General features: G+C 47.4%; 5 protein-coding genes and 2 long non-coding RNA genes across 17 annotated transcripts; 5 read left to right on the top strand and 2 right to left on the bottom strand.

The window, feature by feature from the left end:
• Nucleotides 1-2,273: 2,273 nt before the first annotated feature.
• LOC310684068 (leucine-rich glioma-inactivated protein 1-like) lies at nt 2,274-17,843 on the bottom strand. 4 transcript variants are annotated; one of them, XM_083454519.1, is made up of 9 exons: nt 17,054-17,843; nt 15,341-15,412; nt 12,972-13,043; nt 11,773-11,844; nt 11,028-11,099; nt 9,450-9,619; nt 7,456-7,620; nt 5,479-6,053; nt 2,274-4,031 (listed from the first exon to the last, which is right to left on the bottom strand). In XM_083454519.1, the coding sequence occupies exons 1-9, from the start codon at nt 17,245-17,247 to the stop codon at nt 3,726-3,728; spliced, it is 1,698 nt and encodes a 565-aa protein (XP_083310645.1). In that variant the 5' UTR covers nt 17,248-17,843; the 3' UTR covers nt 2,274-3,725. The 4 variants fall into 4 exon arrangements, with proteins under 4 accessions (XP_083310645.1, XP_083310646.1, XP_083310648.1 ...); XM_083454520.1 differs by having other exon boundaries at nt 5,479-5,987; nt 17,054-17,832; XM_083454522.1 differs by lacking the exon at nt 12,972-13,043 and having other exon boundaries at nt 5,479-5,987; nt 17,054-17,824.
• Nucleotides 17,844-32,223: 14,380 nt separating this feature from the next.
• Nucleotides 32,224-57,816, top strand: FXYD1 (FXYD domain containing ion transport regulator 1). Of its 4 annotated transcripts, XM_083456399.1 has the most exons (9): nt 35,863-37,287; nt 39,767-39,854; nt 46,454-46,518; nt 47,497-47,541; nt 48,631-48,705; nt 50,391-50,427; nt 52,528-52,577; nt 54,234-54,272; nt 55,375-57,816. In XM_083456399.1, the coding sequence occupies exons 3-8, from the start codon at nt 46,461-46,463 to the stop codon at nt 54,254-54,256; spliced, it is 288 nt and encodes a 95-aa protein (XP_083312525.1). In that variant the 5' UTR covers nt 35,863-37,287; nt 39,767-39,854; nt 46,454-46,460; the 3' UTR covers nt 54,257-54,272; nt 55,375-57,816. The 4 variants fall into 4 exon arrangements, with proteins under 4 accessions (XP_083312523.1, XP_083312525.1, XP_083312526.1 ...); XM_083456397.1 differs by lacking the exons at nt 35,863-37,287; nt 39,767-39,854 and adding an exon at nt 32,224-32,776; XM_083456400.1 differs by lacking the exon at nt 35,863-37,287 and having other exon boundaries at nt 39,679-39,957.
• Nucleotides 57,817-62,104: 4,288 nt separating this feature from the next.
• LOC310684949 lies at nt 62,105-65,348 on the bottom strand. Its single transcript, XR_014514998.1, has 2 exons — nt 62,925-65,348; nt 62,105-62,292 (listed from the first exon to the last, which is right to left on the bottom strand). It is a non-coding gene; the product is annotated as an uncharacterized lncRNA (long non-coding RNA).
• A 3,993-nt stretch (nt 65,349-69,341) lies between these two features.
• Nucleotides 69,342-71,078, top strand: LOC310683424. Its single transcript, XR_014514413.1, has 3 exons — nt 69,342-70,203; nt 70,294-70,381; nt 70,654-71,078. It is a non-coding gene; the product is annotated as an uncharacterized lncRNA (long non-coding RNA).
• Nucleotides 71,079-72,602: 1,524 nt separating this feature from the next.
• LOC310684060 (FXYD domain-containing ion transport regulator 7-like) lies at nt 72,603-93,990 on the top strand. 2 transcript variants are annotated; one of them, XM_083454510.1, is made up of 6 exons: nt 72,603-72,788; nt 88,946-88,978; nt 89,369-89,443; nt 91,547-91,580; nt 91,726-91,760; nt 93,185-93,990. In XM_083454510.1, exons 1-6 carry the CDS (start codon nt 72,761-72,763, stop codon nt 93,202-93,204), a joined length of 225 nt encoding a protein of 74 aa, XP_083310636.1. In that variant the 5' UTR covers nt 72,603-72,760; the 3' UTR covers nt 93,205-93,990. The 2 variants fall into 2 exon arrangements, with proteins under 2 accessions (XP_083310636.1, XP_083310635.1); XM_083454509.1 differs by lacking the exon at nt 72,603-72,788 and adding an exon at nt 80,492-81,356.
• Nucleotides 93,991-107,422: 13,432 nt separating this feature from the next.
• On the top strand, nt 107,423-122,239 carry LOC310684041 (uncharacterized protein). Of its 4 annotated transcripts, none has more exons than XM_083454456.1 (10): nt 107,423-107,656; nt 110,630-110,687; nt 113,627-113,701; nt 115,914-115,988; nt 117,567-117,644; nt 117,778-117,825; nt 118,602-118,643; nt 120,223-120,297; nt 120,966-121,011; nt 121,898-122,239. In XM_083454456.1, exons 1-10 carry the CDS (start codon nt 107,609-107,611, stop codon nt 121,920-121,922), a joined length of 570 nt encoding a protein of 189 aa, XP_083310582.1. In that variant the 5' UTR covers nt 107,423-107,608; the 3' UTR covers nt 121,923-122,239. The 4 variants fall into 4 exon arrangements, with proteins under 4 accessions (XP_083310582.1, XP_083310581.1, XP_083310580.1 ...); XM_083454455.1 differs by having other exon boundaries at nt 107,427-107,656; nt 115,917-115,988; nt 117,570-117,644; XM_083454454.1 differs by having other exon boundaries at nt 107,427-107,656; nt 115,917-115,988.
• A 3,698-nt stretch (nt 122,240-125,937) lies between these two features.
• Nucleotides 125,938-135,545, top strand: LOC310684633 (membrane-spanning 4-domains subfamily A member 4A-like). The gene is made up of 7 exons (XM_083456049.1): nt 125,938-126,379; nt 127,226-127,465; nt 129,690-129,806; nt 131,062-131,118; nt 132,268-132,441; nt 132,886-133,005; nt 134,660-135,545. The coding sequence occupies exons 2-7, from the start codon at nt 127,256-127,258 to the stop codon at nt 134,744-134,746; spliced, it is 765 nt and encodes a 254-aa protein (XP_083312175.1). The 5' UTR covers nt 125,938-126,379; nt 127,226-127,255; the 3' UTR covers nt 134,747-135,545.
• Nucleotides 135,546-135,746: the final 201 nt, after the last annotated feature.

The raw sequence follows: 135,746 nt of genomic DNA, 5'->3' as shown, positions 1-135,746 counted from the left end.
ATTAGAGAGGGGAAGCCCAGTCTTCAAAGGTTGGTGCCTTTGCCTGTAGAAATTCCCACCGATTTAGTCAGTGTGTGAAGATGTTGCATATAGGACATGAGACTGGAGGGAGGGAGGCTTGTGTTTTGCAGGAAGCATGGGCCATTTCCAAGAGAGTGCTATCCCGTGTTCTAAGACAGGAGTGGGGAACCTATGGGCCTTCAGCTGTTGTTGGGACTCACAACTCCTGTACAGATTCAGACAATTGGTCCAGCTAGGCTGGCAGTGTCTATGATCCATTAGCAGCTGTCCAGGGTTTCAGACACAGTCTTTCTCCCAGTCCTACCTAGAGATGACAGCAATTGAACCTATGACCTTCAACATGCAAAGCAGATGCTCAACCGCAGCCCTTCCCTAAGTTGGAAGGATCACATTTGAAGGGCCTCACCCTGTTTTGGTGTCTTCCAAGCTGCACGGAGCCTGGAAGCTGAAATCATTTCTGGGTTACGCAATTCACAGTTTTGCAGATTTGTAGTTCATCACCCAAGGCACCGTGTCTCTTAGTGGCAGCCCAAAGGCACCTCTGGAATCTACTTCCTTGCGATCTCCACTAGCCCCCACTCACTTGCTGTCTATGGACACTCTTGTTCCAAACACTTTTGTTTCTTAATTGCAAGGCATTTCTTGAAGGATTTTCTGCTGGCTGAATGTTTACAGCTGATGCGCTTCCAAATGTTGCTTACTGCAATGTACTCTGGCTTAATTGCTTTGAGCTGTAAGCCACTTTGGGAGGGTTTTGTCCTAAAAGGCAAGATATAGCTATCCAAAAATGAAGTGAATAATAAAAAAGCATGTTGTACAGAGCAAACTCTCCTTTATATTGCTGCCTGTATGCATGCAAGGCTACTAGAAAGATCCCAGTAGAAGGAAAAACAACGCTAACATCACAGGATCCAGACTTCATATTTTTGTATAGTAGATCTCTGCTGCTTTCTCTTCATTTGACAATTTATAGATTCGTCTCTGTGGTTCTTAAATCCTTGAATACAAAGGCTTGGGAAGCAGGTGTATTCCTACAAAACATTAAATCCAGAGGCACTAGGAAGATGGCCTCGAATGGATCTTGCACAAGTAAAAGAAGTGGTGCTGTCAGCAACTTTGGCATGCCTTGTGGATGGATTCTCTGTCCAGTTTGGTCAAGGCATGTGTAGTCTTGGCTTGATGAAACTGCAGATTTGTGAAGCTGGGAATTACGTAACCGAGATTACGATTTTCATCTTGGTCCACCTTGAGGTATCAACTGCTCCTTGAACTTTAATCATGATAATAAACGCAAGCGTCTGCTGGAAATGTCTTCCCCTTTCAGAATTGGTTCTAGCTTTGTACATCCTCCAGCCAACATGGCGACTTCCGGATGTTGCTGAACTGCAACTCCCATCAGCCCCAGGGAGCCTATCCATAGCCAGGAATTATGTGAGTCGTAGTCCGCAGCATGGGGAGGGCCAAAGGTTTCTCATGCCTGCTGTATCCATTTAGCCACTGCCAGTAGCTAGGGATCATGATTGGACAGTGTTTTTGTGCTCACGTCCTGCTGGAAACCAATGCATTTTGCTGGCCACTTTGGGAACACAATATTGGGATTAGGTGGGCCTTTGGCCTGGTCCTGCAGGGCTCTCATGTTCTTGAACTTGCAGGAAGTTTCCTGGAAAATGCAACAGTGGCAACACAGCAGTGCACTCTCTTCAGAGTAACTTCTCCCTTGCTCCCCCCATGGAGTCTAGGTAAAGGGTAAAGGTAAAGGGACACCTGACCATTAGGTCCAGTCATGACCGACTCTGGGGTTGTGGTGCTCATCTCGCTTTATTGGCCGAGGGAGCCGACGTACAGCTTCCGGGTCATGTGGCCAGCATGACTAAGTCGTTTCTGGCAAACCAGAGCAGCACACAGAAAAGCCGTTTACCTTCCCGCCAGAGCGGTACCTATTTATCTGCTTGCACTTTGACGTGCTTTCGATCTGCTAGGTTGGCAGGAGCAGGGACCGAGCAACGGGAGCTCACCCCATCGTGGGGATTCGAACCGCCGACCTTCTGATCAGCAAGTCCTAGGCTCTGTGGTTTAACCCACAGCGCCATCCACGTCCCTGACCCCATGGTGTCTAGCATGCAACAAACCTGGCAGCACAGTACGGTTGTGCCTGGGCACCCCCCCCCCTTGATATGATTATTGGCACAACCCACCTGTTGTTGCAGTTGGGAAGAAGGCACACAGCAATCAATACTACTCATGAGCCCACGAACAATATACTATTTTTATTATTATTTACATTGGTCGCATGTTGTGGGACCCCCACGTCATGAATGGGAGACAGAAGAAGAAGGCGGTCTGCCTCTGTCGGAGAAACAGCCTCTGCCCAGGTGATGCCAGCTCAATATCCTCGTGATTCCAGTAAGAGCATGTACTCCTTGCAGCCCAGTGCTGCCCACTACTGGAAGAAGGTTGATGGATTTGAACAACATGCTGGTTATTTACAGGTAAAAGGATAAATGCTGTACTTAAGATGCATGGCAGATCTCCCTGGAGCCTTTCTCAGTTCTGTAGTCTCCTTTGCTCACCCATCCTATCAGTGAGTCCAGCCTACCCTGTGCCCCCTTGGTTTTCTCCCCCTGACCCACATCAAAAGGAGCAGGGGTACCTCATGTGCTTGAAAGCTAAGCTTGTGCTTTAGTTGTGCTTTAAGAAACACTGTGTCGTGCCTAAAAATATTCAAAAAACCATAAGACTGAAAATGGTCATTAGAAACACATTTGTTGCAACCCAGCGGTCAATAATTGCAGGTGTCTCATTGAATGCCATTGACACTCGCTTCCATAGAACCATACATGGAATTCTGCAGTTTTGTCTCAATGGAAACCTAGAATGGGACTTTGCAGTGGCCGATTAAATGTCACGGATTTCAATGACATAGCGCAATCCTAGACCCAGGTGTAGGTCCCATTGAGTTCCACGGGTCATGCTCCCAGATAAGTGGGTATAGGGTTGCAGCTTACCTTTTGCTGGATTGCACAAATTTTATTTAGAAAACAACAACCATGCATTTGAAAAGGAGGGGAAATAATTTGTAGTAAAAACAACAAGCGAGCAGAGAAAATAAGCAAGGGGTAACGGTTTGCACTGAACCCTTTTTAAAAAAGACAATAAAAGTTGACTTGGGGAGGGAAAACACAAGCCTTCATCCACGTTAGTGAGGAGGAACGGTATTTAAATGGAGAGCATCCATGCTTTAAGCGGGGGGGAAACGACCCGGAACAACATTCGGATTGATTTTAAGCAAGGTTGGCCTCTCCAAATCTGCACGCCCCCATCTGTGAAGATGCTCAGTTTAGCCCCACTGCAAAGCATTGTGGGCTTTTGGTCCTGCAATCTCCAACATCCTTTGTTCTAGGGGTTGTTTTTTGTTTAAAGCATTCTGTGGACCGTTCCTGTTGCCATTACTTTCACGTGCTAGTGAATTGTGGCTGTTCAGTTTGCCTGCCTTCCACCCACTGGCTAGCTGTTACCCAGTCCTCTCCACCCTTCTCTGCCGCTGGAGAATTGCACCCTCAGCAGCGTCTTGCTTCCCATCCTGCCTTCCTAGTAGTTGCCTCTGGCACTCCACTTCCTCCAGGGGCTGGCTCCTCTCCTGCCCTTCCTCTCCCCATGGTGGCTGCCTCTTCTCCTTGACACCCCCAACCCCACCACCGCCAGGCTCAGGCACTCTGATCGTTGATGACATGCCGGTAGATATGCGTTTGGCCCTTGAAGCTGGAGGCGATGAGGAAGTCCTGGTTGTCGATGCTGAGGTGGGCGAAGGAGCGCGGGGCCTGGGTGCTCAGCTCCTGGAAGTGCTGGAAGAGCCCTGTGACAGGATCATAGAGGTACACTTTGCTGAAGGAGTAGTCGTTGCCTAGGAAGGCGTAGCGGTAACCGGCGATGCTCAGCGGCTGGAAGACCATGGAGCCGCGGGAAGGCATCTGCTGGACATCTCGGAACATGGAGCCGTCCCAGTGCATCACCTGCGGGTGGCAGAGAGCAACGTGAGCTCAGGTGCCCTTGGAAAGATGGAGACTCCAGTAAAGTGCAACACAGGGTTGGATATGCTCGAACTCGGCCCAGAATACCTTAAGGAGCATCTCCACCCCCATTGTTCAACTGAACTGAGGTCCAGTTCCAAGGGCCTTCTGGCGGTTCACTCCCTGCAAGAAGTGAGGTTACAGGGAACCAGGCAGAGAGCCTTCTCAGTAGTGGCCCCCACCCTGTGGAACGCCCTCCCATCAGATGTCAAGGAAATAAACAACTATCTGACTTTTAGAAGACATCTGAAGGCAGCCCTGTTTAGGGAAGCTTTTAATGTTTGATGTTTTATTCTATTTTTAATATTTTGTTGGGAGCTGCGCAGAGTGGCTGGGGAAACCCAGCCAGATTAGTGGAGTATAAATAAAACAACAACATTAATGATATAATATTATCATATCCTACTTCTAATTGAGCCAAGAACTGGGTGATTGATGTACTTAAAAAGACCTGTGACCAGGACAGGATAACAAATTCATTCATTTCTTACCAGTCACTAGAATTTGAGCAGTCCCACGTAGGGAACTGATGGGTTTGGGGCTGATAAGCTATGGTTTATTGGGTCAAGGGTAGGCCTTGTGCCAGGGTAGCTCCTTATTCCCTCACATAAACAGCCACTCTTTGTCCTTTTCTGTATAAAGCACAACAGGTGCTTGAAGATGCTGCCATATCATAGTCTCCATTCTAAACACACTCAGTTTCTTCAACACAGGACCATCTTCACTGCCCTCCTCTGAACCGCAACCAATTTGTCTGCTACTTTCTTAATGTGCAGCACCCAGAAATGGGCACTTTACACCAGATGAGGTCTGGTTAATGTGGAATAAGTGGCATTTCTTTGCCGTGGCTTGGAAACTGTGGTTCTACTAATGTAGCCTAATGTGTCTGAAAGCAGACTTCAGGAGCACTCCATATCTACTTCTCTGCTCAGGGCTTCCTTTACCTCTAGGCTGCCAGGTTCAACACCCACCACACCTCAACATTCAGAAACAGGCGGTGCTGTAAATGAGAGTGTACCAAGGGCAGTTTCAACACCTTTTCACGGAGCATAAGCACATTCCCCCACTGCAGGGTTGAAGAAACCCTGGCCCTCTAGACCAGTGTTACCCAAACTTGGGTCTCCAGCTGTTTTAGGACCACAATTCCCATCCTCCCTGACCATGGGCCCCGTTAGCTAGGGATGATGGGAGTTGTAGTCCAACAACAGCTTGGGAGATCCAAGGTTGGGAAACCCTACTCTAGGCATTGTTCAACTACAACCGCCATTGCCCACGCTTGCTGGGGCTGATGGGAACTGTAGCTGTAGCAACATCTGGAAGGCCAAAGATTCCCCACACCTGTCCTACTGAGAAGCAAATTGGGACTTGGTGACGATTCCGCCAGCCTCACCTTGGAGTCACCAAGGAATCGCGTCAGGCAAACGTAGACATCCTCCTTGACTTTGAAGTGCTTGACGGCATAGACATCGTCCATGTCGGGGATGTCCGTGCGGCGGACAAACTGCTGCTTATTCCACTGGTAGACGACGGGGCGCTGAGAGCTGCTGGCCAAGATGAGGTGGGGTTTGCCAGCAATCTCCAGGAACTCGGCATCTGTGTCGCGATACCAGGGGTGCAGAGACTGATGCGAGTAGAAGCCATGCCCGTTCCAGCGATAGAGGGTAGTGGAGCCGGCCTTGGAGCTGTCGGCCATGATGAAATACCAGTCTCCCTCCACGCGGAAGACCTCGATGTCATTGGGCTTGCGGATGCGGGAGCCGTCGATGGCCTGCATGTGTACAAAGCCCCCCGCCGCCGCTTCGTGCCGCTTGTAGATGTGCGAGCCTCCAAACAGCTGAGCCACTACCACAAAGAGGTGGCCGTCGATCACCAGGGGTTTGCAGACCACCGTGGACGAGCCTAGGAAGTGGAGACGGTGTGGAGAGAACGAATGGTGACCTGCTCCTTTGCGTGATGTTAGAGAGGCTACAGTTGAAAGAAACAGCAGCTATGGAGAAGGCCCAGTGGAACACAGACAAAATGGCGGATGGGTGGGCAACTGTTCAGTGTCATACTACAGAGACATGGCTTCCATAAGAAGGAAAACATGAATGATCTTTAGGGCTGGACGATATCTGGTTTTCAACATCGCAATATATTGCCAGCTAAACATCATGATATATCTATCATCTATCTATATCTATCTATCATCTATCTATCTATCACCTATCTATCTATCTATCTATCTATCTATCTATCATCTATCTATCTATCATCTATCTAGCTCTATCTATCTATCACCTATCTATCTATCTATCTATCTATCTATCTATCTATCTATCTATCATCTATCTATCATCTATCTATCTATCTATCTATCTATCTATCTATCTATCTATCATCTCTATCTATCTATCATCTATCATCTATCTATCTATCTATCATCTATCTATCTATATCTATCTATCTATCTATCTATCTATCTATCTATCTATCTATCGTCTATCATCTATCTATCTATCTATCTATCTATCTATCTATCTATCATCTATCTATATCTATCTATCTATCATCTATCTATCTGTCTATCACGATGTCTGCAATAAGGATGGAGCTATGTAAAGGCATTGGGCTGGCTTCACGGTTTCCCCCCGCATTGCGATTTTTGCATGGTGCGCAAACACAAACATCACAATTCGCGATATATTGCCAGGTCAAAAATTATGATGCATATATCACAATACGGACCTCAAACTGGTTGATATATTGATATAACGCCCAGCCCTAATGATCTTATCGGTTTCTTAGAGGATAAAAACACAAGTGAACCATAGAACACAAGTAGGGAACGTACATTCCCCCAGAGGTTGCTGGGCTGCAACTCCCACAATGTCTGGCCATTGGCCATGCAGGCAGGGGCTTATGGGAATTGGAGTCCAACAGTGTCTGGGTGTGTGTGTAGGGGTTCGCCATCCCTGGCCTCACACCTCAAACCCCAGCCAGCCTATTTAACACTAGCAGCTACATTAGAGGAGGTCCTTCCCTCGCTGCACCTGGGACACAATGAGCCTTCCTACAAACATTAACTCTCAAGCTTTCTCCCACACTCATGTATTGTTGCTGACCTTGTCCATTAATAAGGATCATAGAAAACCGCTTTTACTTTCTGACCATCTAGCCCAGTATTGTCTGCAATGATTGACAGCAGCTCTCCAGGGATTCAGGCAAGGGAACCTTCCCAGTCCTACCTGGAGGTGCTGGGGATTGAACCAGGGACCTCTGGCATGTCAAGCCAACACCCTACCACTGGGCTAAAGCTCTTCTGCCTCCCAGGATGTAAGACAGGGTCTCTAATAGAGTCAGGAGAGGAAGTGGGTGCATAGCTCACCGTTAATGCTGGCATAGGTGCGGAATTTCCCGGCCACATGGTCCCACTCCAAGAAACTGCAGCGGCCAGTGAAGGGCTGGGCAATGACCAAGTTCTGTTCCTTGTTGTTCATGAAGGTTTCCACCGAGAGCGACTGCTCAGGTAGCGTGTCGAAGAGAACAAGGTCTGCAGGAAAGAGGGTGGAGGTTAGAACTTGAGCAGGAAAGGACCTCCTCCGCTTCTATTTGCTTCAACTGTCCTAAGTGGGGAAAACTCAGTTGGCTGAAACACTATTAATCAATAAGGGCATGATCCCCAGGCTTGCCTTAAACACCCACCCACCCACATCACAGACTCTTTTTATTTATTTACAGTACTGCTTTTAAACCCTCAGGCACACATTTCTTTATCTGCCTCTCAGAACTCTCCCAAATCAACTTCTAAAGACATCTAGAGTCATGGCCACCACATCTCATGGTGGCAAATCCCACCAGGTGACAAAAGTCTTTCCTTTGGTCTGCCCTGCACTGATGCCCCATAAATTCAATTGGACAATCCCAACTTCTTATGCGGGGTTTCTCAAACATGGGTCTCCAGCTGTTTTTGGACTACAACTCCCATCATCCCAAGCTAACAGGACCAGTGGCCAGGAATGATGGGAACTGTAATCCAAAAACAGCTGTTCTAGTGATCTGAAAGGAGAAAAGCTTCTCTTCTCTCCTCTTTCCCCCTACACCATGCATAATCCTGATCATGTTTGTCACCCATGACAGCCATGAAGAACCTAAGAACCATAAAAGTACTCATCCTAGATCAGACCAAAAGGCTTATCTCAGGGGTGAGAAACCTGTGACTCTCCAGATGATCCTGGACTACAAATCCCATCATCCCTAACCACTGGCCATCCTGGCTGGGCTGACAGGAGTTGGAGTCCACTAGCATCATGAGGTTCAAACCCCTCAAGTGTTCAAGTCCAGTATCCCAAACCAGATGCCATTACGAATCCCACAAGCAGGGAAGCTGAAGGCAAGGCTGAAACCAAACAACAACAACAACAACAACAATAACATTAATACCCCACCTATTTGACTGGGTGGCTTCCAGCAAAATATAAAATATAAAGTAAAAATAAAATAATAAATAATATAATGTCAAACATTAAAAACTTCCTGATACAGGGCTGCCTTCAGGTGTCTTCTAAAAGATGTGTAGTCCTTCATCTCCTTGACGTCTGATGGGCGGGCAACCTGACTCCTCAATCAGCACACACCTGCTATATGTGAAAACCATTGGTGCCAACTCCCTGGGGCCCTGGGTGCCCGAGCACCCATAAAATTCCCCATGAAGGTGCCAGGCACCCACAAATTTCAGTGCCAGGGCCATGCACGATCAATGGCCCCGGGTACCCACGGTCGTGGAGCCAAGCTGGCACTCCTGGTGAAAACAATGACAGGAGAGTGGCAGAAGAAAACAGACTGGAGGGGCTGGAATAAGAGGACAGGGAATCCCAAAAGAACTGTAGCAGTTGGGGGTTCTTGTTTATTTTGCATGTTTATATACTGCTTTGCATCAGACAAGACCCAAAAGTGGTTTACAAAATCAGTGGCAGAGCAAGCTGATTGGGCACCTGGGGTGGTGCACGTGCCCTGTGCCCAGGGGCGGGGCCAGCCGGGGCAGGACACTCCGGAGTCTGCCTGCCTCCTCCCACTCAGCTGCCCTATAGCTGAGGAGAAGGCGGCGAGCGAACCGTTTGGGGCAGTGTGGAGCCTGTGGGCGCCCGAACCACCGCGTCACTCCCAGGAGAGGTGCATGGCTCCGGTACGCTGCAGGCCCTGTGGTGAGTGCCGTCCAGCATTTTGTCACCCCCCTCAGTGGTGACACCTTGGCTGGCCCGCCCCCACCGCGCCCCCTTCCTCCACCTCTGTACAAAATGTATTGGGCCGTCCTTGAGTGAAGGTGGTGGTGGGGACCCTCTTCCGGGTGGGGGAAGCGCAGGCGAGAAAGTGACGACATACCTGTGGTGATGCAGTTGAAGCCTGCAGGGCGGAGGTCGCTGATTTTGGTGCGGTTCAGCTCCGGCGGCGACCGGCACTCCATGGGCTCCACCTGGGCGTTGGTCTCGCCCAGCCACTCCACCAGCCATTTGAGTTTGCAGTCGCAGTGGAAAGCATTTCCCCGCAAGTCCCTGCCGGGAGAGAAGCCAGTTTGGGACCAGCACTAGGCTGCGGACAGCCAAAATGTGGACCTAGGCCCAGCCAGTGTTATCATTGTTAGATTAGATTCCTGCATTGCTGGGGGTTGGACTAGATGACCCTCAGGGTCCCTTCCAATTCTACAATTCTATGGAGTTTCAGTTCAAAAGCTTCTGAAGGGCACCATGTTGGCTATCCCTGCCCTCTTCCCTTGTCCCACCCCAGCCTTGTTCCCTCCCCTCTTACACAAAAAAAGTCAACTTTTGCATCCTTTTGTAATTAGGTTAGGATGGTGAACATAGCTTGGGGTGGCACTGTTTTGAAAACTGTCGCTGCTTCAGCAACTGTGCCCACAATTAGTCGAGCAAATTAATCTCCACCCACGCAGAGCTTGTGACATTCGTTCCTCCCCTTTGGCTTTCCTTTGCAAGAGACTCCAGTGTGCTTTTGACTGCACTCCTTGCCAGCAGCGGAGAGATAACTGAATCCCTATGGGCACTTAGAATCCAAGAATTGTAGAGTTAGAAGGGATTTCACCCCCTGCAATGCAGGAATCTCCACTGAAACATCCATGGCAGATGGCCATTCAACTTCTGCTTAAAAACCTCCAAGGAAGGAGACTCCACAACCTCCTGGGGAAGACCGTCCCACTGTCAAACAGCTTGTACTATCAGAAAGTTCTTCCTAATGTTTAGCCATAATTTCCTTTCTTGTAATTGGAAGCCACTGTTCCGAGTGCCACCTCCAGAGCAGGAGAAAACAAGCTTGTTCCATCTTCCATATGACAGCCCTTGATGTATTCGAAGAAGCCTATCGTATTTCCTCTTATCCAGACTAAACATACCCAGCTCCTTCAACCATTCCTCATAAGGCTTGGTTTCCAGACTCTTGATCTTCTTGGTCACCCTCCTCTGCCTACATTCCAGCTTGTCAATATCCTTTTTAAATTGTGGTGCCCAGAACTGGACACAGTACTCCAGGTATGGCAGAATATGACTTCCCTATAGTTCTGATGATGAAGCCTAAAATAGCATTAGGGGTTTTGTTTTTTGCTGCTGCATCACACTGTCGACTCATGTTAAGCTGTTAGACAACGTTAGCTATTTCAAGAGCATTCCTTCTGACTTGTTTGTGAGGAGGTTAGATGAACTTGTGCCAAAGCAAATATCGTCCTGTGCTTTCTCATGCATTCCCCCCTCACTTTTATTATGGCAAGACGTCTGATCTTTTGAGGGAAGGGGGTTAATAGCGCAAGACCACGCAACGAACTCTAATGGTGGCCACCTGAATTTGCCAGGAAGCGACTGAATCCCACCCAAAATTAGTGACTGCCAGGAAGTGCCCCACATCCTCCATGTACTCCACACCCACAACCCTTGCCCCCCTTAGCCCCACACTCACACTGAAGTCAAAGCATCCAAGCCCTGGAACAGGTTCCTTGGTAAGGTCTGCAAGTTATTGTTAGCCAAATTCCTGTGGGCAAGAAGAAGAAGAGGAGTTTGGATTTGATATCCCGCTTTATCACTACCCTAAAGAGTTTCAAAGCGGCTAACAATCTCCTTTCCCTTCCTCCCCCACAACAAACATTCTGTGAGGTGAGTGAGGCTGAGAGACTTCAGAGAAGTGTGACTAGCCCAAGGTCACCCAGCAGCTGCATGTGGAGGAGCAGAGATGTGAACCCGGTTCACCAGATTACAAGGCCACCCCTCTTAACCACTACACCACACTGGCAGGGAAAGCACTTAGAAGGAAGGCAACGTACACATCCTCAGTTTGCGGGGCTGGGAAGGCGAACATTGCAGTGGAAGTGAAGGAAACACAGTTTAAATAAAGGGGATATGTATTAGGAACCAACAGGGTCTGCAAAAGACGTTTTGCTACTGGTCAGGAATGATGGGAGTTGGATTTGGGAGTGTTGGGAGCAGTGAGGGATGATGAGAACGGTCCGGGAATGCTGGAAGCTGGAATCCAACATCATATGGAACTCTGGTGTTTGGGGAAAATGCAAGGAAGTGTAAGGTGGAGAGAAGGAGAGGACAAGTATGGAGATGTGGGGCGGCTGGATGCCATGTTGGGAAGTGAGATTGTTTGGGTCTGTGTTAAGGGCTAGACTGGAATTAGGGAGTGGGTCAAAAAAATCACTCACAGGTAGAGGAGGTTCTTGAGACCTCGGAAGGCGTTCTTAGAGATTGCTTCAAGCCTGTTTTGCTCAATGAACCTACAAGTGGAAAGAACAATTAAGTCACAAATCGGGAAGACAGTGATGGAGGGACAACTAAAGGGGAAACAAGGTAGCCAGCCTCAGAGTTTAATGGTGATATTCATGGCTTCAAGGGATGGAGCAGGGATGCGGGGCAAAAGGGGTTAGAAGCTTGAAATGGCGAGACTTATCTATTAAAGCTATATGTGTTGGATCCAGGCACAGTGGCTCATACCTTCCTATCTCACCTCTCTCACACTCTGAATTCCTCTCTTGCTTTTGGATTAGTGGCAAACCATAGTTTAGTGGCCTGAACCAGACCAATCCATGGTTAGTGTAAGCCACAGTTTTCCTACAAACCACAGTTTTGGACCAGGTTTGCATTCCTGTTTTGTTGAATTCGTGGTTTGCCCAGACCACAGGTTGCCCAGTTCAGATGTAACAGCAAACTGTGGGTTGCTGCTACACCAGAAGGAAACCAGAGAGTGTGAGGAGGAGTGTGGAAGGTGTAGCGAATGTATGAGCACAGAGGCTCATTTACATGATTCTTGGTACCGCATCTGGTTTGGTGCCACATCTGAACTAGCCGAAAGAGGTTGCAAACCTATCTTTCACCATTCTTCTTCTTCTTCTTATTTATTATTATATTAAGTTTCTATACCACCCTTAATCCAAAGATCACAGGGCATTTTACAATATAAAAACACATAAATACATACCATAACAACAAACAAAACCAATATCCCACACCCCAGTTTAAAAGGCCATATAGATTGTTTAATTAGCCTATTATTATTTATGTAAATGTGCATAATTTCTATTAATTTATTAAATCAGACCATTATGCACATTTAAAACAGCATGTTTTCCTTTCAAAAAATTCACCGATGGGGTCTATGTAAGTGTACTTAAACTTAAGCGAAGATTAAGTAAAAAAATGAAAGCCTAGGAGATTAGTCAACTAGGGAGATCTTTAATAGGTTGCCTGTCCTCTTTCAATATGGATTCACCTCAAAAAGTGACTCAACCTTGCCCCAAATATCCATCCCAACCCCTTACCCTCCTGGGTCATTTATGCCTCACCCCACCCCCAACGCGCATGGCTGCCCCCAACCCTCCCCTGACGCCCCCCCTTGCACACTCACAAGTACTCCAGGTGTATGAGTCCCACAAAGGCGTCGTCCCCGATCAGTTCCAGGGAGTTGTAAGTGATCAAGCTAGGGGTTGGGGGATTGGGGGAAGAAGCAGGCAGGTCAGACACTGGGACATACGACAGGGACGGTAACCAAGTGTGGGATGGATGACAGGGAGCAGGGCTTGCATTCCAAATCGCTGCATCTTGCATCAAGGTGCCCTCTAGGTTTGGGAGGGCATGGTAACAAGGCTTACCGTCCAAAAGAGTTAAAGCACACTCACAATCTGGTGTTCCTATGGTGGGCGAAAGAGGACTCAGTGGGGAGCTATCTCACTAGTACCGAGACCTTGGTCTACCCGCAGCTGGAAGGTCAACAGGAAGGAAAGGGCCCTGCCAATCACCCCTTAGCTGTAATGGAGAGATCTAGTGGGGTGCCCAGAGTATTATGCCAGAGCATCCTGCACCAGCCCCCCCTTGCTCTTGTCATTAGCTAGAGCTCAGCACATGGGCATAGCCAGGATTTTTGTTGGGGGGGGGGCAGAACCAACGTGATTGGACAGTTAAGTATTTCTATTGTTTTACTTGATTGAGGGGGGGAGCTGCCCCTCCTGCGCCCCCTGGCTATGCCCATGGCTAGGCAGGGTTTGGCCCCCAAATCTGTTCTTCAACCCAAGGGATCAAGGTTGGACTATGTGACAGAATGACAGAGAAAACAGTGACTTGGAGCATGCACAGAATATGCATTTCTTTGTAGAACATGTGTGGGCCATTTCTATCCACACACCTGCAGTTAGGGGACTTCCAGATCAAAGGTTATGGATTCATACGGGTACCTCTCTCTCTCTCTCTCTCTCTCTCTCTCTCTCTCTCTCTCTCTCTCTCTCATTTAGCACTGCCATCATGCCAATGAGAAGCTTCCTCCATGCTGCACCAGCGCAGATTGGAATGAAGGCCTCTACTCACGATTTCCATCCCACTTGGCTCTGCTTGCGGTGCGTGAGATTCTCTCACCCACCCCTTAAGCAGCAGTAGGGCACAAGCAAGTATCCGTGAAAATGTACAAATACAATTGCACAGATGTGAGAAATACATGCTCACGGGGGGGCACACACAGACACACCGGCCGACACCATCACATGTGCCGCAAAATCAAGTGTCGGCACTAACCCAGATCCCATGAAATGTTACAAGTTCCCTCCTGAAATCCACACTCACAGGAGCATCTGCAAACAGTCACTGATAAGGCAGATCAATTTCAGGGCTGCTATTGTTGATTAATGGTTCACGTTTAAGCCAATTAACTGATGGATGAGTTGATGAAATCTGCATTAATTTGCAGAAAGATAACCTTTGTTCCGAAGAGAAGCATTTTTTAAGTCAATGCACAAATTTGTTGCAACAGACATTGTTTTTGGAGAGGCATTCTGCCTGATGTCTCTTACACTGGAGGAAATGCCTCTTTTGCGATGCTACTTGTATAAAAATAAAAATGTGTATAACAAATTCCCTGAGCACCTTTTACTCCCTTCCAATGACCTTTCTAACTGATAAATTGACTAAACCAGCCTTCCAAACCTGTTGTCCTCCAGATGTTGTTGGACTCTAACTCCCATCAGCCCCCAAGCACCATGGCCAATGGTCACGGATGATGGGAGTTGGAGTCCAATACATTTGCAGGCCACCAGGTTGGGCTAGAGAAGACAGCTAGGTGGATATATTCACATACTGCCGGGGAACTTTTGTCCCACCAGATGTGGTTCAACTATGGGCGACTATGGGGTTGCAGTGCTCATCTTGCTTTCAGGCCGAGGGAGCTGGCGTATGTCCACAGACAGCTTTCTGGGTCATGTGGCCAGCATAACTAAGCCACTTCTGGTTCAACTGAACACTGTGGTGGTAACCAGAGAGCATTTGCCTTCCCGCTGCAGCAGTACCTATTTATCTACTTGCACTGGTATGCTTTTGAACTGCTAGGTTGGCAGGAGCTGGGACAGAGCAATGGGAGCTCACTCCATCGTGGGGATTCAAACCACCGACCTTCCGATCGGCAAGTCCAAGAGGCTCAATGGTTTAGACCACAGTGCCAACTCCCATCAGACACAGCAAGCATGGTCAGGGATGGTGGCAGCTGTAGCTCAGTCACATCTGGAGGGCCAAAGGTTCCCCACACCTGCTCTGTGCATATCCAAAAGCAAGAGGCAGCGAAAGAGTACAAATTGACCTAAGAAGATTCACCATCACTGGGCGACACACAGGCTGAAAGGGAGATTTATGGGAACAGCTTCTCATGTGGCTCACACGCATGGAGAAAACAAAAGGCATGCCAGGCATTGTCTATCCACACACACCACTCACAACCGAGGTGTCAGGAATCCTTACAGCAGCTGGAGAGATGGCACCTGTTGAAAGCTGCCAGCTAAGATCTCGGTGAATCCTGAGCGAATTAGAGACCTGCAGAGAGAGGAAGGAGCGAGAGGGGGAGGAAAGAGAAAGGAAGGGGGGGTGGAAAGTGGATGATGTGAGGAAAGATGTCAGCTGCAGGCAGCCTGGCAGCACCAGCAAGCCCCATGAAGGATGGCACAGTCAGCCCCAAACTGAGCCTGCCCAGACTTGAAGGAGCTCAAACCCCGAAGCATCCTGACCACAGAACTCCAAAAACCCCCCCAACCTTTCAAAGCCCAAACGTTGTTGTCTTCGCACCACCACCCATAAAAAACCCCTTCATTGCTGCACAGAGAGAGCTGAGCTGAAATACGCCTCTATTTTTTTCATGCAGCAGCTAGAGTGGTTGTGTGTTTCTGTGGAATGTCTCTAAGCTTTCCTGGAGTACACATTGCTTTTCAACCTATGGTTCCTCTACTCACTTCCAAGGGTCTCCAGGGAGCTGCATGCCTGCATCTCTGCAACAGCAGAGCAATCCCTGAGAGATCTGCAGATGTTTTCACCTGCAAGTTATCTCTCCAGTCTATGGGGGGGGGGAGCACTTGAGGCACACCTAGGATAGACACTTGTCCTGACCCTTGGGTGCCACTGCTGGAGGTAACAGCTGGGCAGTGTAGCAGCCACTAGAGGTGTTGCTCTAGGCAACAGGCAAGGGATCTAAGGCCCCGAGGGCACATTCTTGGGTTCGTGGATCCAGTACAATTTGGGAAGGAGATGATTCTTCTCCCCCGCACGGTTCAAAGCGCTGGGTCCCCGAAACCTTCCAGATTCCCCACAGCTAACCACCAAGGATCCACCATCACTGCACCACACAGCCATGTGGGGAGGGGAGAAGCAGGGCATCCACCTTTACGTGCTGCCAAAAATCATTTCGCAATTAGAAATGAATAAATATGCTAAACGATGCCAAGCAGGAAAACCGACATCCAGCCAGAACTATTGGCGGGGAGGGAAATGGAGGGGGGTGGGAGAGCACACCCCAAGGGCTGGTTGCTGATTCTCACAGGCAATATCCCTCCCCACGGTGGCGGCCCCATGTCCAGGGTTCTGATGTGGGGAGGGGAGGGCAGTTAAAAAACAGCCATTCACCTTTCTTTTTGGGAGGGTCCCTCACCCATCCTTAAGGGGCTGTTTTTCGAAGGCTGGTGGGGCAGGAGAGCAGGGTGAAATTGAGAGGGTGGGGAGTCAAGGGGGTCTGTAGATAGCACCCCCTCTTCTAAATTATTGAAGTCCTGACCCCAAACTTTTAGGAGATGAACCCCCTAGCCCAGCCCCTCCTCAATGAACCGGAGCCACCCCGAATCAAGTGTAAACCTAAGCAAATTATCTATCATCTATCTATCTATCTATCTATCTATCTATCTATATCATCTATCATCTATCATCTATCATCTATCTATCTATCTATCATCTATCATCTATCATCTATCATCTATATCTAGCTAGCTAGCTATCCATCTATCTATCTCCTTTATAACCCCCTGCTGCCCACCTTCTCCAAGCAAGGGGTCCTGGAGAATATGCATGTATTCGGCCTGCGTGTAAGGGAAAGGGAAGCGGGGTTCCTGCGTGGAGTGGGGGGCGACATTCCCCGAGCCCCTCCACCGCCTCCAATCCCCGCACCCGCACCCCGGAGAGAAGCTTGCTTACAGGGAGAAGAGGTTCTGGGGCAGGTCTCGTGGGATCTCCTTGACCCTCTCGCAGATGGCCGTGTCCTTGAAGCAGGTGCAGCCCCCCGGGCACTTGCGCTTGGGGTACTTTCGGCCGCCGCTGCCCGGCCCAGCCAGGAGCAGCAGCAGCAGCAGCGGGGCGCCGGCGCCGCCGAGCCCCAGGCGCCAGCCCATCCTCCAGCCTCGCAGGGGCCCCAGGCGAGCAGCCCGGCCGGCGGGGCGCCTTCCCGGCGGCGGAGGCTCTGCTTTCCCCGCTCGCGCAAAGCGACCGGTCGCGTCCGCGTGGGCCCTAATCCCGAGGCGGCAGCGCCTTGCTCCGCGCTCCCGCAGTCATGGTCTCGCCGGCCTCCGCGGTGGCGTGCGAGGCGCCCTCTCCGCAGCCTGCGCCTGGATCCGGCAATGGGTCCCTTTTTGACTCCCTTTCGGCGGCGCAGAGGCTCCCGGGTTACCGCCGCCTGCGGACCTTGCAATCCGCTTTGCCTGCTTCTGCTGCTCTGATTGCTGTGATCGCTAAAGATCTAAGTGTATGTATATTCAGATAGATCAATCGACTTCTCCACCTAGGAGGGAAGCGAAATAGAATCAGCTAATCGATATGGGGCTGATAGGAAAGATCTAACCCCAAACAGCCATTCCTCTAAAGTGCATGCAGCCGTTGCACCCGTTTCCCTCTCCGCTCCTTCCTCCCTTTCTCTCTGCTCCGCTCTTGTCTCCGCAGATACATCACCGCCGCGTGTACACACGCGCGCGCACACACACAAACCAGAGAGAGAGCGAGAGAAAGCTGCCAACCAATAGGAATGCAAGCTCCCGGCTGGCACAGCTACCAACCTACAGTGGGGAGGCAAATGAGATTGGAGGGAAAGGAGGAGATGGGGAATCATTATTGTCACCCAGCACATCAAAACTCTGGAATTTGCTTCCGCAAGAGGTAGTGATGGCCGCTAGCTCAAAAGGGGATTGGACTAATTCATGGCGGATAATGGCTAGCACAAGCCATCGCGACTGCGTGTCATCTCCACTTCCCGCAGGCATATGACTGGCAACTGTCAGAATAGGATGATGGAGAAGCTGGGCCTTGGGCCTGATCCAAGCAGGGCCCTTCTAACGCTCTTCTGCAATGAGCAAGAGGGCCCCCAATTCAGGGTTGGCCCAAGTTGTTTTGCCCTCTGAAGCAAAGGACAACATAGGGGCCTCTCTTGTGTTGAGAAGTTGACTAGCCTGGCTGCTGAATCTTCAGCACTGGTGTCAGGATAGCGTCCTCCACACAGCACCTGAAGACAGCAGCTCAGTGCAGGGCAAGCCATGTAGCATATACAGTGGAGGATGGTCCTAGAGCTTAAGATGAACAAGCAGGGAACTGCTGTTGCTCCCCAATATTTGCCACCTGAGGGCATTCTCCTCACTTTGCCTAATGGTAGGGCTGGCCCTCTGAATACATATTACCACCTAAAACAGGAGAGAGAGAGCATTAAGTCCCCAGAGTGTAATATTATCTAACTGCACAGCTGGTGTTGCCTTCACAAAAATCATATGGGTGACACTGATCTTCCTGTGTGTGAGATTAGATCTCAGAACAAGAGTTCCATGGTCATTCTATTAATCACATGTCTGTATCTCACAGTCCCTACCGGAAGGGCAGATTAACACACACACACACACACACACGGCTAGCAGCTGACCTTATCCCACCAAACTAATGGAGATTTGAACCCAGGTCTCCCCACGCAGCCATGGCATTAGCATGCTCTCCAGGCAGCTGCCTGGGACCCATAAAAACTCACCTCTTCCCACTCTACAAAAGGTGGCTGAGTCTACCATGTACCTTGGAGTGATGCTACAACAAGGGCATTATGGGAAATTAAATGAAGGTTCCACGACCCAGATCCCTGATGCTCCTGCTTCCACCTGGATAATCTATAGGGGACCAGCTGGCATATGAATAGCCCCAGCTAATGGTACTTTATCGAGGGTCTCCTCCAATCTGCCCTGTTCTCAGGTCAAGTCCAACACTCCATGGTTTAAAAAAGAAGAAGAAGCTAGATATAGTCTTTAACAATTCTGAAAGCAATCAAAGTATTTGGAAGGATAGCTGACCATCTAGATCAGGCATAGGCAAACTCGGCCCTCCAGATGTTTTGGGACTACAATTCCCATCATCCCTGACCACTGGTCCTGTTAGCTAGGGATCATGGGAGTTGTAGTCCGAAAACATCTGGAGGGCTGAGTTTGCCTATGCCTGATCTAGAGTCTGCTTAACTTTTTTGAATGAGCAGAGAGTCCACCACCTTTCAAGTCAAAGACCTGGTACCACCAGGAAGTTATTTATAATGTTTGGCAGAAATGTTCTAGTGTGTTCTAGGTAGGGATGGGTGTGAATATATCAATTTTGGATTCTCTCTCCCCCCCCCCCCAGTCTTCAGGTCACCACATTTCTGCGTCAGTTTGCATTTTGAAAATCCTCATGATAATTTCTCAGTATTTTAGTGCAGTATTTCATTTTTGAAAGCAGTTTGTGTGTGTTCTATTTTCTTAGGAGCCAACTCCTAGGGGCCAAGGTCCCTTTGCCCCCCCCAATAAAATATTTGAGCCCCCGCTCCAAGTTGATGGGCACTGCCATTCAAATGATGGGTATTCACAGCATCTTGTGATTCATTATTTGGGATGGGGTAACCTGGGCTCCCCAATATTTTATTCAAGTTGGCACCCCTGTCTATTTTCACGATTATATACAGTTTTATGCACCTTTCTCCTATTGTATGCATTTTTCTATACAAAGAAGTGCAAATATTAAACAATGGCTGTGTTTGGGTTTGCATTTTGTTTTGGAAAGTGCAAATTAGGTAGGTTTGCACTAAAATTCAAACTGAACCAAATTCCATCCTTCGTTCTTAGTGATTCAAATAGGGGTAGCAGTAGGACAGATTTCACAGTTAATGTATACAGAAATGGTGCATATATGGAAAAACAGTTAAAACAACACAAAACAATATGTATGCATGTATGTACTGTATGTATGTATGTAAGTAATTAAGTAAGTATGTATGTATATTTAAAACAACAACACATACATATATAAATTAAATTCAAATATTTGTATCCAATGCTACTCAAGATACATACATTGAAATTATTGGATATGACTAACTTAGGACCATTCATTTCACTGAGTAGAACTCAAGTTGGATACAACCCTAAACTGAATTTGGGACTTCCACTGAACTATGCTCACTTCATGAACTAATGCCAACTAATGGAAGAAGCATCTTGGGAGTTATTGGAACCCTGGTGGAATAGAGAAAATTAGCAGGGTATTGTTATAGCTGAATATAGACTCTACTGAAATATCCAAGTGCATTGAGGGTGGTTTAGCTCTATATGTCAAAGAGGGCATAGGGTTCGATGATCTAGAAAATATATGAGGAATAAACACCTTTGCTTTGGCAGTTAGCTCAGCTGGTTAGTGGTGTTGATAATGCAAAGGTCATAGGATTCTTCTTCTTCGTAGCCAAGCAAGATTGTCTTCCATAAACACGGTTTTAACGATGAGTCCGTAAGTGACTGTGGAGGTCAATTCTGGATCCACATGTCCTTCCACAGTGGGGACATAGGTTTCCAGGCAGGAGTTGATTATGATGTGGATTTGCCAAGCATGCCTTCCTCTTAGCACGTTTCTCCCTTGCGTCCTGAGTTCGAGTGTCTTCAAAGCCCATGGCACCTTTGGTAAAGGCTGTTCTCCAACTGGAGCGCTCACAGGCAAGTGTTTCTCAATCGTTGGTGTTTAGACTACATTGATCGTACTGTTCTATAATCACAGTGGGAACTACAGAATCACAGGAAAGGGAAAGAAACTATGCAAAACACAGAATCGTCACTTCTTCTTTTTTTTAACCCCTGTCTGATCAGCCCAACCTCTTCAGGCTTCTGAAATTTTGCCAGGCATGAGGACTAGAAACCTGCACTCTTCTCAAGATTGAGCCAAAGCTAGTGTCACCCCTTCACTTCCCAGTGCATTTTCCCATCACATTCATTACAGCAAAAAGGCCAATATTTGGAGAAGAAGCAGCTTTGTTGTGCAAGACTTCCCAAGCAACTGTTATTGCATAACGTGAATTAGCTGGTATCTGATTGAATCCAACCCGAAAACAGTGACAGTCTGGAAGCCCCCTGGTGATTTTTCCTGGTGCAGGGAGGCCCTCTGCTGGTGCTGCTTTCTCATTGAGGAAGATCTTTGTGTCAGTTCCGCAGAACAGAACTCACGGCAAGATCTGTGAATAGCCATCATCCTGGAAGCAGCACACAAGTCTAGGTTCTCTTGTAGCTTCCAGCCATTGGAAAGGACCACAGCTCAGGGTGAAGCACATGTTTTGGGGGTTTGATCCTTAGCATCTCCAGGCAGATGACCCTCAGAGTCCATTCCAACTCTACAGTTCTATGATTCTCTCTGTTGTTCGCCAGCGTGAAACAATACTGGGATTGACAAATAGACTGACCTGATCTAAGACAACTTCCTATTTTAATATGGCTAGCTCAATTTTAAAAAAAATCAAGTGTGTGCTCCAGAATCCTTTGTTATGATTAGGGATGGAGGGGAAGTTTGATTTAGTTTGTATTTAGAAATGCACTTACTAAATTCACATTTTCTGAAACAATGTGCGAACAAAAACCTAGCCATCCTTCAAAATTCTCTGAATTTTGCAACACAGTTATTCAACAAATTAATGTGTGCTAAAATGCATATGCTGGGGTGAAGTCTGCATAAAATTGTACTGAAAAACTGTGCATGTTAGGCAGATATGCATGCAAACGTGCATACATTAGGGGGAAATGCACTAAAACACAGATTTGTTTTTGTTTTACATTGCAAACTGATGTGGAAATGTGGAGAACTGAACGGAAGGTTTGGAAGATGAGAAACTGAAGGGCCTGAATTTGAGATTCACCCATACCCTATGCAGAAGACCCTTGTGAGGTCAGTTAGTCTGAGCGATTGTGATTGGTCAGAAGTGGCTCATTGGGTGGGGTGAAGTTACTATGCTGTGAAGTTACTATGCTAGCTTCCCAACAGGTGGGCCACTGTTGCTCCCAGGGAGGGGATGGGTGGCAGGGAAGCCAGCATGGTGCAAACACATCAATCTGCCAGCAACAGCAATCCATCTGTGGATAAACTAGTTTAGCAGCTCCAGCCCACCCTGCCCCATCCGACAAGCCACTTCTGATCCGATTTATCCTCAGGGCTATTTGGGGAGTTCAACCCCACTCTCTCCAGTTGGAGTCTGGCAGCCTAGCCACTACAGTATGGCTTTCATTGAGAAAGTTTTGGACATGGACATGTTTCTCTCCCTGTGTTTGAAACTGTTTATTTACAAACTTAGGAAAGAAATGTGGTTAGCAAGGAGTCCTGAAGCAAAATCACTGCAGACCTCGGCATACAAGAAACATCCTGGATGCTCAACTCGATTTGTGTGGTTTCCCCCATCCTTTTAGTGTGTTTTCTGTGCTCTTGCAAGTCCTCGGGCCCCTTCTAAAATGCAGGGAGCTTGTAGGCAATGGTGACATCAGGGTAAAATTATGGGTCCACTCAGCAGAATGAGCGAGGGGATTCTTAAACTCAGCCATGCTGGCTTGTCACAGTTTGAGAAGTAAGCAGAGCCATCTGCATTGCCAACTCAAGAGGTGGCTCTGTATAGAGACATGAAGTCCAACATTTAAGGAAACTCCTTTTTAAGTCTTGAGGGCCACGTTCTCTTCTGGGCAACTTTCTGGAGGCCACATGTCAGCAGTGGGTGGGCAAACACAGGCAGAGGAATGAATGTAAATATTACTTTTGTACAGCAGGCTAGTTCCTATGCACACTCCCTCCTTGTCCTCCAGCAAGCAAGCAAGCAAGCAAGAAGCATTACTGAGAGCTCAGGGACACATTCCAGCCAGGCAAAAGCACTCAGGGACAGGGTGAAGGAAGGCCAGTGAGGGTTGTGGCCCCAGGAGAGGGGGTATGACTGGGGCAAGGATGTACCCTGGAGAAAGGCCTGAGGTCCAGATAGAGAGGCATGGAGGGCCACATCTGGGCCCCTGCACCTGGAGCTCTCCATCCCTCCTTATTTTATTTTTAAATAACTTTTTTATTCAAAATTAAAACAAAACATATTATCCAGAAACATATCATCCTTATTTTCCCCCCATTTTTCCTCCCCTCCGGCTTCCCTCAGTTCCAGTCTTTGATTTCTCTAAAAATGCTGTTTTCTGCATGTTACACAGTTGTATAGATCCTCAAAGTATTTAGCTGCTTATTGTCAATAAAAAGTTTGCGAATGTTTATTCAAAACCAGCCAAGGAGTCCAGTTCACTTTGTTGTGTCTTCAAATACTTTGTAAAGGGTTACCATTCATCTTTAAAGTCAGTTATCCTTGTCCCGTAGCTTGTATGCCAGTTTTGCCAGTTCTGCATAGTCCATCAATTTTTCTTGCCATGATCCTTTGGTTGGAGGTTCTTCAGTCTTCCATCCTTGTGCTTTTAAAACTCTCGCGGCCATTGTCGCATACATGAAGATGTTTTTCAGCTTTTTCGGGAGATCTTTCCCTACAATCCCTAATAAAAATGCTTCAGGTTTTTAAACAAATGTTAAATGGAACATTTTCTTCAATTCGTTGTATATCATTTCCCAAAATTTTTTAATGACCTCACCATCCCACCACATAGGATAAAATGTCCCCTCCTTTTCCTTACACTTCCAACATATATTTGAACTAGTTATGTACATTTTCCCTAACTGCATTGGTGTTCTGCACCAGTCCATCCCTTCCTTAGAACTGTCTCACTCCACCTCTGTTTTAGCTAAAATGTTTAGTTAGTGTCTCTTTGTTGAACTCCCATCCAAAACGGCTGTCTGTGCCTGATTCCCAGCTTGCCTGCTGCTCTGAAGTTTTGGCATCTTAGGACAGGTCCAGGACAGGCTAGTTTACCCTTCAATAGCCTCCTCTTTTTTCCCCCCAAAATACATGAGAGCTGCTCTTTGAGAAACCTGGCGAGTCCTGCAGGGTCGATGCCCTCTCTCCATCTCCCAGGAGTCTCCGGCAAGCTCCAACAAGCTCTAATAGTTTCCACTCCCCCTGATGATCCGGCCTTTTGGCTCTCTCTCCCCACCACCCCTCCATCCCAAATGCCAAGCTGTAAAGCACAGCGCGGATTGCGGGCCCTCCCCCCCACCCCGACTTGCACAATGGGTCCAGCTGTTTGGACAAGTGCCCTAAGAGCTGGGATTCCCGCCCAGGCCTCGGCATTTCCCTTCACACAGCGCTGCTTTGTTCTTCCAAAGTCTTCTCGGGAGGGGATGGAGAAGACCTGGACTTAAAGAGCAGCTGTTTAGAATGAGGCAAAAGCAAAGCGAGGGCAAAGGAGGTTGCCGCTGGAGGGGGGAAGCAATTGCTCAGGATGAATGCAGGTTATAACCAAAGGCACCTGCCTTCTTACAGTGCTTTACTGGCTCCCGGTGGAATACAGGGTCAGGTTTAAGGTGCTGGTTTTGACCTTTAATGCCCTGTATGGCCTAGGACCCACATACCTACGGGACCGCCTCTCCTGGTGTGCCCCGCGGAGGACCTTAAGGTCCACAAATGACAACATTTTGGAGGTCCCAGGTCGCAAGGTGGTGAGATTGGTCTCAACTAGGGCCAGGGCCTTTTCAGTACTGGTCCCGACTTGGTGGAACGCTCTGTCACAAGAAACTTGGGCCCTTTGGGACTTGACATCTTTCCGCAGGGCCGGCAAGACAGAGCTGCTCCGCCTGGCCTTTGGTTTGGACTCAGTCTGACCCTTATGTTTCCCTCCCCTTATGGTCTTGATTTATCGGCTACTTTAAAAATGCGGCTGCATTTTAAATTGCATTTTAACCTGTGTTTTAAAGTGCCCCCCCATTATGTTTTTACTGTGATTTTGTTGGTGTTAGCTGCCCTGAGCCCAGCTCTGGCCGAGGAGGGCAGGGTATAAATAAAATTTATTATTATTATTATTATTGTCAGGGGTTCAGGAGCAGAGGCACAGGAAAGGGAGGAAATAGAGAGCGAGGGGGAGGAGTCCGAAGGAAATGTTAGCGATGACAGCGGTCTGAGGTCTCCGAGTCTTTCCAGCGAATCGGAAGATTCACAGAAAGGGGCCCCCATGGTCAGGGCAAAGGGGGTGCCGAGGGGGACACCCCAGGAAGAAGGGGCCAGAGGGGACTCAGAGAGCAGCAGTTGGAAATCAGGACCAGCGTCCACACCAGAGTGCAGTAGGGGGGAGGAGTCCCAGGCATCGGGATCAGGAGGCGCACTGCCAGCGGGAGGACATGAGGCAGGATTGGCCACGCCTCCATCGGGGAGCGAGGAAACGGTCAAGAGGAAGGTTGAAGGCTGCGCGCGCCAAGTTCAAATGTGCAGGAGGGCGGCACAGTTGGCAGCCCGGATAGGGAGCCAGGTCCCAAAGCCCGCCGGAAAGAGCGGGAGGAGTCAGGGGGGTCAGCGTCAGCGTCAGAAGAATCCAGGAAGGAAGGGACCCCGGGGGGTAACAGGACCCAGAGGAGAAAGGAGAGACGGAAGAGGTGGAGTAAGGCTAGAGTCTTAAACTGGTGTACAGGGGGCGGAGATTCAGATGGAGCTTCGCCGATCTAACCCTAGACGTAGAGCTGGGGCGCTGCGGCTGGAAAATGGAAACTGTACTTCAATAAAGACTTTTGTACATTACTGCCGGCTAGCGTTGGTCCTCTGTGAGCTGGGACCTGGAGCCAGCTCTGACAATTATTATTATTATTATTATTATTATTATTATTATTATTATTATTATTTGCAAGTCCAGGGGGTGGCTCTGGCTGCCAGCTTCCTCCTCCTTAGACTCAGTGTTGCCCTTGCAGAACTGAACAGGCAGTGGAAGGATGGGGGCATAAATAGAATGATTTGACATTGGCCTTTGCTCTGCCTGTTATTGGCTCTGACGCCACCTACTGCTGGCCTCCCTGTTTTGCACCCAGTAGTGTAGCAGCCAAGTTTCTCCTGAGTAATGCAGAATGGAAGAGGGAAGTGTTTTCAAAGATTCTGATGATTGATGCCACTGTGAGCCCCTTATGAGTGTCTGTGCGGAGGGGCGAAGACTGATCCATTAGAGTGAATAGGATACTGCCCCCCCATCAGCCTCAGCCAGCCCCTACCTGGTTCAGGAGGTGACATTGCCTGTCCTCTTACTCCTTCTTAGTCTGAGTGCTGTCCTTGGGGAAATAACTTGGGAGAAACCAAGTTAGACCTGAAGTCCCCCCATGTGTGGGAAACTGCAAAAGAAAAGTGGCTGGCTGCCTGAGTTAAAAAATAGCACAGGGGGTTTGACTCAGTCTTCAGCCAAAACAGCCCCCAGCAGAGTTCAAAGCAAAGATCTGTGCAGCATTTGCAAAGCGTGGGAAATACAGATTGCCAAACCATGAGATGTGTCCCACTTACCATTTTCTCCCCCATCCTCTACCCCTCTCGGAGTGAATAGACCACAAACTTTGGTAAGTTTAAATGCTTTACTTACAGTTATTGCAGGTCTCACTCATGCACGGTTCAATGCTACAGCAGAAACAACACAGGCAAGGAGGAAGATGTAGTTATAATTAGTTGGCACTGCCTGTTATTGGCTCTGGCTTTGCCTACTGTTGGGCCTCCTTTTCTTCTGCCCTGCCATCTCCAATGGGTATCATGCCACCACTGTCTCAGTGAGTTAGCAGAGAAGAATTTGAGGAGTTAATGATTTGTGGGATACATTTGCCAGGAGTATCTTCTGCATTGCCTCAGGCATGTAATGGACTTGGAGTCAGCAATTGGCATCCCTTGGGTCAAATCTGCCCTCTTCCCAAGTGCCAATCCACCCAAAACTATTTGCTGCCTGATGCAAGGGACAGGGTGGCCCTTCCTCATTTCCATTGATATAAAATGGACCGTGCTCTGGTTAGAAGAGTGCTGTTCAACCTTGCGTCCCCAGGTGATGTAGGACTGTCCCTCTCATCGTCCCCAGCCAACTTAACTAACAACATCTAGGGACCCAAGGCTGAATAATGCTGGCTTGTTCTGCATGCCTGTCTTTGTGGGTAGGTACAACCATCCAGTCAGCACTCAGAAGAACTCGTAGTGCCTGGAACAAGAATTGCATTCTGAAATTGCTGTCCAAAGGAGTGGAAGGAAGAAGACAACAAATTTTTGGTGACCTTGCAACACTGCTGAAACAATGGCTCTCGCTCTCTCTCTCTCTCTCTCTCACACACACACATGCACACACATGCACAGAAAGACAGCATGGGGAAAAGCAAAGTTTAGAAAATGAAATGTCTAGCTCTTCCAAACAGACAGACACAGTCTAAGCTGGGCTATCTTTGAGTCGCAAGCAGAAAATCAAAACCCACCTCCTAGTGGTTAAAATAAAAGCAATATACTAAACTGACCTTCGCCCACCAGATGTTTTTGACTACAACTCCCATCAACACCACCCAAGCCAATGGTTGTAGTGCTGTGTCTCTCCATCACCTTTAGCCCTTTCTGCAAAAGCTCACTGCGAACATCTACCACATCTTCCCCTGCCAATTGTGTGTTGCAACTGGGAGCATCTGAATCAGCAAAGGCAGCTTGAGTAGAAACATCATCTTTATCACAAACATTCTACCCAGCCTGGACAATTTTACTGCTTGCAAGGGTTGCAAGTTGCGACAGACCCCAAAACAGGCACCAAAAAATGGCTCTGTATGTGTTCCATACAGGAGAAGTCTGTGCTGCAAGCGATGTCGGTTTGTGTGGTATCTTCCCAAGAACCATCGAAAACTTGGAACCAAGTATGAGAGAGCTATTCCGGGTTACCAACTGTCAGATCAGCCTTTGCAGTTATGCCTTTGTATGCTTTGTCATTTATGTTTTCTGGTGGCCTCATAACATAGTCCTGTTGCAAAGATTTAGCAGTACTTAAGCACAAATTGTTCCAGAGAATCTAGTTGCAGGAGTGGAGAAATACAGTGTACATTAAATAATGTAATCATGCTACTATCCTGTACTGGTGCTTTGAGCGAGTCTGCTTGAATGATGGATGAAAGGGAGGCAGGTTCTCCCACGCATTTGTGTCACAGCACAGAAATAGCGAGCGTTCCCAGGTTTTCGACTGGCCCTGCTTCAGTGCCTTTGCCCACATCCGGACACTCAGAAATTCAGAAGGTGACTCTTTTCTTATGAGTTCTTTTTCATGTCAGGAAAAGTTCCACATGCTAAGTTTCTACGGACTTTGTTGTTGTTGTTTAGTCATTTAGTCATGTCCGACTTTTCGTGACCCCATGGACCAGAGCACGCCAGGCACTTCTGTCTTCCACTGCCTCCCGCAGTTTGGTCAAACTCATGCTGGTAGCTTCAAAGACACTATCCAACCATCTTGGCGTCTGTCGTCCCCTTCTCCTAGTGTCTTCAATCTTTCCCAACATCAGGGTCTTTTCCAGGGAGTCTTCTCTTCTCATGAGGTGGCCAGAGTATTGGAGCCTCAGCTTCATGATCTGTCCTTCCAGTGAGCACTCAGGGCTGATTTCCTTCAGAATGGATAGGTTTGATCTTCTTGCTGTCTGTTGGACTTTCAAGAGTCTCCTCCAGCACCATAATTCAAAAGCATCAATTCTTTGGCTATCAGCCTTCTTTATGGTCCAGCTCTCACTTCCATTCATCACTACTGGGGAAACCATAGCTTTTACTATATGGACCTTTGTTGGCAAGGTGATGTCTCTACTTCTATGGACTAGGCTGCCCTTAAAGAGACAGCAGAACTACTGGTGGCAGGCGGGGGAAGTTGGAAACTCTAGAAGTAACTCCAGCAAATTCTCTACAACTGTTACTGAAGACAATGCATCTCTAGAGACTCATCCTCCATCTCCTGGAAAGACCTTTTAGGGTCCCATTGCTGGAAATCGGTTGCCCCCTACTGGTAATTTGTCAAATCACCCAGTGGACGTGAGTGTAAGTTGAGTGGTTGAGGTGCATAACTGGTCTTTGTGCACATTCACCAGGCCTTGTGGAGAATGTGCACACAATCCTTCATTGAACAGGGAATTCTGCACATTTCCCAGTCAATATGAATTCACCTCCCCTCTTCCTGCTGCTCTGTGGGAGCTGGGAGGGTATGTTGTAGACAAGAGGCAGCAGAGGGGACACAGAGTCCGAGGACTCAGTTAGTTGGTTGGTTAGATTGCACACTTTTATTATTATTTATTGAATTTATATACCGCCCTATACATGGAGGTCTCAGGGTGGCTCACAGAGCAAAACCAGAACAGAAAACCACAATATATATTTATTATAATATTTATTATTATTAATCAAAAGATATAATCAAAATAAAAACAACAACACAATAACCCCCCTTCTGAATAAGAGAAATAAAAAAGGCATGGAGACCATACATACTGACTGGAGAATGTGCATATTGCCCACAGAATGTGCAGAAATGTACATCCCCCAAAGCCTGTTGGCTGTTGGAGAGTATGCATATTGGCCAGGGAATGTATAAAAGTTAATTGATTTATGCATAATTCCAAAGGCCTGCTGGAGATTATGTGTATTGACCGCGAAATATGCACAATAGCTGGTTGTTATGCACATTACTGCTCAACTTACATTTCTCTCTTTACAGAAACAAAATATATGATATGTACAGGATATCTACTGAATGTTGTGCAGTCCTTATGAGAGAAAGGCTGCCCTTTTCTGAAGCTGTGCTCATTTTCCTTTCCAGAGCTAATTTACTTTCCCAGTCCGCCACTATAATAGCAGCTAAGACTGTGTCTGCATGCTTGACACAGAAGTTAAAAGACTCACATCCTGATAAGCTTGGTACATTTCTTCACCCATCCCCCACTGCTTTCCCTGCAGATAAATTTGAACATGTGTCAAAAGAAATGAATGCTCACATTTGATGTGGGAATCTGATAAGCTGCAGAGCACTCTTCGATATGTGCTTGTTAATTGGTAGGCTATTTAGCCTGATGCCCAGCTCATGATCAAGGTCACTTGATGCATATTACAAATTAGCCCTTGAACACTGTTTATCCCTGCTGTCATGCTGACCATCAGGGGGGCTAAAGGGTGTTTTTAAAAGGCCAATCCCCACCTGCATCTTTCAGCATCTTAATGACTGTGAGTAGGGACTTGGTGTACAACACCAGCTTAAAATGCAGCTTTGTTGTTGTTTAGTCGTTTAGTCATGTCCGACTCTTTGTGACCCCATGGACCAGAGCACACCAGGCCCTCCTGTCTTCCACTGCCTCCCGCAGTTTGGTCAAACTCATGCTGGTAGCTTCGAGAACACTGTCCAACTATCTTGTCCTCTGTCGTCCCCTTCTTCTTGAGCCCTCAATTTTTCCCAACATCAGGGTCTTTTCCAGGGAGTCTTCTCTTCTCATGAGGTGGGCCAAAGTATTGGAGCCTCAGCTTCAGGATCTGTCCTTCCAGTGAGCACTCAGGGCTGATTTCCTTCAGAATGGATAGGTTTGATCTTCTTGCAGTCCATGGGACTCTCAAGAGTCTTATCCAGCACCATCATTCAAAAGCATCAATTCTTCAGCAATCAGCCTTCTTTATGGTCCAGCTCTCACTTTCATACATCACTACTGGAAAAACCATAGCTTTAACTATACGGACCTTTGTTGGCAAGGTGATGTATCTGTTTTTTAAGATACTGTCTACGTTTGTCATTGCTTTCCTCCCAAGAAAAATGCAGCTTAGGTTGCTAAATTGACTCAGAGAGGGCCTGTTTTTTTAAGACTCTATGCCCCATAAAAATCTTGCTCTGGGACAGGGGTTTCCCAGTCTTGGGTCTCCAGCTGTTTTTGGACTGCAATTCCCATCATCCCTGAACACTGGTTCTGCTAGCTAGGGATGATGGGAGTTGTAGTCTAACAACCGGAAGAGAACGATGTTTGGGAAACCCTGCTCTGGGACTTTTCCTGCCATGGAAACAGGTGATACCTATAGCAGAGATGGGGAGCAGCTAGATGATGTTAGGAGTCTAGCTTCCATCATACCCAACCAGCAGAGCTATTGGTCAGGGGTCATGGGAGTTGTAGTCCACCCACATCTGGAGGGCTCTGCGTTCCTCACCCCTCACAGATATGCAACTCTTATGTGACCTTTTTCCCTCAAGCTGTTTTGCATCCATGCCAATTCAGGCGGGGGCGATTTTTGGCACTTAAACACTCACACAGGTAGGTCAATTGACCTCAGGTTTCGTTAGCCCAATAAAAAAGTTCGCCATCACAGCCGTTTCGCGACTTCCAGCGAGGCTGCAATGCAATTGCATCGATGACCCTGCCTCCCGAGTAAACATGGCAAGGATCCGGAGCACAGAACAATGCGGTGGGTTATCAAACTGCGGTTTATCAGTGTTCAGATTTTTACTTTGATCGCGTGGGTGGAGGGAAGGGAACGTGCAGACGCGGCGCTCCAAGTAAAGTCTGAATAGCGCCGAGTAGCGCGTTGGCCTTGCGTGTAGCGGTCGCAATGTCGCATTTAAATAGCCCGGAACACCTGTCTGTATAGTGGCCGTGTGAATAGGCGCTCGCTTCTGTGCGCTCTAAACTCTGGAATGAAAGAGCTGCCAAGTGGCGTTCAGAGTCCAAGAATGCGTGTTAGTGAGATCATATAAAAGCTTGCCCAGAAAGTAAGGCGTGGCCCGATACGTATGTTGCTTTTCTTCAATGCATTTATTTATTATGACATTTATATCCCCACTATTCCTCTAAGAAATTCACTTTGACATATGTCGTTCTGTCCCGATCCATCGTTCCTCACAACAACCCTGAGATGTAAGTTAGGCTGAGAGGCGGTGATAGGCCTAAGATCATCCAAGTGATCTTCGTGGAAATTTCATAGAATAATAGAATTGTAAAGTTGGAAGGGACCTTAAGGGTAATCCAGTTCAACCCCCTGCAATTTGATCCCGGACTTCCCAGCGTTGCTATGCGCGCAGGCGCACACCAACCCACGAGGAAATACCCACCAACCCACCAAACACCACCGTGTAGTTACCGAGGGTGGGCAAAGTCTGCAGGAATGCGAGAAAGCAAAGAAAAAGGACGGTCGTGGGATGAGTGGGTGGGGGGCGGCCATAAAAAAAACGTGATTAAGGGGGCGGGGCGTGTGTGCCCGACAGAGAGGAGCGTCCACGCATTCCTCACAGTCACTTTTCAGAAACACGCGTAAAAAAACGAGAGGAAGAGAAATCGACGCCTGCCATGAACGGTCTTTGGCACGGATCTCATTCACTACACGCGTGTCCGCGCGCGTCAAGCAGCCACACGCCCGGATCTGCCGCGTGCGCCATCCACACGCAACTGCAAGGCGCGCTAGCTGTGCGCGCACGCCAACACGACGGCAGCCTGCCAGCCTCCCTTTCCCTCCTCCGGCCTTTTCCTCCGGCTGCTGACCCCCGGCCGGCCCCGCCGAGCTCCGCGCCCCGCCCAGGCCCCGCCGGCCCCCGCGGCGCCTCCCACACCCACCCGGGTTCGCGCCGGCGACGAGGCTGCTTTCCGACGCTCGGCAAGGGAAGCGCGCCAAGGTCGGGACCACCGATCGGGCCCGGAACCGCGTGGCAAGCAGCGAGGACGGGTAGGAAGAGGTGGGGGCGACCGAAAGCAACCGGTGTTTGTGTGCGTCTCTGAACTTCTGGGAAAGCGCTTTGCCAAGTAAGTTCAAGGCAACGGTCTGCTGTTGTGGGTTGATTTCGAGGTGGGTGCGATCCGGAGTGAACAGAGACGCCAGAATCTGGATACGGGGCACGAAATCGCCTCCTTTTGGAGGTCGGGTTTCTTTTTGTGCGTGACTTTGCCTCCTGGAAAGTGCTAATACTGGTGGTCACCCGTCATTAGTTCACTATTAAATCTAAGTTGGGAGCTACTAGCAAAGTCAGCTCCAGGTTTTTGGAGGGCAGGATACTCTCCATGGCCCCACTCCTCTCGGTGAGTCTTTCCCCTCACTATGGCAGGTCTAGGGGGCTCTTGTTAGTGTGCTAGGGTCTGGGGTGGGGCTCTGACCTTTTCCAACTTAAGAAGAGTGGAAGCAGACCAGCTGGCCCTCTAGTTCTGTATTGCCCACACTGATTGACAGCTGTTTCTCCAGGGTTTCAATCCGGAGAATTCCCCAACCCCTAACTTGCAGAAGCCAAGGATTGGACCTGGAACCTTCTGCACTCAAAGCAGATGTTCTACAGCTGAGCCAGGACTCTTCTCCTTGACGTTGCTGCCCCTGGTTATTGGGGTCCTTTACCTCCTGGTATGCGTGCCTCTCGGTGCTCAGTTGACGGGGCAAATAAACAGTTTTCCTTCCCCAAGCCCCATGAAACAGCTGGATAATGTGGAAGAGCATGTGCCTGGGTTTCTCTGCATTAGTTGTGGTCTCTGAAAATTTAACAGCGTACGAAGGAGGCCGTCCTCCTGCAAAGGTCATTGGGGTGATCTTGAAATCTGTGGGAAAGACCCGCTATTTAGGAATAATCCCAGGGGTTTGGGAGGATAACTCCGAAAAGCCGCATGACTCTTATTAGAAAAGCTTCTGTGTCTTCCCCAGTGGTGCAAACAGGCACAAGTTCAACAGGGGAAACCTCTCCCTCCCCCCCACATCACGTTATTGGCAGGGAAGGCTTCTCCTGTTGAGGTTTTGCATGCCGCTCAGTTTGAAAAAGAGACAGGAGCCTAGGTGCTGGTGGTGGAGGTGGCTGGCAGGCAACCCTAAGTGGGAAAGGCTTGGAAATATTTCTAGAGGAAGGTGGTTGAATGGGAGGCTTGTGTTAGGTGAGCATGGCAAGTGACCCAATCGACTCATGTTGACTAGAAATATTTGCTTGGCTTTAAGGGGCAAAGAATGGCTCGTTTCTTTGACTGCCTTTAGCAACATTCCTAAGGGAAACGCTCTGGGCTTGCGAGAATGCTGTGTTAGTGTTTTGCAAATTACAGAATTTCTTCATGGAACTTGGTGTGCTGAGATGGCCCGGAAGGGGGCGTTAGGCAAATGGATGGAGGGTGTGTCTTATGAAGGGCTACATGCAAACTGCCAGGTCAAAGGCAGCCTGCCTCTTGAGGACCAGTTGCTGGGGAAGGGGCTAATGCTGTCGTGTCTGGCTGGCCACTGGGGGAAATGCAGGAAGTTGCCTTCTTATACCATCTAGCTGACACCCAGCAGGAGTTTTTTTTTTCCAGCCTTACCTGGAGATGCCAGAGATTGACCCTGAGACCTTTTGCAGGCAAAGGAACTGCTCAACTGCTGAAGTACAGCCTCAACTGCTGAAGTACAGCAAACTAATCCCCCAAGGGCTCTTCTTATGTGCTCTGTGGTTCTCATTTCTACCAGCCTGTTTGTTACACTCGGGAATGATTGCTGTCCAAATAACCTGGAGAGCACCATAATAGCATAAGTCGTCTTCTTTGGCGATCGCTTGTAGCCAAGTAAGACTGTCTTCCATAAACACGGTTTTAACAATGAGTCCGTAAGTGACTGTGGAGGCCAATTCTGGACCCACACGTCCTTCCACAGCGGGGACATTGGTTCCCAGGCGGGAGTTGATCACGGTGTGGATTTGCCAAGCGTGCCTTCCTCTTAGCACATTTCTCCCTTGTGTTCTGAGTTCGAGTGTCTTCAAAGCCCATGACCCCTTTTGCTAAAGGCTGTTCTCCAGCAGGATCGTTCGCATGCCAGTGTTTCCCAGTTGTCGGTGTTTATACTACATTTGTTTAGATTTGCCTTGAGATTTGCCTTTAAACCCCTTTTGTTGACCAGCAGCATTACGATTTCCATTTTTAAGTTCGGAATAGAGTAGTTGCTTTGGAAGACGATAATCAGGCATCCGCATAATGTAAGTAGAACCTGCAGGATCAGGCCAATGGTTCTGAAAACCCCAGCTTCTTGTTCTTGGCCAACCAGATGCCTCTGAGAAGCCTGCACCAGGCAGCGGAAGTTGGTGGAGGTGATTCTGAGCCAGATGGATCAAGGCACTGGCTCCACGTAGCACACGTTCCCCTTGTTCGGTTTTTCCATCTGTAGAAGGGGAACAATAGCAACTTACTTTTCAGGGTTTTTTTTATTGTGAGTGAAAACCACAGTACAATTTTTAAAGTGCTTGTGTATGTTCTAAAAGGTTGCATGCTAGTGGACCTATCTTCTACCTTTAGCCTGGTATCTTTAGCCAAATCCGGGAAATTTACTAGTTTCCTAATCTCTGCAGGCAGGAACAAGAAAAATCTTAGTCTCTTTAGTTACTTTAACATATGAGACCAACTTGGAGGAGTCGGTGTAATTAATTTCCCCTTTCCTACTAGATCTTCCTTGTACGTTAAGCATATCCTCCTTCACCAGAGGTGAGGGGGCATGAACTAACTGAGTCTAGGAATACAATTCTGTGGTTTTAACTCCTTCATGCATAAATTAGCCCTAGGCTTGCTAGTTATATTTGACTGCAATTTCCCACAGTTGTTGTTAGCTATTTATTTATTTATATACCGCTGAGTTGCCAAAAGGGCTTCTACTTTATTTACAAGTATAAACGGTAACAAATATATCCAGACGTGTTTAAAATGCACAATAATGCAATTTCATCCAAAAGTTGAAGACATTCGTTATTAAAAATGTAAGACAAGTTCATCAAAACATTATAACTATTAAAACAGTTTTTTAAAAAAAGCAATTAAAGCAATATAACACTCTACTGACGTGGGTTTTAAAGTTTTATAATTTGCCCGAGTTTTTAATGTTTTGCTTCTTTTTTTAAAATGCAGCCACTTGTCATTTTAAATGGATAGTTTTAATTGTGAGCCACTCTGACAACCCTTCTCAGGATCAAGGCCAGGGTGCAAATGCATGGAGATATTAATTGCTGCTCCCCACCCACAAACCCAAGACAGTCTTCTCCAGGCCTGTGAGTTTTGTGCAAATGGAGAACAGGCTTGCGGCAAAGGTGGAATGCTGTTGCTACTTATCATCTTTGAAAGGGCTTGGTACTGAAATGAACCCAAGCAGATCTGTGAAGCTGGATGCCATGGGGGTCGAGTATGGGGGATATTTATAACTCCAGCATCCTGCTAGCCTGGGTATATTTAGACAAAGCTGCCAAACAACAAGTCAAGGGAGAGGGCTTGGCCAAAGGGCTTAACTGAACTCCCGTGTGCTACACCCAAGAGGAATTTTCCTTGCTGGGTCGCTTCTTTCCCTGCCTCTCGCAGTTTTGTTGTCGTCGTCATTTAGTCGTGTCTGATTCTTCGTGACCCCATGGACCAGAGCACGCCAGGCCCTCCTGTCTTCCACTGCCTCCCACAGTTTGGTCAAACTCACGTTAGTAGCTTCGAGAACACTGTCCAACCATCTCGCCCTCTGTCTTCCCCTTCTCCTTGTGCCCTCCATCTTTCCCAACATCAGGGTCTTTTCCAGGGAGTCTTCTCTTCTCATGAGGTGGCCAAAGTATTGGAGCCTCAGCTTCAGGATCTGTCCTTCCAGTGAGTACTCAGGGCTGATTTCCTTCAGAATGGATAGGTTTGATCTTCTTGCAGTCCATGGGACTCTCAAGAATCTCCTCCAGCACCATAATTCAAAAGCATCAATTCTTTGGAGATCAGCCTTCTTTATGGTCCAGCTCTCACAATACTAACCTGCAAAAGCGATGAGCCAATGAATGGCCGAGTCCTAGGCCGAAACCAAACCTCCCTTTCTGTCTGTATCTCCTAAGCATCCCCAACCTGCTTCACACGAGACAACAGTGTGATGTAGCAGCAAAAAAGTGCTAATGCCATTCTAGGCAGCATCAGCAAAAGTATAGTGTCCAAGTCAAGGGAAGTCATAGCACCACTCTGTTCTGCCTTGGTCAGACCACACCTGGAATACTTACTGTGTCCAGTTCTGGGTGCTGCAATTAAGAAGGATATTGACAAGCTGGAACATGTGCAGAGGAGGGCAATTGAGATGACCAAGGGTCTGGAAACCAAGCCTTATGAGGAACAGTTGAAGGAGCTGAGTATTTAGCCTAGAAAAGAGGAGACTGAAAGGAGATAGGATAGCCATTTTCAAATATATACAAGGCTGTCACGTGGAAGATGGAGAAAGCAGCTTGTTTTCTCTTGCTCCAGAGGGTAGTACCTGAACCAGTGGCTTCAAGTTACAAGAAAGGAGATTCCCTCATTGCAGGGGGCATAGACAGCTTGGCCTTATAGAGTCAGTGTCTCCCTTACTGCTGGAATTTAGATTTCCAGCTTCTTGGAGCAGAGATTTGTCTTCCTTTTGCTCCTTTGTTTTGAGTATATTAAAATGAAGTAAGGTTGGAGAACCTTTGGTTTTCATCTCTGACCATTGGCCATGCTGCTGCTGGGAGTTAATCCATATCAGGAAAGCCGTATGCTCCCCATTCCAAGTGCAAAGAGACGTGCATTGATGTTTCCACCAAAAATAACAATAAAAGGATGCCTCTCAGCTGGTTCTGGGGCCATTTTTTTTGGTTTCTGATACCCAATGTACCAACCTGGATCAAACCACTGACCCAATAGCCCCTTACAGCAAAAAGTCTGGTTAACTATGCTAGGGAATGGACAAACTGCAGTCTGCATTAAATGTGTAGTCTGCTGTTGTGTATTTTCTTCTTCTTAAGATAGCAGGCATGTGTGTTTGCGTGTGATAAGGGCAAGAAGCAACGGAGTGGGTGGGCGGGGTACGTTAACTAGCATGCAGAGAAAGGGTTAAACCGTTGCACTCCCCATTCCCAGTCCTACCCCTCCCATCCCACTCCTGCCTTAGAAATCAAAGGCAGGCTAGGCACTTAGCTTAGGGGGGAGACAGTGTGGTGTAGTGGTTAGAGGGCCAGACTAGGACCTGGGAGACCGGGTTTCAAATTGCCATTTGGTCAGTATTATTTATTAAATTTATATACCACTCTTAATCCGAGGATCACAGGATGGTTTACAGTATATAAACACAAAAATATTTAACATAATAAAGAAAACAGTCACATACACATCCTATACTAAGCCATAGATTAATTAGCCAAAGGCATGGGTGAAGAAGACTGTTTTAATCTGGCGCCTAAAGATATGTAGTGAAGGTGCCAGTTGAGCCTCCCTAGGGAGAGCATTCCACAAACAGGGAGCCACTGCAGAAAAGGCCCTGTTCTCATGTTGCCGCTCTCCAGATGAAGCTCACTTGGGCCAGTCACTGCCTCTCAGCCTAACCTACCGTGCAGGGTTGTTGTGGCAATTAAATGGGGAGGGGGGGAAACCATGTGCACTACCTTGATCTCCTTGGAGGAAAAGGTGGGATATAAATGCAATCAATTAAATGGATAAATTAAATGCAGGGGTTTAGCCTCAAGTGCATCCCCTCCAGGTAAGTCTGGAAAAGGGAAGGGAGGTGCTTCATTCTCTCTCCAAAGAGCGTGGCATCAGTTTGTGTGGGCAATCTAGCTAGTTAAAAGGAATGAATCATGAGTCACGGCAAAGCTTGCAGGCATCCCCGCAGAGGAGAAAACAAAAGGGCTGGTTTCATTTCAAGGTTTCCAAACCTGATGTACCCTTGGTTAACAGATTGTCCTCGGCAGAATGTCAGATTCAGTCAGTTGCAACTTTAAAGAACAATAATACTGCATTGGCGCATGTATTTTGATGTCCTTGTAGCTTGCTTTCCTGTGGTATATATTCTCAAGACATGAAAATAAACACACACACACACACACACACACACACACACACAGTATACAAATGTATGAATTGTAGGGCCACTTTCTTCTGTAGACCTGCAAGGTAAAGGTAAAGGGACCCCTGACCATTAGGTCCAGTCGTGACCGACTCAGGGGTTGTGGCGCTCATCTCGCTTTATTGGCCAAGGGAGCCAGCGTACAGCTTCCGGGTCATGTGTCCAGCATGACTAAGTCGCTTCTGGCAAACCAGAGCAGAGCACGGAAACACCGTTTACCTTCCCGCCGGAGCGGTACCTATTTATCTACTTGCACTTGACATGCTTTCGAACTGCTAGGTTGGCAGGAGCAGGGACCGAGCAACAGGAGCTCACCCCGTCGCGGGGATTCGAACCGCCGACCTTCTGATTGGCAAGTCCTAGGCTCTGTGGTTTAACCCACAGTGCCACCCGCATCCCAACCTGCTTGGTAGTCCATCCCATAGTTTGGGGGCGGCAGTCTAGCCTGATCCAACTCTTCCCTTTCTGGCTGTGTGCATCCCATACATTTAAAGCACATTGCTTCCCCCAAAGCAGGGTTTCCCAAACTTGGGTCTCCGGCTGTTTTGGGACTACAACTCCCATCATCCTTAGTTAACAGGACCAGTGGTCAGGGATGATGGGAACTGTAGTCCAAAAACAGCCAGAGACTAGTGTTTCGGAAACCCTGGCCCAAAGCATCCTGGGAACCACGGTTTGTTAAGGGTTCTGGGAACTGTATTTCTGCGAAGGGCAAACTACAGTTCCCAGGCTTTTTAAAAGCCATGTGCTTTTAAGTGAATGGTGCATGCACAGCCGGGCTGTCTCCTCTGCTGTGCTGCCTGAGGGTTTTTTTCTTTCCTTTCGCACCTTCTGGTCAGCAGCACACGCTGCTGTTCCCCTGCAGCCTTTGTCCAGGAGCCAAGGCAGACTTAATTTAGCTCCCCTAATCTTTCCCTCTCTGCCACTAGCCAGTACCTTCCTTTTTTAAAAAAAAGGAAGAAGTTTGTTCCTTTCCCTCAGCTCCAACCAGTCCTTATCTCCTCCTGAAAGACCAGGGAGGCCCAGCAGTACGGATCCTGAGGGGTAGGTGCAAGGGGCTGCACGGGACAGGTAGCAAAGCAATTTCCCCACTCTTTATCTGGGGAAAGGAGACAAGACGACTCCAAGGGCACTGCTGTTGAGCAGGGTGAGTTTCCTGCGAGGGTGAGCCTATGGGTGGGATAATATAACACCCTTGCGTGCCAGAACCCAGCAGAATGGGCACCTCTCTGGGGAGGAACAGGGACAGCTGTGTCAGGGGCTGTAATGGAGCTGTCAACGGAGTGGTTTTGTAGGCTTTTTGGAATGGGGCAAGGCAGAATCAGGGGGCAAGCGTTTTTCTTTGGTGTGTAGCAATGCTTGGAAAGCCAGGTTTTTTTTAACAAACTGCAGTTCCCAGGTTTCTGTGGTGGTGGTCGTGGTGGGGCAAGCCATGTGTTTTTAATGTGCTTTAAACATACGTTGTGATTTTTCACATTGAAGGAATATGCAGAAATGGCAAGTTTATCTAGCGAAATCAGAAATCGAGATGAGGCAGAATTCAAGGAGGATTGGAGAAAGTTTGTAGATTTAAAAAACAACTATTGTAAACATGCTAAAACGCAAGCAGCTTTAGAGTAAAAACAGCAGTAAAATACAGATTTGAAAATACTGTGGAAAAGGTAAGATATGGAATAACTAGCATGCAGCATAAATTAGAAAAATATGATTGTACATTGGCAAATGTTGCTTCAACTTTCTCTTTGAAATATATAAATAAAAGCTTATGGAAACAAATAAATGAAATAAACCTTTGGTGTGGATGTGACATGCTCCCATGATGTCTAGCCTCACCCTGTGAAGGTGCAGCCATCCTTGCTGCATTTAAAGCAGCCTTGCAAAGAACCCTGGGAACTACAGTTCCCAGCACCCTTGCTAAATTAAAGTTGCCAGGATTCTTTGTGGGGAGAGAAAGGGGCTTTAAGGGTACAGGCTTGTGTTCAACATAGTGCTAAGATTCTGCCAGCAAAAAGGTTGTGCGACGGAATCTCCTCCCCCTCACGCACCCCCTTGGCACTGGTGGGCATGCAGCCCCCAAGGAAAGGTCTGATCCAGTTGAGGTACAGTCAGTGTTAACTGGATCCACCAGTGGGTGTGAGGGGGCTCTTTTCTCTCTCTGCCCCCTTTTCTCTGAAACTCAGCACTGCAATGCTGAGATTGTCCAAGGCGTTTGGGTGCTTGAACCTGAAATTCTCTGCATCATGCTCCCATCAGGGCAAATTAACAATAATGCAATTGGCTTCATTAATGGCAACAGACTGGCACATGCACCGGACCTCCTGTTTTTGCAGTCCCTCTGGCCCGTCGGATATTAGGGGGTGGCAAAGCTTGAGAAGGTGCAAGATGGTGACAGCAGTCACGAAATTAAAAGATGCCTGCCTCTTGGGAGAAAAGCAATGTCAAATCTAGACAGCATCCTAAAAAGCAGAGACATCACCTTGTCAACAAATGTCCGTGTAGCTATGGTTTTCCCAGAAGTGATGTATGGAAGTGAGAGCTGGACCATAAAGAAGGCTGATCGCCAAAGAATTGATGCTTTTGAATTATGGTGCTGGAGGAGACTCTTGAGAGTCCCATGGACTACAAGAAGATCAAACCTATCCATTCTGAAGGAAATCAGCCCTGAGTGCTCACTGGAAGGACAGATCCTGAAGCTGAGGCTCCAATACTTTGGCCACCTCATGAGAAGAGAAGACTCCCTGGAAAAGACCCTGATGTTGGGAAAGATGGAGGGCACAAGGAGAAGGGAACGACAGAGGACGAGATGTTTGGACAGTGTTCTCGAAGCTACCAGCGTGAGTTTGACCAAACTGCAGGAGGCAGTGGAAGACAGGAGTGCCTGGCGTGCTCTGGTCCATGGGGTCACGAAGAATCGGACACGACTAAACAACACCAAAAAGCTTGAGAGCCTGGCAGAATAACCTACATAAATATTGGGCTCCTGCAGATCTGTTTCTTGAGCATTTATGTGGATTCGCTTGCGCACAGCTTTCACAGAGGTTAGGCAATATCTAGCTTTAATTTTTATATATATCTTATTGCTTTTATACTCCCCCTTTCCTCCGAGGAGCTCAGGGTGGTGCGCATGGTTTTCTCCTGTCTCCATTTTTAACTTCACAACAACCTTGTGAGGTTGTTTAGGTTGGGAGACTGTGGCTGGCCCCAGGTCACCTAGCGAGCTTCAGGTCTGCCTGGGGATTTGAACCCTGGTCTCCCTGTCGCTTTCCTAACCACAAAAAAGGTTTGTTGTCTGCCCTGCTCAACCTAGGATTTGTAGTTGCAGAACAACAGCTAGGCACTTTTACCCACTGGCATTCTGCAAGCCTAAATTTCTTTCTGTGCCCGAATCCCTCCTGCAAAACACAGGCAGCCTGAAGGCGACAGATGTATTGCCCCCATAAAAAAGTTAAAGGGACCCCTGACCATTAGGTCCAGTCGCAAACGACTCTGGGGTTGCAGCGCTCATCTTGCTTTACTGACCGAGGAAGCTGACGTTTGTCCGCAGATCGTTTTTTCCGGGTCATGTGGCCAGCATGACTAAGCCGCTTCTGGCGAAACCAGAGCAGCGCACGGAAACGCCGTTTACCTTCCCGCTGGAGCGATACCTATTTATCTACTTGCACTTTGACGTGCTTTCGAACTGCTAGGTTGGCAGGAGCTGGGACCGAACAATGGGAGCTCACCCCGTGGCGGGGATTCGAACCGTCCACCTTCCGATCTGCAAGCCCTAGGCTCAGTGGTTTAGACCACAGCTCCACCCGCGTCCCTATTGCCCCCATAGTGGGGTTCAAAATTGGCTGCCACAGGCATGCTGTTTCTCCTGTTGCCCGGTAGCATTGCTAGCCCGGCTGGAGGCAACCCCAGCCGCCAACTTGCTTTCTTCCAGGAATGTGCTCCCTGCTGGGGTGCAGTTACTGAGCAGCAGGGAAAGGCAGGCGGGTGTTGCTTTGCAGCTACAGCAACAAACAATAGGGTGTGTATGTTTGGGAAATTAAGGCTACAAGGAACCGACAAAAGAACATTCAGGCAGCTCTAAACCTGGCCGTCCCTGGATTGTCCAGCCAGCCTAACCGTCTGCGTCCCCCCGTTTTAATCTCCACAGCATGGAGAGAAGCTTTTGTACCCTTGTCCAATGGCTCTCAAAATTACGAGTTGCCTGGGCAGGCCCAAACGTCTCCTGCACATTCCACAAGGCTTTGGCGACACTCTGCTCCCTGCCAGAGCCTGGCTTCCACATTTTTGGTCTTGTGCCGTGGTTGTGAGGTCCCCAGCGTTGTCCTAGCAGAGGAGGAGGTCCCCCGCTTCTTTGCAGCGCCTCCCATGCTCATTGATTGACAGGTGGTTGACAGGTCCCTGCTCCTACCCACAACACCTCTCTCAGTCGATGCTGGCATCATTGCCTAGCTGCAAATCCGGCTAATTCCAGAAGGAAGTGTTGTAGCTCAGTGGCAGAGCAAGTGCAAACACATGGCACTGTACCTTGAAAACCCATTTTTTTGAGAGCAAAGTGGTACCTAACGTTTAGAGCAGCTCCAAATGTGTGCGCTGGGGCGTTCTTTGTTGCACCGAGAAATCTCTTGGCTGACGTTTGCAGTTGAAAGCGTGGCCTTCCTGGCAGAGAGTGAGCCAAGGCATGGGAGTGTTCCTATTCCCCTTTCCTGCTCGGTTAGTGATAGCAGCAGCCAAACATGCAAGCCAGAAGGATGTTTGTGGAAAGGATCTGTTTGTCTGAGCACTATGGGGCTGGGGTAGGAAGTGAGGAAGCAGGGGCCGGCCTCCCTCCCGGGCAATTGTGTGTGTGTCTTCCAGCATTAGTCTGATGGTGGTGGTTGTTTTTGAACCGGTGCCTAGCAGCGAAGTCACGTGATGAGTGCCGACGCAAATTGAGGCAAATGGGACCTCTGAGGAACGGGTGGGGAAGAGGGGTACAAAATGGAGTACAGTGGTACCTCGGGTTACATATGCTTCAGGTTACATATGTTTCAGGTTACAGACTCCGCTAACCCAGAAATATTACCTCAGGTTAAGAACTTTGCTTCAGGATGAGAACAGAAATCGCACTGCGGCGGCGCAGCGGCAGCAGGAGGCCCCATTAGCTGAAGTGGTGCTTCAGGTTAAGAACAGTTTCAGGTTAAGAACAGACCTCCAGAATGAATTGCCGTATTTTTCACCCTATAGGACGCACTTTCCCCCCTCCAAAAATGAAGGGGAAATGTGTGTGCGTCCTATGGGGCGAATGCAGGCTTTCACTGAAGCCTGAAGAGCGAGAGGGGTCAGTGCGCACCGACCCCTCTCGCTCTCCAGGCTTCAGGAAGCTTTCCGCAAGCCTTGGGAGCTGATCTCCCAAGGCTTGCGAAGAGCTGCCTGCATCCCGAAGCCTGGGGCGCGCTGTGCAGTCTGCCCTGGGCTTCGGGCAGCACTCCGCAAGCCGGGGGAGACCGGCGCGACTTCCCGCCGGGCTTCCTAGGCTTGCGGATAGCAGCCTGTTCTGGGGGCTGGGGTCGGGGGAAGCTCGGGCTTCCCCCCGCCCTAGCCCCGCGCTTGGGGGGGGGGAATAATTTTTTTTCTTTATTCCCCCCCCAATAAAACTAGGTGCGCCCTATGGGCTGGTGCGCCCTATGGGGTGAAAAATACGGTAAATACTTAACCTGAGGTACCACTGTATCCTGGAGCAGGGCTGAGCAGGTCGGAAGCCTGATATATACTGCAACATTTTGTTGTAAGCCTCAGTTGTTTTCCGTAAGTGCCTCCTCAGCCATGGGCACTTGCAAACAGAGACTCTGAATTTTAGCTGAATTCTCCCTCTTTCTTGTTAAATGCACTTTGATCCGCATGTTCTGGTTAAGAGCACGACAGGACCTTTCTCTGCCGGAAGATTGCGAGCTTAATTGCCTGCCAGGGCAGGCAGAAGGGAAACCCTGAAACGTCCCTGAGCACCCGAGGGACAGGTTATCATTTGCAAACATTGCAAAGCAGTTTTCGGTGGCTGCAAAAAAGCCTGTTGCCATAGTTACAGGCCTTTGCCCTCCCTTCCACAGGGCCACTGAGGCCATTTCAGGATGTGAAATAATGGGTCCAGCCCCAGCTGTTTGAGGAACCATTTCCTCACCTCTCCCAGTCCATTTCCCTTTCCACCTGGCTGATCTGAACCCCCCTCCCAAACCACCCCTCTCCCCACAGCCGTCTTGCTGACACTTCTCAGCCATCTTTGTTTCCTGCTTGCGTTTTGAGGGACGTTCTCTAATTCTGGAACGTTTCTCAGCAAAGCTCTGTTTTTAACCGTACCCCCCTGTCTCCCGGTGTACTTGCTATTTACTTTTCCGTCCTTAAGAGAAGCCGACTTTGCGTTCTCTCAGGGTTCCTGCTTGTTCAGTGGGAACTCCCCAACAGTCTGCGTTCTTTCTTCAGGGCAATGCCGAGCGATGTGGGAAACATTACCTGTTGAATTTCTGCTGGCTGCCTCAGATTGGTGCGTCCGTTGACAGCGCAGGAGCCCTCTCAAGAGGGAAAGGCAGCAACCTTGCTGGGAGAAAAAGGTGGAGGAGGTAGAAGAAAGGGGGTATGAAGAGGGGAAATGTTATGTACTGAAGTTCTCACCCTGGGCCAGCAGGGGGATATTGTAGATAGTTTTCACTCAGGTCCACATATGCAAATAAGGGATTGAAAGTGACATTCAGTGATTGGATAGTTACAGAAAATGGTTACTGTTGCGTTCTAGTGGAGCTCTATATAAGCAGGCTGGCTGAACTCTTCAGTTCAGTTGTGGCCTGTGAATAAACAAGAGCTGTTTGAAGAATCGCTGTGTCGTCTGATATGTTCACCCACAACTTAACAGGAAATGCCCTGAAGAAGAAGAACATGTCTGAAAAGGTGGAATTTGTAGCTCATGGCAGCTGTTTTTGGTGGAAAGGATAGGGGAGAAAGGTTTAGCCCTAATAGGGTTCTCTTTGCATGCTGGGGCTAAGTACAGTGGTACCTTGGGTTAAGAACTTAATTTGTTCCGGAGGTCCATTCTTAACTTGAAACTGTTCTTAACCTGAGGTACCACTTTAGCTAATGGGGCCTCCCACTGCCGCCATGCCGCAGCCACTCAATTTCTGTTCTCATCCTGAAGCAAAGTTCTTAACCCGAGGTACTATTTCTGGATTAGCAGAGTCTGTAACCTGAAGTGTCTGTAACCTGAGGTACCACAGTACACTTTTTAGAAAGTGTGCTTAACACAATGTGTAGTTGGACCCCGTAGTAGGGAACCTGAGGGCTGAATGCAACCTTCCAGAACTCTCTGTGTGGTCCTCAGCTCTCTCTCCAGGCCACGCCCCCTTTACCAGGCCACACCCCTTTCCCTCCAGGCTGCACACCTCACCAGCCTTGCTTTGTGCTCTTCCTGGGAGTTTTTGCCTTGCTGGAATGCGTCCTTGAATTCTAACGATTCTTGCTTGCCTGGATGGTGGGCAGATTGAACCACAGAATCATAGAATTGGAAGGGACCCCGAGAGTCATCTAGTCCAACCCTTGCAATGCAGGAATCTCAGCTAAAGCATATTACATCCTGCACATTGCTCAAGCCAGGAATCTGACTATCTGTTGCTTTTATATCTCCTCAGAACAGTCATGGAGTTGTGGTTCCTTCTGCCTCTGTGTGGGATCTTGATAGGATCTGCAGTAGCAGGTAAGCTTGTGGAGGGGCAGGGAGGAGGAGGAGGAGGAGGAACGGCTGAGAACGTCTGCTGACATTTGGGCATTTTGTACTCTGCGCAAAAAGAAAATCCAGTTCAAATATATACTGCACCTTATAGTCAAAAAGGATCTTGTTGAGCCAAGGTGGTGTAGTGGTTAGAATCTCGGACTAAGACCAGGGAGACCAGGGTTCAAACCCACACTCACTGGGTGACCTTGGTCTAGTCCATGGGTGAGCAAACTAAGGCCCGGGGGCCGGATCCGGCCCAATCACCTTCTAAATCCAGCCCGTGGACGGTCTGGGAATGAGCGTGTTTTTACATGAGAAGAATGTGTCCTTTTATTTAAAATGCATCTCTGGGTTATTTGTGGGGCATAGGAATTTGTTCATTTCCCCCCCAAAATATAGTCCGGTCCCCCACAAGGTATGAGGGACAGTGGGAAAAATTTTCTGACCCCTCGTCTAGTCACTGCCTCTCAGCCTACTTTACAGGATTGTTGTGGGGATTAAATGGGGAAGGGGAAAACCATATACACTATCTCAAACCTCTTGTGGGGGGCAGGGGCGGCAGACGGTAGGCTAAAAATATAATAAATCAAATAAATAAACCTGAACTTGCCAGTATTTGCTTGAATGTCACCCAAAAATAGCAGGTGTCTGAAAGTGCCACTTATATATCCAGGCCTTTTCGGTGTTGTTTTTGTTGTTATTTCTTAATTTATATGCCGCTTAGTTGCCAGGTGGGATAGGAAATGCAATTTAAAGAGGAGGAAAGGTGGGATATAAATAAAAATAAATAATAATAATTCCCCCCCCCCTTGTGTTTCTCAAGATCATGGGAAGTTATTATAACGCTAAATAGTTCAGTATAAAGTGATTGATTAATGGGGGCAGGGCAGGGAAGATTGAAGGATAACTGTATTATTAATCTCCTCTATATATGTGTGTGTGTGTGTTTGCCTCTTTCAGAACCACCACAACCCAAGGACATTCCACACGACCCATTCAATTATGGTAAGCCAGTTCTTACTACCTGGGGTCAGGGGATAGATGGCAAGGGCAGAGACCCCCCTAAAAGACTTTTGGAAACAAAAAACGTGTTGTCCAATCTCCTCGTTTTTGAACTTAAAGAAACTACAACTTTAAAAGAGGTGTGGATGACTCTGACTTGGAGCGCAGCACTGATGCAAAGGAGAGATTTTTTTTGTGTTTTTTAACCTTCCGTCATCACCTGTGGAGGCTATTTTCCTCAGCCTATGTCTCCCTGGCTCCCCATCCATTCAAGCAAATGGGGCACTGCTGCACCAAGATCAGTCTGTCCCCAGCCAGCCCTCACATGTCTGCCTACCTCTTCACCGACAAGACAGCTCTGGCTGTCAGCTTTCTATTCCTTAGTCTCAGTGCTGGCCTTCTAGGACTCAACAGGGAGGAGGAAACCTGTGCCACATTTACACCGTGCCTTAAAAGTACTGTGATACCGCTTTAAACAGTTGTCGCTCTCCCTGCTCCCCAAGAACCCTGGGAGCTGCTGTTCTGAGAGTTCTTAGAAGACCCCTATTCCCCTCACGGTTTCGCAGTCAATCACAGGGAACTGTGGGAATTGAAGCTCTGCGAGGAGAATGGGGCCTCCTTTCCTTAGCTGGCATTTGCTGTCATTGGCTTGGGTAACGGGTGGCGCTGTGGTCTAAATCACGTCAAAGTGCAAGTAGATAAATAGGTACCGCTCCGTCGGGAAGGTAAACGGCGTTTCCGGGCGCTGTTCTGGTTTACCAGAAGCGGCTTAGTCATGCTGGCCATATGACCGGGAAGCTGTCTGTGGACAAATGCCAGCTCCCTCGGCCTATAGAGCAAGATGAGCACCGCAACCCCAGAGCCGTCCGTGACTGAACCTAACGGTCAGGGGTACCTTTACCTTGGGAGCTCCGCCTACGGTTTGGGCTACCAGAATTTTGCCCTACTCATCCCAATGGGCACCAGCTGCTACTGATCCATAGAACCCCACCAGGTTGGCGAACAAAGCATCACAAGAGCGTCCCCTCATTCCAAGTCGGGGATATGTTCCCAGCTGGAAATGACCACTTCTTCCTTCTCCTTCCTTCTCAGATTACCACTCGCTGAGAATTGGGGGGCTGATTTTTGCTGTCGTCCTGTTTCTGCTTGGCATTCTTATTGTGCTCAGTGAGTAGATTCTCTCCCTCTCCCCCCACCCCCCAATCTGAGCCATGGCACCTGCTGAATTTCCCCAACATTGCAACTGTAATGAAATGCAGCCTAAGGCGTGAGGAAGAAGGGCTCCTTTCACACTCCTGTTTAGTGGAGGGCTGGTTGCTCAGGGCGAAAGAGACACTGCCCCACCAACTCTCAGCCTGCCCTCTGCCAGACCCAACCTTGCTTTCTTACTTACATCCAGCATACATGGTATTACTGGCTATCCTTGTCCTCAATCTCAGTGTCATAGGAGTCATCAGGGAGGCGGATGTGGACAAAACTAGAATTAGCGTGCTCTGGCGCCACCTACTGTTGGCCTCCCTGCCTCCTGCCTCGCCAGTTCCAAATGGGAACCAGCCACCACTGTCCAGTTGTTATTTTTTCTCCTCTCAAAGCCCACACAGCGGGGCTCAGTTGCACACTCTGTCTCACACACCAGATTCTTGTACCTTTTCTCTCGAGGAGTGAAAAGCAGCTGGTGGGGGCGGGGTAGGAGGGGGAAACTACTGAAGGGAAATGGGTCAAGGAGCCCATGTGGACATATGGCTCAGTCAGTAGAGCATGAAACTCTTAATATCAGGGTTGTGGGTTCGAGGCTCACACTGGGAAAAAATAAAAATAAAAATCCCGCATTGCAGGTGGTTGGACTTGATGACCCTTGTGGTCCCTTCCAACTCTAGAATTCTATGATTTTATATATGAAGCTGTCTTTTACAGAGTCAGGCATTTGGCCTGCCTTGTCCACGATTGCTTCCTCTGACTGGAAGTGGCTCTACAGGGACCCCAGCAGATGTCTTTCCCATCGCTCACCTCCCTGGAGGCACCGGGGATTGAATTTGGGGCCTTCCACAGGCAAAGTTACGTGCTCTGCCATAACTTTCTACTGCCACCTTCTGGTGGTCTTCTGCAGCACGTTAACAGCACATGCAGCTCCTAAGTGTCACCAGGCTTGTAGATAAATTGGAGCCTCTGAGATACAGGAGGGTGTGTTGGCATACTTGGGGGAACCTTGAGGTTTGTAAAAGGAAAACACATCAAGGGAAAACCCGAAGGGGAGGAATCTTCTCCAACCAAAAGAGCAACCCAATGAAAGCTGCTTGTGTCCTCAGAATGCCGTTGAGAGGATGTTTGGAATGGAGTTTTCGGGAGGAGGGCATGGCTGGCTGGAACCCCAAGCAGCCGCACTCTGTGCAACATTTTGTTGCAGGTCTCACTTGTAGTCTCTGAGCCCCATGTGGACCTCAGACTGTTGATCTATTTAGCTCAAGACTGGCTGGCTTCAGTGCACTTAAGTTTAGTCTTTCCCATCCTGTCTTTAGATATTTTGTGGATTGGAGTTGGGACTGTCTCTATGCATTCTGCCACTGACCTGTGGGCTCCCTCTAATGTAAGATTACCAGTTTTTTCCCAATGAATCTGGGGACACTTATCAACTTCAATGGATTTTGTATGGGGACTGATGTGTAAATCCCGGGACTGTCCCGGGGAAACGGGGATGTCTGGTTACCTTAAATTAGAGTGAGCTGCTTTCTCTTCCAACCACTGGGCAACACTCCCTTCCCAAAAGAATGCTGGCAATCCCAGAGTCTTTGCTTCTCATCTGTCCCTGTACTGATTTTCTTTCACTGTTTGGGATTTCTGTCTCTCTTTCCCAGGTCGACGTTGTCGCTGCAAGTTCAACCAGCAACAGAGGTAATGCCTTCTCCTGAAAAGCTTAAATGGGTGACCTAGGATGGAGGGGCTATTATATACGGCAGATGCAGACAGGTGACCTAGCAAGGAGAGAGAAAAAGTAGCACACTCAAATTATGAGTCTTGGAGAATGTGACATTATAACCTGAACAGGACAACAGCGCCCTCTAGAGCATCTGTGATCAGACCATTCCTCCGGAAGTCTGCAACAAACTGATATCCTGTCTTCTATTCTTCAGTATGCATTCTGAGGTTGATAATCATTTAATGCAGTGCCTCATCTAATCAAAAACAGCTAAGCCTTCTTATAATGTAATTTTTAATGAATCATCAAGGAGGTGGAATCAACCACTAAAGAAATTCTGATTGGCAAAATATACTTTATCTCATGTGCCAGTAGTCTGTTACGCAAATAGGCCCAAAACCGATCTGCCTCTGTGAACAAACAGGCTTTGCGATCTGTCTTTGTCTTCTTGGAACCATCCAATCAGGAGGCTAAAGATATTCTCTCGTTCAGAAATTCTCTTCTATAAGGAACTCTGGACATGCTCTGAAATCCAAGACTTTGCTTAAGCAGGTAAAATGTAACTAGGTCAGGCTGATTTTTCTTTTTCTTTGCAAGTCTTATGTATGATTTTGTTGCCTTCCCTTTATTTAATATTATTTAAAATATTTGTATATCACTTCTCATTAAAACAATACCAAGGTGTACAGTAAAACAGTTTGGTACAAAATAGCCAGAAGTACAATCGGAAAAAAGATCTTCCCACACACCCTTTCCTCCAGATAAAAACTATTTACACTTGGACATTTGGCTTCACTCATTTCCAAAAGCTTCCCCATGTGCTAAGACTGCACAGTTGTTAAGCTGCCTCCTTTGTTTTCTTAAGGAGCTTTCACAAGATTTTGTTTATTTATTTCTTTATATATATATTTATAGCTGGCACTTTCATAAAAACATATCCAGGTGGTATGCAACATATAAGGATAAAATCAGCCAAAAGCATCCATAAATACATCAGTAAAACATAGTGACTGCGTAAAAAGAGATGGTTCGTGACAATATAGTTTTCAAAAGACATCTTAAAGAAGGAAGGGATGGTTCCTGCCGAACTCTAGTGGCAGGGAGTTCCGCAGGGCAGAGCGTGCCCCACTCAAGGCTCAGTCCCTAGTTTAGAACAACCCAGCCTTAGGAGCACTGGGAACCAGCCAGAAGTCATCCATCAGACAGTCTTAGTGGTTGAGGTGGACCAAAAGGAATCAGGCAGTCCTTAAGGTATTTGGACCTCAGGTTGTTTAGGGCTTTATGAATGAACACAAGTAACTTGAATCTGGCCTGGTAGCAAGACAGCAAATTGTTAAACTTGGGGCTTTGGAAAAGTAAATGCAAAGCTTCTCCTTCCCTGCCAGTGGCATAGCGTGGGTTGCCAGCACTTCGGGCTACCTGGAGGAGCAAGGGTGAGAAGGAGGGAAACAGACAGAGACAGAGAACGCATGTACATTCAGCTGCCTAACAGCATCTGCAGCACCCAAGAGATTGCAGCTGTAGGGATAAGAAAAGAAGAGTTGTTCCATTGCCCTAAGAAGTTCTCATGGAGAGGCCGTTTTCAACAGAGCCCAGCAACGGAATCGCGCAACTGTATTGAGACAGCACCAGGTGTTGAGATTTGGCGGCCTTAACAATTTTGCACCCGGGGCAATTACCCTGTGGCCCTCCCCAAGCTACGCCACTGCTCCCTGCTCCCTCAACACAATAGTTGGGTTGGAAGGAGGGGTCCTTGGCAGTAGGGGTCAGACCACCAGCCCTCCAAACAGCAGAGCAGAGCCTGTCACAATGCAAAACACAGGTAGTCAACCCTTTTGGGCCCATGGAAATGTGAATAAATCCATAGTTGGTAAGGCTCATTAGCTCGCATCACCTTAATTAACCATTTCTGTTGGTGCCCTGAGTAGTTATTTTGTCTGTCAACAGGAGGAGCTATTGCTTTGCTCTTGTACAAAACACCATGGTTTTTAAAATACAGAAATTGCTGCAGGATATGAAGAGAGCAAGGCATTTTTGTTAAGCGCAGCATGACAAATATTTTTTTCTATTTACAGGACGGGTGAACCTGACGAGGAGGAGGGGCCCCTGCGCAGCTCAATTCGGCGTAAGATCCAGCCTACTTTAGTCATCCTTCACTTCCCCTTCTGTGCCCTTCTTTTCCTCAGGCTTGAGGACTAGAAACTTTAAAAAGAAAACCAAGGAGCTGAACCTTGTGCCTACCTCAGATTTATTCGTTTCGTTAAAAACTTTTTATCTGTTTATTTTGTAAAAATTATACACTGCTTGATTGCAAAAACAAAACAAAACAAAAGCTTATACAGTCATACCTCGGGTTAAATACGCTTCGAGTTGAGCGTGTTCGAGTTGCGTCCCGTGGCAACCTGGAAGTAATGGAGTGCGTTAGTTCCGGGTTTCGCCGCTTGCGCATGCGCAGATGCTCAAAATGCCGTCACACGCATGCACAGAAGCAGCGAAAAGTGGTGTGTGCGTGTGCAGACGTGCTGTCGCTAGTTAGGTTTACCTCTAGATGCGAACGGGGCTCCGGAACAGATCCCGTTCGTATCTAGAGGTACCACTGTATATATATTAAGGGGTCGGCAGAAGGTAGATTGGGATCTGCTGTTAGGATTTCTAAGTGCGTTGGAATAGATTGGCAAGGACTCCTGGCTCAGGTGTTTAACAATAGCAACCAGGATATGACTTTTCCCACCTTAATTGAGCTGCTGAAAAAAAGAAAGCGAGTGGCCTTTTGTGTGGTAGGACTGCGTGTTCAACTTGCGTCCCATCTACACCACATGTTTAAAGCAGTATCATGCCACTTTAAACACCTATGGCCTCCCTCAAAGAATCCTGGGAGCTGTAGTTTGTTAAGGGTGCTGAGGGCTGTTGTTGTTGTTTAGTCGTTTAGTCGTGTCCGATTCTTCGTGACCCCATGGACCAGAGCACGCCAGGCACTCCTGTCTTCCGCTGCTGGTAGCTTCGGAGAACACTGCCCAGCCATCTCATCCTCTGTTGTCCCCTTCTCCTTGTGCCCTCTATCTTTCCCAACATCAGGGTCTTTTCCAGGGAGTCCTCTTCTCTTCTCATGATGTGGCCAAAGTATTGGAGCCTCAGCTTCAGGATCTGTCCTTCCAGAGAGCACTCAGGGCTGATTTCCTTAAGAATGGAGAGGTTTGATCTTCTTGCAGTCCATGGGACTCTCAAGAGTCTCCTCCAGTACCAGAATTCAAAAGCATCAATTCTTTGGCGATCAGCCTTCTTTATGGTCCAGCTCTCACTTCCATACATCACTACTGGGAAAACCATAGCTTTAACTATACGGACCTTTGTTGGCAAGGTGAGGGCTGTTAGGAGACCCCTATTCCCCTCACAGAGCAGGTTCACAGAGTGGATTAACAATCAGTTTTTCTTTCCAGGGAATTTTGGGAATTGTACCTCTTTGACAGGCCAGACAAAACAACCTTGAGGCACAAAGAAAGGCCTGCAAAAAGGCTGTGGCCTGAGGAGGGCCAGACTGAGATGTCTGGAGGGCTTCATTCCATCCCCAGGCCTCAGGTTCCCCATTCCTCTGCTAGATCCTGTGCTGTGGGGCGAAATGTGTTTTGGGACTGCTTTGATTTGTCATGTAACAGGACACACTGCTGGGGCAAACTGTTCCTGCCTGGGGTGGATTAGGGAAAAAGAAGGAAAGAAAGCTTAAAGCCTTTTAGGGAAACAACCGTTTTTTAAAAAACTGTCTCTTTCTGACTCTCCTTGCTAGGTTTATCCACAAGGATGAGATAGAAGAAGCCTGGAACTGGTGAGTTGCATATACCGCAGGACTGGGGAGATGGACCACTGGTTTGGACAGACTGGTTGGGCTCCATGTCCCACTAGCATGCTCTGAAAATCAAGTCAACAGCTTTGCTCATAGTTTACACTGTATTGAAATTGAAAGTGATGATAGAACTTTCCAGTTCTATCCAACACTACTGAATGGGCAGTGTATCACAGTGGTTAGACTGGGACTTGGACCTTCTTGGCCAGGGTTCAATCCAGGGGTATTGTGGGAAACGCTGAATGGCGGCTTGCACACCCTACCAATAGTGCTGACTAGAACACCGGAGGGGTTAAAGAGGGGGTTGTGGGGCAGCCACCAGAAGGGCAGGGTCTGCCGGACCCCTGGCAGCCAGTGGAGGCTCATCCATTGGGGCGAATGGGCATTCCCTTGCCAAGCTCAATCAACTCCGCCTGCCTGCCTTCTTTCTTCCAGCCAGGGGTTGGCACTACCTGCCATCTTCCTGCCCCCTATCCTCAGCAGGGAAGAGGCCGGTGGAGACAAAACAAGAATTAGTTGCCTCTGCCAGAAATTGTCTCTAGCGCCACCTACTGTCAGTCTCCCTGGCTTAAAACCTACCAGTTCCAAGGGGCACCAGCCAACCACTACTGGCAGCTGCCCAGGAACCCTGGGTGCCAACTCTGGGCCTGGCAGAGGCAGTCCTTGAAGTACCCAGGGCCTGAGCTGCCTAGGGCTTTTAAAGGTGAACCCTGTCCCTTTAAATTTAGCCAGGCACCTTCAGGCTTGCAATTACAGAGAGGCCCGGAAGTACACAAGAAGCTGCCTTATCCGAAGTCAGCAGCTCTCCAGGATTCAGGCAAGAGTCTCTCCCAGACCTATCTGGCGCTGATGGGATTCACCCTGAGACCTTCTGCATGCCAAACACGTGCTCTCCTACTGAGCTACAGTCCTTTCCTCTAAATTGACTGTGGGACACCTCACAGAGCAGTATGTCTTGGAGAACCATCTGGAGAAACTGCGATCTCATCAGGGCTCTCTGGGGGCATCTGTTGGCCTTCTGCCTTTCTGGATTTATTTTGAACTGAACTCCTTCTGCACCTGACTTTTCCTTTTCTCCTCCCAGGCTGCTCCTGACATGTCGTTCCCCCCATGATCCAGAGTGTTCCTGTCTCTGCACTGCACACAGCCCTCGCCTCCCTGCTCCCCAGCAAGCCGCCTGCCTTTTGCACCAAACCTGGCAAAACGCCAGGCCTGCTGTCTTCGTGGTGATCCCAGCCTAACTTGGAAGTGCTTAGCTTGCTGCGAGACTCCGAGAGAAAGGGGTTGTTGTCCGGCACATTTTGCTCAAGCTTAGTCCTCATCCTAGGCGATGGGGGATACTAAATCTGCCTTCCTGGTGCTCAAACGGTTACGATGAGACTTCCCAAGAGTGGTGGTAGAAATGATTTTCAGACATATCTAGGCATCAAGGCTGGCAGCTCTGTCCATGAAAAGAAAACAGAAGGGGTGTTCTTCATCCAGAGAAGCTAGGAGCTCATCCAAAGTGGGGGGTTGCTTCCACTGGCCTTTCAGATTGTCACTCGGTGCAATCTCAGTTACTCAGTGCAAGTGCAGAGTGCAAGGCAGCCTTTTCTTACTTGGTGCGTTCCAGATCTCGTCGGGCTCCCAATTCCCATCAAACCTGGCCAGCATGCCCAATGGCCAGGGATGAAGGGAGTTGCAGTCCCGACGACATTTGGATGGCCAGGTTTTGGGGGAAGCTGAAGGTGAGCACTGTCTCCAGAAGTTGTTGACACCTGTCTGTCTTGAAAGACAATGGAGTGCGCCTCTGGGGGTGAAGTCTAATCACTGTGTTAACAGCACCAGGTGCAAGCCTGGACAGTGTGTATGGAGGTCCTAGGCTGGCCAGATGGCAAGACCCCTCTCTCGGCCTTGCTGATGTGGCCCAAAGGAAAGCAGAGCAATACGTTTGACAGCAGCTTGGCTGTAGGAGTTGCTGGACAGAGGCATACAAGGCGCCATCCAACCACCTTGGGAACTGCAGATTTGCTTAGGGTTTTCTCCTTAGCCTTGTCTTCTCCTGAAGATATCCCTCAAGGCAGCAGAGGTCTAGGATCAGAGTCTTCCTTCTCCTAGATGGGCTGTCTTCCCAAGCTGACAAGGAGCCCCATTTGCCCCTCGCTTCCCTCTGCAGGATGTGCAGAAATCGCCTTCTTGACCATTGGACCCACTACTGGTCTCATCCACTCCATCTGCTGGAGCCTGACTTCATATGCAGGGGAATTCCTTAACTCACCAAGGGTTTGAGACCCATCGGCTATCCTCGCCTGGTTTAGCCGGCCGCTTTAAGCCATTGCCCAGAGTGTGGCTGCTGTCATATGCTGACAGCTTCTAGGAGCCACAGGTGAGAGCTGAGTGCAGGGTGGGGCCCAAAGCTGAACAAACTACCCTGGAAGGAGCACTATGTGTCCCCCATCAGAGGTACTACCCCTCTCCTAACACCCCACCCCACCCCCAGGAAGAGGGGGATGAATAATGCACCCCTAACTGTGAGGCTCCCTAACCAGGATTTTGCAATTCCCCCAGAGCCTATTTGTTGTATTTAGCAGCTGCAGCCACAAGACGTAGCAGGGAATGTTCATTTTGTTCCTGTCTGGTGGAGTGCGAGTTCCCAGCTCTGCCAAATGCACAATAATACACTCTTATAAATGGGAAGGGAGTATGAGATCTTTCTTTTTTTTTTTTATGAGAGTAAATTGAGGCCTTTCTTTCTTGAACAAAAAATAGTGACAGTTTCGACAGGAAGAAGAAGTTCTGGCCTTATTACAAGCTTGCTTTTTTGCCAAGAACTTCCTACAGTCAGTGCAGAATATCCAGCTGTTGGGCTCAGCAAGCTGGCTGGATCTAACCAACTAGGGATGCAGAAGCCGTAGCCCTTCCAGATGTGATAGGACCCTCAACTCAATTGCCAATGGTAACTGGGGCTGATGGGAGTCCAGCACCAAATTAGAGGACCACGGCTTCCCCATCCTTAGCCTAAATCTTTGCCTGTGGCATAGCAATGCAGCCTGGCTCTGAAAATCCAGACCAGAACTGGAAATCTACTCCCAAGTGCCGATGCTTCAAATAGTAAAACCTGGAGGCAGAAAGTAATTCCCGCCTTTGCCCTGAGTGTTGGGTGTGTAGGATGCAATAAATGAGTGTGTACGCTAGTTCTCCTGTTATACCGCCTTCACCTTCTTGGAAAAATGACTCTCAGTTATAGGCTAACCTTGCTGCGTGCGGTATCATTTGAGGTTACCTGCATTCTCTCGCAGTGTGGTTTCTTTCCAGCAGAGGGCAGTGCTATAACATCCACCTGCTTTGGTTCCGTCTAGGCTGCGTAGGAGGAGCAGGTGTGGGTGGCACCTGTCAAAGCTTAATGCCTGATGCTCTTTGTACTGCTGGCCCTTAGGAAAGCTCTCCACTGAGCCCTGTTCCCCTGGTTTCGCTGACCCCTTTCTATGTTTCTGACCTTTTATGTCTGCCAAGTCTCTTCCACGACATTAAAATGCTACTTTCTCCAGCTGCGGTGAAATGTCAGACTTTGCTTTCTCTGTGTGTCTGTGTGCTTGTGCATGAACGAGCTTGAGAGCAGTAAGACATGGGTGGTATTTTTGGGAATTTCCACACACAAACTCCCAGACGCCTTGCTCGGACATAGAACTATCTCCTTCACCAAATAACAGCTGTACCAAACAGCTGTGGGGGGATTGGAGGAGAGCTCCACATCTCCCCATTGTGAGCTTAATTGCCTTTGCTTCCCCTAAGGCAGGAGTGACTTGCCACCTAGGTTGGGGGCTTAATTCAGCTCCTGGAGCAATTCCACACACAGCCTCAGTTTTGAAGCAACAACAAAAATACAGCCATACCTCGGGTTACAGCCGCTTCAGGTTGTGTGTTACGGACGCGCCAACACCCGGAAGTATCGGAACAGGTTACTTCTGGGTTTTGGCGGTTGTGCATGTGGAGAAGTGCTAAATTGCGCTTTGTGCATGCGCAGAAGCACTGAATCGCAACCCGCACATGCGCAGACGCGGAGCTGCGGGTTGCGAACATGCCTCCCGCACGGATCACGTTCACGACCTGAGCGTCCACTGTAATATAAATTAGGGTTCACAGGCTGGATAGCTCAGTCGGTAGAGCATGAGGCTTGATCCTAGGGTCATGGATTTGAGCCCCACATTAGCTGAAAGGTTCCTGCATCACAGAGGGTTGGACTAGATGACATTTGTGGCCCCTTCCAGCTCTAGAATTCTCTGATTCTATGAGTGCCATCATAGGACTGCAAATCACCCCCACTGTGGTCATCACATCGATCATTTGACGAACAATAACCCCTCTCTGCTGACCAGAGCCCCTGTTTTGCAGGCAGAATTTTTCTGGCTCCTTCCTCACCTACTCCAAGCAAGGCTAAGTGAGACGCCCTATGTGAAAAGCTGGAAAGTGTCTGCCAGGCTAGTGCTGAGCTAGATGGACCAGTTGTCCCTGACTCAGTATAGCGTGACTTCTGTGTTCCAGAATCGCAGAACTGTAGAATTAGAAGGAACCCCAAGGACCATCTAGTCCATCCCCCTGAAACACAGGAATCTTTTTGCCTAAAGTGGGGTTTGAACCCATGACCCTGAGATGAAGAGGCTCATACCAGCAGAGCTTTCGCAGGTCCTGTTCTTCCTATGGATCAGCTGAGGACGGGCTTATTGGGGGGAAAGAAATACCTAACTGTTTTGAGCTGGTAATGTGCACATAGCCTTAGTTAAAAGCACAACCTGCTGAGAAAGAATCAGTGATTCTTATGTGTAAGGAAAGAGTGCCCTAGGTTCGGAACTATGTATTGTCTCGGTTATCTGCACCTTCTATGGACTCCAGTTCCAAAGGAGCCTGCTTCATCCAGATGACAGGTGGTTTGCGTGTAAAAAACACACTGAGCCTCACAGATTTGCAACTGTTGTGTGCCCCCTACTGCCATGAACGATGAGAAGTTTTGGGGGAAGCTCCACATCCTTTGTCTCTTCCTCAAGCTTTCGCTCGCTTCCTGCCTTCCACACTTGTGTGTGCTCTGACACACGCCAGCTTCCTCGGCTTGAACGGCATCACCTTTGCCAGGGCCCCTTGGGTATCTCATTCAAAAATGCGGAGAGAGCCTCAGCTGGCAGGAGACCATCTCTAAACCATGAGCTCTCATTGACGAAACCTCAGCTGGTCGTGTGGGACTATTCACCAGCAATCTGCAAGGCACAAATGTGACAGGTCCAGGCCACAAGTGCCTGCAAGTAAGGAATTGTTTGATGCCACCTCCCTCATACTGATGCCCTCTTGATGTTTCTGACTACAATTCCCATCAACCCAAGCCAGCATGGTGATGGGAGCTGTAGTTGCAGACAAGTAGCACCAGGATGGGGAAGGCAGGAGTCCTACATGAGCTTGTACACAAGGCTTGACGGTTGACAGGGAGACGGTTTCATCAAACAGCCACACGTCTTACATGAAAATCAAAACTGTTTTCTTCTCTGCCTTCCACTTGTCCCTCTAGGCCTTGCTCAGGGACTGGCGCAACTCCCCAAAAGTCTTAAATAAGCTGCCCCTTGGGGGCTCCCTGTACAGCTTCCTTGAACGCTGCTTTGTCTCTGTGACTTGAGTGGAAAATAACAAAAATCTCCAGGGGAATGTAAGGTTTCCATTTCCCCGGGGCTCGGATCTCCAAAGCTGGGTTTCAGCTTCCAAAGAGGTAATCATGTTAATCTGCCGCAGCAGAAACAACAGAGGTTTTTGATGCCTGAAAAGCTAATAGATTAGGTGTGGCAAAGCTGCTGTGGATCTAACTCCACCATTAAGCCAATATAAAGTATTGTCCTCAGCTGTGTATGTGTGTGCAGGCATCCCCCATTTATATGGGGGCTACGTTCTGGGTCTGCATGCATAAGGAAAATTGGGCAAGTGGGGAGCAGCCTCTGAAAAGCCCCTCAATGCCCATTTCGCCCCCTCCTGCTCTCCAGCTCTCTCCTGCTCTCTCTCTCTCTCTCTCTCTCCACAACTCTCTCTTCAACTAGAGTTGAAGCTCTGGGGCCAGCTGGAGGATGCACAGGAAAAAAGCTGCTGCACTACTGCACATGTCAGCTGCTAGATGGGGAGGCTGAGCAGCCTAAACAAAGCCTCTCTGCACTTCAGGTCTCTTTGGGGCTTGCTCTGCCCTTACTAAAGTTCTTTTCAGCGTCTGAGGAGGGTCTCCTCTCACGCCATGAGGACTCTCCAGCTGTCTCCTGCCATTTCCTGGTTTGAATCTATTTCCCGGTGCTGCGTGTATATGTGGTTGCACGTGAGTTAATTGCATGTAAGTGGGGGACGCCTGTGTATAAGAGTTGGAACAGGCCAATGGCTTAACTAGTCTCACATCTTGTTCTCATAGTTGACCAATCAGATGCTTCCGTGAAGCCTACAAAGCAGGACATGAGCATAACAGCACTCACATGGAATCACAGAACCATAGAGTTGGAAGGGACCCCAAGGGCCATCTAGACCAACCCCCTGCAATGCAGGAATATCGGCTAAAGCATCCATGACAGATGGCCACCCAACCTTTGCTCCCAACTCTCTCCAACTGTGATTCACGGCTACTGGCCTTCAGAAGCATCCTGAATGTAGAACATAATTATCATGACTAGTGGCCACTGGTAACCTCATTCCTCTGAAATTTGTCTACTCTTCTAAAGCCATCCAAGCTGGTTTCCATCACTGTTCCTTGTGGGATCAAATCCTACAGTGTGAAGAAGCTAATTCTTTCATCAGTCCTAGAATCATAGAATTGTAGAGCTGGAAGGGACCTGTGGGTCATCTAGACAGGGATGAGCTTCTGAAGCTTCCAATGTGCAGCTTCATTGGATGTCCACCATACAGGTTCTCCACCCCTCTTTGACTTCCTCTTTCATCCCCCTCTTGAGATATTTCTGTGGCAACTACCAAGGTAGGCACCTGAACAGCTCGTCTTGTGGTTGACTCTGAGGACACCTCTTTTTCAGGCACTCCTTGTCCTAGATTCCAGGTAATCTCTTCTGAAAGACGTAACTTAATTAACACAACATCGGACTTGGCCAGTTTGGAGCAGCCTGATCCTTTCCATCAACAGCTTCTCATCATCAGCCTTACCTGAAAGATAACCTCTCTTTGCTTGCTCTGCTCTTGGACATCACATGGCTTTTGGGAACAAGGTGTTGCCTGTTAATTCAGTGTTACTGAAGGTCATCATACTCCAGTCACCTGTCCCTTACAGGGCTTCCTTTTTGGAGCGCCTAGAAAGTGCCTGGACTTATGAAGGTCACGACTGGGACATTTACAATGCAGCACAGGAAACTCCCCATTTACGTATGGCTCAAGGCTTGTGCAACCGTGCATGCATGCATTGCCACAAAAGTGGCACGAAAAGAGGCAAAAACAGCCCTAAAATGAGAAATGGCACATTTTTGCGAAAATGGCACAAAAACTGCATCTAGCAATCCCACAAGCCTTTGCAAATGCAATCCCATGAGCCTTTGAAGCCTGTGTAGACTTGGAATTTAAGCAAGGAGGTTTAGAGGGTGCGGTTGTGGTGGAGTTTGGAGGATTTTAAAAATAAAATTCAAGGGTTTTTCAAGGGTCTAGACCAGGGGTAGGCAACCTAAGGCCCATGGGCCGGATGTGGCCCAATCGCCTTCTCAATCCAGCCCGTGGATGGTCCGGGAATCAGCTTGTTTTTACATGAGAAGAATGTGTGCTTTTATTTAAAATGCATCTCTGGGTTATTTGTGGGGCATAGGAATTTGTTCATCCCCCCCCCCCCCCAAATTATAGTCCAGCCCACCACATGGTCTGAGGGACGGTGGACCGGCCCATGGCTGAAAAAGGTTGCTGACCCCTGGTCTAGAGGGTTTTTGCAGGCTTTTTCAATGGTGTTCCTGACATACACTATTTCACTTAAACACATGGTGCCTTGGAATGCAACCCCCATGTAAATAGGGAGTTGCCTGTACTAAGTACTGAGAGCCAGTGTGGTGTAGTGGTTAAGAGCGGTAGTCTCATAATCTGGGGAACCGGGTTCGCGTCTCCGCTCCTCCACATGCAGCTGCTGGGTGACCTTGGGCCAGTCACACTTCTTTGAAGTCTCTCAGCCCCACTCACCTCACAGAGTGTTTGTTGTGGGGGAGGAAGGGAAAGGAGAATGTTAGCCGCTTTGAGACTCCTGAAGGGGAGTGAAAGGCAGGATATCAAATCCAAACTCTTCTTCTTCTTTTTCTAAGTACAGTGGTGCCTCGCAAGACGAAAAGAATCCGTTCCGCGGGTCTTTTCGTCTTGCGGTTTTTTCGTCTTGCAAAGCAAGCCCATTGATGGAGTAGCGCTATTAGCGCTATTGACATTTTAAGGGCTAAAAACGGCTTTTTATGGGGTGGGGGATTAGCGCTTTTGCTGCTAAAATGCTTTTAGCAGCTTAGCGATTCAGGAAAAGGGGTTTTGGAGCGGGAAAAAAATTCAAAATTTTTCGTCATTTTTCGTCTTGCGAAGCAAGCCCATAGGGAAATTCGTCTTGCGAAGCGCCTCTGCAGACGGAAAACCCTTTCGTCTTGCGGGTTTTCTGTCTTGCGAGGCATTTGTCTTGCGGGGCACCACTGTATGTTAACCCATAAGTAGTGCCCACTGCATGCAGGAACACAGAAGCTGTCTTATACAGAGTCAGAGACTGGTCCATCTGGCTCAGTATTGCCTACATGCAATGGCACTGGTTCTCCAGGGTTTCCAGCAGGAGATATTCCCAGCCCTACCTAGAGATTCCAGCCTGGATCTAGCCTGCAACCACCCACATAAGAACCTTTTGCAAAAATAAGGGGAAGAGGAGCAAAAGAAGAATGGATATGGAATACAGTGGTACCTTGGTTTACGAACTTACAGTAATCAGTTCCTGAAGTCCGTTCTTAAACCAAAGCGTTCTTAAACCAAGGCGTGTTTTCCCATAGCAGCGGGGGACTCATTTTACAAATGGAATACACTCAACAGGAAGCAAAATATGTTCTCATTCCAAGGCAAAGTTCACAAACCAAAACACCTACTTCCGGGTTTGCAGCATTCTTAATCCAAGTTGTTCATAAACTAAGCTGTTCTTAAACCAAGGTACCACTGTATGCAGAAACTGTGAAACATACAGTACTGGAAAAATAAGAAACCAACAAACTTTTTATAAAAAAGAATGGAAATGGTTTATTGCATATTTACAAACAGATTGTAAACAGATAAGAACATTGGCAGGATTATTGTAATAATATGCAGTTTTACACGAGTATATATTTAAAGTAGATGAATAAATGAGCAAATTAAGTTGATTTGGATATGCAGAAAATATTAAAAATAAATTTAAGGAACCGCAGAAAGAGGGGGAAGGAAGTCAAGTTTTGAAATGTTAAAATGATTGTAAAATCACTGAAATGTATAAAACTGAAAATCATAAATAAAAACTTAAAAACAACAACAACATACTATATACACACAGAGAAGGGGCAAGGAGCAAGCAATTTGGGGCCTGTTGCAGCTTTTCCCTCTTTGATTTTCTTGAAATTGACGGAAATAATTCAGAGACCTGCTTTGCTCTCTGCTGCCCTCCCTGTGCAAACAGTTTGTTTGGGCTGACACTTTAGGTTCGAACGGCCCTGGAAATGCATTACACCAAGGATGATTGATTGCTTATACAGTGGTCTCCAGGGAGCATCACCAAATGGCCCAGCACAAATGAATCACATCACCGAAGCCTCGTATATTCATATGGAGTCAGTGCATCCCAGTGGCTGCATCAAAGCTATTCATAGCCCACGATGTGAGGGCAATGGCAGTGACTGAACATGTTCAATGGGCCAGAGGACTCTTATGCAAATCGAATGAAGAGATCACAGACATTTGGGCACCCTTTCTGACACATATGCCAACACTCATCAGCAGATGGATTTCTTCAAAACCAAACACCGTGAGTGTATATTTGGATGACAAAGACACAATAATAACAGCTGGCATTTGTACTAGAGATGGAGGAAACCGATTTCGCGTTTAAACCCGAACTTCTCAAATCCGCTCTTTCTGAAACAAGATGAGAATCTAAACACAGCTAGCCTTTGAAAGCTGCGTATCCGAATTTTGCAATGCAGTTCCCCTGCCAGTGTTTTCAAAAACACATCTATTTGGGGAAAGTGTGATTTTAAAAAGTAATATGACTTGCTAAAAGGCATTACATTGGGATTATATTGCTTGTACAAATTTGTACATTTGTCAAAGCTGTGTACAAAATTTACAAGGAGAAATTTGTGCTAACATGCTGGTGAATTTTCATGAGGGTTTTAAAAATAAATGCAGATTCCTACACAAACTGAATTTAAGACTGAAAAGAATGAGAAACTGAGAGAATTGAAAATGACAGCTCCTTCCATCCTTATTTATACCTACCATAAAAGGGGAGTTGTAAGATACTGCTACCTGCTCTGTGTGGACAAGAGGAAACAAGTGGCGTAAGCACCCCTAGTGTGCTACAGATCAAGGCCTTTCCAATATGGTGCCCTGCAGATGTTGCTAGACTCCAACTCTCATCTGCCCCAGCTGCAATGGCCAATTGTTTGTGTAGTCCATTGACATCCTTGCAGCAGATCCACTGCCCTGCATCTCCAGAGACAGTCACTCTGAACCCTAATATTTCCATGGAATTGGGGAGAGGCATCCCTTTTTATCCATGGCTATTAGCCATGATGGGGGGCATGGGTGGCGCTGTGGTCTAAACCACTGAGCCTCTTGGGCTTGCTGATCAGAAGGTTGGCGGTTTGAATCCCTGCGATGGAGTGAGCTCCCGTTGCTCGGTCCCAGCTCCTGCCAACCAACAGTTCGAAAGCACGCCAAAAAGTGCAAGTAGATAAATAGGTACCACTCTGGTGGGAAGGTAAACGGTGTTTCCATGCACCGCTCTCTGGTTTCCATCATGGTTGCGCCAGAAGCGGCTTAGTCATGCTGGCCACATGACCCAGAAAAACTGTCTGTGGTCAAACGCCAGCTCCCTCGGCCTGTAAAGTGAGATGAACGCCGCAACCCCAGAGTCGTCTGTGACTGGACTTAACTGTCAGGGGTCCTTTACCTTTACTGTTAACTTATTAGCCATGATGGCTATGAACTACTTCCAGTGAATACCAGTTGTTGGGGTTGACAAACTATTGCTGCCGCGATCCTGCTTGCAGACTTCCTGTAGACATCTGTTTGGTCCCTTTGAGAACAGGATGCTCAACTAAAGGGGCCTTTTGGCCTGATGGGGCAGGCTGTTCTTACGTTCTTATGCAATGTGAACATGCAATCAGATTATTAAAAAAAGGAAACCTGAGGCTCCTTTTCCATCCACAGTCTTCAATCCGTAAAAGCTCCTAAAAAGGTAAAGGGACCCTTGACCATTAGGTCCAGCTGTGACCGACTCGGGGGTTGCGGCGCTCATCTTGCTTTATTGGCCAAGGGAGCCGGCGTACAGCTTCTGGGTCATGTGGCCAGCATGACTAAGCCTCTTCTGGCGAACCAGAGCAGCACAAGGAAACACCGTTTACCTTCCCGCTGGAGCAGTACCTATTTATCTACTTGCACTTTGACGTGCTTTCGAACTGCTAGGTTGGCAGGAGCAGGGACCGAGCAACGGAAGCTCACCCCATCGCGGGGATTCGAACCACCGACCTTCTGATAGGCAAGTCCTAGGCTCTGTGGTTTAACCCACAGCACCGCCCACGTCCCTGTAAATGCTCCTAGTAGGGTGTAAATTCCACTGAACACGGTGGGGCTTATTTCTGAGCAACTGTGCTCAGGATGGCACAGCGAGTATCTAATGCCATTTGGCAGGTTGCAGCCAATATGCTCTGGAAATGTAAGAAACTCTTTGCGTCTGTTTTTGAAAGCTTACTCAAAAGCATAAGAACAAAAGGTACTGTGAGTCAGTAAACGGCAGCCTTCTCTGTGCTTCTGTTATCATGAGAAGAGACCTGCTGGATCAGTCCCAAAACTCATCAATTCCAGAACTCTGCTCTCACAGTGGACAACCAAATGTCTATGGGAAGTCCGCAAGGGGTCTCATTTTCATTTCGTTTCTTATATTTCTACACCTCTTTTCACTCCCTTGAGTCACAAAGCGGCTTACACACAATAAATAACAACAGAACAGAACATCACAGTTACAACATAGATCATATAAAATAAGGATCAAATCATCAGTAAAACAACCACCACAAAACAAAAAGGCTAAACAGCACAACCACAAGAAAAATCATATTATCAAATTCACAAACTCTACAAAACAACATTAACAATATTAACAAACTAACAACCAAAAATAAACTAAGCACGGCTGAATTCATACACACCCTCTCGCCACCCCCATGACTCATAGTCTTCTACTCAGTTCATCAAAAGACACATTCACATGGAGTCTTTCACCCAACATGGGGCTCAAACCCATGACGCTGAGATGAAGAGTCTCGTGCTCTACTGATGGAGCTATGGAGCTAAATCAGCTATGGTCTGATTCAATATCAGCCATGCAGCACACTGTCCTTTTAAATCACATTCAAAGCACATGCTTTCCCTCAAAGAATTCTGGGAACTGGAGTTTACCCCTCATAGAGTTACAATTCCCAGCAACCCTTTAAAAACTACAATGCCCAGAATTCTCTGAGGGAGAGGGGAAAGTGTGTGCACAGCCTTACTCTTTTGAACAGTAAGCACCGATCAGTAACAGAATAGGCTGCTGGGGCAGGTTGCGACTGTAAGGAGAAAGGCTTGCGACAGGCACTATCTATTGGGGATAATGTGTCTTGTCGCCTTGGGGGAGTTGATGGGATTAGAGAGCCTAATGGGCTGTGCTCCAGCAGCGCTGTCATTCTTATGAGCTTGTGATCTTCTGTTTTGTGTTTTTATGAGGCTTGTCAATACAGAGAGCTGGATGAGAAAAGCGATTCCATCAACACTATGTGTACTTGACCTTGGGCAAGATGGCTCAGCAAAATGTTAATTAGTTCTTGCATAAAACTAATTCCGCCTTAAATCACAGACTGGCTTCATTAGGGGATGGAAAGACTTAACGAGGAACGGGGACGGCTGTGAGCCACATGCGACCTCGTTTCCTGTGGCTCAAGGAGTCTCGTTAGAATCCTGAAAGTCTCGACACATCCTCCCAATAGATAATAATGGTTTTAAAAGGGTTTTAGCCCCCCATGGCTTCACAAATAGTTTAGTAATGTGATGGACCAAGAGGTAAAAAGACTTAGCAGCCAGAAAGCCAAGTTGTTGTTTTTTCCAAATGTAAGCCCCTCAGGGCGGGGTCCTGTCATGCTGTTCCTCTTTAAAGCACTTGTACACATTGGTGGTGGTATATAAGCAGTAAATAAACATAATAAACAACAAATAAAAATATCTGATGAATTGGCATTTGATTTTGACACCTGCATCTCAAAAGTTGATATAGTGCAATGAAAGTAAGGGAACTGCAACATGCATTTGGGAGTGGGGTAATTGGGTGGTTTTTGGTTTTATTCTTATTATGTATTTTGTGTTTTTATATTGTGATTTTATGCTGTAAACACCCTGAGACCTGTGGGTATAGGGCGGTATGCAAATAATAATAATAATAATAATAATAATAATAATAATAATAGCAGCAGGCTCTGCTGGACCTATATATGCAGTGGGGCATCAATGGGGAACGTGTGGCCCTGCAGATGTTTCCGGGCTACAGCTTTCTTGCTATGTTCTGCATTTTTGTGTTTTTATATTGCAAACTGCCCTGTGATCCTGGGAGGGAGGGTGGTATAGAAATTTAATAAATACATAAATACATTTTTAAAAATTGGCCATGCTGGATGCAGATGGTGGGGGTTTGAGTCCAAATGTTCTGGTCCCCTGCCTGGACTCCATATAAGGCATCTTCCTATTTTCCTAACCCCTGGCTTTAGCAAGACTGCAATGTAAGCTACTGCTTTTGTCACTAGCATCTGTTGCTTAGACCACTTTTTCCCTCTGCACCTGCCCCCTTGCCTACCACTGGAATATGCCCTGAATATATTTCCCCCCACCCCTAAGTAGACCGAGGTTATGGAATCCTGAATGGTACCACTTCAAAGGGGAGAGAGAGGGTGGGGAGAGGTGTTTGACTAGGTCTACCCCAGTGGTAGCTGGTGCTCATTGTGACTGGCAGGGTGGAAAGCAGGAAGCCAACAGTAGGTGGAGCCAGAGCCAGCTGACAAGCAGAGCCAAAGGATTACAGTGGTACCTTAGTTCTCAAATGCCTTGGTACTCAAACGCCTTGGTTCTCAAATGCCGAAAACCCAGAAGTAAGTGTTCCGGTTTCCGAATGTTTTTCGGAAGCCGAATGTCCGATGTGGCTGTCAGCTGTTGTTTGCCAGGCACCTTCAAAGCTGCGCTTTGGTTTTCGAAGATTTCAGAAGTCAAATGGACTTCCGGAATGGATTAAGTTTGGCGCTTTTGTTTTTGCTATTTATTTCGCGTTTTTGTTTTTGAGGCGTTTTCGGTTAATTTGTTTTTGTGACTGTGTGGAACCCAATTCAGCTACTGATTGATTGATTGTGTGACTGCGGAAATGGATAAAAGCCCCCCCACAATGACTAACATCAGTGCAGGTAAAAAAAAGACAATGCTGTCTTATTTACAGTACAATGTACAGTACATTGTTTATTGCTTTCATTTTATCGGTCAGTGGTCTTGTTAGATAGTAAAATTCATGTTCAATTGCTGTTTTAGGGGTTGTTTTTAAAAGTCTGGAGCGGATTAATCTGTTTTGCATTACTTTCTATGGAAAGGTGCGCCTTGGTTTTGGAGCGCTTTGGTTTTGGAACGGACTTCTGTAATGGATTAAGTTTGAGAACCAAGGTACCACTGTAATAATACTGTAATACTGTAATACAAGGTACCAAGGTACAAGGTACCAAGGTACTGTAATACAAGGTATTAATACTGTAATACAAGGTACTGTAACACTGTAATATTGTAATACAAGGTACCACTGTCCCCTGCTCTTTTCTGTTGTTTTCTACAAGGGCTGAGACTGAGGACTGGTTGTCAGTAGGAAGGAAGGCAGAGGTTGTTGACGGCAGTGCCCCAGTTGTCTTGATGGACCATCTCCCACTGGTCTATCCTCCATCCATTTGGCCAACCCCCTGCTATAGCAAAGGTACCATCAGGGCAGGACTTTCAGCCAGATGTCCAGCAGAATGAGGAGGAAGGCGCCCCAACTCCATTAATCTGGGATAGTTCAGACAGTAGAGCACGAGACTCTTAATCTCAGGGTCATGGGTTTCAGCCCCATGCTGGGCAAAAGATTCCTGTGTTGTAGAGGGTTGGACTAGATGACCCTCATGGTCCCTTTCGACCCTACGATTCTGTCGCCAAAGGGCTGGTTTGCTACATTTGGGAAGGAATGAAGCAACATCACCACCACTACTTCAAAAAGATGTCTTCTTCCCATAAAGCCCATCAAGCCCAGAGACTAAAAATACCTAAGCACTCCACTGCAGCCAGTGCCCATCACATTGTAGTCATGCGACCCCTTGTTCTCTAAGCTAGTTATGTTCTCTGTTAAAGAAGCCCTTTCTTTTGCTGCTGGTTCTAATCATCCTGACTTTGTTTCCTTTGAGAGAGTGAATGTTTTTTTTATTCTCTCTCTCTCCCCTGCCCTTGTGATCACAGAGAGCTGGATCTTGCTGCTCATAGCATAGACCTTCCCCCCCACTCTAGTCTACAGCTTTGTGCATTTACCGGTGCTATCCTGCAAAAACCACCAATGGAAGCCACCAACCGCAACAGGGTTTTAATTTTCCCAAGCCCTGAAGGCTCTTTAGCTGCAGGGCGCCTCCAGACTGTCAGACCAGAACATTAGGTTTGCGCAGTTAAAAGTGGATTAAAGCACTCTGTTGCCTTGGCGAAATAAATCAGCTTCTTTCTCTTCTTTTCAATGGACCTTCTGCAGGTTGGAAAGTGACATGGAAACGCCTTGAAAAGGGTGGGATGATTGAATGAGAGAGGAAGGCGTGCAATCTCTCTGCAAACGAATCAGGGTAATAAATAAAGACCAGACTCTGGCTGCATTCACATAGCAGGTTATTCCATTTTGCTGATGTTTCCCTGTTAATTCTGTGTTACAGTTTAGCCTCCACACAACATAAAAGACACTTCCATAAATATAGCAGGATATAGCACAAGTTGGGTGCTCCTTTCCATGTTATTTTCTTCCAGAATATTTGCACATAACACTGAAATGAGCCTGCCTCTATCTCTGCCTGCCTCTGCACCTCTCTCATAATATTGCTTCCATTCTGGCTCTCCACAGGGTGTGCAAGACCTGGATTCTCCTGACTCTCCCAGCCCTTGTCTCAAGCTTCTCTTATTGGCCTCCTCCTTCATGGAGGTAAGACTTTCCACTGTCCAGATTTGCCTCACCAATCCAGTCTAGACTTTGCTCTCAGCTGCACTTTTCCGTTTAGAAAAATAGCAAGAGAAAGCCATGATAGAAGTCTACAGAATCAGGCACCATGTGGAGAAAATGGATTATAATACCGGAACTTGGGGCTGTCCAATGAAGTTGAATGTTGGACAATTCGGAACAGATAAAAGAAAGTATTTCTTCACACCGCATAGAGTTAAAATTTGGAATTTGCTGCCACAAGAGGTGGTGATGGACACTGGCTTGGATGGCTTGAAGGAAGAACTGAATTCATGGAAGTTAAGACTATTAAGGGCTGACATCCGGAATTCAGAACTTTGTTGTTGTTGTTTAGTCGTTCAGTCGTGTCCGACTCTTCGTGACCCCATGGACCAGAGCACGCCAGGCACCCCTGTCTTCCACTGCCACCCGCAGTTTGGTCAGATTCATGTTTGTAGCTTCGAGAACACTGTCTAACCATCTCGTCCTCTGTCGTCCCCTTCTCCTTGTGCCCTCCATCTTTCCCAACATCAGGGTCTTTTCCAGTGAGTCTTCTCTTCTCATGAGGTGGCCAAAGTTTTGGAGCCTCAGCTTCAGGATCTGTCCTTCCAGTGAGCACTCAGGGCTGATTTCCTTAAGAATGGATGTGTTTGATCTTACCAGCAATTGCAGGAGGAGGAGGAGGAGGAGGAGGAGGAGGCGGAGAAGAAGAAGAAGAAGAAGAAGAAGAAGAAGAAGAAGAAGAAGTAGTTTGGATTTGATATCCCGCTTTATCACTACCCAAAGGAGTCTCAAAGCTAACCATCTCCTTTCCCTTCCTCCCCCACAACAAACACTCCGTGAGGTGAGTGAGGCTGAGAGACTTCAGAGAAGTGTGACTAGCCCAAGGTCACCCAGCAGCTGCATGTGGAGGAGCGGAGACGCGAACCCGGTTCACCAGATTACGAGTCTACCGCTCTTAACCACTACACCACACTGGAGGCGAGAGGTGCTGTTGCATTCAGGTCCAGCTTGTGGACTTCATATGGGCATCTGGTTGACCACAGTGAGAACAGGATGCTGAACTAGATGGGCCCCTGGCCTGATCCTGCAGCACCCTTCTTTTCTTCTTTCTCTATTGCGGACCCCTTCCCCTTTCATGCTGCCGCAATGTGAGAAAAAGAGAGCGCTGGGCCTCCAGCCACCATGCTGTTTAACACTCCCAGTCCACCTTGCTTCCTTTCAGTCCAGCTGGAAGCATCACAGCATTAAAAAAATGGCACCAGTCACACCCTGCTGCCTCTCACACTTTTTGTGCTGCTGATGTACCTGGATACGGTAATGGAGAATTGCGTTCTTTCCCCCTGTTAACGTTGACCTTGCACTTGCTTGTATTATTTCATCCTAATATTAAATTTGATTTATTGACTTTGCCTTACGTACTTGTTTTCAGTTGTGCCATGCGTTTTTGAAGGATTTTTTTTTTTTAAAATCACAAATAAATAAAAAGTAGTTGATGTCTCTTGTGAACTGCTTTGGACACTGGGAGAAAGGGGCATATCCACTAAACGAATAAAGGCTTTAAAAAAGTTATTTGCCCCCCCCCCAACCTTCTAAGCTAGTGGCTACTATTACATCTTGTCTGGGGGTGAGGGAAGAAGAGGAGGTATGATTTTGGGAGCTGGGAACTTGTGTGTGTGTGTGTGTGAACCACATGAAGAATTCCTGGGTTCTCTTTCCAAAGGGTCCTGGGATGGAGCGCGTGGGGCGGTAAGAAGCAAGTCCAAGGTCTGAGGTTTCCACCTCCTCCTTCCTCGATCCTCCTCTCACTTTCCACTGGCCCCTCCCTCCCCACGTGGAACGAAGCGGGGGGGGGGGGAGGAAGAGAGGGGGAAAAACACCCGCCAGCCCCGCATCTTCACGCCAGTCTTAGCGCTTCTCCCTCCCAGCTGGGCTGTGCCGCATTCGCTCTTGGCTACGGATCGAACCCGCGAAGAGGAGCAGCTGCGTCACCGCATCGACCACCACCACCACCATGGCTACCCCCCCGACGCCCCTGCATGGTGAGATTCGCCCCCCTCCCACCTCCGGGGGAGACGGGGCAAGGACTGGGTGAGGGGGGCTTCCGAGCGGGGCACCCCACAAGCTCATCTAGTCCAGCCCCCCGCTTTGCCCAAGATTAGATATTGCGGGGCAGGAGGAAGCCTTCTTGGAAATCAGAGGCAGTGAGTTTTCTGGGTCGGGGGGTAGTTTAGGTATTTGCCCGCCACATTACTATTTTTTTGAGGTAGCCCGAGTTTTAGCCACCCGCTTCCTTCCAGAAGCAGAGAAAAATTGGAGAAGTGGGGCGCTGATGGGAGACCCCGCACAAAACCCACTCCTTTGCGCCTGCAAAAAAGGAAGCCCCGCTTGTTTCAAACGAGACTCGCTTCTCCGGGCAAAAACGAACCGGCAGATTTCCTTTGAAGGAGCCGGGAATCCGGAGCTGCTGCTCCTGCTCCGGAATCGCTCCGGAGTCGCTCCGGAGCGGACGGAAGAACTTCCGATTTGGGTGTCGAAAACTGCGCTAACCCTGGCTGCACTGAACCGGCCCGCTCCCTCCTTTCCCTGCAATTCCTTACATCAGGAGACAGGATGGTGTGTGTGTGTGTGTGTGTGTGTGTGTGTGTGTGTGTGTTGCGGGGTGGAGTGGGGCGGGCAGCGCTTGTGCTTCTGCAACTTTGAGGCACCGGGGAGCAGCTGCGTTGGGGAGACGGAATGAACTCCGCGGGGGCTGCAGGACCATCCCCAGGAAACCTTGGCTGGCTTGGGGCTGTTGGCGGTTTGATGGGAGCCGGCAGGTGCTCCGTGTACGAGCGAGCACCTATTGCCCTGGCATTTCTCTCTGTGTGGCTGTTGCTTAACTGGAGACTGCAGAGGCAGGTGTGAAGCTGTTGCCTTCCTGCTTGCTTCCTTCCTCGCCTCCCCTCCTCTTCTCCCCCCTCCCCCCCGCAGAATTCCCCCGGGAGGAGTCGCTGCAGGGGCTAAATGTGTGGGCTCTGAGTGTGTGTTTGCAGTCACATAGCATGTTGCCCGGCTCACTGCAGTCCTGGGAAGCCTGAAGTCATCAGCTTCTGCAGCTGCTGTTTGACTGACAGCACGGGGAGGACCAGGATGCTGCCCAGCGGCAGCGGCGGCAGCCTCTGTGCATCAAGGGGGTTGGAATGTGCAACTTTGCAGAAGCAGGGATGCTGCGGTTGTTTTGATGGCGGGGGTTGGCAGCGGGGTGGGAGAGGGAGAGTTTGTGCAGAGCTCTGAATGCCCAGTCAGTTGTGCTTGTGCGCTGCGTACACAGTGTACATGCCCTGTTTACTTTTCCCGGCTTCGACAGTGTTGAGAGTTGCTTGTGGTGCAGAGGAGTGTGTGTGTGTGTGTGTGTGAGAGAGAGATTGATTCTTTGCAGAAATTGTTGTAGATGATATCACTCACATCTATGATGCTTCATACCATATCAGACTGTTTGTCCATCCAGTCCAGTAAACTGACCAGCAGCAGATCTCCAAGATCTCAGACAGAGGGTCCCCTGCCCCACTGCCTGACCCTTTTTAACTGGTAATATTGGAATCCGAACTCAGGACCTTCTGAATGCAAAGCATTGGCTCCCTGCCTGAACTTTGGCCCCTCCAGCCCACACATGCTAAGATTCACTTCTTCGGACACAATGCCAAACGGTGGTTAGAGAACCTTTGCCATAGTTTCCCGTGAAACCCACACAGAGAAACTGTGTTGCATGGACCAGAATCAGAAACCATGGTTTGTAAGGGGTTTTTAAACTACGATTTGCAGTAACTGTAGCTTGGCGTGGCATCTAAATGGATGAATTGCAGTTACAGTTGCTGTTCCACCTCCAAGGGCTGGTACACCCAGAAAAGAGAGTGCTGAGCAGACAGAAAAAGGAAAGCAAGCGAGCCACTCTGAACCACGGTTTGCCTGCTGTACGTTTGAAAACACAAACTGGTTGGGGATCTAAACGATGGCTAGTGCAAACCATAGTTGGGCATGAAGTCTGAAGAGACACAGCCTTCTTGACATCTCACTCTCCCTAATTTACATCTATTACATTAATGTGCCTGGATAGCTCATTTAAATGGAGCATCCCCTCTATATAAAAGTTGCCTCGGTTAGGATGCAATTGTAGACAGGAGCAAAAACAGATGCTGTATCTTCTTGGCTTACTTGTATAAATGATGTTGCCCTGGGTGTGTTAGGGTGCATGCTTGAGCTGATTCTATGAATGCCATGTTACCATTGTGTGTGTGAAGTTTCAGGCTAGGTGCAGATGGTGTGATTGTGTGTGTATGCTGTACCATCTGCTAGTTTTGTGTGCGTGCATGAATGGCATTTTCTCCTGGGTGTGTATGTTGTATTGAGTGGGTGTTTGCAAGAGGGCGAGATCTGCGATTCTGTGCATTTGAGTGCATGGCCATGGTATCTAAGTTTGTCCTGTACATTTGGGACCTGGTAATGATGGATGTTCCTAGTTCCCATGAGGAATCAGGAAGGCAATTGGCAGGTAAACATACATAGGAGTTAGGTGCTAAGGATGAGATAACAATTGACAATAGGGGCATGAATACATTCCATCTCCCCATCGAACACCCCACATGTCTGCCAGCCATGCTGTCACCTAGTGGTCACACATATGGTATTACATGTGCTGTGTGTGTACTTGCATAAGGTTCTTCTACTCAATTGAGTAGGGGGTAGTAATAACAATAATAACAACAAATATTTTCTGGGTTGCCCCAGCCGCTCCGGGCAGCTTCCAATACATAGAAAAACATAATAAAAATTGAACCTTCACAACCTCCCTATACAGGGCTGCCTTCAGGTGTCTTCTAAACGTTGTATAGGGTTGGAGCACCCTTAAGGAAACCTACAAGCCCCACTGCTGACGTCCTCCAATTTCAGCTAAATCATACCCCCTCAATAGATTTCTAAAAACAGAAGCTGAAATGGCCGTCGAAAAGGCTAAGGGGGACAGACTCTCTCCCTGCAATTGAAGCACTGCCTATTTTTGGACGATATGCCTGGATTTCTGGTTCTCCAGTTTTAGGACTCCCTTCCCTGATTCTTTTCATTACCAATCCTCTTGGTTTTAAAACAAGAAAATGTTACCAGTACGTATCTTGTTTTATTGGTCTTAAGGCTTGCAACTGGATCAATGCAGTAGGCAGAGTCCATGGGGAATAGTTACTTCCATCGTCTGCAAAAAACAACAACAACCCCCCGTATATACATATCCCCCCTGCAAATGTGAAAAGTTATTCTGGAATATTTTACGGGCTGTGTTTTAAGTATTAAATTATGGTTTGTGCTGAGTATTATCTGGCTCCCTAATCAAATCTAAGCTCTTTTCATTTGCTTGATCCAGTTTGTAGCTGTTAAGGCTGTTGCAGCTGTGGACATGCGCGGTTCGTAATGATGTTGAATGCTCAGCCATTGGGGTGACAGGCTGGTTGGGTCAAGAGCACAATATCTCTTCTTCTCCATACATTTATTTAACATGGGTGGGGGGCATATGCATAGAGCTAACTTAGAATGTGTAGATTGTTGCTGGAGGGTCTCTGTAGCCCTTGGGGAAAGAACATATCTAAGTGGTAGAGGATCTGCTTCAAATGCAGGAGCTTCCAGGTTCAGTCCCCAGCATTTCCAGGTAGAAGAGGCTCCCTGCTTGAAATCCTGGAGAGCTGCTGCCAGTCAGTGTAGACCAGGGGTAGGCAACCTAAGGCCCATGGGCCGGATGTGGCCCAACCGCCTTCTCAATCTGGCCCAAGGATGGTACGGCAATCAGCGTGTTTTTGCATGAGTAGAATGTGTCCTTTGATTTAAAATGCATCTCTGGGTTATTTGTGGAGCCTGCCTGATGTATTTACATGAGCAGAAAATGTGCTTTTATTTAAAATGCATCCGTAGGTTATTTATGGGGCATAGGAATTCGTTTATCCCCCCCCCCATATAGTCCAGCCCACCACATGGTCTGGGGGATGGTGGACCGGCCCATGGCTGAAAAAGGTTGCTGACCCCTGAGCTAGACAGACCAGTGGCCTCACTCTGTAGAAGGCAGCTTCCCATTTTCCCCTCCTCCATGTGATCCAACAACCAGGGTACCTGCAGTTTCATAAATGGGATGTTCGCCAGGTACGAAGCAAGGGAACAAGCCTCTATTACACATAAGGCTCATAATGTGTGCGACCATCTCCCCTGTTTGAAGTGTGGTTGTAATACACTCTGGAAATGTGACCCTGTGGCAGGATATGTTGCCGTTGCTCGGGAGGGACTTTTGGACCAGCCACCAGTCTGCAGGCATTCTAGGAAAGGTGTACGTCTGTTTACTAGGGAAGGCGAGCGTACAGGGTGTGCTTTTGTGTGTGTTCGTGCATGCATGCATGCATCCAGCAGTCTGCAACAGTTCCCCTCCTCCTCGTCGTGATGGAACTGCCCTCTCTGCCCAGGCCAAGGTGATGTGCTTTCCTGCACGCAGGCTGGGAAGTTGGAGGGAGTCAGGAAAGGTTATTGTTTGCTACATGCATCGATCCCAGCCACAGAAGGTTATGCGCCTGCTTAGTAACTCAGCTGCTCAGGGCCATTTGCAGTGGCAAACTTAAGTTTGTGTACTCCGCAGCAGTCAACAGAGAGAGCCAGACAATCGCAGCTCCTTGCCAAGCGTGCTTGTATGATGCAAAAGTTTGTTGCATTCAGTGCTGGATTTACGTATAAGCTAAACAAGCTATAGCTGAGGGCCCCACTCTCTTGGGGCCCCCCCACAAAAATTAAAGAAAAAACAACTGGATGTACATTTCCAAAATATAAGATAAAAAACCAAATAAAATAAAACCTACATACAGCAACAGTGTTTTGTGTTGTGTAGGCTCCTATGATGTAAGTAATGGCTCCTATGATGTAAGCAGCCTGCTAGCCTGCTCCCTAGCCTGGTTTGCTCATTTCTATATCAATTACTTTGATAAAATACATATTTTGTTATGTGCAAATGGCTTTAGATACCTATTAGGTCCATAAATTACCATATAGCATATATTCAACACAAAAAAACCCTGTGAGAATTTGTTGTTGACAAAGGACAGCTGGACATATAAAGGGCCTCAGTAGCTTAGGGTGTCATCAAACCTAAATCCAGCCCTGGTTACATTCATTCTTTAGATGTTTAGGTGTACGCTTAAAGCAATTTGCTCAGGGCTAAAACAAATGTACCGGCCACAGTTGTCCCTAAACGGCTTGGGATAAGCACCTACCAGATTCCTGAATGTGAGCACTGGCTGTTTGTTACTTACCTGCACATCTGTTTGCATTTTTCATGTATGCCCTGCTAGAAGTGTGGTTGCTGTTTGTCCATTGGTAAAGTCCTCTCCCCACTCCCCACCCCAAACCAGTGAGTTAAATAAATACTGTATCCCCTTTTGGAACTCTTGCATTCCCAGGCTACCTATCCTTTGAAAATCACTTGTGTAACGTTTGAGAAAGCCTTTCCCCTCTCAGCCTCTAGGAGGAAGCTTCCCTTGGCAAGTGTGGGCAGCCTGCAAAACCGTACAGCCATAGATTTATCCACATCTGCATTGATTTATTTATTTGATTGATTGATATATACTTCCCTTCATCAAAAGATCTCAGGGCAGCTCACAAGATAACAATACAAGATAAGAGCACAAAGAAATAGTTAAAACAGAAGCAATGAAGCAACTTAGCCAGATGGGTGGGGTATAAATAATATAATCGTTGTCGTCGTCATCATTATTAATAACCCCACCTCGCACAAACACATTTAAAAGGCTGCAGAATATTACTCAGCCAAAGGCCTGGTTGAAGAGGACTGTTTTTGCCTGGTGCCTTAAAATATATATGATGAAGATGCCTCATGAATCTCCCTAGGGAGAGTATTCCACAAACAGGGAGCCGCTGCAGAAAAGGCCAATTCTTGTGTTGTTGCCAGCCTCAGAACCTCTTGTAGAGGAGGTACACAAAAAAGGGCCTCGGTTTTACTAGGGAAAACAGGTAGGAAGTAAATTCCATGTGAATTCAGATACCCACGGGTGCACTAACCTCCTTAGGGAATATTCTCCTGGGTTATTATTCACAGAATCATATGCATTGTTGGTTTTTAACCCAAGTTACTGAATGTGGAAACATTTTAGGCTGCAGTCCTGGGCCCACTTACCTGGGAGTTGAACCCGGTGGGGTTTATTTCTGATTATAGGCTTGGAATGTGTAGGGCTGAACTGCTAGGTTTGTTTCTGCAGTCATCAATAGCCACTGAACACATAATTTGAATTCGGGTGGGGGGAGGGCATTCTCAGCCACCTTGATTTTGTGGTCAAACAGAATGGTTTAAAGGATATTAAGGATTTCAGAAATCTGTGGTAGTTGAGCATGAGGACATGTCTTGTGACACCAACAGAGACCTCCTCTGACATTTCTGCTGCTATTTTTCACCAGCAGAGAAACCTAAGAGCTGTCACTTATGTGTAGTGCTGGATGTTTGCATATTCATGAGAAGCGGTTGCTATTTGTGCCCGATGGAGAATTATTTGAGGTGAAAAGCTCCATGGTTTGCTGAAAGGCTCCTGACAAATAAAGAGACCTATTGGACAAGTGCGCAAATTTTTAAATGTGTGACAGAACTCTTCGATTATCCCGCTAAAGAGTTCTGTGTCACCTTGAAGCCTATGCACCTGGAGCCCAATCCCCCCAAATCTGTTCCATAGCTGATCCTCTCCAGAACCTATCCAGTAACAACTGGCTGTCTTGCTCATACCATGATAAATGAGACAGTTCCTCCATCAAAGCTCTTGCCTGCCTATCCACAATTTTAAGGAGATATTACTTTGCAGAATAATATTGGTGACTCATAATTAATGTATTACTTCTCATTTGAAGTATTTTACAGTCCTTATCTCACTGAGCCTCATAAGAAGCCTGTAGGCTCCCGCTTTATTACTTCCATTTCAGAGATGGAGAAATCAAGTTAAACCACAGTGAGTTGCCTAGGACCACCCTCTGAGCCCATTGACGACTTCGCATTAGAATAACAGACCAAATGAAATTCACACAAATTTGGAATTCATTAACACCTCCGTATTCAGATTTGATTTAAAAAAAGAATTCAGACGATCCAGTTTTGCTTCTGAAATTCAAATGATTGTGGTATTTAAAAGAACATGAACTCCTTTTTGTAGGTGAGTTTTAAGGCAATATTAAGTATTCTTGCTAAAGTCAACATCTCTGCACCTTAAAAACTAAATATCCAACAGTCTCCGTAATTGGATGTAGTGAAAAACAATCCGACGGGCAGGTTTTATAAACAAATTCAGATTAGAATCTGCTGGAGACTAAAGTCCTCTGCAACATTTGTTTCTGCTTCACAACAAACCTTTAAACAGTATTTGCAATAGCAACAATAATAATACTCATCATCATCACTCAAAGCTAGTTCCCAGGCACAGGTTAGACTTGTGATCAGAGCTTAATTTTTAAAGAGGGGCCAGACTAAAATATGGACTACACATGTAAACTGGTTTCAAGCTTAACTGTCATGATTACCAACCAATAACTCTGGAACTATAATGTGAAGACGCATTGGGGCCCCTAAAAGGGGGTTCTTTGCACACTCACAAAACTGCAATTCCCAGAATCCTACATTAGTTACTGCTTAGTTACTGCTACATTAGTTACTACATTAGTTACTGCTCAGTTTAGATTTGTAGTGTGCAAATAGTGTCGGAAATCATACCACGATCCTGCCAACTTGGAAGTCTTCTACTTAAGCCTAGATGGCAGGCTGAGTCACTGATGAGGGAAAGGTACTCTGCACATGCTTAGGGCCACTGATCTTAATTGCGTTTCTAGGGCCGAGCTCTGGCATTCTGAGAACAGGCTCTGTGACTTAATTACTGGAGCAGTCTAGCCCAGAAGGAAACTACTTGTGGTCAATGCACCATTAATGCTTATCGTATCAGAGCAGATATTGTTGCCTATTAAGAGTTCCTGCCTCAGGCAGTTTTCAGATGCAGAATTACCTTTCCAAATGCTCACAGTCCTTAACCTACCACCGGCATTATCCTGGACCCCTGCCCAGCAAGAATCTGCCAGCCAAAGAAATGCTGTTTTACTTCAAGGACTTCTGAGGGGCTGGCCTGGAGCCACAAACACCCCACCTCCATCTTCCAACCTCGAATCCCAAATTCTGAACAGGGTCAGCACTTTAAACAGAATTCCTAGGCATCTTCAGCACTGCAGAGCACCAGCCCCATAGGCTGCTTTGATTTTGGTGGGCAGGCGAGGACATTCTCAGCCTGATTGTGGCAGGAGGTGTTGTGGGGAGAAGGAGAGAGAGAGAGAGAAAGAAATGCTTCTCCATTTAATAAGCATCTCTGGGAAGCGCCTCTCCCTTTATCTCTGCGGCTGCCCTGGTTATTGCTGTCTGCAGGGTGTTTCCCTGGCCGGCTTCCAGAACTTTCTGGGAAACCTGCTGACTCAGCGGTGGGAGAGCTTGACCCACACACCAGCCTCCTGTCTGGCCCCCTGGATTCCTGGACAGGCCGCAGGGGATACAGGAGGGGCAGAGGGAAGCAGGAAGGGTGAGAGATGGGACTCTTGGGAGCGCAAGAGGGGATCTGAGGACACGGGTGGTCGTTTTCATTCGCCAGCCCTCCACTGGCAGGGCAGTTGTGAGTTTAAAAAAAGAGGGGTGCTTGTTTCGTGGTGGGGAGCAGCCAGGAAAGTTTCCTGTCGACAGCTGGCAAGGCGCCAGCTGCGTGGCTCCCCAAGCGAGCATCCTGTCTCCTCAGCTGCCCCCTCCTAGCCCTGGCAGCGGATTAAGACACTGCGCCCGGCTATGCGGTGTCCTGTCTCCATGGCAACTCCCCATCCCCTGCATTGGAGTTTGCATTATTCATCCGCAGTCCCCGTGCTGCAGCAGCAACCGCCCTCAATCTTGCATCAAGCACTTTGGAGCCCTCTCCCTACCTATATTCTGCAGATAGGTTTGGGCGGGGGGGGGGGGAGAAGGGGGGAGAGCGAAGGAATCACTTATGCAGGTGACCGGGATGGGTAGGGTGGGTTTGTTTAATAAGAGGTAGGGGCACTTGAAGCAGGCCTTTCTCCCAATAACCCAGAATGATGGAGCCGAGATCTGCTCTTAGAGGAGGGGCATAGGTGGCGATTTGACTTAGGGGGGCAGTGGGAGGGGGCACTTTTGAGAATGGGAGAAGGGAGCAAGTGAAAACCGGTGTGCGTGTGTCTTGCTAACTCTTGGTTTTAACGTCACTTCCAGCTATAGCAGAGAAAGCTGCCTGCTGTCTGAAGTATAAATATATATCGGGAGAAGTTGCAGCAGCTGGTATTTTCTCTTTTTGTGTTGCTCCTAAAAGACATAGCAGTTCCATTTGGAAATCTGGGGCATGCACCAAAAGGGATGGATAGAGGGAGAGGTTGATGGTGCAGAGAACTGGGGAGGGGTTTTTTTTTGGGGGGGGGGAATGTGGTCAAATGTCATTCTGTGTGTGAGGTGAGTGGCCTTTACAAAAAGGTGGAAGAAATAGTGGGCAGGTGTGAATATTTGTGTAGCTGGGTTATCTTTGGCTATGCAGATGATTTTTTAAAAAAATGTATTAATTTATCCCACTTTTTCCTCAAAGGAGCTCAAGATGGCCCATTTTGCCTCCCCATTTCATCCTCACAATAACCCTGTGAGGTAGGCTCAGGCTGGGCTGAGAGACAGTGACTCACTAAAGCTCACCCAGGGAGCTTCATGGCTGAATGGGGCTTTGAATCCCAATTTCCCAGATCCTAGTCCAACACTCTAACCATTGCACGACACCGTCTTCCCAAGGATTTTCTCAAGTTGAGGGGTGTTTGACCCATGTATGGGTTGCAAGAAGCTGGAGGATATGGGAGATCTGCATTTATCTGCCTTTCCTGCAAATATGGCTGAAATTATATCAAGACACCATTGGTGGTGGTGAGAATGAACACCGTCCCAATGTGATGTGTCTAGACCTCCGTTGGCCAAACACCTGTGGGATGTCATGTTCACTGGAAATGTGTTTGAAGTCATCTCCTCTGGCCTAGAACCTCTTCCACTGAAGCCTAGATAGATGGCTGTATGTAATTAGTTACTGGTGAGGGAAAGGCACTCTGTATATGCCCAGAGTCACTCTTGATGGTGTTCCTTGTTCTACGGCCCTGGCATTCTGAAAATGGCCTCTGTGGCTAATCGCTGGTGCAACTTAGATTTGCCCTCTATGTGGAATGTGATCCACCACACTCCCCATAAGTCAGAAATGTGGCAATATTTCGAGTTGCAAGGAGCTGTCAACGATGTTCCTCACAAGCAGAGAGGTCTCCCCCATTACCTGCTGGTGAATCCTTTTAACTGGTGATAGCAGGGATTGAACCTGTGACCTTCTGCCTTCAATGCAGGTGCCCTGCCACTGAGTTAAAAGGATCCACCACTGCCCGTAAGCACCCCAGACTCCCTGATGAGTCAGTGTCATTCTGTCCTATCTTGATAGTGCTGCTTGAATCATTATTAGGGCACGTCTACACTGCAAAATTAAAACCAGTTTTACTCTCCAAGTCTCTTCTGAAGGATCATAGGAACTGGCATTTTTGGAAGGTACTGGGAAGTTTACATTAAGAGAGACCAGACCCTTCGCCAGAACAAGAGTTCACAGAGTTCCTTAGTTGGGAACTTCAGCCACTAAAGAGATTTAGAAACTGGTTTGAGTGTATAGGCTTTGCATACCCAGAACACCAAATTCCTACCTATAGCAGCCTTCATGATCCACTGAAAGTGTAATTAGATTAGATGGCAGGTTGCAGTACTGTTGGATCTCCCATCTTTGCCTTCTTCAAGGGACCGTTTGCACAACAAGCAAAACACTTTCTGTACCACTCCAGAAAAAGGGACTCTTTTGCAAGATTTATTTCCCTCCAGTTGCACCTCTTTTGGGGACAAGCACAAGACCAGAACCACATTCCCAGCTCAGAGGCAGCATCCAGAATTGCATTGTTAAAAGATGCTACCCAATGTGGTCCAAGACCACTGTTTGGAGAACTAGGTCAGCAAGCAGACCTAGTGGTGGGAGGAAAAAATCCTTAAATAAGAGACACGGGGGAATGACTAATGGACTTCAATGTCTGTACACTAATGCACAAAGCATGGGAAATAAACAAGATGAGCTTGAGCTCTTGGTACAGCAAACTAAATATGACATAATAGGCATCACTGAAACCTGGTGGGATAAGTCGCACGATTGGAATGTAAAAATGGAGGGATACAATCTATTTCAGAGAAACAGACCAGACAAGAAAGGAGGAGGAGTGGCGTTATATGTCAGGGATGTGTATACCTGTGAAGAGATCCAAGATTTAGAACCTCAAAGCCAAAGTGAGAGCATTTGGGTCAAAATTAAGGGAGAGAAGAATAATAGTGACCTCATTGTGGGAGTTTACTATAGATCCCCAAGCCAAACGGAGGACATAGATGATGCCTTCCTGGAACAGATGGCCAAGCATGCAAAAGGAAGGGAGATAGTAGTAATGGGGGACTTCAATTACCCAGATATTTGTTGGATGTCAGACTCAGCCAAGAGCATAAGGTCAAACAGATTCCTCACTGGCCTTGCAGACAACTTCATTGTCCAGAAAGTGGGAGAAGCAACAAGAGGAACAGCCATTTTAGATCTGGTCCTAACCAATGTCGATGACCTGGTTAATGGGGTAGAAGTGGAAGGATCATTAGGCGCAAGTGATCATGCTCTTCTGAAGTTTACTATACAACGGAAAGGAGCAGCCAAGCATACTAGGACTCAATTTCTTGACTTTAAGAAAGCCGACTTCATAAAACTTAGGGAAGTGCTGGGTGAGATCCCATGGACAGTAATACTAAAAGGAAAGGGAGTTCATGATGGCTGGGAGTTTGTTAAGAGGGAGATAGTAAAAGCACAACTTCAGGCAATACCAATGAGACGGAAACATGGAAGGTGCCTAAAGAAGCCAGGGTGGCTATCTAAAGAACTTTTAACTGAGTTAAGATTAAAAAAGGATGTGTACAAAAAATGGAAAAGGGGGGAAACCACCAAAGAGGAATTCAAACAAATAGCCAGCACGTGTAGACACAAAGTCAGAAAAGCTAAAGCACAGAATGAACTCAGGCTTGCTAGAGAGGTTAAAAGCAACAAAAAAGGCTTTTATGGGTTTGTTCGTAGCAAAAGGAAGAACAAAGAAACAGTGGGGTCACTCAGAGGAGAAGATGGTGAAATGCAAACAGGGGACACAGAAAGGGCTGAACTCCTCAATGCCTTCTTTGCCTCAGTCTTCTCCGATAAAGAAAACAATGCCCGACCTGAAGAATTTGGAGGAAATGATTCAGCAGAGGAAACACAGCCCAGAATAACTAAGGAGATAGTACAAGAATACTTGGCTAGTTTAGATGTATTCAAGTCTCCAGGGCCAGATGAACTGCATCCAAGAGTATTAAAAGAACTGGCAGATGTGATCTCGGAACCACTGGCAGTCATCTTTGAGAATTCCTGGAGAACAGGCGAAGTCCCGGCAGACTGGAGGAGGGCAAATGTTGTCCCTATTTTCAAAAAGGGGAAAAGAGAGGACCCAAATAATTACCGCCCAGTCAGTCTAACATCAATACCAGGGAAGATTCTGGAGCAGATCATTAAGCAAACAATCTGTGAGCACCTAGAAAGGAATGCTGTGATCACCAATAGTCAGCATGGATTTCTGAAAAATAAGTCATGTCAGACTAACCTGATCTCATTTTTTGACAGAATTACAAGCCTGGTAGATGAAGGGAACGCAGTGGATGTAGTCTACCTTGATTTCAGCAAGGCATTTGACAAGGTGCCCCATGATATTCTTGTAAAGAAGCTGGTAAAATGCGGTCTTGACTATGCTACCACTCAGTGGATTTGTAACTGGCTGACTGACCGGACCCAAAGGGTGCTCATCAATGGTTCCTCTTCATCCTGGAGAAGAGTGACTAGTGGGGTGCCACAGGGTTCTGTCTTGGGCCCGGTCTTATTCAACATCTTTATCAACGACTTGGATGATGGACTCAAGGGCATCCTGATCAAATTTGCAGATGACACCAAACTGGGAGGGGTGGCTAACACCCCAGAAGACAGGATCACACTTCAAAACGACCTTGACAGATTAGAGAACTGGGCCAAAACAAACAAGATGAATTTTAACAGGGAGAAATGTAAAGTATTGCACTTGGGCAAAAAAAATAAGAGGCACAAATACAAGATGGGTGACACCTGGCTTGAGAGCAGTACATGTGAAAAGGATCTAGGAGTCTTGGTTGACCACAAACTTAACATGAGCCAACAGTGTGACGCGGCAGCTAAAAAAGCCAATGCAATTCTGGGCTGCATCAATAGGAGTATAGCATCTAGATCAAGGGAAGTTATAGTGCCACTGTATTCTGCTCTGGTCAGACCTCACCTGGAGTACTGTGTCCAGTTCTGGGCACCACAGTTCAAGAAGGACACTGACAAACTAGAACGTGTACAGAGGAGGGCAACCAAAATGGTCAAAGGCCTGGAAACAATGCCTTATGAGGATCGGCTAAGGGAGCTGGGCATGTTTAGCCTGGAGAAGAGGAGGTTAAGGGGGGATATGATAGCCATGTTCAAATATATAAAAGGATGTCACATAGAGGAGGGAGAAAGGTTGTTTTCTGCTGCTCCAGAGAAGCGGACACGGAGCAATGGATACAAACTACAAGAAAGAAGATTCCACCTAAACATTAGGAAGAACTTCCTGACAGTAAGAGCTGTTCGACAGTGGAATTTGCTGCCAAGGAGTGTGGTGGAGTCTCCTTCTTTGGAGGTCTTTAAGCAGAGGCTTGACAACCATATGTCAGGAGTGCTCTGATGGTGTTTCCTGCTTGGCAGGGGGTTGGACTCGATGACCCTTGTGGTCTCTTCCAACTCTATGATTCTATGATTCTATGATTCTATTCTATGAACTAGGGCCTGCCCTTCCAATAGATGCCATGAAATAGTCTGAAGGAACGTGGGACCACCGCCTTACTGAAGCTAGACAGGTCCAAGTCTGGTTCATTTCTGGAAGGGTGACGCCTTGGGTTCAAGGATGGAAAAAACACAATACATCATTGTAAGAAAATAAACAAAAATAAATAAATAAATAAATAAATTTAAGGCAGTTGCCTTAAATTGTAGGCAATACTAAAGGATGTCAAACTGCCAGCTATTCACATTTTTTTTTACCATGGGGAGGGGACACCATTTGAATTTTCCAATCAGGTATCAAAACATCTTGGGATCAGAAGCAAAACACTCCCAACCAGAGTTGCTATATATACACGCAGAGGCAGGCACTTAATGGTCAATTCTTAGAAAAAAATGTGTTCTTCATTCTACAATGGCAGAAATCCCATGCTGGTCTGGAAGCAGCGATAGGTGTCAATTCATACCTGTTATCTTTAAAAGGTTGAAAGCAGCTGCAGTCGCTGCACCTCTCAACCCACTGCTCATTGGTCCCACTACCTCCCCTCCTTTCCCACTTACTGTATCAAGGACAACTTATAGCTTTGCTGAATAGGTAGGGTAGAAGAGCTTAGTGAGTGGAGGACCACGGTCAAAACCCCAGCTATTATATCATCACTCATTGCTTTAGATCTTAGGAAGTTAGAATAACGATACCTGGCAATCCTGTTTGAACCCACTCATGCCACGCTCGAATCCTGTCTTGATCTACACAAGGCAGTCAAGCAGGTTAGTTGTTAACACCACCAAGGAGAGCTCCTAGGGAGCAATTTGCTCCAACAGCACCAAGGAGAGCGCCCTGTGACAAGGTGTGAAAGAGGCCCTTTGAGATTCTTTCTCCAGTCCACTCCTTTTTGAAGAACCAGAACAGGAGTGGGGCACCTCTGGCCAAAGGAGCAAATGCACTCCTCCAAGCCTCTTTCTCTGGTCCTTGGGACTCTCCCCATGCCACACCCTCTCTCCAGGACACACCCCTCATCAGCCCTACTTTGCACCTTCCTTGGATGCTTTTGCCTGTCTGGAATTTGTCCTTAAACTCTGATCCTGCCTCTTTCTTGCCTGGATGAAAGTGCGTGTGCATATAGGAAGTAGTCTACTATACCAAGGTAACATGTACATTCATGGCTCCACCCACGTTTGCCTCTGGCCCTTCCTACCACCGGCCTGGAAGGCAATGAGACCTTTGGCCTGAAAAATGTTCCCAAGCCCTGAACTAGGGTAAGGTAGTGTGGGAGTCAGTTTGTTCCTCAAGCCCAGGGCAAATTGCTTATGAGAGTCCTGGTTCTGGTTCTACGACACCTGATTTAGATGTAGCAATGATCACCAATGGTGATCATTGGTTTTCATGATGGTTTTCAAAGAGGATTAGACAAATTCATGAACGGTGAGGCCATCAGTGTCTACTAGACATTCTGGCTATGTTCTGCCTTTACTGCTGGAGGCAGCATGCTGGGAATCACAAGTGGGGAGGGGGCTACTACATTCATATCCTGCTTGGGGGCTGCCACAGGCATCTGGTTGGCCACTGTGAGAACAAGATGCTGGACTAAATGGGCCTTTGGCCTGACCCAGCAGATCTCTTCTTATGTGGGTTCCTGCCTGGTAGCTTTGGGTTTCAGCACCTTCTTAAGCACCAGCCAGGAACCTGGTGCAGCTCTTTGGGCAGTGATGTTGTAGCTTCCAACTCAGTGTCCTGGTCACTGCTGGACTCTCATTTCATGGCACATCCTGTGTCAAACGGTTTGAAGGGAACCAGTGACTTCAGATTCACCAGATTGTGCTCCCTAAACTGAGAAATGTAGAAGGATCGTCATGGAAGGCTTAGAGGATGCTTAGAAGAAGCTAGGCGATAACCTTTAGCATCTCTCTTAAATAAGAACAGAACAGCAACAGGAAATGCATGGCAATACCCAGGTACAACGAAGCCCAGCGCCACCTAGTGACTAATGAGTATAATGACACTATCCACATAGTGGATACAGGAATGAACTATACAACATTTATTTAAGCCATTGTTTTGTAGTCAACCCTACTGGGTATGACATTACCCAAGACAATGATTTACCAGCCAATGAAATGAAATGCGCAATAGGCCTGGTTGCTCACTGTACTCTCACTCTCTGTTTTCTCCTCAGATAACAGCAGCCACATGGACCCCTTCACCTATGGTGAGTAATGTTGTAGAAATGCAACACAGTCGCTGGGTCTGAGGATTGTGTCATACCCAAAGTAGACCCACTGAAATTACTGAGCATGGCTAACTTGGGTCCACTATTCTCAATGGGATCTGCTCTGAGAAGAATTTACCTGGAGATCCTTTTGCCCCACACGAGAAGGAAGAGATATTGTAGGGAGTTGGCTGCCCCTCGGGGGTCCCTTTCAACTCTAGGTGGGGGCGGTGTTAAGATGTTGGGCTGCAAGGGTGGTGGTGATTGGGTTTTACAGGGAGAGGTGGGGCATGTCTCTGGGTGGCAGATACGGCATCTAAGGCATCTTGGTTTGGGTGCTTGGGTGACCATGAACATTGTACATTCTGATTGGCTCCATTACTCTTCCAGACTATGATACGCTGCGCACAGTGGGACTGGTCTTGGCCATCGTCATGTTTGTGCTGGGAATCTTGATAGCACTGAGTGAGTCACTTCTTTTTTTTATTGATGTATGCTTTCTTTATGCCTCTCTTGGCTTCTACACTGGACTCCCTGTCTGGTTCCTTCAGCTCCCAGTTCTGATATTTTACTTGGATCCAATATCTGCCCTATTCTGCCGACAAACCACCCAAATGCAGATACCTGTATCAGCCAAAGGAATCAGCAGCTACTGAAGAATCTAGCCTTCCTTCCTTCCTTCCTGTGTACAAGGTTCTAGAAGTAACATCTCAGGAAACTTTTGATGCCAGAGGTGCCAGGGGATTAGGAGCCCACAATAGCTCTCTGCTCATCCCCTCCAGTGACTAGTAGAAGCAACATATATGAGATGCCACAATAATGCAGTGGCTAGCATGTTCAACTTTGACCAACATCCATATCCCTGTTCAGCCACAAAGTTCACTGGTTGGTTTTGGACCAGTCATGGGAAGGTACCTTATATCAAGTCAAGACTCTTGTCTCCCTTGGTTGGAAACAGCTCTCCAGAAACTCAAGGAGATGTCTTTCCCATCTCCTGTTACTTGATCTTTTAAAGTAGATATGCTGGAGATTGAATGTTGGGACCTTTAATCTTCAAGGCATGAGTTGTTCCACTGAACCAATGGTGTTGGTCCTTGTCATGGCCCTTCCCTCAGTTTAACATAACTCACAGGGTTGTTGTTGTTGTGTGGTGAATCCCCAGCAATACTCTAAGCTTCATGGAAGAAGGGTGGGGCACACATGATAGGTAAACAAAAGAATGTAACATAAGCAAATTTAGTCATATTCTGCATCATGCTTATACATAACAACGTAAGAAGAGCTTTGCTGGGTCAGACCAAAGGTCCAACATCCTGTTCTCACAATGGCCAACCAGATGCCTATGGGAAACCTGCTTTCAGGACACGAGTGCAAATAATTCTACTTTTCTGGACACTTATTATTTTCATCCCAGAGCATAGGCAACCTTACCCACTGTGAGATACAGAAATGCAAGATACAGGTGCATGCGATGGGCCTGGAGCAATGACTTCTCAACTTCCAGGGCAAATAGCAGATTCAGGGGGGTTTCATTGGAAGGGAAAGGGTTAACCAAGGGATCTCCCTAGGTATATGTGGAAGGTGCATATATACATTTGTCACTGAGGCCATCCAGAGGAGCTCTGTTAGTTACAGACCCCCGACTGGCCTTAGCTAGATGACAGTCATTTAGTTTCTCCTCTAGCAGTGATTGAGGAAGACCGTTTTAGGCTGACAAGCCTTTGCAGCCATTAAAAACATTATTGATTAGCCAATCACCTTAATGATTATTTTGTACTGTATTTAAATAGCGTTTTACGTTTTATTGTCGAGTAATAACCTTATATTTTATGACACAGCTGTAATCTTTTCATAAACAAACAAAATATGAAAAGGAAAATACTTTTTAATAGCAGCCTGTTAAGGACCCGTGTGACCTTTCAGGACTGTGCTGAATATTGAGGTGGCAGTCGAAAGAGTGGCAGCGGAGGAGGAAGGAAGGAAACTGGGATAATGAGAGGAGAAGAGTTAATTGCCTTGCTAAAGCCCCTATTAGTTTTATCTAGACAAGGTGATAGATGGTGGGAGGGGAGGTAGATGCATGCTGTAAAGTTAACAAGCTAGTTTGCCTGCATTGTGCACAGATCTTTCAGGAGTGAAAAAGGGTGCCCTTCCCCTTTCTCATTATCAAGACACCTTTCACTATAGAGCTACAAAATGCCCAAGTTCAGCTTATCTGAATGCTCCAGTCCTAAATCTGAGCCACATTTCACTACAAAGTACAGCTGAGGCCAGTGGGTCTACCGGGTGTTCTGAGTGGGGGAGGTTCCTTTCCTCCACTCTAGACCATGCTATCCTCATGCTGAGAGCTCTGAACAGCACTACGTGGCTCCTTTTCCAGCTGGGCAGCAGCCCTGAATAAGAGGGTGAGGTTACGCTGCAACGTTTTGTTTCAGGCCCCAGTAGTATTTTTATTTATTTATGAATGACACTTCGTCCCCCCAGATAGCAAGACAGGATCGTTGTTGCAGCCTCCCAGCCCTTCCCTTCCACTCATACTTTGCTCTCTCTTTTCCCTTCCTGCTGCAGGTAAAAAGTTCAAGTGCAAAAAATCTGACCCCAGGTAGGTGCTTCCTGACCACCTTCTCTCTTGTCTTCATCCCTGAGCTGAACTCTGCAACACCCCCCACCTGACCTTCCTCCTCCTCAAACGTTGTGCCCTTCATCCCTATTCACTTGTTCCCTTTTCTGTGTCTTCATCTCTGCAGCCTGTCGGACCCCAGGGCATCGGGCAAGACTCCTAGTAAGTGTGGCGTGGCCTTGGGAGGGAGGGAGGCACAGGGCAAGTGGTATCTCATGGGCCTGTTTGTGTGTGTAGCCTTGTGCAAACTTAGCAGGCAACACAACCTCTCTCTCTCTCTATTTTCAATCGACTTAAAAGCAGACCAGGGGTCAGTGGTGGCTGGTGCATTGGGACTGGTAGGGTAGGCAGTCCGGAGGCCAACAGTAGGGGGCGCCAGAGACACCAATAGGTGAAGCCAGAGCCAATGACAAGCGAAGCCAACTAATTCTCGTTTTATCCTCATCCTCTTCCTTGTTGAGTTCTACAAATGCAACACTGAGACCATACCTTCCAGCACGGCATGGCCCGAATCTGGGACGTCATCTTCTGGGTCTCGAGCGAGTCACGTGACCTGCGTGAGATTGCAGCCCCCCTCCCAAAGCACTGTTTTCCGGCACAGCACCCAAAAACATGAGTTTTGGGGTGCCTTGAAATGCAAATTTCTGTGCGCCACGCCCAAAAATGGTGCAGCCTGAAATAGGGTGAGATCATGATGGCCATCTGGGCCTCTCGTAAAAAGAAAAGGGATGTCCTGTTTTTTTCCAGGACAGTTGACGGGTATGTGAGACTAAGGAGGAGGAAGCTGACAGCCAGAGCCCTTCCCTGCACCCCGGACTGGGTGCCAAGGCAGGCAGAAGGGGGCTGTCTGAGGGGCAGACTGAGGTTGGCAGGGCAGTGCTTCATACAGACCAGCCTCCACTGCCAGGGGTCCACCTGAACCGCCATATTTTACCCATAAGTGAGGTCACGTTTATTAGACATTCATTCTGATTTCTTCCCAGAGAGGTTAGACAACGTTGCTTCAAAAGCAGCCATTACCTCAGTTCCCAGCACATCCCTTTCCTTACTGCAAAAACAAATTAATAAAAATAAATATTTTGGGGGGAGGGGGAATGGGCCCTGTTGCAAAAGAGGGCCGAATCCATTTCAATGGTGCAAGCTGGATTTGCCAGGATGCGGTCGGACCCCCGTAAGAACAGCTACCGCCTCAAACTGCCCAGGGTGTTTCGAAAACAGCTCCCTTCCCGCCGATCTGAGTTTGTGCCCATGCGAAGGTGCCTGCTTCTCTGCCCCCTTCACCTTCTCCTTACGGAGGCATTGAGGAAATTGCGAGAGGGAGGGCAGCTTGAAGTTCCCACACCTGAGGTAACCTCCCGCCCACCTTCCGTTACCATGGAGTTTGCTGACGTTGGAGGGGATGCTGAGGACTCTATGGTGACGCCATGGCAACGGAGAGCACGATTCCTGCAGCAGCTGGGAAGCCTACAGGGAGACATTGTTTGCCAGGGCTCCCGAATGCTAGGATTCGTCTCTCTCCATCTCGTCGTGGCCACTGCCACTCTTCTCTCAAACTCTCCCTCTCTCCTTCTCCTTCTCTCTTCCAGCTCCAGCCGGTGGTGTGTAGGTGCCCTCGCCAATCTCTGCTGCTCCCGACTGGCTGGGGGATGAACTGCGCCCAGGAACATTTCTCCTGAGACCTTGGCACCTTGGCACCGACTGCCCGGGAGGGGGAGGGGCTCTCCGTTCTATCCTCGACAAGGGAGGGGCAATTTTATAACCAGTTAGCTCTTGCGCTTCCATTGCATGACGGGGGCGGGCACCTGGGCGGGGTTGGGGGAGCTACACAGGCCATGAGGTAGCAAAGTCCCTCTGCCTGTCTATTTCAGCTGGCACCCACCCCGCTGGGGGCTGCTTCCCATAACCCCCAAAACAGGGTCCCTTTAAACTGCAATAACGCTGCCTGCTGCCACCCTCTGGGAAACACCCACCCCATGCCACGCCGTGCCCCCCCCCCCAGCGATGCCCCCTTGCTTCTGGGCATATTAAACCCCCCCATAGCTGCTGCTGCTTTGCTTTCTGTGCCTCCCGCTACGCTGTGAGAAAAAAAAGAAGTCCAATGACCACGATAGCCACAAGGGGGACCCAAGAGCCAATCTGCCCCAGTGCTAGAAACCAGGACGCTTTTTTTGGGTGGGGTGGTGGTGTTGGGCCACCTGTGAAGCCAAGGATAGAGCCAGCCGAAGGAATAAAAAGGAGCGAGGGAGGGCTTGCTTTTGTGGCATACACTCCACTTCCCCCAGGGGGCGCTGCTCACAGCTTCTCCTTGCTGTACCATCCACATCTCCGTGTCTCTCATCCAAGCATGGAGCAAACGTTAACCAATCAATAAACGTGGGTTGTTTTTTTCTAACTAGACTCGCTTGCTTTGTTTTGTTTGTTGTTACCCTAATGGGCTCAAAAGTTCCGTCTCACCACTGGGTAGCTCAGTGGGGTAGAGCATGGTGCCGATAACACCAAGGTTGCAGGTTCGATTCCCCGTCTGGGACAAATGCATATTCCTGCATTGCAGGGGGGTTAGACTTAGATGATCCTCAGGGTCCTTCATAACTCTACAAGTCTATGATTCCAAGCTGTCTTGGGATCTGCAATTCTGAGCTTGCTGCATAAATGGCAGGATTTGGGTTCTAAAAGAGCTGAGTTCTACCCCCTCTTTTTTTTACTGATCTTCTGCTCCTGCGAGAAGTGAGGTTACAGGGAACCAGGCAGAGGGCCTTCTCGGTAGTGGCACCCGCCCTGTGGAATGCCCTCCCACCAAATGTCAAGGAAATAAACAACTACCTGACTTTTAGAAGACATCTGAAGGCAGCCCTGTTTAGGGAAGTTTTTAATGTCCGGTGTTTTATTCTGTTTTTAATCTCTGTTGGGAGCCACCCAGAGTGGCTGGGGAAACCCAGCCAGATGTGCGGGGCATTAATAATAATAATAATAATAATAATTCACTAGAACTAAGGAATAAGCTACACACCAGGTTGTAGGCAGCTAAGTTCTATGTGGAGTGCACTCATAGAAATTAATGGACGTAAATTTCTCATGTTAATTAATCCCAGTGGGCCTAATGTTGGAAACAATCCTTTGTATTAAATGTGGAGTTGCACTTACGATGCCTTTTTAAATGGTGGCTTTGGGAGGGGCTGATTAGGGTCAGGCAGAAAAGGTAAAGGACCCCTGGACGGTTAAGTCTAGTCAAAGGTTGCGGTGCTCATCTCACTTTCAGGTGACGGAGCCGGCATTTGTCCACAGACAGCTTTCTGGGTCATGTGGCCAGCATGACTAAACCACTTCTGGTGCAATGGAACACCGTGACAAGTGCCAGAGCTCACGGAAACGCCGTTTACCTTCCCGCCGCAGTGGTACCTATTTATTTACTTGCACTGGTATGCCTTTAAACTGCTAGGTTGGCAGAAGCTAGGACAGAGCAACAGGAGCTCAACCCATTGCATGGATTCGAACCACAGATCTTCTGATCGGAATCAAGGCCATAGGAACGGATGTGTTAATCTGATGAAAAATTGCCCCCCACTTCTCAAAGCTGCTACTTGCCATGTGTGGAGGGGAAGCTACAATTGGCCCCAAATGTGCCTTCCTTCCTGATACAGGTAAGAGCTGGTGGAGAAGGCAGATCTCAGCCCGAGAATGGAGAACGTTAAATAAAGTTACGGTGTGCCATGACAGCTGCTATTTTTGAAAACAAAAACAAATAAAAAACACAGCCCAGATGTGTTAAATGCAATAATGCGTTTAATTGCAACGTTTAGTCAGCCCCTTCTGAAAAGAAAAGGCCTTGATCTTCTTATTGAGATGCCCTCTTTTTGTTTTTGTTTTTCCGCTGGCTTTTAACATTGGCTTGGTCAGCAGAAACGAGCAGCTGAATGTGCTCCCCTCCACGGTGTGAAGTGTTTCACCTGCCAACTGGCTGCATCTTAGGCTGCAGAAGAACGGCACAGGCGGCTTTGTATTTGCGGCCAGTTGGCAACCCTGGACCATCTAATCAGCGTTATTGTGGCGATGGGGGAGGCGGAAAAAACCCACCAGCCATTCTTGGAATGCTGGCGTCCTTAACTAAGGAAGGGATGAATGAGCAGCTGCCTGGACCGCGGCCTGGTAAATTGCCATGATCAGAAGAAAGAGGAACACAACACATACAGAAAGAGGCAAATTGAGAGGGTGCGTGTGGCTGCCGCGCTGCCAACAAGGGCCAATCCACACTTCCGCTTGTCTTGTGCCTAGAAAACAAGGATCTGAGCAGTATCCTGCTTGTTCTGTACTTCCTAGGCACAGGTCTCTATGCAATTTGCCTAAAATAGAATAATAGAATTGTAGAGTCGGAAGGGACCCTTAGGGTCATCTAGTCCATCCCCCTGCAATGCAGGAATATGCAGGGAGCGAACCTCCAAGCTTGGTGTTATCAGCACCACGCTCAGCACCAACTGAGCGGTTTTGCCTTTGCCCTGCCGCTTTCCCACTGAAAACCTGCTCTTTAGTGCTAAATCAGAACAAACAGCAATCTGTGGGGAAACCCAATGGACATTTACTCCAGTTCAGCAGAAAAGAGCAGGTTTTCCCAGAGGGGAGGAGAGTAGTGGGGATGAGCCCTCAGTCTGTAAAAAAACCTGGATCCAGGGGCTGAGCCATGCCTCTAAATATATCCAGCGTTGTGGGGCCTCCTCCCCTGAGATTGCAAGAAAAATGTGGTGCTCTCTTTAGCGACCAGGGAAAACGCAGGGTCTCGCTTGCTTCCCTTTAGGTACCAATTTCCGACTATACTTGGGGCTTTATATGATGGGAAGTAATTCACAAATCCAATAAAGCTAATGCCCCATATTCTGAATGATCTCACCTGCTGAGCCAGGCAGAGAAACCCACGTTGTGAATGCAGCCGTGGCTGCCAAGATAACGCGTAATTCCGGTGCTTTGGGGCAGTAGAAATATGAGATGCTGGCACACATATCTTGCTAAAAGCGCCATGGGTGCCCACACACAAGAGTTGCCATGGGTAGCAAGAAAAGAAACGATGGTCCTCTGCACCGGAGGGGATCATCACATGCAAAAAAGCACCACGTAATTCTACCCTAATGCCGTCGCAGGTGTCCAAGTTTTGCAAGCTCACATTGTGCAAAGGGGACTTTCCCAGAACCCTCCAAATGCCTCTGCCTCTCAGCCTAGCAACCCCATCCTCCCCATCAGCCTATAGTGAACCAGCAGGTCATTACCTAGCCAATCAGATTTGGCTGCAGGATGACCCTGAGGCCAAATAGAAATTGCCTCCTTTTTGAATTAGCTTTATTAGACCTGATTGATCTGGTTGGCTAGGCTTCCTTTCCCCACACTGGTGCCCTCCAGCTGTTCTGGACCACAACTCCCATCAGCCTTAGCCAGCATCTGTTCTCTTGTTCTGAAAACATCATTAGATCCTTTAGATCTATCCAATTACCACCCGGTTTTGAATCTTCCATTCCTGGGTAAGGTGATTGAGAGAGCGGTTGCTGAACAGCTTGGTAGGTTTCTGGATGAAACATCGGCTCTCGATCCATTCCAGTCCGGCTTCCGCGCTGGTCATGGGACTGAGACGGCTCTGGTCGCCCTAACAGATGATCTCCGCAGGCAGCTGGATCGAGGCGGGTCGGGGCTGCTGATTCTTCTAGACCTGTCAGCAGCCTTCGACATGGTCGATCACGAACTCCTGGACCACCGCCTTGCCGACGTGGGGATCCAGGGCACAGTCCTTCAATGGCTGCGCTCGTTTCTCTCTGGTCGGGGACAGAGGGTGGCGCTTGGGGGGGAATTGTCATCGCGCCACTCCCTGGTGTGTGGAGTGCCTCAGGGTGCGATTCTCTCTCCGATGCTTTTTAACATCTTTATGCGCCCCCTCGCCCAGCTTGTCCGGAGTTTTGGGCTGGGCTGCCATCAGTATGCTGATGACACCCAACTCTATCTGTTGATGGATGGCCATCCTGACTCGGCCCCAGACACACTGACCAGATGCCTGGAAGCTGTGGCTGGATGGTTTCGTGGGAGCCGGTTGAAGTTAAATCCTTCGAAGACAGAGGTCCTCTGGCTGGGACGGGGCGATATGGGATTGAGGGGGCAACTCCCATCTCTTGCAGGGGTGCAACTAGTGCCAGCATCGTCCGTTAAGAGTTTGGGTGTAATCTTCGATACCTCCCTCTCTATGGAGGCGCAGATTACAGCTATAACAAAGGCGGCATTTTTTCATCTCCGCCAAGCTAAGCAGTTGGCTCCTTATCTCTCTCGTCCTGACCTAGCCACTGTGATCCACGCGACGGTCACCTCCAGACTGGATTATTGTAACTCGCTCTACGTGGGGCTGCCCTTGAGACTGACCCAGAAACTCCAGTGGGTGCAGAATGCCGCAGCGAGACTCCTTATGGGGTCGTCACTGCGAGATCACATTCATCCAGTACTATACCAGCTGCACTGGCTCCCGGTGGAGTACAGGATCAGGTTCAAGGTGCTGGTTTTAACCTTTAAAGCCCTATACGGCCTAGGACCCTCGTACCTGCGGGACCGCCTCTCCTGGTATGCCCCACAGAGAAACCTACAGTCAGCAAATAAAAACATCCTGAAGGTCCCAGGCCTCAGAGAGGTTAGGCTGGCCTCAACTAGAACCAGAGCTTTCTCGGCTGTGGCACCAATCTGGTGGAACGCTCTGTCACAAGAGACTAGGGCCCTGCGGGACTTGACATCTTTCCGCAGGGCCTGTAAGACAGAGCTGTTCCACCAGGCCTTTGGTCAGGGCGCAGCCTGACCCCCTCCTCTGGCAATCTGCACAGGGTCCTGCTTGCTGGTTGCCATCAATTTGTTTCTGATTGATTTTATGGTGGAAAGTTTTTAGAATGTTGGATTGTTTTTATTGTTGTTAGCCGCCCTGAGCCCGGCTTTGGCTGGGGAGGGCGGGGTATAAATAAAATTTATTATTATTATTATTATTATTATTAAGTGGGGAGCTATGGGGCAGTGGGGGCCCTCTCTGGTTTGGGGGACCACGGGCAGGAATGTCGTTTGGGTCCCCTTTAAAGGTACACGCATAACATTTCACTTATTTCTATACAGGAAGTTAAAAGGAAAGTAGGGATGATAGTATCACAATACGTTCCATCATGGTCAATTTTTTATTACAACCAGGGTGGAGAATATCACTTAATGTACTCTGAATACATGAATGCAAGCCACGAAAAGAAGCAAGCTGTGACCTTTGCATGTGGTACTCGTACATAAACAGAAACAGCCCCCCCCAACCCAAACCTCTTTAAAAAGCATATTAGTAGGAGGAGTAGGAGGTGAGTTGGTGATAACCAGTTCACTGATAAAAATTGCCATAGTGAATAATCCTATACGAGTACAGTGGTACCTCGGGGTACAGACGCTTCAGGTTACAGATGCTTCAGGTTACAGACGCTTCAGGTTACAGACGCTTCAGGTTACAGATGCTTCAGGTTACATACTCTGCTAACCTAGAAATATTACCTCGGGTTAAGAACTTTGCTTCAGGATAAGAACAGAAATCGTGCACCGGAAGCGCAGCGGCAGCAGGAGGCCCCATTAGCTAAAGTGGTGCTTCAGGTTAAGAACAGTTTCAGGTTAAGAACGGACCTCCGGAATGAATTAAGTACTTAACCCGAGGTACCACTGTAAATTCTCTAGTTCCCTATTTAATGAAACGAATTTTTTTGAGCCTTCCTGGAAGCAAAGCCCTCAGCCAAATCACCATGACCCAAACTTTCCCCAATTTTATGTTCAGCTGAAACCAATACTAATCCTACTAGACATTCTCACAACGTTTTGGAGGGCTGTTAGAGGCAGTCCTTTGCTTGAAGATCTCCTCCGTTTGAGGGCTGCTGAGCCCAAGACTACTTTAAAAATAAGGAGCCACCCAAAGGGCAGCAGAAGGGTCTTTGAAGTTTCCCATCCTGGTCAACAGACCAAAGAGGCAGGTGCAAACGTCCCCCGGTGCCCCCCCCCCCGCTATGTTGAGATGCACTCTGCTTCTCCCGAAAGCACAGCCATTGTTTCTTAAATTTAAATATTTGCATGTAAATTACCACGTGCAGATATTATGCAAATGGGCACTCTCTTTTGTCCTTGCGGCTGGTGATTCAAATCCTCATAATTGGCCACCCTAAGCACATAGCGTGCCCTTTTCAGCTCAGCTGAGTTTTGGAAGAAGGGAAACAGGCAGGGCTCTCTGTGTCCTTTCTGGGAAGATGTTCCAGGCTTAAGGAGAAGCAAGAAAAAATGGGCAGATTCTTGTGGGAGACTTTTGCATTAAAATAAATAAATGATGCCACACACATGGCGTCGCCAGATGACCTGTTCAGTGAGCATTCATTCATCCAGACAAATTCATTCTGATTTGCTTGCTGGGTTTTTATACATCTTTCTGTTAATCCTGTGCTCAATGCATTTTTAGTGCAATAATAATAATAATAATAATAATAATAATAATAATAATTTATTATTTGTACCCCGCCCATCTGGCTGGGTTTCCCCAGCCACTCTGGGCGGCTTCCAACAAAGATGAAAAATACACTAAAATGTCACGTATTAAAAACTTCCCTGAACAGGGCTGCCTTCAGATGTCTTCTGAATGTCAGGTAGTTGTTTATCGCTTTGACATCTGATGGGAGGGCGTTCCACAGGGCGGGCGCCACTACCGAGAAGGCCCTCTGCCTGGTTCCCTGTAACTTGGCCTCTCGCAGTGAGGGAACCGCCAGAAGGCCCTCAGAGCTGGACCTCACTGTCCGGGCAGAACGATGGGGGTGGAGACGCTCCTTCAGATATACTGGACCGAGGCCGTTTAGGGCTTTAAAGGTCAGCACCAACACTTTGAATTGTGCTCGGAAACTTACTGGGAGCCAATGTATGTCTTTCAAGACCGGTGTTATATGGTCTCGGCGGCCGCTCCCAGTCACCAGTCATTTACCCATTGCTGTGCATTGCTGCACACTGCAGTTCTGTGCTGCTGTTTGGTTATTCTCACACGGGCTACGCCCGTTCTTTTTGTTTTCCTTGGACCATATTTTCATTTCATTTTTTTGAAACCTGTCCTGGGACCATTCAGCAAAGGGGAGGGCAGAGGCGAGAGTGGGCGGAGCAACAGATTAAAATGTCACCTTTGTACAGTAGGCAACTTTCTGTACACACACAAACACAGCTCTCTGCCTTCTATCCAGGCAAGCAAAAAGCATGGGGCACATTCCAGCCAGGCAAAAACACTCAAGAAGTGGCCTAAGCAGAGCCAGTGAGGGGTATGGTTTGGGGAGCATCTTGAGGGCCAGGTAGTGGGGCCTGGAGGGCCACATCTACCTCCTGGGCCTGAGGTCTTGACTCCTACTGTGTCCCCAAATGCTTCCTGCCCCACTGGCTTGCTGATCTCTGGTGCTGATACAGAAAGGGCTGCAGAAACTTCTGCCGCATCAGGGAAGGGGAGCAATCAAAGGTGCCCTCGTAATGCATTTATACTCCCCAGAGCCGGCCCACCGATTAGGTAGGATGAAGCACCCGCCTCAGGTGGTGGAAGTGCAAGTGTTTCACCTCAGGTGGAGAAATGGGATGGGTCACCCCTCCCCAGAGGAGTCCAGGAATAGAGATTAGGGGAGGAGGGGAATGTCTTCCTTGCTGTGATAAAGATTTGTTCTGGCTTTTAGCCACCAGAGGGCAGAACAACTCCAAAAAAGTTGGGAGTTACTCAAAACCTTATAAGAACACAACGAGGTGCCTTAAACACCATTGTATTATTAAATGTGCTTTTAACTAAAGTGCTTATGAAGTTGTCATGTGTCTTCCGATAGCAAAAGCACCCAATCTGGAGAACACCCCCCCACCCCCACTGCTTTCCTGTGAATAATCAACACAAACCACTGTGGGCTCCCCCTTCTTCCAAACACTATCTGCTGCAAAAGAACCCATACCTTCAAAAGGGGGAGAGATTTTTAGTGGGAAAACAGCATGGGGAAAATGGCTAGTCCACTCAAATTCATGTGCTATGGGGCTTTGTTTCTTGTGCCTTCATCCTGATTTCCTTGCACGAAGCTCACACAGAAATTATACAATTCCTGGTTCGTATTGGGCATTTGTTCTGACTTGTTTGTGGAGAGGTTACACATCAGGGAGCCTTCATTCTAATCAGCCTGCACAGTGTTTATATAGAATTCTAAATAATATAATTGTAGAATTGGAAGGGGTCCTCAGAGTCATCTAGTCCAACCCCCTGCAATGAAGAAATCTCAGCAAAGAAGAAGAAGAAGAGTTTGGATTTGATATCCCACTTTATCACTACCCGAAGGAGTCTCAAATCAGCTAACATTCTCTGTTCCCTTCCTCCCCCACAACAGACACCCTGTGAGGTGAGTGGGGCTGAGAGACTTCAGAGAAGTGTGCCTAGCCCAAGGTCACCCAGCAGCTGCATGTGGGGGAGCAGGGAATCGAACCCTGTTCACCAGATTACGAGACTACCACTCTTAACCACTACACCACACTGGCTCTCTAAAGCATCCATGACAGATGGCCATCCAACCTCTGCTTAAAAACCTCCAAGGAAGGAGAGGCCACAGTCTTCTGAGGGAGACCATTCCACTGTCAAAAGCTCTTACTGTCAGAAAGATATTCCTACCCTCCAGAGCAGGAGAAAACAAGCTTGCTTCATCCTCTATGTGGCAGGTACAGTGGTACTTCGGGTTACACACGCTTCAGGTTACAGACGCTTCAGGTTACAGAGTCCGCTAACCCAGAAATAGTACCTCAGATTAAGAACTTTGCTTCAGGATGAGAACAAAAATCGTGCTCCGGCGGCGTGGCAGCAGCAGGAGATCCCATTAGCTAAAGTGGTGCTTCAGGTTAAGAACAGTTTCAGGTTAAGAACGGACCTCCGGAACGAATTAAGTACGTAACCAGAGGTACCACTGTATCTAGCTTCATCCCTTGCTCATTGGTTGCTAGATAATGGGCTTGTTCGGGTAAAGTGCAAGCAAATTTTGAAACAGGGCACAGTAGCAGAACCTCCCGATGAAACCTGAAACAATTTAGGGAGAAAAGGGGAGCCTGTGATCAGTGGCAGACCTTGGCATCTCCAATTTCAGTGGCCTTTTCGGTGATCAACCTGTGGGTCCCCAGATGTTGTTGGACTACAACTCCCATCATGCCTGACCACTGGTCATGCTGGGTAGGAATGATGGGAGTTGTAGTCCAACAGCATCTGGGGACCCACAGGTTGAGAAACACTGCGAGTGCTCCCGTAATTCCTGACCATTGTCTGCACTGTCTGGGGTTGATGGGAATTGGACTCCAGCAATATCTGGAGCGCCCAGGTTTCCCTTCCATTTGCATCATCAAGAGACTTTCAAATCAATCCAGTTGCCAAGAGGGTCCATTTCTCTGTTTCAAGGCAGGCTGGAAGATAGTGCACAAGTCATTTCTTTCTCTGGCCCCTTGTGCACTATACGCTTTAAAATACCACTTTAAACATTCCCGGCTTCCCTCTAAGATTCCTGGGCACCCTAGTTTGTGGCAGGTCCTGAGAGTTGTGAGGAGACCCCAGTCCCCACCTAAACTCCCCTGCCCAGCTACCATTCCCAGAGTGTGAAGAGAAGAGTACTCTCTTCCTCACAACTCTCAGCACCCCTCACAAACTACAATTCCAATGATCCTTTGGGGGGAGTTGTCGATTGGATCAGGGCTTCCTAAACTTGGGTCGCCACCTGTTTTTGGACTACAATTCCCATCATCCACTGGTCCTGCTAGCTACGGATGATGGGAGTTGTAGTCCAAAAACAGCTGGAAACCCTGGTTTGGATCCTATCCCAAAAGATTCCCCAGCCAAGACGCACCAACCTGGGCGAGTGCCGATTTCTTGGAGCAAAAGGCACCCCCGCCGAACTTTTTCGACCGTCGTCTCCTCGCCCGAAATCCCACCGCAGAGGATCCTTCTCCGGGACAATCAGGAAGCCCAGAACTGGGAGAGCGGGTGATGGGTGGATCTCCTCCACTGGAAGTCCCGGGACTAGGAGGAGCAATACGTGCAAAGTTCTTCTGCGCCATTGGAGCTCCCGGCGCAGATACGGGGGAGCGCTGCGGTGATGCAGCTTCCACATTCCCTTGTTTAAAGTCCTGGAACAAAGAGGAGGGGAAGCGGGAGAGAGAGATCATAACCTGCAACAGGGCTTCTGGCTTCCCAGCCGCGCTCTGAACCCATTGCAAGGACGGGAATCTCTCTCCTTTTCCAGTGCAACGCCTTTGGCGACCTGCACGGGCGCCGGAGGTTGAGATCTTTCTCCTCGCCTTTCAGTCGCCCCGGAGGAGCACGTGGCGCTGCCTGGAAATTTGAGATGTCCTGTTTTGCTCTCCTCCGCCCCCACGCTTCTTTCCTAGCCTCGGGCAGGAGCATCTATGCCTCCCCCCCCCCCCTTTACAGCTTTGTTTATTGGGTTACTTCTTTTCAGCCAACACCAGATTCATGGGATGCCGGAGTCTTTATTGCAGGGAGGGCCGGATTGTGGCCCGAAAAAGCGTTGCTAGACTACAATTCCCATCACCCCTGGTTATTGGCTTTGCTGGGTGAGGTTGCTGGGAGGGAGTTAGGGGCTCAGCAACAACGAGAGGGCAACAGGTACCCCAGCCCTGCTTTCCTGTTTTTAAAGCTGCCGCTACATGCTGTGCCTCATTTATATTTAGTTATTTAGCAGACTAGTATCCCACACATTTAGCTATAGAACAGCAACACACATACACGGGCGTAGCGGGGGGGGGGGGGAGGCAGAGAGGTGCCCCCAATAATGAATAAGAATACATAGCTAACCGAAGTTCTGCCCCCTCCAAACAAAAGGTCTGCCCCCTCCCACAAAATCCTGGCTGCGCCCATGCACACGCACACACACGCTGCCAAGGCAATTTGCAGCATACTGTTTATAGATGGTACACAGATGCAAATAAATCCGGGGGCTATTTTGCCCACGAGATGGCGCCCTTTCCCATTCTGTGCTCAAAAGCCAACCCAGCTCACAATCGCAGTGGCAACAGGACAGCAGTCTCCACTGCTTCGTTTTAAAGGGAACTTCTAACCCCATCTGCTCTTGATGGCAGCCTGGACCCTGCGATCAATCGCAGACCCTGTCACTCGCACCCCCCTTGCTGCCGACCCCTTCCTCTCCCACCTGCTTGCTCCCCACTGCAACCTGCTCGCACGCCCCTCCCCCTTCCTACCTTGGTTGTCTTCCGTCTCCTGCTCCTTGGGAGACACCGCACAGATTGCATGGACTGGAGCACCTGGGAAGGTCACTGCGTGGTGTCGGATCAGAGCAGCCTACCAGAAGGTTGCCTGGGCCTGTGCTGTGTCAGCTAGCTACCGAACTGAGGGCTGCCTCTGTCAAATACACCTGCAGTGAGGTTTTGGGAAATGAGCCACAACAGAGACTGCAGTGTCTTTATGATATATGGTTTATTTACACATTTCTACAACCTGTAAAATTAACCTGTAGAGTTAAAGCTATGGTTTTCCCAGTAGCTATGGTTTTCCCAGTAGTGATGTATGGAAGTGAGAGCTGGACCATAAAGAAGGCTGATCACCGAAGAATTGATGCTTTTGAATTATGGTCTGGAGCAGACTCTTGAGAGTCCCATGGACTGCAAGAAGATCAAACCTATCCATTCTGAAGGAAATCAGCCCTGAGTGCTAACTGGAAGGACAGATCCTGAAGCTGAGGCTCCAATACTTGGGCCACCTCATGAGAAGAGAAGACTCCCTGGAAAAGACCCTGATGTTGGGAAAGATTGAGAGCACAAGGAGAAGGGGACGACAGAGGACGATATGGTTGGACAGTGTTCTCAAAGCTACCAGCATGAGTTTGACCAAACTGCGGGAGGCAGTGGAAGACAGGAGTGCCTGGCATGCTCTGGTCCATGGGGTCACAAAGAGTCGGACACAACTAAACGACTAAACAAGTACAACAACAACTTGAGCCTACGATGGCAGGGTTCACAGCATGAACACCTCAAGAGGTTTTGGCTTCTCCCATTGACACAGCAGCCATGGTCTTAAGCAGACTTCGGCCGTTGCTCTCAAACATTGCTCTCTTCAACACACTGCTTATTAACTCTGTTGCAAACTCCTAACTGCAATCCTAAAACTCTAAACTAAAACACTCGCAATGTCTTTTAAGGAGCCCACTCCTTTGCAGATAAGATTTGCCTTTGATCCTTTGTGTTGTCCTAACGGCTCATCCCCAGGCAATGGCTTCTAAAGGAAATTAGCCTGACTTAATTAGCTATCAAAACGTGATGATTCCCTAGGATTAAAGCGGTGTCTGATGCACAGCTTAATATACATGGGTCCATAACCTCCAATATTTCTCCAATGAAAATAGGGTTGTCCTATTTAATAATAATAGGGACACTGGTGGTGCTGTGGTCTAAACCACAGAGCCTAGGGCTTGCCGATCAGAAGGTTGGTAGTTTGAATCCCCGTGACGGGGTGAGCTCCCGTTGTTCGGTCCCAGCTCCTGCCAACCTAGCAGTTCGAAACCTAGCACCACTCCGGCGGGAAAGTAAATGGCACCTCCGTGCACTGCTCTGGTTTCGCCAGAAGCGGCTTAGTTATGCTGGCCACATGACCCGGAAGCTGTCTGCAGACAAACGCCGGCTCCCTAGGCCAGTAAAGTGAGATGAGCATTGCAACCCCAGAGTCGTCCACAACTGGATTTAATGGTCAAGGGTCCTTTACTTTTACCTTTTATAATAATAATAATAATAATAATAATAATAATAATAATAATAATAATAATAAATAAATAATAATCGCTCACTCATCTGACTAGGTGGCCCCAGCCAATCTGGGCAGCTTCCAACATACTGTATTTTTCTGTGTATAAGACTATATTTCCACCACATTTCTAAAGTTTAAAATTGGGGGTCGTCTTATACACGGAATGTAGCAATTAATTATTTCTTAATATTGGGCTCAAAAAATAGGAGTCATCTTATACATGGGGGCGTCTTATACACGGAAAAATATGGTATACATATAAAAACATAATAAAACATTAAACATCTTCCCTAAACAGGACTGCCTTCAGATGTCTTCTAAAGATTGCACTGTATAGTTATTATCTCCTTGGTTCAGGGGTTGCATAACAGCTTACCCTCCAACATTTCTCCAATGAAAATAAGGGCCTCCTAAGTGGGACATTCCAGGATAAAATCAGAAACCGGGATGGCTTCTGTAAGTCTGCACATCTTGATTAGATTCTAACATGAGTCTGACACACAGTTTTAACAAACAGACCTTAGTTAAATTCTAACCCTACCTTGATCAGGAATTTAGGGAGTCTTGCACCTACAAACTCATAGCAATACATAACTTGCTCGGTATTGCTTTCATTGATTGACAGAGCATTTCAGCCGTGGGCCTCTCCTGTCCCAGCTCTGCCAGAAGTTGCCGGGAACCAAACCTGGGAATTTTGTTACCTTTTCTATACTTTTCCTGCCACGAGTGTCCAACGCCCATTTCAAAAAAAGAGAACCTAAGAATATCTCTGCCAGGCTAACTGTTCTCAGTGTTCTCAAGTTCCTCTTTGAAACGTTCTGCCCCTCCAAGTTGGCACAATATTCTGGGCAAATTATGTGAATTAATGTCCGTGAAGGAGCCACGGCCTTTGTCTCACCGCTCTCCTAGCCGTGCAGAACAAAAAAATAAAAATAAAAGTCTGGGTTGTGGTTTCTTTCGTTCCTCATTTGCTGCTCTGGGTTCGGTTACTGTGTCGTCATTTTACAGAGGAGCCTGTTACTTCTAAGGGAGTGCGCCATCAAAGTTTGAAACACACACACGCCGACGGACTCGACGTATATATACCCACACACTCAGAAATGTAGGAACACGTGCCCATGACTCACACCGCTCCCCAGGGCCAGGAAGTGGCAAGAGGAGGAAATGACTATTGGGGCCTTTCGCTCGCTTGCAGATGCCCGGCAAACGGAACGCCTGGTGGACTGTAGCATCCGCCATGAAGGTGAGTGATTCCACCCCCCTCCAACTCTTCAGCATAGACCACCCAGCTCTCCCCTTTTCTTGTCATAAGAACCTTCTCTCCCCCCTGCATCCTGTCTCTGGAACAATTTGCCGGCCAGAAAAAAATTCCTACCAGGGATTAACCCTTTGGGGTGTTGGCGTTGCCAGAAGAACCAGACCCTCTGGCTCAGGGGAAATGAAAGCCACATGGCAAAAAAACCAGAGTCGGGAGGAAGGGAGATGGTCTCAGCGGTCAGCGAAAGGCTTGGGATATATATAGTCCAGAATCCAGACAGGCAAGCAGACACTTTTTCCTAGTTTTCACCAGTTTCCCTTTTTCACTCCATCCTTGTTTGCAACTCATAAAGGGTTTATTTTTTTTTTTTAAAAAAAAAACTTCTTTGCTCTACAGACTTTGCCTTATATAGTTAGCAAGCTGCCTGCCTGTGTGGCCAGGGATGTCCGGCTTTCAAAGCCGTGGTTCTCAGAAGCAGAAGTCTGAGACCGGCCGGAAAGCATCAGACTTTTGGAGTTTGGGCATGTGTGCGTGCGTGACTGTGGGAGAGAAACAAACAAACAAACAAAAGAATTAGGCTTCCCCGGGACAAAGCTGAAAGCGTGGGGAAGGTTGTCCGTTTCGGTGATGTTGGGACTACGGTGGATTGGAAAGGATCCAGGAGGAGAGGTTTCAAAAACAAACACCCCAAGCCAGGCTTGGGACGTAGATGGAGTGAGAGCCCCCCCCCCCGAGGTTTTTGGTAAACTCCCAATAGGCTCCTCTGTAGGACGTTGGCGGGCTGACAGCTCAGAGCTGCCTCCGCAGACGGCTGCATCATGGCTCTCACATCCTTTGGAGCAGTGTGAGCACAAGCCACAAGGTCTTCGGCAGTTGGAGTGAAAAAACGGTGCCTTCCACTGAGGGGAAATGCCTGTATATTTCCAGCTCCACAGACGGGATGTTGAGAGGCCTCAAAACCTCAGCAGAGCTTCTGAATCTAAAACAGTGGCGGACAACATGTACGGTTCTTTCTCTCTCTGGGTGTGGTGTTTGTATTGTTGTTTTATTCCCTGAGGCCTTTTTATCAATTATTTTCAATAATTGGGTCAGGACATTTCATTTGTATTTGGTGCTGCTGCAGTGTAAAACTGGGCAGGAGGGAGAGATAATTGAATTTGTTTATGCTGTTACAGGAGAATACATTTCCCCTATACTCTGTGGCTGTTTTACTGAGAGATCTAAATTGCCGTTATCATGGGCCCGTATGTTAAAGTTTATATTACTAAAGTTCCTAATGTTTATATTGATGTATCTAATTGTTATCAGTGCTGGTCTAAAATGTGAGGTTTTTTATTTTTTAAAAAAACTGTATCTTTTGTAATGGACTTTTATATTTGTGGGTGCTTGTGAACCGCTTAGTGATTACAGTGGTACCTCGGGTTAAGTATTTAATTCGTTCTGGAGGTCCATTCTTAACCTGAAACTATTTTTAACCAGAAGCACCACTTTAGCTAATGGGGCCACCCGCTGCCGCTGCGCCACCAGAGCACGATTTCTGTTCTCATCCTGAAGCAAAGTTCTTAACCTGAAGCACTATTTCTGGGTTAGCGGAGTCTGTAACCTGAAGCATATGTAACCTGAAGCATATGTAACCCGAGGTACCACTGTCTCTTTGAAATATGAAGTGTTGTATAAATTAGCAGAGGAAAGAAATAACAATAAATCAGTTTTAAACACGCACAAGATGGCATTTATTTGTTTAAAGAAACATATACTCTGCTTTTCACTTCATCTGGGTCTCAAAGCAGGTTACACAGAATAAAAATGTAAGATCTACAAACTTCAAAATATGGATTAGAAACGTTGGAGGAGAAAGCATCAGAACAGCACTCATAGTGCAAAAACCTCCTGAAATAAAACAGTTCTAACTTGCTGCCTGAAAGTTAGCGGGGACAATCCAAAGTGAAATTATGAATGTGTACACACTCTCCCTTTAAAGCCTGTTTGAAGCACCTTCTTTCCCTCAAAGATTTCTGGCCACTGTAGTTTGCTAAGGGGTGCTGGGAGTTGCAACTCTGTGACTATGGTAAACTACAGTGCTCAAAACTCTTTGAAGGAAAGTACATCTTCCAAAGGTATAGAGTCTTCTATATAGGTATAGAGAGTACACAGCATAAGTTGCCTATTAAGCTACTGCAGCACTCAGGGTTGTATCATTTCCCCTCCAGGTTGGTTGCTATACAGTGGTGCCTCGGGTTACATACACTTCAGGTTACAGACTCCACTAACCCAGAAATAGTACCTCGGGTTAAGAACTTTGCTTCAGGATGAGAACAGAAATGGTGCTCCGGCGGCGCAGCAGGAGGCCCCATTAGCTAAAGTGGTGCTTCAGGTTAAGAACAGTTTCAGGTTAAGTACGGACCTCTGGAACGAATTAAGTACTTAACCCGACGTACCACTGTTATTTATCTCTGTTGTATGAAAAATAACGTGGGAGTTGATTTTAAGCTGGGGAAACGACAGAACCCTGAGTCTGATTCTATGGCGTAAAGAAGCTATGGCCATCAGTGAAAATAATGAAAATAAATGGCAATAGGTCTAGAGAAGGCTGTGTGCTTTTTATAGAATTAGATCCTGGTTCATTGGAATGCTAAATGCATAGTAGTAGTAGTAGCAGCAGCAGCAGCATTGAATCTTCTACAGTCTATCAATCAAGCCTCACCACAAGAGCAATGAACGCACGTGCCGAGACACATGCCTCTCAAACACTGGTATGGTTTCCTTGGCTTCTGTAAGGGTAATTGATTCAGCGTTTTGTTGGCTGAGGGATCTGTGCCTCAGTTCCAGCTGTGACTTTGTCCTGTTTTGGTTCACACAGTGGAGAAGCAGTTGCTACTCAGAGCATTCAGTGTTGGCGCTATGGGGCACAATCTGAACTAGGGTCACGATGGCTGAATTTGTGTCTGTCTTTTCCAGCTCTTTGTCTTTCTGCTGCTTGTCTGTGTGAGCCTCAGTGGTCCTGTAGATGCTCAAGGTAAGATTCTCCCTCTTCAGTGTATTAGTCCAGGTGTGCATTCAAACTCCTGCCTCCATGACATTAACCAGTTCACACCCCCAAAGTTCTCTATGAGCTGCAGCCTTTCCACCTTAGCACCTAGTGTCCTCTAGGCGTTTTGAACTACAGTTCCCACCATCCCCAACTAGTATGGCCAGAGAAGAAGGGAGCCGTAGTCCAACATTATATGGAGGGCATCAGGTTGGGGAAGGCTGCCCTAGCAGAAGTGCACAAGTCATCTGGAGTTATGGTTTAGCAAATCCATCATTTCTGCCCATTGCCTACATTGGTTGGGGCTTATGGGAGCTGAGGTCCAACAGCACCTACAGAGCACCCCGTTGCCTACCCCTGGTCTGGAGACCCAAGTGGCCTCCTAGAATATGGAAGCCATTCTTTCCTACTTTGCCCATCAGCTGGCAGATTTCAACATTAGTGCCACCACTGTCTTTTGGAGACAAATGACTGGGACATTTGGGCAAACGTAGCGAAGAAATACTGTTGTGAAATATTTTCCCCTGCCAATTAAAAATAATTATCCTCAAATAAGGCAAAACATATGCTGGCATTTCCGTGAATCCAGAAATGCCATGGCGACTGTTTCTCAGCCCAGTCATCCCTTCCTGCATGTGCTGCGGAGGCAGAGCAACAGACCCTCCAGCTGCTTGGGCGCTTTCAGTCGCTGCAAATTGCAACAAGCTGCTTAAGGGAACTGCCAAGACCGAAGACTTCCTCTAAGCTTAGCTTCCATTATCTGAATGTGTCAATAAAGGTGCTCCAAGCTAGGTTTTGGCCTTGAAGTAGGTGCTGATCCTTCTGGAAGGACCTCCTCAGATGGTGCTCCTGGCGGTTTTCGAGTTCTGTAATCCAGGGTGAGGGAGAACAAAAGCTTCCCTCCCCCTCCCCTTTTTATGAAAATTACCCGGTCTGGAGTCCACAGCTAATTCTCCCCTGGTCTCCTCACTGGCCCAAATAGGACTAATTTAGCCAGCTAGCCCTGGTGATCATCTAATGTTTATTGGATGGATTTCCCCCTAAATTGATTTTGAATTATTGATTTTTGTTATTCATGTTTTATACTGTATTTTATGCTGTTTTTGTTGCATCAATTAAGTGTTTGAAATTTGTTGTTAGCCGCCCTGAGCCGGGTTTTCTGAACTGGGAAGGGCAGGGTATAAATAAAAATTTGTTTTTTATTATTATTAAATAAATGACGTGTGAGAACAAATCATTAAAGTTCAGGGAATGCCAGTTGTGGGGTGTAACATCACTGAAGCGGTCAAATACAACACTTCCTGTTTGCTCAGAGTGGACACACAGGAGAATGTTGCTCCAGCCAGGAGGACTTTCTGTCACACCTGTGTGACCAGGTAGATGGATGTGACCCTGGCAGACCCTATAAAAAGGCAATCATGCAGCCATCTTCTCTTTTGGCCATTTTGCTCTTTTGCTGCTTTTTTACCATCGTCCGCTGGCTCTTAGCCAGAAGGAAGTGGCTCATCCTTTCAGAGGATGTAAGCCGAAAGGTGGAAAGTCTGAGGCCTAGCTCAGACTTCTTTTCTCTACAACTGTAAATGTAACCACAAGATAAAGCCTGCCCTCAGGACAATACTGTGAACTGAATGTAAGCAAACTTTACTGTTAATTTTAATGAAGACTGTTGTATTATTATTTTCAGAGGGAAACATAAGGGGAAACTGACCAAGAACAATCCAGACTGGACAAGCCAGACTGGATTGCTTAACTCAAATGATTCTCACAAATCCATCAGCTAGCTTCCAGCAATGTGCAAGGGAATGTGCTGTGCTACTTACTCACAAGCGTGAGCGAGGAGAGATAATATTTAAACAATATATCCTCTCCTACCTTTCCTCAGTATTCCCACACCAATATGGTGCCCGGCTGAAGTTTGGGATTACATCTCCCATCAGTGCCCACCACTGGCCATGTTGGCCGATGGGGATTGTAGTCCAAAAATGTTGGATACCCCTGTTTTAGTTCTTAAGTTTTATCTTGGAGCTGTTACTTGATGTTACTTTATGCTATTTTGAAACCAATCAAGTGCCTTTATTATCGTTGCAAAGTGTTTGCGGTGAGGAAAGCAGAGAGATGTAGTAAGGCCTTGCCATGTTCAATTGCATGGGCTGACTTGAAAACATTGCCGAAAAACACCTGGAGGATCCAGACCGTGGCTGGCTTCTGCCTAGGGAGCAAGAAGAAGTTGGATTCAGTTTGCAATTAAAGGCAAACTTAACTGATTCATATTTTCTGAAACAACATGGGAACCAAAACACAGCCATCTTTCAAAATTCACATTTATCTTGATTTTGCAACACAATTCTCCAGCCAAGTATCATGTACAAAAATCTCAGCATAGAAGCCTGCTGGATGATATTGGGCCAGTCACTTAGTCTACCTCACAGGGCTGTTGCAAGGATAAAATGGAGTGCGGGGGGGGGGGCACTTCTGCGAGCTTCTTGCAGAAAGCCTGGGATAAACACGTACAAAAGAAAGATTTTGCTGTTCATGCACGGAAAGGACTTCAACCCACTGCATTCCTGCTTTCATTCCAGCAAATGAAATGGATCTTGGGTTTGGATTTTGCTGAGAAGCATGCACTTTCAAACAAAAATTTGTGCATTTCCCTTTTGGTTGTTCAAGTCTGAAAACCAGTCTTTGTTTTCTTGAACACAGCCCTTGGCCCTTAAGACTTTTGATTTTGCTTAAACTGATGTCAGCCAGTTGGTTGGACTCCAACTCCCATCATCCCTGACCTTTGGCCATGCTGACTGTGGATGATGGGAGTTGGAATTGAATAACATCTGGAGGGGCCCCAGATTCCCTAGCTATGCTGACACATCATCAGGCTATCTCTGCATGCTCAGAAGGATATTTATGCGAGCTTGTGGCTTTGGTTTCAGGTTCCTCATCTCCACTTGTGGGGCAGAAGGCAGATGGCGATAGAACCACAACTGAGTCCTTTTTGCCTTCCACAGGTAAGTTTTGTTTGTTTAGTCATTTAGTCATGTCAGACTCTTTGTGACCCCATGGACCAGAGCACGCCAGGCACTCCTGTCTTCCACTGCCTCCCGCAGTTTGGTCAGACTCATGTTGGTAGCTTCGAGAACACGGTCCAACCATCTCGTCCTCTGTCGTCCCCTTCTCCTTCTGCCCTCAGTCTTTCCCAACATCAGGGTCTTTTCCAGGGAGTCTTCTCTTCTCATGAGGTGGCCAAAGTATTGGAGCCTCAGCTTCAGGACCTGTCCTTCCAGTGAGCACTCAGGGCTGATTTCCTGAAGAATGGATAGGTTTGATAGGATAGGACAGGTAAGTTTTACAGTTCTGCAAATGACTAGCCATACCTGGACCTTCCCAAAAGGCGTGGTGATGCATTCATAATGCAGCCAAAAAAACCAAACAAACACCAAGTCACTTTGCTGCCAACATCTGCCTGCCCCTTCAAAAGCACTTATGTTCTTTATTAGTTAAAGGTCAGCAGTATCAGTTTTTAACCCCCTGCCCCTTGGAGGGAAATAAAGCTAATGTAGTATGTGTGACTTTGACCAGAGAAAAATAGCAGGCAGGGCAAGGGTTAAAGGCTCCCTTCTGATGATCCTTCTCCATTCTAAATTCCCCTCTCCCAAAGCTGCTTTTCATTTTATTAAAATAAATAAATAAATGCAACCAACAATGGTGCAGTGTTATAATTTTAGACTCTTAACTAAATAGTCTTCTGAGGAGGACCATGATCATCTTCTTCTTCTTCTTCTTCTTCTTCTTCTTCTTCTTCTTCTTCTTCTTCTTCTTCTTCTATTACATTTATTATCAGTCATTACAGTCCCATCATATAAAAGAATAGATAAATAGATAAGGAGGAAGTGTAGGTGTTCATTTCAAGGGTTAAGCTAATACTTTACTGAAATATACTCGGAGTCGAGCGTGGATTTCATGCTCTTTATTCAGCTCATAGTAGTGAGGAATGGGGATGTTTCCCTGAACTGTCTGCTTTATATACATTATTTACACAATGGGCCCCACGTGATTGGCTAATTCTGGGAATCTCCTGTAGGCCAATCAGGTTGCGAATTCACTTCCACCTAGAGTTGGATTGGGTGGCTCCTGCAGACCAATCAGACTGCTGCATTCTGGATCCTATTGTTCTAGGTCCAATCAGACTGCTGCAATTTGGATCCTATTCAACTCAGTACATAACATTTATATTAGAGCCGAAGGCAGGAGGGGTGGGGAGATGGCAAGTAATAAGAAACTTGACCTCCTTTACTGAGCACAGTAAGAAAAACTTTCTGTTCCCAAATACATACCATGGCTTTACAAAGTATTGAAATGATTGAATATTTGGATTTTTCTGATTATCTGTGGCTAGAGTTAATTTTATTACTTATACTTGCTTCTATCATTTCATTACCTTGCATATATACCAAATGCAATTTACAATGTTTCCCCATCCTCCTAAAGCTTTGTGGGTTTTGTTTACATGTAAAAAAAGTGAAATTTGGAATGTTACAAGTCTTAGTTGCATAACTGATTTGCACTTCAAGGGGAAAATACCTTGGTACATTTTTGTTTCAGTTGCTTGTCAACTTTGTTACGGCTGCTTGTTGATTCTTACTGTGGACTCGCGACTTGCAAAACATACCTAATTTATAACAACGTACATATTGTTGCACGCAACCCCAACTGGTTTCCTTAAAATGAGGGACAGTCTTTAGAAGACATGGTTTATTTACACATATCGACAACCTGAGCCTATGATGGAGGGGCTCATGGCATTAACACCCCAAGAAGATATTGCTTCTCCCATAGCCACAGCCTGGGATTCATGCAGAAAACAAATTGCAAGGTATTGTGGAAATGTGGGAGAACTGAACTTAAGATTTGGAAAAGAAGACACCAGGAGAACCTGAAAAATGCCATATTCGCCCATCCCATTGTCGCTGTGGGCCCGGCGGTTTTTGGAAGGTTCTTGAAACACTATTAAAGTCTGCAGAACTTGTTTGGCGAGAGGCATAAGCAGGATGTGTGTAAAAACCATCAGTTTTAATCAGTTGTTATAAAGACACAGGAGTTCTGCCCTCCATGTTGACATCTGGCCACCTGCAATCGGTAGCAGCAGTGTAGCACTCGAGGGAGAGGACTTGCAGATCTTTCTAACCCAACATTTCTTCTCTATATCTTGGTCTTCTATAGCAGAGGAGCCAGAGGCTGAAAGTATGACAGCAAGCCCTCTGAATTTCCAGCAACGGGAGAATGCATCACTAAGGGGTATGTGGCTGAGAACATCCTTGGGATGGAATCCTTCCATAATTCCATGGATATTTGTGCAAGATATATAAGACAAGACCAGAACTTCTACCTGCAAATATATATATATATATATATATGGAAATACATAGGGCTCCTCTAGACTGGAGTGGGTTTTTCTTTTTTGCAGTTGTGTTCTGTGGCATATCACTGTTGCAAAAAAATAGTGCAATAATGGTAGATTTATACTGAAGCATTCACACACCATTCCAATTTCTTAGTTGTGCTGTGGTGCTCACAAAACAAGCTCACAAAACCTCCCTGCAAACAAATCAGAATGAATGGTCACTAAATACCCAACACCGTCTAATCTCCCAGTAGTGAAATCAGGATGAATGCTCAATAAACCACTTGCTTGAAAGCAGGAAGGAAAAATCTTAGACAACATTTATGCTTGTGTGTTGCAACCGGGATGGGGGACTTGTGGCCCTCCTACAGATGTTGCAGGACTTCAACTCTCACCAGCCCCAGCCAGCATGGCCTGTGTTTGGGGCTCTAAACAGCCTTGGTCCAGTATACCTGAAGGAGCATCTCCACCTCCATCGTTCTGCCCGGGCACTGAGGTCCAGCACCGAGAGCCTTCTGGCGGTTCCCTCACTGCGAGAAGCCAGGTTACAGGGAACCAGGCAGAGGGCCTTCTTGGTAGTGGCACCCACCCTGTGGAACGCCCTCCCATCAGATGTCAAAGAGAAAAATAACTGCCAAACTTTTAGAAGACATCTGAAGGCAGCCCTGCTTAGGGAAGCTTTTAATGTTTAATAGGTTATTGTATTTTAGTGTTCTGTTGGAAGCCGCCCAGAGTGGCTGGGGAAACCCAGCCAGATGGGCAGGGTATAAATAATAAATTATTATTATTATTATTATTATTATTATTATTATTATTATTATTATTATTATTATGTTGCAGTCCAACAACTGGTCAGGGTGGGTTCAGGCTCACCATTCCCACAGCCTGTGTGTGAGTTGTAAATCATGACGTAATAGTGAAAATGGCCTACCCAAATTCTCCACCCTTGTCCTGAGCAGAGGGGGGATATTTCAGTTGGTAGAGCACAAGACTCTTAATCTCAGGGTCATGGGTTTTAGCACGTTGGGCAAAAAGATTCCTGCATTGCAAGGGGTTGAGCTAGATGGCCCTTCGGGTCCCTTCCAACCTGACAATTCTCCATGGATGTGGCAGAATTCTCCCAACAGTTCAAACAACATTCCCAACCTGCCCCTGGCAACCTCAGTTTCTCAAGCCCATCGAATAAGGCATAAGACATTCTGCCCAATAGCTTTTGGGGTAGGGTGACCATTTACCCCCAAAAGCAAAGGGTCTTATGTTTTGCCAATGGCTCACCATTATCAAACAAACCAGGCCATTATCAGCCTTTTGCTTCTTCATGACCCACCCCCAGCGAGCCATTGCCAGACTGGTCTCATGAGGAAGCTAGCAACATCAGAACTGGCAGGAAAGTTGTAGGGCCAGGAGACTGAAATTATCTACAAGGGGATTTCATCCTAGCTCCAGTGTAACACTCTTTTCTTAATATGCAGTAGAAGAGACATCTGTAGCTGAAGTGGAGACAACTAAAGGCATCACCCCTAGCACTGTGAGCTTCACCAGTGCTGCAGGTGAGCATAAGAACCATGGACCACCCATGAGGGGAGGTGGGCAGAGAGAGGGAACAATCAGAAAGAGTTTGCTTTGCCACATCCAAAAGAATGGAACCAGCTCACCTGTCTCCTTCTGCGTTTTCTTTTCCAGAAGTTACCCAAGCTCAACAGCCATCTGTAGACCAGAGGAGGAGAACAGGTATGTAGAAGGCAAAAGACAAATCCATGTTCCGTTTACAGAAGTTGAGGGACTGGAAGATGAACCTTAATTCAACACCAACAACAGAATAGTGTCCTTTAAGTGGGGCAGCAGGATAATTATGAGGGTGCGGGACAGGCTATGTGGCACACACAGTTACTGCCCCAACCAAAGGCTATGGCCAGTGGTTCAGGAAGGTGCCCTTTGCCAGTATTTGCTGCTTGAGCAGTTCCCTCATTCTGCTCTCCTGCCGTTAATCCCCATATTACAGGAATATAATTTTTAAGTACACAAACTTCTGCAAATATTAGGGATTTTGACCAAGATGAAACCAATGCCTTCAAGGAACTGCAGGCCAGCGGTCGGCAGGGCTGGAGTTAAAAGTGGGTGGGGCCAGAAGCAAAAGTGGGCAGTCACAGGTGTGACTCTCACTTCCGTACTGAAGGCTATAGCCCAGCCACACAAAAGCTAGAGATTTCCTCATGCACTGCAAACACTTTTCTCCATCCTTCCACCAGGCAAGCAAGAGGCATTATCACATTTCAAGGACACATCTGAAGCAGACAAAAGTACTTATGCAGGGTGCAGAGCAGGGGCGGGGTGGGGTGTGGCCTAGGAGAGGGCCAGATTGAGGGGCTTGGAGGAGCACATTTAGCCTGTAGGTCTGAGTTTCCCCATCTCTGCTGTAGCAGGAGGATCAGACATGACCTCTTCTTCCTCATAGTGGCAAGCTGGGCATATTTCTCAACTACCTCACATTCCTTCTTTTTTAACAGATGTTTGGAAGGTAGATTACCAAGAGAATGTTTTCTATTATGGTGAGTCTCAACAAGCTGGAAACAGACCATTGTGTTGCATGCCACCCCCATCTCCGAGCAGTGGGGATTCTAGAGGTTCCAGGTGCTAATCCAGGACTTGTGTTTCCTTTTGGGAATGATGCACAGCAGAAACTGTGGTGTCTTTATCATATATGGTTTGCTTACACATGCATACAACCTGAGCCTACACTGGAAGGGTTCACAGCATTAACAGCCCAGAAGGGTCTTGTTTCTCCTATGGCCACAGACTTTGATTTAAACAGAAATGAAACATTTCCCTCTGATCCTCCCTCCAGTTTGTTGCTTTACAAACTAGAGGGAGTTTACATCACTGCAAACTCAACTCCAGACTCAGGCTTTGTCTTTCTAACTATCTAACTATCTAACTTTCTAACTAACTATCTCTGATATCACCCATTTGTCTTCTCGCAAAGAGCCCCCTTCTATTGTTCTCTTAATGGCCCATCACCCAGGTGATCACCCCAGCACAGGAAGCCAGCCTGGCTTATATTTTAACCCTTGCTGAATCCAGGGGTTAGAAGGATCTCATAGACAGCCTACTTCCTCCCCCTCAAACTCATAACAATAGATACTTTTTCAGATACTTAAAAGGGGCTTTCAATGAAAGTTGGTTTCTCCTGAGATGTTTACTCATCCCACTATTGTCATCCATTAAGAGGTAATGCAGACTTTCTCACCTTTGGAAAACTGTGCACAACTCATCTGAACAGAGGAGACAGTGGGACAAAAGAAATAGGGCTGTACACCATAGGAAGCAGTCCTCTCTCCTTTGAGCTCTCTTAAATTCCATTATCTGGTTGTGTACACAGTACACCTTTGCAACACATTCAAGTACATTTCCGCGCCTCAGATAATTATGGGTACCAGTTTGTCAAGGGTTGCTGGGAACTGCAACTCTGTGAGAGGTGAATTATGGTGCCCAGAATTCTTTGAGGGAAAGAATGTGCTTTGAAATTTCCTTAGAAGAATAGTTTGCACACAGCTGTAGCCAACATTCCATGGTCACTGAGCATGCTCAGTTTTCACTGGTCTGTTTAGGGTTTGCTCACCCCTACGTTCTTTTTGTATTTATGGAAACCTTGGGGTTCTCCCAAACCTCCTTGATCCTCTTGTTTGTGGCTAGTGCAGTTTTGGCTACTTAAAGGAACAACACTCATCTCTGAACTCTGGAAACAGAGTGAAGGAATGGCGATGTACCCATTCCTGTTTACACCCAGTGCGCTCCCACTGCTACTTTGGCTTACATTGTGTGTACACCATTTCCCAAAAGAATCAGAAAGGTGCTGGCTGCAGATTAAACAGGAGTGTGTACACTGTTGCACATGGCTTTTTCAGGGGGAACTCACAGGAACTCAGTAGAACTAGGGAGGATTCCATGGTGAGTTCCAGCACTTCTTTTTCGGGGGGGGGGGGGGGGAGCACTGCTGTTGTACTATATTTTGGTTCCTTCCTGCCCCCCACCAGCTTTGATCCTAATTGCTGTAAGCTAATTTGTACACAGCTTTAGTGTGTACTTCAGGCTTGCATTAAATGTCTGCTTTTCTCCATACTCTTGCAGATTACTATTCCCTGCGCAAAGGGGGCTTGATAGCTGCTGCCATCCTCTTCATCCTTGGCATTCTCATTCTCACCTGTAAGTATGAGCAACTGGGATGAGTGGTGCTGCTTTGAGTTCTCTCCCTAAATGTGGGTGGCAAAAGAGTGGAGAAGTAGAGGTATAATTGTGCCTGGACATTCACATAATCGCCCCTCTCCTCTCCTCATCTGAGACCTTATTAAGGGCTCATCCACACTTTGCTTGTCCCAAGCCTAGAAAGCACAAGACCATGCAGTTTTCTGCATGTCCCATTCTTTCTTGACACGGGTCCAAGTGGTTTTCTGTTCGCCCTGCTACCTTCCCTGGGAAAACCTGCTCTTTACCACTGAATTGGAGCAAATATCAATCCATGGAAAACCTGACTGACGTTTGCTTCGATTCAGCAGTAAAGAGCAGGTTTCCCGAGGGGAGAGTGGTGGGGAAGTCAAAGTGTGGACAAGCCCTAAGTAATAAGTGCACGACTGATAACTGGGATCTGCAAAACTCAAAGCAAATCCTGCACTCAACAGTTGCTTAGAGGCACTGTGCTTCCTCCAGCCCTGCCTGCCCCCGTTCTAATAGTATGCCCTTTGTATCTGGCAGCAGGATCTGGTAGTTCTTAGGAGGGGGCTAGAGAGGGGAGGCTGAAGGGCTGGGTTCAGAAAATGGGCCTTTACTCTAGGAGGAAGAGTTCAGAAAATGGTTTGTTTTCTCTCCACTTCCAGGTGGGAAAAATGGAAAATCTCGATGCAGAGGGAAGAAGCGGACAAGGTGAGCGACACCTTCCCGCCCACCCATTCCTGTTTCCTTACCTCTAATTAATTCCATCTTGTGAAAGTCCAAATGCTGGAATATGAATGCAGCCTACGTATTTGTAATTAAGGTGTCACTATTTGTGGGAGGGATCAAAATGCATACTGGGACTTTGGGGCTGCCTACACACTAATCTTATATTTATCTAGATCTACAAGGGTGGTTGTGGCTACTTGATATGCATTTGAAAACTCTCCCCTTCATTAGGTTACCCAAGCCTTTTCTCCCTGCCCATACCCCAGGTGAAGAAAGAAGAAACTGGTGATTGTCATCTTGTTCACTCTGGTCCACCAACACTGTCATTGGTCTGGGGGTGGGGGGAGACACCCATCTCCCCGTTGCTGGAACCATCTGCATCTGTTTTTTTAAATGAACAGGAAGTGAAAAATCAGTCTGCAACAAGCTTTTATTTTCAGAATGAAAGCAGTTTCTCTAGAAGCGCAAAGAAATCTGCAATCGATCTAGATTGTGCGTGGATTTTGCAGAAAAGGCAAGCCCTCATTCTCCGTTGATTCTAGAATGAGTTGGCTTCGCCTGTCATTAGCTGTGGGGCGACCTAAATGTTGGGCTCCCTGCTTTCTGCTCCCCCAGTCCCAATGGACACCCATAACCACTGGGCGCAACATTATCTAACATTGCTGCACACAGATCAGAACAAAAGCTTGTTAAATAGCCAATGCCTTCTCTTCTCCCTGTAAACAAATCAGGAGGCATGTTCAATGAAATGACTGCTTGAAAGTGCCTGAACCTCTGCGTATGCTTTGTGCAAGAGAATCAGGATGAATACTCAGTAAATAGATCACCCCATATTCCTTGCCCTGATCCCTGTTTCCTTTCTTTACAGGAACTATGACGTGACACCAGCCTGAAGCCATCTCTTATCCTCTGGAGGACTGCACTGATTGGGAGGAGCAGGGCGGGGTGGGTGGGGCTGCTTTGATTGACAGATCTGCTTTGACAGATCGTAATGTAACCTGTTATCCCCCAATAGGGGAGCACTCCCTTAGCTCCCCCACCCCAAATCCATCCATCCTCTGCCTGACACATCCTGGTTTGTCCTCCATTTGCTCCCACAACCTCCGTCCATTTTTCTTGGCCTACAAGAAGTGTTGCCTTTTCTCGTGTTACAACTGCAACAAAAGTTGTGTTTTCATTACATTAAACCAGCCTCGCTGTAGAACAAGAACCTTTGTGAATTCTTTGTTCTTTCCCTTGTGCGTCCTGAGGCCAGGGGGAGATGCTGTCGACACTCCAGGCCAAGAAAAACCCTATGGTCCTCCATCCGCACCAAGAAGTCTCAAATTCTGTACTTGCAATAAATTTTTGGCGTGGCTTGTTTTTTCTACGTTTGCTGGCTGTATTTGATTTCATGCTTTCACTGGCGTCTTATATGCAGCCATGTTCTAAGAGAAGTCATCGTGCCAGAGGGATATTGCTGCTCCCAGTGCCATGAACTGTCAGCAAAATATTCACGGAGTTGCAACTGGTTCCATTTACTTGTGAGGACACAATTTCCTGGCTTTGTAAAGACCAACATTACATTGCTGCTGCTTTTTTTGTTTTTTGTTCTTTGGAGAGAGAGAGAGAGAGAGAGAGAGAGAGAGAGAGAGAGAGAGAGATTGTTTATTTTAAATAGATTCTATTTGATTTTACAAAATGATTCACACAATAATATCATTACAAGTATTAAAATTTGCATATGATTCTTCTGAATCTCAAGACTTCCCTCCTTCGCTCCGTGGGTTCTTTAAATAACTTTTTTTTTAAAAAAAAACCACCCCTGTATATTATAAGTCCATCTAATTTACCATCCTCCATTATATCCAAAATCTCTGTATCATTGTCAAGAGTTATTTAAAGCCTGCCAAAGAGTTCAAGTGTTTACAGTGGTCTTTCAAATGCAATATAAATTCGTTCCATTCCTTGTTGAAATTTTGATTCTCCTGATTTCTGATTTTCCCAGTTAATCTTGCCATCTCTGCATAGTCCAATAATTTCATCTGCCAGTCTGCCCTAGTAGGTATCTTGTCATCTTTCCAACTCTGGGCAAGTATCATCCTTGTGGTTGTTGTAGCGTACATAAACAGTCTTTTTAGTTCCTTCGGCATCTCTGCACCTATGATTCCTAACAAAAAGGCTTCTGGCTTTTTAACAAAAGTTATTTTAAACAGTGGCGTAGCGTGGGTTGTCAGCACCTGGGGCAAGGCAAGTAATTTGCACCCCCTAACCCGGGGCAAGGCAAGTAATTTGCGCCCCCCCCCCTCCGCTGCACTGTCCCTCCCTAGATAGTCCCTCGCTCTCTCTCCGCACCGCACGCCTGGCACCCTCCCCTCCACAGTGGGCGGCGACCCGGCGGCTCGGATTCGCACAGCCAGCACTGCAGTGAGAGAGAGTGAGTGAGCCAGGTAGGGGCAGAGAACTGCGAGTGCGAGCGCCCCCCCCCAGATGTTGCACCCGGTGCGGCTGGCCCCCCTGCACCCCCACGCTACGCCACTGATTTTAAACATTTCCCCCCAGTTCCTTATATATAATTTCCCAGAATTCCTTTATCACTTTACAGTTCCACCACATATGATAAAATATGCCGCTGTTGCTTATGTTTGTTTTCTTAATCACTTTTATTATTTATTCGCTTCCATTATTACTGCATTTCTATCCTCCCCAGAGCTGAAGGTGGCAGCTAGATCATTCTCACAACAACTATGTAAAGCAGATGAGGCTGAGAGACAGTGACTAGCCCAATATCACCCAGGGGGTTTCATACCTGAGTGGGGATGTGAACCTTGGTCTCCTCCATCTTCATCTAGCGCTCTAAACATCTAACGCTGTGAACAAAGGAGCTGCAGAAAGAAAGCAACTGACTATCTGGGTTTTTGGGGGTTTTTTATGCAGGAAAACGCATCCCTCATGACTGGAGCACTCCCTCTTGAGGCTGCTTGAGAAAGCACAACTTGAAAAATAGTGATAATTCCTTGTGAGAAGATGGGATATTTTGGTTACTTGACACCTTTTTGTCTCCCCCTGGTGGGAGCAAGAAAAGGAGAAAGGATTGGGGAGTTCTCTTGAGAACATTTGTTGTGATTTAAATTCTGGAAGGTCCTTTGAATAATCTCTGTAAACAATTCGTACAAAAAGAGAATGATATAATTATTTGTACTTTATTATTAAACAAATGGACAAATTTATGCGATAGGTTTCAATAGAACAAAATATGGAGAAGACAGTAGCAAAGGCGGGACTTTGTGCAGAAAATTTGCTTGCCTTACTGCCTGTGAAAAGGGTAGGGTTTATTTTACTTTATTTTAAGAATCATCTGACCAAGTAAATCCATTGTTGACTCCCAAACTGGGAGGGGTAGCTAATGCCACAGAAGACAGAATTGGGATTCAAGATGACCTTAACAGATTGAAGAACTGGGCCAAACTAACTAAATGAATTTCAATAGGAACAAATGTTAAATTTCTACACTTAGGCAGGAAAAACTAGCTGCACAAATATAAGATGGGGATACCTGGAATGCCGGTAATGAAAAGTACCGAGGGGTCTTAATAGACCACAAGCTTAACATGAATCAACACAGCAGCTAAAAAAGCTAATGCTATTCTAGGCTGTATCAACAGAAGTATAGTGACCCCGTTGTTCCCGTCCCTGCTCCTGCCAACCTAGCAGTTCGAAAACACGTCAAAGTGCAAGTAGGTAAATAGGTACCGCTCTGGCGGGATGGTAAACGGCGTTTCCGTGTGCTGCTCTGGTTCGCCGGAAGCGGCTTAGTCATGCTGGCCACATGACCCGGAAGCTGTACGCCGGCTTCCTCAGCCAGTAAAGTGAGATGAGCGCCGCAACCCCAGAGTCATGACTGGACCTAATGGTCAGGAGTCCCTTTACCTTTAATTGGCCTTGGTCAGACCACACCTGGAATACTGTGTCCAATTCTGGGCACCACAATCTAAGAAGGATGTTGACAAACTGGAACGTGTGCACAGAAGGGTGACGAAGACGATCAAGGGTCTCGAAACCAAGCCTTATGAGGAACAGTTGAGGGAGCTGGGTATGTTTAGCCTGGAAAGAAGGGAAGTGAGAGGAGATATGACAGCCACCTTCAAATATCCCAAAGACTGTCACATGGAAGAGGGGAAAAGCTTGTTTTCTCCTGTTCCAGAGGGCAGGATCTGAACCAGTGGCTTCAAGTTACCAGTAGGGAGATTCTGACTAAACATCAGGAGAAACTTCCGACAGTAAGAGCTGTTTGACAGTGGAAGGGTCTCTCTCGGGAAGTGGTGGACTCTCCTTCATCAAAGGTTTTTAAGCAGAGGTTGGATGGCCATCTGTCATGGATGCTTTAGCTGAGATTCCTGCGTTGCAGGGGGTTAGATTAGATGACCCTCGGGGTCCCTTCCAACTCTACAATTCTGTGCTAATGATAATAAGCACATTTATAAATTGCTACGCTGTGGTGTATTCAGTGGCTTAGCGTGGGTTGTCAGCACCCGGGGCAAGGCAAGTAATTTGCGCCCCCTAACCCGGGGCAAGGCAAGTAATTTGCACCCCCCGCCGCACTGTCCCTCCCCCAGATAGTCCCTCGCTCTCTCTCCGCACTGCACCGCACGCCTGGCACCCCCCCCTCCACAGTGGGCGGCGACCCGGCAGCTCGGATCGCATTCGCACAGCCAGCACTGCAGTGAGAGAGAGTGAGTGAGCCAGGTAGGGGCAGAGAGCTGCGAGTCCAAGCGCCCCCCCCAGATGTTGCGCCCGGTGCGGCCGGCCCCCCCTGCACCCCCCACGCTACGCCACTGGGTGTATTCAGTAAAAATGGAACAAAATATAGAAACACAGGCTCCAAATACAATAAAATCAAGTTAACAAACTTTTTTAAAAAAATCCCTACAAATGCCAGAAACAAGAAAACATCAGATATAAAACTGATTTTGCACAAATGACTAGCTTCCATTTCTAGGAAAGCTTTCCTAAACCAAATATGTCTTCAGTAGGTGCCAAAGCACCGTTATGCTCGGCCGCTGCCTGATTTTGGCTGGCAATTCATTCCAGAGAGCTGGAGCAGCAACACTAAAAGCCTCGATTCTCATACAGGCTAAGCCCCTGGGGCCATCCCTGTATCATCTACAAAGCCATTAAAGGCAGACACTTAAATTCCCTAACTGCATGCTTTCAAGGGAGGTGGGTAAGATGTTGATCCTGTCTTTCTGTCTCTGTCTCTGCAGTTGCAACGCTCAGCCAGGAACAGCCTATTTGGCCGAGGCAGCTCTTCAGCTCGCTCGCTTCCTTCAACCTCTCCAAGATCCGCGTCTGCTGACACGACCCGGAGGTGGTAAGGGAAGGGAACGGGGTGCCCAGTGCTCAGGGCGCGCCGGGGTGCAATTTGTAGGGGTTTCGTCCCTGGCTTTTGCAAGATGCGGGAACTGTCTCCCGGATTCTCTTCCATACTCCAGCCTGCTTCTCAGCCCCATCTTCTGGCAAAAGGAGTAAGGCACAGTTAAGGGAGGCGCTACAGAAGCCTTGGGACTTATTAGGGGGAAAGTGGAAGGTGCCGGAGGCTGGGATGATTTGTGCCGGCTTTGGGGCGGGGGAGACGAAAGCCACGCCCTCCCTGTTTCTCCGAAACGCTCAAACATCCCGGGTTGCCAAGCAGCCGCCTCACCCTTTGCGCAGCATGTAGATGATTTGAGGCGCACTTGATTAAATGATGGACTTCCGCTTGTCCTGTGACTAGAAAGAATGGTTTTCCCCTTGCCCTGCTCCTTTCCCAGGGAAAACTGGCTCTTTAGCTCTAAATTGGAACAAATTCATTGCTGGGGTTGGACTAGATGACCCTCGGGGTCCCTTCCAACTCTCCAAATCTATGTTTCTTTGAAAATGCAAATCCGTGGAAAACAAGCCAGGTGGGTGGGGTATAGTAGTAGTAGTAGTAAGTAAGTAATGTGGGCCAAGGAGGAAAGCTGGGACCTAGGTACAAACTGTTCTGGAAACATTTCCAGAAGCCATAATGATGCACTTTGCATCTCCATCTGCAGAAAAGCTGAACCACTGCTTTTCTAGATCCAGGCTTTAAATACTCTGCCGCTTCCAAAATGTGACTCTTCACCATTTATTTCTGTGTGCCTTGCTCTCCTTTCCCACTCTATCCTCCCGTCTCTTTATCTTCTCTCTTTCCCAGAGAGGCAGTTAAGACTAGAAATTGGCCTCCATGGATCCAGGGGGCTCGAGAACTATTATTTCCACTCAGATCGTGCCCCACAAGCTTTCTGAGACACCCATAGGTCCAGAGGGCTCTGGAGCAGGGCCTCCGACTCAGATTGTGACCCAACATCCTCAGATTTTCTCCAGCGTTGGGGCCAGTCCTTCTCTGCAGAGGCCACTGAAGAAATTTTATGCCGGGGAGCCGCTGGCACTGGGGGTAAGTGCAAACAAACAAACAGGAGCTGCAGTGTTTGAGTCCATCGTGTCTGCCCTGCACCAATAACTGTCTCTTTTAGGAGCTTTCTTCCCCAATCAGCTTGAGAGTGGTGCTTCTCATACAGAATCCAGGGCACCTTTGGGTTCCTCTGTAGTAAGATCAGAATGGTGAATTAGCTTGCAGCACTGCTGAGAATGTGTAAAACTGGATAGTGGACCATCCAGATTTTGCTGGACTGGAACTTCCATTATTCTGGCCATTGGTCATGCTGATGGGCGGATGGGTGTCGGAGTCCAGCAATGTCTGGAGGTCTGCAGGTTTCCCAGCCTTGACTTAATGGAAGGAAAGCATGTGCATCCTAACATGCAATGAGGACACTGCTAAGAGGTGGGCTTGCCCATTCATGAAAAGGAACATTTTGGCATCAGTAGGGGGAATAGACCTCTGGCTTAGGGAATGGAGCCAATTATTTTGACTCCTTATAAGTTTTAGGGTTCCGTAAAGGGGTGGGGTGAGAGTTGTGGGAACAGAGCTTGCAGAGTTATCTGTCTGTGGGGCAAAATACAGTGGTACCTCTGGTTACGAACGGGATCCGTTCCGGAGCCCCGTTTGCAACATGAGCAGAACACAACCCGCATCTGCGCAGGTTGCGATTCGCTGCTTCTGCGCATGCGTGTGTCGTCATTTTGAGCGTCTGCGCATGCGCGAGCGGTGATACCTGGAAGTAACCCTTTCTTGTACTTCTGGGTCACTGTGGGACACAACCCGAAAAGATTTAACCTGAAGCAATCGTAACAAGAGGTATGACTGTACTAAATTTGAAGGTCAGGGTGGAGCCCCATGAAAATATGCCTGTTCACCCAAGGGGTGAGAGAACAAGGGTGGAAGGCAAACAACATGGCTCTGCTCCTTTGCTTCCTTTGCCCAATATTCAGACTGTCAAATGCACAATCCTCAGTTTGGTTTCCAGTGTGTGCATTTTATTTATTTGGTTTTGTCTATGGTGGCATTGCCCACAGCGGCTGGGGCAACCCAGTCTGATGGGCAGGGTACAAGTAACAAATTATCATCATTTCCCATGAAACATCCCAAAGCGATGGATAATAAAATAATCAGAAAAACAGCAGCAGCAGCAGCAACAACAACAAAACATTTTATAGCAATTCCAAATGCAATACAGATACAGTGGTACCTCGGGTTACAAACGCTTCGGGTTACAGATGCTTCGGGTTACAGACTCTGCTAACCCGGAAGTAGTACCTTGGGTTAAGAACTTTGCTTCAGGATGAGAACAGAAATCACGTGGCGGCAGCGGGAGGCCCCATTAGCTAAAGTGGTACCTCAGTTTAAGAACAGTTTCAGGTTAAGAACAGACCTCCGGAATGAATTAAGTTCTTAACCAGAGGTACCACTGTAAAGGGTGTGGTGAGAATCTCATCCTAAAAGGTTTGTTGGAAAATGAAATTAAAAATTTAAAAAGGGAAATGAAGGTCCTCAGAAGCTCCTGAAAAGGCCCTAGGGATGGCGCCTGACTGATATTTAATGGGAGGAAGTTCCAAAGTGAAGTGCCGACACACTAAAGCTTTGATCTGTACATGATTTGGAAGATCTTCAGGTGTGATGGTACTTGCAGGAGCAGAATGCAGAATGCAGTGATTGCTTTGGTATATAATGGGCGGGGCAATCTTTTAGGTTTCCTGGTATCAGTACTTTGACCATAGCCAAGCAGCTAATATGCCACTGGGACAATGGGTGAGCAATTGTTTTGTGAGCAAAGGCTGAGATGAACACCCACATATCCACTGTGATAGGTAACAAAATGCATGAAACAGACCTCGGTTAAGGTGACCTGCTGCTAACATCCTGCTAAACCTGTACAGGATCTGAATCTGTTTTCTTGCAGCAAATCAGATCATTTTCAGAGGGGCAGTTGCATTAAAACTATTGCAGCAAAAACAAGAGTCTTGCGGCATTTGTAAGACACATTTATTACAGCACAAGACTTCCGTGGATTACACCCTATGCCATAAGAAAAGTGTTGAGCCTTGAAGGTTCCACTAGTCAAAAAATGTTTCCATATTTCAAAAGGGAAAATGTCACCCACCTCCCCACCCGCCTGCTGAAGTTTATCATCATTTAGGGAACTTGTCATGGGCAAATTATACTTATATAGTCAAGGATGAACAAGATCAGGGTAACATCATGTATAATTCTCTCTTTGCAGATCACTCAGATACTCATAGGCATCACGGGAATTGCTTTTGGGCTTGTGATGAATGTTGCGTCTAATGACTTCTTGCTTTATGCGGTCATAATGACCCCGTATTGGACAGGAATCCCGGTAATTCTTCATATTTGAGCCTAAGAGAAGTTTGGTAGGATTCACCTGTGCTCTGTCAAATAATTCCTGTGCTAGTGCTGTGTTTTGAAACCTGCCCTCTGCTCTGCGTTTACTGAATGGCTGCCCAAAGCAGGCAGGTCTAACTAAGGACATAGGAAGAGTGTGCTGGATCAGACCAAAAGCCTATCCAGTCCAGTGTCCTGTTTGCCACACAGGCCAACGAGATGCCTCTGAGAAGCTTGCAAGCAGGTCATGGAGGCAATAGCTGTTGAATACTTGAGTCCCAAACCATTAGGGCCCTAAGAACCAACGCTTCGAACTGTGCTTGGTCATTGAACTCAGCCACATTAGTAAAGAAACAATGATTTGAATGTGCTGTAAACATGCAACACCAGATGGTGCCAGAGAGCAGGACATATTTAAATGTGATTTTCCATAGTTCTACCCCCCTTAGTTATACAGTGGTACCTTGGGTTACATACACTTCAGGTTACAGACTCCGCTAACCCAGAAATAGTACCTTGGGTTAAGAACTTTGCTTCAGGATGAGAACAAAAATCGTGCTCCGGTGGCACGGCAGCGGGAGGAGGCCCCATTAGCTAAAGTGGTGCTTCAGGTTAAGAACAGTTTCAGGTTAAGAACGGACCTCCGGAACGAATTAAGTACTTAACCCAAGGTACCACTGTAATGATCTAATTTCTGACTTATTTATAGCTTCCCCCTCCCCCCGTGTGTAGATCCACCCCAATATCCACCAATAATCCAGCATCAGAACATTCTCTTAGAACAGCTGAAGTTTCTGCCAGGCTTTCACAAGCAGCCCAGTGTACATTGCATTGCAGTAGTTACCAGAGAGCATGGAAACAGTTGTTTTGTTGAACACAGACCCCTGATCTGAATGGAAAAATCTCCTGATTTGAGTGGATCTGTTCACCCAAACAGGTCTCCCGGATTGAATGGCCTTTGTACAAGGGATGTCAGGTTGAGTATTAGTGATTTTCATTTGAAGAAAGTCAGATGATGCCCAATCTAACAGTCCTCGGATCAGAGGCGGAGCTAGCTGCTCTGGTACCCGGGGGCGGGGATGTAACCCCCCCCCCCCGGATGACATCCCGGGCCAACTGCACCCACCGCACCCCCCTTCCTCCGCCACTGCGTCTGATTATGATCTAGTGGACAGAACCAGACAGTCGGTCCATTTGAGATTCGTTCATTGCCCCTTATTTCTCTCTGTCTCTCCGTCTGTCTCTTGCAGTACCTCATTTCAGGATCCCTGTCTGTGGCAGCTGCTAGCAACCCCAAGAAGCCGCTGGTGACTAACCTCTTATGGGATTGTGTGATGTGAGGAGTCTGATGAAAAAGAGAGAGAGAATTTGTGACTTGTGTTGCTTGCCGTTTAAGGCCACTCCTAGACTTGGGGTTCTGAGGCTGCCTTGTAAAATGCAGTTCATTGCTTAGAGGTTGCTATCTTAATGGGGCCTGGCAACTGGGGTGGGCCAAAGAGACATGTTGGAGTGATACAGGTCAAGGATGGGGAATCTGTGTCTCTCCCCCCACCCCCATGTTGCTGGACTTTAACTGCTATCAGCCCCAGCCACTCATCAGGAGTGATGAGTGTTGTATTGAGTGACAACATATTATCCTCCCCCACCGTGACATACATAACATCCAGAGGTTGTTCCAGATAAAGACTCGTGTTCATGCATATGTAAATAGGCTGGCTATATAAAAAAAGCAGTTTAATGGGTTCAGATGCCAAAAGATCTCCCCCAAGTTTTTATAAGCCAGGAACCAGAGGGATCTTCTTTGAAAACCTCCTGGCACACACAAAGAACAGGCCTGGGTTAAATACCTTAAGGCTTGGGTTACCAACCTTTTTGGGCCCTGGGGGCACATTTGAAAATCCAAGAAATTGTCATGAACACCACAAAGTACCCATTTCACAGAAACGCTGGTGATGCTCAGAATACTGGCCCTAAACAACAACGACAACAATTTCATTATTTAGACCCCGCCTATCTGGTTGGGTTTCCCCAGCCACCCTGGGTGGCTTACAGCATGTCTAAAAACACAATATTAACATCAAGCATTAAAATCCTCCCGATACAGCGTTGCCTTTAGATGTCTTCTAAAAGTTGTGTAATCATTTATCTCCTTGGCATCTGAAGGGAGGGTGTTACACATGGAGGGTGCCACTACTGAGAAGGCCCTGAACAACAGCCAATGTACGTATGCCCTGCAAACAAATAAAACAGTGAGTGCAGGGGGGATCAGGCAGCCCTGTTCCACCCCCCAGTGAACAATAGGCCAAATAACCTAACTGTAAAAAAAATACAATCTGGAAAGGACAGGTGTCTTGAGGGCACAGTGGGGACCTCATCTTGAAGGTTGTTCTTAAAGGGGCTCATTCTCATCAGGGTCTTTGCCCAGACACACAATGGTTTTTCTTCTCCATCTGTAGGTGAAGAGCATGCTGGGATTGAATGTGGTGAGTGCCATAGCTGCTGGTCTTGGGATTATCATCCTTTCTTCATCTTTGGCTATTTCAGGCCTGGGGTTTCATGCCAGGTATTGGTGCAGGAACCTTGATACCCAATTGGCTCGTAGGTGTTACGAAACCAAAGTCATCCCTGAGGTGAGGACATGTCCTGGCAAGATGCTGATGCTGATGCTGATGAAAATAAAATAAATAAAATATTGATACCACACCCATCTGTCTGGGTTTCCCCAGCCACTCTGGGAGGCTCCCAACAGAATGTCAAAAATGAGATAAATCATCAAATATTAAAAACTTCAGAACCACTTGCAGGCTATTTGTGCCCTGAAAGAAAGGTGCAGGGGGCTGGAGTGGAACACCAAGCATTCAATATGGTGTTTCTAGTACAAAAACTCACAGGAACATGGCCGAGGAGCAAGTGGGGGATCAATGGAAGCTGGTCCATTAAGTGGAACAAAGCACTGGCCCATCAGCCTGACTTTGCCCTCAGCCAGACTCCACCTGCCTGCCTCCTTATTTACATAGATATATGTGGTAAAGAAGAGCAATTCCTTACGATCAGGACATATCTTTCATTCACAGAACATACTGTCTGGAATGATGGCTGTTCACCTGGCATTCACCATCCTCGAATTCTGCATCTCCATCTCCACTGCTGCCTTTGGGTGCAAGACGGTGTGCTTGAAAACCCACACAGAAACGGTAACATTTGAAAGGGAGTGGAGTTTGGCAAGCCAAGCAAACGAGTGGGGATTCTGGAGGTGGGATTGCTTGCTCTCCTGTCTCGTAAGGGGTAGGGGTTGTTGTCCAAATAGTAGTCCACATCAGGGTTGCAATTCTTCATCTGGGATGCTCATAGAATTTATGCTTAGCTTCGCACTGCCAGCTTGCCACTGTGGAGAAGCTAGCATTTAACCAGAAATTAATGACTTTATTTTCAGAACTGTGGAACTTAATTCCTCCCACCTGTACTCTAGTACGTGTGTCTATTTGCACGCATTTTGGAAATGACAAGCGCTCAGTTAAAATGAAGGCATTTAAGATTGCACTTCCCAGTTCCTCATTATAGGGGAAATAATATTTGAACCAAACCTCTGAGAGAATGACTCCTCTGCAGGCAGCTTTCTAGGCTGTTGCCATTCTGGGCAATCAGTTTATTGTCGGGCTTGAACAGCTCCACATGCAGAGCTTTGCAAATCTTCATGATCAGCTGATCGTCCAAGCAGGCAAGAATGGGTCATCAGACATTTTGACATCATGCCATTGACTGGTGGGTTACCTCGCTCACCTGTCAAACTTTGCCCAGTGGGGTGGGAGAGATAAGGATGCAGTTTGTCACCCCTTTTTTAGCTCATAAAGCTGCTTAGATAAGACTGATGGTGTGTGAGTAATGCTTTAAAAAAATGTTGAGGCCAGAAGTGAGGTTCAACAACATTTCTGGTGTTCAGAGGTGGGATGCCCTCCCTAGTCCCTTGCCTCTCCCCATGAATAGCAAAAATTATGGAAAACTGCACAATACTATGCAAAACCTAAGAAATTGTGCAACATCATCATTCAGAATTTAGACCTTTTAGGGGGCAAAATGGCAGAGTCCATAGTCTGGATACCAGCTCTGAGATTTTCACATGATGTCAAATATGATATTCAGGGCTGGCGGGTGACAGTGAGATATTGGAGGACATAGCTATTTGTCATGCTTCAGGGAATCAGCTTCCTCTCCACCTTGGCAGTAGATAAGCAGAACAAAGGAAAAGGAGTCTTCTTACCAGTTAGAAACTTTAATAATCACAGTGAGAGAACAAAAATCCCATCTCCTAGAAATGGCGGTGCTCCCAATTAAGGATCCCACCCCCTTTCATCCCTATTAAACCACGTCACTTCTACTTCTTGTAATCTGATCTTGCACCCTCTGTGCTTTGTGTGCTTTCTGCTCTGCCACTTTCTTAGCTCTTCTTGACCTTGGGCTGAGCGGAGGAATGCTTTCCAGAGACAGTGAATCTGTTAACTCTCTCCCCCCCCCCAGTGTTTCTTCTCCTAGCTCTTCCCCATGCAGTATTTCCCAGCTTCTGCCTTCTGAACTATGTCCCTCTGCAAACCACTGTTCCAAATCTATACTGTCCTCCTGCTCTTGGGAAGATTCAGGATCTGGATCAGGAGCAGGGGGATGTTTCCACCATTTCTCCTCAGTGCAGCCCTCCTCAACACAGTCCCTGACACCTTTTGGGCTACGTAGCCTGCCCCTGCCCCTACTAAGCAGCCCTGTTATCCTCAGATAGTTTGCCAAACTCTGCCCCTTTATTCACAAGTTGAGCAGCAGACCGACACCCTCCCAGGCTGATTTTCTTCCTTTCCTCAGGTTGTGGTGGTTTACCAGAACACAATTCTGGACAGTGCTAATGCTGTCAATCTCCCAGCTTCTGGCAAGGATGCAGAGAACACCTGAATTGTCGCTTCCTCCATGCAATGGTCCTGGAGTCCTGCCTCAAAATCAAGAGCAGAAAGATTCAGACTTCTTCATCCATATGTACATATATTCCAAACAGGCTTCTTAACAGATCTCCAATGAAAAGGATAACCTGCCCAAGACAACGTATACCATGAACTAAGATAAATAGGCACGGAGAACCCTGATGACAATGGGGAATGGCCTTGAGCTAGCAGAACTTTAAAATTTTGGATCAAAATCTAAACTTGGGTGTGATATATGACATGCCTAAAGCCCAACTAGGGATGAATGGGAATCTTTAAAAATAAATTCATATCTACCAAAAGGATCTAGGCAAAAGTGGTTTTCTGTTTTGCAAGCTGTCTGGAACCCTTAGCAATTGACTTTTGATAGTGCTAATTACTGACATTACTAATCTGAAAATGGGAATTAAGAGGAATATACATAGTGTTACCTGGACACTACTGCTATATTTTATAAAGTCTCAATCACAATTTCAGTGAGACACTTGGGCACGTTTCTTCTTCCAAATTCCATTGCAGGGAGGTGTTTCTTGAGGGTCACTATTGTTGAGAAGCCTTGCTAACAAACTGCTAACAAACCTATGACCCCAGTAAATTTGCTAATATGTCATTGCTGTCATCTCTTCTTTCTTTATGTTTGATACTAAAAAAACAACCCTGTAGATTTGACGGAGAGGATTTATTTCTGTATATGATTTTATTTATCCACTCAAATATTGTGAATAACTTGCACATCATATCTTACTATATAATAAAATTGGAAGGTGTCACCACTGTGTTTTCATTGGCTGTTTTTCAAGATTCTAAAGGCAAGGGCAGCATGAGGTTGCTTTGAGAAAACGTTGTGATGATGCAGGGTAGGGAGAGAATTGAGCCAGAGCAAATGAAAAGGTGCTATATCCCTTAATTGTCGGGGTGCATTTATTCATTTCATAAAATTTATATATACTGCTTGATGGTTTTTTTTTAAAAGT

Source organism: Podarcis tiliguerta (assembly GCF_965153285.1).
Source record: "Podarcis tiliguerta genome assembly, chromosome: 8".
In the NCBI taxonomy this organism is placed as follows: Eukaryota; Metazoa; Chordata; class Lepidosauria; order Squamata; family Lacertidae; genus Podarcis; species Podarcis tiliguerta.
Note: the sequence above shows the minus strand (reverse complement) of the source record. Positions and strands in the feature narration are given on the sequence as shown.

Bases quoted from the DNA above. Each gene is read 5' to 3' on its own strand.
- LOC310684068 (XM_083454519.1), bottom strand. From the start codon at position 17,247: ATGGGCTGGCGCCTGGGGCTCGGCGGCGCCGGCGCCCCGCTGCTGCTG. The intron at 15,413-17,053 runs GTAAGCAAGCTT...CTCTCTCTGCAG, and splicing joins CCCCAGAACCTCTTCTCCCT to GTCTCTAATTCGCTCAGGAT. The intron at 11,100-11,772 runs GTGAGTGATTTT...TCTTGCCCACAG, and splicing joins CTCAAGAACCTCCTCTACCT to GAATTTGGCTAACAATAACT.
- FXYD1 (XM_083456397.1), top strand. From the start codon at position 46,461: ATGGAGTTGTGGTTCCTTCTGCCTCTGTGTGGGATCTTGATAGGATCT. The intron at 46,519-47,496 runs GTAAGCTTGTGG...TGCCTCTTTCAG, and splicing joins GATAGGATCTGCAGTAGCAG to AACCACCACAACCCAAGGAC. The intron at 50,428-52,527 runs GTAATGCCTTCT...TTCTATTTACAG, and splicing joins AAGTTCAACCAGCAACAGAG to GACGGGTGAACCTGACGAGG.
- LOC310684060 (XM_083454509.1), top strand. From the start codon at position 81,125: ATGCTTCTCCATTTAATAAGCATCTCTGGGAAGCGCCTCTCCCTTTAT. The intron at 89,444-91,546 runs GTGAGTCACTTC...TTCCTGCTGCAG, and splicing joins GGGAATCTTGATAGCACTGA to GTAAAAAGTTCAAGTGCAAA. The intron at 91,761-93,184 runs GTAAGTGTGGCG...TCTCTCTTCCAG, and splicing joins GGCATCGGGCAAGACTCCTA to CTCCAGCCGGTGGTGTGTAG.
- LOC310684041 (XM_083454456.1), top strand. From the start codon at position 107,609: ATGCCCGGCAAACGGAACGCCTGGTGGACTGTAGCATCCGCCATGAAG. The intron at 107,657-110,629 runs GTGAGTGATTCC...TGTCTTTTCCAG, and splicing joins CTGTAGCATCCGCCATGAAG to CTCTTTGTCTTTCTGCTGCT. The intron at 120,298-120,965 runs GTAAGTATGAGC...CTCCACTTCCAG, and splicing joins TGGCATTCTCATTCTCACCT to GTGGGAAAAATGGAAAATCT.
- LOC310684633 (XM_083456049.1), top strand. From the start codon at position 127,256: ATGGATCCAGGGGGCTCGAGAACTATTATTTCCACTCAGATCGTGCCC. The intron at 131,119-132,267 runs GTGACTAACCTC...CTCCATCTGTAG, and splicing joins GCAACCCCAAGAAGCCGCTG to GTGAAGAGCATGCTGGGATT. The intron at 132,442-132,885 runs GTGAGGACATGT...TTTCATTCACAG, and splicing joins AAACCAAAGTCATCCCTGAG to AACATACTGTCTGGAATGAT.